Source organism: Pyrus communis, chromosome 15 (assembly GCF_963583255.1).
Source record: "Pyrus communis chromosome 15, drPyrComm1.1, whole genome shotgun sequence".
Taxonomy (NCBI): Eukaryota; Viridiplantae; Streptophyta; class Magnoliopsida; order Rosales; family Rosaceae; genus Pyrus; species Pyrus communis.
Window position 1 is genome coordinate 3,800,766 of NC_084817.1, and position 137,312 is coordinate 3,938,077.

Sequence of the window (137,312 nt, forward strand, 5' to 3'; positions counted from 1 at the left end):
TCACTGAATGTAAGATACAGAGAGAGAGAGAGAGAGAGAGAGAGAGAGAGAGAGAGAGAGAAAGAGTACCTCTCCAGAAAGAAGAGAGAGTATCAGAGGTGGAGTAAATCTGCAGCCTTGGGGCTGCTTGCTCTTGCTCCGAAACTACCTTGACAGTGGGCGCCATAACCTCCAAAGCTTCTTCCGGAACAAAAGATTCTATATTTAAGCCGAATCCGAAAACAAAAATACAAAATTCAGCAACAAAAACGATTTCTGAAAATAAAGCTGAAATTTGAAAACAGAGCGATCCTGCTACCGAATTATCAGCTTAAATTAATCGATTTTTGAACTTTTGAAAAGAAAAAAAAAAATTTTAATTTGATCGGATTTTTGGTTTGGAAACGAAGGAGAGTTGTACCTGTTGAAGTTCGAGGTGCAGGAGACGACTGGACGAGAAAGTGGGAGAGAGTTGACTGCTGCGGGTGCCGTGTAGTGTAAATAGTAATTAGGGTTTTGGTTCAGTGTGTCCTTTTATGCGCCGTTTATTTTTGGTATATTTCAACAAATTTTCTTTTTAGGGTTAACAACTTTTCTCTCTCAACTGTTTTCATCTTCAAATTTTGGGAACTGATTTTTAATGAGTCAGTTCGATTAACAGTTTTGGTTTTTTCCATTTTACTCCTGCAATTGACTGCTGTCATGCTGACTCACAATCAGTGTTTGAAATATTCACAAGAGTCTTGATATTTTCGCCAATGTATTTGAAAAATCAAGGATTGATATGAAATGATGAGGTGAGATTTAAATATTATCTTGTCTACGAGAGATATAAGAAAATTAATGAATACCGACGATATTTACCAATTTACTATATATATATATATATATTTTGCTGGTACTCATTGCAGATTTTGAAGTTTTGAATTTTTATTGAGAAATTTTATTTTCTAATTTCGACTAAATGTGAATAAGTCTGCAAATTTTCATAATTTTCATGACTTGTCGAAGACAATCGATATCAACTTCGATATGCATATATCCATTCATATTTTCACTTATATCGATATTTTAAATGCTGATCACAACTTCTCTAATTATTAGAACAAATTCGTGGCAAATTTGTGAGACTTATTTTCTTCGACGTTTGACACATTTCACTTATTTTGTAAAACACAATGATTAATTTGGCTAAACTTAAAACACAGTAATCAAAAATAGATTTGCAAAATAAATTGACAAAAAAGGCTTCTAACCCTTTCTTTTATTTTCATTCATTTTTCATTTGAAAGTTGTTTATGCACACAACGTTTTTCTCATGCTTAACTTTGTTCATTTTTAACATTTAAATTGAATAAATAAAAAACAATCGATAGACAAAAGATACACTAGTGCAAAATTAGAAAATGGGTGTGCATAAGTTATTCATATTCTTATTGAGTCTAATTTTTTTTTGTTTTTTGAATTAAACAAAATGTAACTTAGCAATATTTATTTATTAAATAAATAAATTATTTTCAAATTAAATACCGAACGATCCTTATATATATAATTTTTTGTTTTTTGTATAAAAAAACAAATCCACTGTCCTGACGAACTGGACTAACAATAATTTCTTTTGATTATATAAAAAGAAAATATGAGTGCGAAAATTTAGCGTTATATCGGATGGTACACACAAGTAGTATGAAACTGTTATTAATTTGCAGCTGGTTTTCTACAATCGAACTGTTTCTCCTCTATCATATAACATCTGAAATTCCGATATAACATCTTTGAGCCAAATAATTACAACCAAAATATTAGAGCCAATATTCAAAATTATAAAACCGAAAAATAAAAAATGATGACCTACACAATCGAAACATGGGAGCTACAAGGAGTGTTCTATTTGCTTCACAGATCAGTGAGTCTCTTCCTCTGTTTGCAAAGTGGGGCTTTTCAGTTCCCTTTCATCAGTGTTGGGATTATCGGTTTCTTCAACAACAGACGATACGCCATTTTCCACTGGAGGCACGTCGCCGTTCTCAGTTACGTTCTTTTCATTTTCATTTTCATTTCCGTCTCCATCACCAACAGGTTTCGGGAGTCCTCTCGATGGAGTGGCGACTGTCAATAGGCGGCCAATCCCGTCATATAAATTCTTTGCATCCATTATTAAAGTAGCTCCACCAGGGTAACAGCGGCCAAAGCATGTTGCACAATGTGGGTAAGTGACCTACAAATGCGTTTGAGAGATATAGAGGATGTCAATGTTGTCTATAGATAAAAAAATATTAGCCAATATGTAGCCCGAGTTTGTTTATATTATACCTCTATAAATGCTCGACAAAGTGAGAGGAAAAGTCCAGACTCGTGTTCTTTCAGCATCCGATTTGTATTGTACCTCAGTAAAGAATCAGAAACAGCCTGCAACCCCTTGATTAACTCTTGAGCAAGCACATGCTTCAAACTTATTGGTGCACAGGGGCGGAGGTCATTCATCGCTGCAGACACACCTAAAGCCACAAGAAAGAGATATATGCATAAATGCCTGAAAAAAAGAGAGCAGAAATCGGCCATTCCTCTGGAGTATTATGCAATAGCCGGACCTACTAACACTTTAGTTTTAAGAGCAACCATGAAATATATGTCCCACATTACAATTCAGTTATGCAGTTTATATAAGTAAACATGGGAACCTACTTTCTTTCTTCCAAATGTCATCAATGATATTAGACCATCTATCATTATTTTGTTTACTAAAGTAGGCAACTAAAAACGAACAAAGCACACAAGATGAGAATTTCGGTGGGGAAAAGGGCAATTCCTCAGTAAACATAGAAGATTTAGCTGAGAAGCTTACGTAACACTTACCATTAACAAAGACAGCAAGAGGTGGATGTTCCATGAGATAAGATGGTGGGGTTACATCATCCTGATTTTCATCACCATGACTATTCGATGAAAAGCCAACTACTGGTAGTGGGACCCAACGATGTGAATCCAAGACCACCTGGATTTAAGCACAATGTCAATTATTTGCATTTTTAATCATAGAAACACTGAATTCAAATCATCAATTATCCATTCACCTCAAAATTCTCAACTGCAGCACTCATGTTTTTTGAGAACAAGTTGAGAACTGCCCTGGAAAAATAACCAAGGTCAACATTCGCAATGAAGAAAACATAGGGTATATAGTAGTCAAGATAAAAGGGGAACAAGATCTGTACTCTTCGAACAGTGATGGTAGCAATCCCCGAAAATCTAGCCCAACCCAACCAAGTCCCATAGCACAATACTGTCGACAAACAAAAGTAACAAGATCAAAATAAACAAACAGAGCTTCTATTACTCTTAAATTTCAATGATATTTAAAGGAGTAGCATGACCAATTTACGAGTGAAGCTTTGGTTTTTTATCATATGTAAAAAGGTGACGAGTATCATTTTAAACGAAAAGTTAAATGAATGGTGATACATCTTGCAAATCATGGACTATTAAAGAAGCAACTGTATTCAGGCATGTATTTCCAGTTTATAGCTTGATGCGAGCATGTGCAGAATGATAAAAATATAACAGAGGATGCTCACCATGCATTGATCCAAGATATTTGATAGAGATCCGCCTTCAGTTATCTTTGGAAGCAGAATTTTAAGAGTCTTAAGGTGTGAAGTAATTATATGCATAGCCCAACTGAAAAGAAGACCACCGTCATAATTTTCTTCACTGCCTGATGTATCATCAGCAAATATTGCTCTATATTGGTTAACAACATCAAAAAGATGCATTCTATGACAATTTATCATCCCCTTAAGGTATTCATAGGCATTTCTCTGGTCCAAATCCTCCAGAATTCCAGAAAGCCATGCCTCCCGACATCTCAAAAACTAAAGCACAGAAAATTAAGGTCAGATACAAGAAAACCTAGATTACCAGAGAGGATTACTCAATGAAAGATGTCATTTGAAACGTTACTATTTTCTTACCTGTAAACGCATTTCATATTCACTAAATACTCCTATTCTACGTAAATATCCAATAATGCGGAGACATTCAGGTAGCTGCAATACACAAAGATACACCCACAATTAAAAAAATTATCAAATTCTGCAATCAATGTAATAAAAAATCATGCTGCACCACTAGACACATATGTTCATGGCATTACACAATACCTGAATATTTGAACGAAGTTTCTGAAGAAGCTGAGAAAGAAGAGATTGAGTAGTCTGCCTGACTTCGGCTGCCAAAGCCTGAATAACGGGTAATCTTACAGCAGAATGAAAAAAATAAGTCAACGAACCAAGAGATCCTCAGTGCATTGCCTTTCACAAAATTGAAATTGGAACATCGTTACTACCAATTGACAAGGAGAATAAGGGGGCAAGACTCACTTGGGGTGCATGGTCGAAAGCTTGCAAACAAATGCTTCTAAGTCAAGAGCTTCATCGTAATTTCCATTCCTCACACATCTGCGTAAGAACCGGAATGAATTAAGCATACAAGACTTATCCAATGGCATAATCAGCTGCAGTAAGAAATACAAAATTCCGAAAAATCATGCTCGGCTACCGTCAAACAATCCCATTCAGTTCAAATTCACTACTGATGAAACCAATTCACTAGAATGAGAACAATGACATTTTTCTATCCAATCGCTCGAGAAACAAAAGAATGCATTGTTTCGGAGTTTTTTGGGTTCGGAAACTACATCCAAATTAGATTGATGGGTAATGTAGCAAGGATTTATACTACATACAGTAGTGAAACAATTCAAACCAATGATGTTAAACAATATTTCAAACACATACGTATCCATAAGCTGAGGAATTTCAAGTAAGTCGAGCAATGTACTGTGATTAGCTAGCAACGTCTGGTTCAATTTCCTCTTTTCCAAAATCTGCTCCGCGGATTCAACAAACTCGGTGCACCCACTCATCAACTTTGGCGTCTCCTCCAGCTACCAAAACCCAAAATTCCAAGTCAGCATTTCAAAAATGCATCATAAATTCAAATTAATTAATTAATTAACCAGAAAATAGAGTTAATTTATTATTACCAGAGACTCCAGATGTTTGTCGATGGAGGAAACTTCGTTTCGAATTGCGACCAATGCATCGGAAGCGGCAATGAACGCTCGGTAATTGGCCACCGCCACCTCCTGCATTTGCCGCTGTATTCGCTCCGCATCCACGCGAAGAAGCTCCGGTTCCTGAAAACCCGACCCGATAAAAAGAAATCAATTTTAAGTTCGATTAACCAAACGAACGAACGATGAGAGAGGAGGAAGAGAGAGAGAGAGAGAGAGAGGGAGGACCTTGTGGAGGCGATCGAGGGTGAAGGAGAGGAGCTCGGAGACGTAAGGTTGCTGGGAGGCGGAGGCCAAGGGGAGGAGGCTAGCCACCGGGGAAGAGTCGTCGGCGGCATTTTCGGACTCCATCATCGGGTGGTGGAGCTCCGAATTGGGTGGAGGTTTTCGGATCTCGGACCCTCCGGTTAGTGGTTTGGGATGCGTCGGAGGGAAATGCAGATTTGCAGATCTGCTGCTGCTGCTTTGGAGTTCGTTGCTCCGTTTCGATGGGGTGGTTGTCTTGTCGTTTGATTTGCCGCGATTCGGATCTGGATCCAACTATTTGCTGGGTTTATTGGGCCTCTATGGGCCCAATCTAAGAGGTAATTCTATGGTTTTTTTTCCATTTTTCTTTTTATTTTCCAGTATTTAAAACAAATATAAAATAAAATAAATTACCATTTTTTCAGTTTCATTTTAAAGTGATACAACAAAGTGAGTCTCATTTATTTTATTTCTGCTTGAGAAATTTGTAATTGTAACGATTACACAGAACTATAGTGTTATCAATTCACGTGTTATAACATGAGTGGATTGATAATAACGTGACAATATAAATCACTAGAAAACTTTTCTAGTTTCTGAATAGATTTTCATATCGATTTATACATGATTATTGTCTATTTAAAGTTGGTGCGGTAAACCATTTTTTACCCTAATTTTTGTTAATTATATACTTGATCAGGCATTGGACATGTTATTTTTGAGTAATTTCAGGCACAATTTCGAATCCTCATATTTATTATTTAGATTATATTAACGTATCGTTCGAAGTAAAAACATGTTACAGATCATATTAATTCTCGTTGAAAGTAATACATAAAAAGATCAATTAATTACAAACAAAATCAAATACAAGTAGGAGTAGGAGTGTGTATATACATCACCCAAGATTTGGTCTATGCCTCTGTACTTCTCACCAAAAAGAAAACACAAGCTGAACTAACAAGATGAACAAAAAAAAGACATGAACAGAAGAAGGAGAAGAAGCCTCGGAGGCATAAAAGTAGTAGTAAGGATGTGAACTGTTATTCGCCACTCCTCCTCCTGTTGTTTCTGTTGTTGGCACTGGACCAGCAGGAGGCATGCCGTAGAAGTACCTAAACCGAGGAGGAGGAGGAGCGCCTTTCAAAGGATATGATGGGGGGCATTGTTTTGGCGGTGAGGGAGGTGGCAAAGGTGGTTGTTTTGGTGGCGAGGGAGGTGGAGAAATGTAGTAATATTGAGGTGGAGAGTGGTGTGCTGGCGGCGGTGATTGTAGAGGTGATGGCGGTGGACCTGAAGGCTCAAGTTGAGGAGGAGGAGGTGGTGAACATATGACTGGACATGTAGTGCAGTCACTGATGCATATTAAACCAGTCTCAGGGTCCACCGTTTGATCTCCATATGTGAACCTGGAAAACATAATCATCCCGAAAATCGCGGCCATCAAGGACTGGGGATTCCATTTCCCTACCATGAATCTCAAAGCTCTGGAGTTGGCCATCTGACAGAAGCATAACCTTGAAAACTGACCAAGTTGTGAGGTAGCCTTCAGAAAATTTTGTTCTTCTTATCTGCCTTTTTATACAAACGTATGTATGGCTCCTCCCAAAAGTTTTGATTTAGATGCTTCAGGAAATACGCACCAACAGAACGGGTGAAAATCTCACGTACGGTTCTGTAATAGCGATGGTTACAGTGATGGTATCACCGATTATAATTATTTAACAGTTCAAGTACAATTGATATTGTTGAGGCGCAATCAAAATATGGTTTTTGGGGATGGAATTTTCACAAAACAGACAATAAAGGGGCACTAAACTGTGACTTACATACGGTCTGCACATTGTCTGTTTAGTGTACCCAAGTTATCTTTTTTATTAGGAGTTTGTAACCAGTTTTATTTCCGCTTTTCTTTGTAAGATACTTTCAATTTCATGCGAGAAGGAATCCTAAGAAAAGCTTCAATGACAATCTAATCCTCCACCTCTAGCTTCTACTTTTTTTTTCTGATGCCTTTCTGCAAGCATAATCCACCTTTGTGAGGATCAATTCCCCCCTTACAGTAGTGGTGCACTTTATGCTCCTTCTTTAGTTATACCTTTCTTTGTAAGATGGATCCACAACCCTTTCACTAAGTTTTTGCACTTCTAATTCACCTAATGCAGCCAAGTTGGTTGAAACAGTATGTTTTCATGGCCCATTTGCGCCCAAGTTTGGATTCTACACCCCATAGTTTAGATTTGATTAGATTAGATTAGATTATTGTTCGAGTAAATAAAATTTACTAACTTCTTTTAGGCTGGAATTTTCACTGAAGTATAAAGTCTTGCAGGTTTCCTTTTGAGTCATCACACCTTAAATCTTCTCAAACTTCAGCTGCAGAGGGAAGTGATCATCTTATAGTCAAAAAAAGGAAAATATTATGAACAGGCACAGCATGAACACAAAGAACAAACGACAAAGATTTTCTAATCACAAACCCACCAAAGATTAGCTTAAACCAATCAGTGAAAGAAGCCTAAGAATATCAACCTCTTCTTTTTCCTTATATCAGTTTCCTATTATCTACAAACACTCCAGTTTCTTCAATTGTAACTAGCTTTCCGGCCTTTCGTTCCTCACATCATCGAGTGGTTTTGAATTGTCTTCATCTTCTTTGTACTTCTGCACTATGTTTCAACTCCACCCCCGGAGCTACTCTTATCCAGTGGCTCCTGGTTATTCAACAATGTAGCATAATTAAGGCGCTAGCAGATGAAAACTAAATTGAAAAGAGGACCGCAAATTGTTATTAGCACTCCAAAATAGTTATTCTGCACTCATGTTTCCCTCTCTTGTTTTCTTCAATTAGAAATGAGTGCGGGATTACTATTTTAGAGTGTCAATAGCAGCATCCCATCGAGTCTATCAGTTAATGTTACAAACCTGACTAGTTGTAGGTGACGTTCTTGATGTGGAAGGACGCGACGCAGAGCTTCGAGTTGGACTATAATTGAACCCAGGAGGAGTAATGTCACCAGTCCTTCCAAAGTCTCTTAACCGGTTAAGTTCTGGCACTACAACTGTGCCAAGATCGGGCCTGTCCTTCTTCCTTAGCTCTGTGCATTGTAATGCCAAGTTAGCGAACGCTAGAGCCTCTTCGATTGGCCAGTCGGTCACCGCTGGATCAAGCATCTCTGAAAATGTTCCCTTCTCGATGGACCTCCTGACATGATGAGCAAGTCCCATGGCAGGCTTGGCTGTGATGATTTGGAGTAGTACTATCCCAAATGAGTATATGTCCGATTTTGTTGTTAACATGCCAGTTTGTTGGTACTCAGGATCGATGTAACAAAATGTTCCCGCGGCTGCAGTCATGTGGTATTGTGTCACCTCGTCTGCTACAGATGGTGGAACTAAGCGTGCTAGCCCAACATCACTGATCTTGCTCACGAAGTTCCGGTCTAATAAGATGTTTGCTGGCTTTAGGTCACGGTGAACAAGGGGTTCCGGCTTTGCTTGGTGAAGGAAATGAAGCGTTATTGAAATCTCAGAAGCTATTTTGAACCGTCTCCTCCACGAAATTGGGGGGGTGTTACCTCTTCTAAATAACCGGTCTTCTAAGCTGCCGTATTCCATGTATTCGTATACTAGGCATCCATATTCGGGGCAGGCACCAAGGAGGAGAACCATGTTAGGATATCTCATGCAGCTCAGGACCTCAACCTGCATGTCAACGCAAAATATGTCCTTGATAACCATTTTGTTTTTCTGAGAGTATAACGTTTATGTAATGTTCCAAATCTCAAAACTGTATCAATAAGATACCTCCTGTTGGAATTGCTTCCTCCCTTGAGCAGCATCAGGTCTCAGAACCTTGATGGCAACCGGCGTGTGATCGAGTTTTCCTTTGTACACAGGTCCATATCCACCCTCACCAATTTTATTCGCTTCTGCAAATTTTTCCGTGGCTTCTTCAATTTCTTCTATGGTGTACTTCCTATACCGGACATCATTTTGTGCCAAAGCATTCAACGCCCGGATCTTCTCTTCTGCCTCTTTCTTTGCCTTCATCTCTGCCTGTCTTCTTCTCTGAACTTCCATCTCCGCCAACTTCTGCGCCGCCTCAGCTGCTTCAATAGCTGCTTTGCACTTAGCCTTCTCCATTTCCACAATAGCAAGGGCTGTCTCTTCAGCAACCCTCACTTCATCGAACTTTCGCGCCTCCTCCTGCTTCCACTGACTAAGCTCTTTAGCCTTATTTTTTGCCGAGATTGCTTCTTTGCACGCCGAGCTGTACATGTCCATTGTTTGCTTCAATTCGAGCTTTAATCTTCTCATTTCAGCCTCCAAATCCCGCTGTAATCGATCAAACAGTTAACAGCCAGATTATTCTTTTATCTAGGCCTTGATTATAAATTTTACACTACCAAATTACTGATCAACTTTTCCTACAAGCAACCATTTAATACAAACTTACTGCAGATTGTCTGGATGAATCCTTGGGAGAATTTAATGCACTAGAGAAATCGAAGCATTGGTTTGTAATATCCATTGACCCAAATAATGGCATTGACAAGTCACTTTCATCAGCATTCGAAGTGCGGCAGCTAAGCGAAGGCCGTGCTGAAGTATGGTTAGCCATGTCGAGATTAATATCCAACGAGAGATTGTTCGGAGCACTCCTTGTCCTCTCGCGCGCCGCAGGCATTTTCTCAGATCCTGGAGCTTTCCACCCTCCCCTTGATGCAGGCTGTCCTCTGCTTCCACCAAACAGCATTGCAAAAATCATGACTTTCTAGTAATAAGAGAAATTCTCTCTGCATGACGTTTTGTCTTACTTAAAGACATGACACGTTGAAGAAACCTCAACCATGTAATTAAAAGAGATCAGAGTCGAAGAAAACTGAGAAGAAGTGAGATTTTCTCAACATGTCATCCTGAAGAGAAAAGTACGTACCTAGCTCTTTTTTCAAATTCATTATGATCTGCTGGGATATAAGGTGGGAGTCCCTGAGAGGATGGCTGTTTTGGTGGAGCTGCAGTATTAAGCACAGGCCTCTTTGCAGTTCTTGCTGACAACATCTTCCCTTTCTGAATTACGTATACCGAACAGAATTCCGGTGCAAGTTTTACAAGGCTGCTGGACACATCATTCCCGCTTTTGAGCTTCCTGTGAAAAACCCAGCATCAGAATGTAGCTTAGAGAGAGAGAGAGAGAGAGAGAGAGATTTAAACCTTGTAAGAGCATTCCTTGTTGATGCACCAACTACAATACTATTGAGGTAGTTGCAGTTGATATATTCCAAAAGTGCTTTTGCAACATCACTTTCATCAAGGATAACCTCTTTCACTTGTGCCTAAAATTTAAAAACAAATCAAACCGTATTGAACCCTGTACGCGATATTATGCGTAACACGTTGTAGACTACATTTCTGACAGAAATGATGTAGGTACGTACCCCTTTACGAGCGCAATATGCACGGTAAGGAACGAAAACGCTATGTCCATTATTATCACCCTCAACATCACTCTCTGCATCATTCCGAAAAGAAACAAAGAAATCACGTCGACAAGGCCAAACAATGTGTTTTGAAAATGAAGCAGAGAAAATAGAGGGTACCTACGATTGTTTTTGTGTTTGACATGGATGAGGATGACGTACGGAGTGGTGCTGGCGATTACAAGATGATCGATAGCCCACCGGACGGCATAGTTGCTGTTCTTGTTGTCCTTGTCGACGGCCACGGCGGTTGCATTGATGGGTGGAACAGCGTCGTCTGAGGAGTAATGGGAGGCCATTTTGCGAGACGCCACTAGCGCAGCACTAGCACAAACACGCACCAATGCCGCTGTCAATGGCACCACCCTCCACGTCCAAAGCTCCGGGGAAGCTTGAGACGCAAGAAAAGGGAAAAAGGGAAAGAAGAAAGGATGAAGGTTGGGTGATTAGGGTTTTCTGTTGGTGTGGTTTTTGAACTGTAGAACGACATGTTTGGCTAAACATAGAAAACGTGACATAACTAACTTTTGATTGACTTTCATCCGTTGCTTGATTTAGGCAATTTTTAAGCTGGCCATGACCAAATCAAAGAAAACAAAAGGACTTTTGTTCACTTAATTAGGTTTGGATTTTTCTTGAAGCTTTTTGGGCTAGTCAACAAACAATGAGAGAAATGGGACTTTGAGCGGAACGAAAATCTTGTTTGTTCAACAAAATTTGTTTAAGGATTGATAGTTCTTTGATGAGGGTGAGTCTTGCACAATGGAAATGTTGTTCTTTGGTGGCTGAAAAGTCACAGGTTCAAGGTATGGAAACAACCTCTTTGCAAAGCAAGATAAGACTGTGTACGATAGACGTTCCTCTCGCCCCTCGTAAAACGGAAAGCCTTGTTGGCTTGGAGTCTCCCTTTATTGGTAGTTGTTTGATATCCATATTGTAGAGAGGTTACGAATTACAAGTATTTGACTTAAATGGTGGCTATGAAGATACAAACTATGTTTACAAATTGTGACACAAGTGGCTTAATAAAACAATGAATCGTAGTATTCAATTCAAGTTAACCTCTATTTTTTTTTTACTTTATAAGAGAATAACGATCAATTCTTAATTTAACGGACCATCTTTTTAATATTGAAAGAGACCTTAAATTCGAATTTCTTTTAATATTGATTAAACAAAAAAGATTATCTATTCAAATTTAGGATGCGCTAATATTCATTTATAAGACATTTTATAATGACCAGACCAACCCGACAAGTATTAGTCTTTGTTACTATGTGCACTTAAAATATTATGATTATCTGCTATTTTGCTTACTCATATTTCTCAAAACTCTCTTGAATTGGTACATTATAAGAAAAGTTTATGCGAGAATGTTTTTGCAATGTGACAGTGCTACAAATAGAACATAAAATGTGTTTTTGAAGAATAATTTGGACTTTGAAGAACCTTTAACATGTTATATTTTTCAAATTATTTTGATCATTTTACAACATGACATGATTATTCGCGTATAAAGTTTTCTCCCACACTAACAAGAGTCTAAAACAAATTTATTTGGGGTGCGAATTGAATTTGTCCAAAATTTTGAGAAGTTTTCAGTAATTTAATTCATGACATATTGATTCCCTAATTACACATTAACACGTGAATTAGTAATAAAGTAGCATTCATTATTTAAAAAACAAAAATACAAACCTTGCGAGAGATTTTAATGTGTACAAAATACAAAGCGGTACACTACATATTATACAATGAGAGAAACATTTAAAAAAATTCATATAATTTAGATAGGGAATTGTTATTAGTACTCCAAAAATTTCATTTAAGACTCCAAATTTTCTATAATTAGGAAAAATATACACTTATAAAAAATATAATGAGATTTTTGAAACAGCAATATCGATTAATCACTGAAAATTTCTCTTCCAAGACTACCACATCACCTTGCCCGCGGATTCGCGGGAGCCCTGAGAAAACATTAGGAAACGACGTCGTCTCCAACCGGAGAGTAGAAATTGAAAAACCCTTCTTCCCCAAGTAACCAACCGGAATTACCGAGATAGCAACGAAATTCCCAAATCCCCAGCGGACTCAAATCTCCTGCAACGCCTCAATCCGTGAGCAATGTCGTCGATATAAGTTTTAGAGCCGCCGACGAAGGGCAAGGTGGTGCTGCAAACAACTCACGGACCACTCGACGTGGGGCTCTGGCTCAAAGAGGCTCCGAAGGCCGTCAGGAACTTCGTGCAGCTCTGCCTCGAAGGCTACTACGACAACACCATCTTCCACCGCATTATCAAAGGCTTTCTGGTTCAGGGCGGCGACCCCACCGGCTCCGGCACAGGTAATTTGAAAGAAAGATTGAGAATTTCTGTTCGTGAATTTGTATAGTTATCTGGGTTACTTCAGGTTAGGATTTTGAACTTGAATTGGGTAATTTCGAAAAAGACTGAGAATTCCGGTTCTGGAATTTGTATAGTGATCTGGGTTACTTCAGTTTCGGGGAAAAGATTGAGAATTTCGGTTCCAGAATTTGTTTAGTGACCTGGGTTACTTCGGATTTAAGATTTTGATCTTGAATTTGGGTGCATTTTTTGCAAGGGGTGAGAGTATTTATGGAGGTATTTTTCCTGATGAGTTTCATTCGCGTTTGAGATTCAAGCATAGGGTTTTAGTCGCTTGTGCAAATGCCGGTACACCCAATTTGAATGGGAGCCAGTTTTTCAGATCGGAGTGATTGGCTTGACAAGAAGCATACCATCTTTGGAAAGGTGATGATTAACTTCAATGCCGGCACCAGCAGTTCAGCTTTATGAGTATCAGTAGAAAACCAAGGAACCCAACTCACTCAGTACTTTGTTTTTGGTTTTTCAGGTAACTGGGGATTCAATATATAATCTAGTGAGGTTGGGTGAACTCGAAACTGACAAGGAGGATCGGCCGTTGGACCCGCCCCCAAGGATACTATCAGTAGAGGTAGCTAAACATGGTCTTTGAGTAAACCTTAAGCTTTCCACTTTCTATATGCTTCTGTGGTTTTTTTTTTTTTTTTTTTTTTTTTGTTGCTTTTCATTATTATGTCCGTGTTTTAGGTATTATGGAATCCCCTTGATGACATTGTTCCAAGAGTACGTGCAAAGCCTTTGACGGAATCCAAAAATAATACTGACAACAAAGATACAAAGAAGAAAGCTGTAAATTAAGCTTCTTCCTTGCCTGAAGAAATGCGTACATGTGCACTTGTGTGACTGTTGATTTGTTTTTGCACACCTGTGACTGAAAAAAAAATGTATTATGCCATGATATATGTTGTCAAAATTGTCTCTACGCTTATTCAATATCTTATGTGCATGGTTTGTTTAAAAAATGCAGAAAGCTGAACTTGCTTTCATTTGGAGAAGAAGCTGAAGAAGAGGAGAACGAATTGGCAGCTGTAAAGACAAAAATCAAGAGCAGTCACGATGTATTGGATGATCCTCGCCTTCTGAAGGAAGAAGTTCCATTTAACAAATTGGTAATAATCCGGCATCTCTTCTTCTGATTCCTTGTTTACATAAATGAAATTTTGCCAACTTAGGTCCATATGTTGTTATAAGCATTTTGAGTGTGATTAGCAATCTACATATGCACATTCCGTCTTTCACCTAATCAGCAATTTATAATTCAAAGGACTTATCTTCAAATGTTTTGTATGCAGAACTCTGATGCCAAAACAAGGTATGTACAGTTATCTATCAGAGAAGCTCTAAGCTCAAAGAAAGAAGAGCCCAGGAAAGATTCTGAATCCAAATTTTATAATACCCTTGATCATAGTGATGATGATGATGATGACGAGGCCAACTTTGATGCAAGAATGCGCCAGCAAATACTCAAGAAATGAGCAGATTTGGGAGATCTCCCACCAAAGCCAAAGCTGAAGAATGGTACCTAATTGTCCTGTGTAGTATATTTTCTCCTCACTAGGAATAATTAATGCATGGCTGGTTGCCTTATAAATGACAATTATTTTTATTGCCTTAATAATTTTATACCCATTTTCTTAACTTATCACATCCATAAGCAGGGAGATCTAGCCCAAAGCAGCATGAAATACCTACATCGAGGTAAACGGTTCAAAAAATTTCTTGACATTGCATATTTTTACCCTGGCAAAGTTTTGGGTGTTGGTGAATTTTTTTTTTTTTTTTTTTTTTTTTTTGCAGATTTCAGAACACTGACACAGAGACTGGAACATTGGAAAATAGCTTTACAATAATCTCTTCATTTCCTTGTTGCCAGGTCCAATGTTGAAAGCATTGATGATGATCAACAAAAGGTGGATAAGCTGTCCTTGAAGAAAAAAAGGGATAGGATCAGAGGCAAGAGCTGAACGCATGGCGAATGGTGATGCAGACTTACAGTCATTGGGTGACGCTGAAAGAGGAAGACAATTGCAGAAACAGAAGAAGCGTAGAAATCAAGGACGAGAAGATGAAGTATGTTATGTATTCTTTTCTTGATTTACCTATTTACTTTCCTGTCTTCCCTCCAACTATGGGAGTAGGCTAAGATCAACATTTTCATTCTATTCAAACATGTAAAGTAGTAGATGCTTGTAAAATGAGTCAAAACCCGTAAATTTTGTGGGTTTTTTTTTCAGAAGATGCTTTTAGTTTCTCGCAAAACTTGAGAAGTTTAAGAAGGGAATATTCGAAAAGCACACAGCCCCAGGTAGTGAATCTGGAGGTGGCAAAGCAGAAGACTTATCTGATTGGAAATCAGTTCCGTTAAAATTTGCTCCTGAGAAAGGGAAGGTAAGCTTCGTAGGTTCATAATTGTTAATGCCATTTCCTTTGGGTGATATAACAGTATCTCCTCTTCTCATTTGAAATATTCTTTGAACGAATATCAGTTTGCTCTTTATCTAGATTTGTGCTTCTCCGTGGCTTAAATTTTCCTGTAAATCACTGTGCAGGATCACATGTCTCGCAATGAGGACCTAGATGACTACATCGTGCGTGACCCTTTTTTGGAGAAGGGGAAAGAGAAATTCAACCGATTGCAAGCCAAGCAAAAGCGAAGAGAGCTAGAATGGGCAGGCAAATCTCTTACTTGATCTCATCTCTGCCAAGTCCCAACTTTATGAGTTTGTTAATATTTGAGACCGAATCAAAGCTATAAGAATTCGATCCCATTGTCTTTTCCATGCTGCCTGGCTGCTGAAAGTGTGCACGTTTTGGCTACATTTTCAAGAAACAAATGGATCTTGAGCCACATTGTTCGACAACGATTCACCCCACACCTATATGGGTCATCTGACCTACCAGAGCAGCCGAAGGCATGATTCCGCATCTGTGCTCCTATGTATTGTTGCTGGTGCTTTCGCTGCCATCACCGACGTAATCTTTTCTGCTCGATATTAGGTTAGACAGTTTTGATGCATCTATATTTGTACATACCTCAAACAAGTCCAAAGTTCTAAACGAGGCAGTTCTAGGAAAATCAAATGCATGAGTTTCTTGTTAAGCTAGGTCAAGTTTGTTTCCCTCGCATCTGTTTACCTACGTCCGAGTTGTCATTGTGGTGGGTTTTTGTATCAATAACGTAATGTCGCGTGTTTAGCTTTGCTATGTGGCAGTTGGTTATTGGTTTGAAATACCGCTGCAGTGGTAGTTTTTTTAAATCAACAAGGCAATTTCACTTGTTTGACTTTGGCATGTGGCAGTTGGTTATTGGTTTGAAAAACCGCTACAGTGGTGGGTTTTTAAATTAGTACGCAATGTCGCTTTGCCATGCGGCAGTTAGTTATTAGTTTGAAAAACCGCCATAGTAGTGGTTTTTTTAAGTTAATAACGTAATGTCACGTGTTTATCTTAACTATGTGGGGGTTGGTTATTGATTTAAGTCATTTTCAACTTTTCAGGCCTTACCATTTCAAAGGTTCTAGCCGTAAGTGTACGATATTCAAACCTATGAGACTTGCCTTGGGCAGCAAGAATCCAAGAAATAGCGGTGATGTTTGACCAGGTCAATATTGTAAGACCCCGCAACTTACAAAAGCCAAGTCTTGTTCATTGCATGTACAACAAAATAATTGTTTTTATAATATTTTGTGAGCCGAGAAAATGATTTTGGTACTGTAATTTGGTAAAGTTCCATTTCGATGCCCCAAGTTTTAATTTCGCAATTGAAGTCTTTGTAGTTTACTCATTATTGTAATCGAATGACAATATTTTAAGGGGTGAAGTAAAAAGAATTAACCTAAAAATTAGGTGATTTCAAATTACTCTTGAACTTTTTAAAACATTTTAAATAATTATTTAATTTTCTAAAAACCCAACATCTAGTAGGTTACGGAACCTTACCAACATTAAATAATGAGATGGACAAATACTAAAGTTGGTTTCACTAATCAACGTCTTTTGAGTTCTAATCCTCCCAATTGACCCATTTTAGTCAAGTTAAACCATAAATTTGTTTTGATAAATCCATCAATTTAGATATTCAAATCTTTGTCAATGCTTGAGAGTTCAAACACGCTTTGTATTTATCCATGTCGTCACTAGTGAACCTAATAGATGTTCATTTTTGAAAACTTAAGGTTGTATTTCGAATGTTTTAAAAGGTGATGACCAATATGTTATAAAAGGTTATGTCCATTTTTGTCAATCTATATGTTCTAGAACGTTACCCACGTCTTTTCAATATGTAGTTTGTATAAGAGAAATGCTAAGAAGAATCTAAAAAATCAGACTCTGTAGACTCTTTATCATCTCATATTTTTGACACAATATTTTATAATATCGGTATGAAAACTGATTTCATATTAAAATATAACATAGAGTCGATAAAGAGTTTCATATGTCTTCCCTTCAACTATGGTAGTAGGCTAAGATCAACCTTTTCATTTTATTTGAACATGGTAAAGTAGTAGATGCTAGTAAAATGAGTCAAACCCCGTAAATTTTGTGGGGGTTTTTTTTTTTCAGAGGATACCTAATGTGAATTCGTAACCATGTTTTTATGGATTGGATGCTTTTAGGTTCTCGCAAAACTTGAGAAGTTTAAGAAGGGAATATTCGAAAAGCACACAGCCCCAGGTAGTGAATCTGGAGGTGGAAGGAGAAGTTCAACCGATTGCAAGCCAAGCAAAAGCGCCGAGAGCTAGAATGGGCGGGCAAATCCCTTACTTGATCTCATCTCTACCAAGTCCCAACTTTATGAGTTGGTGAATATTTGAGACTGAATCGAAGCTATAAGAATTCGATCCCATTGTCTTTTCCTGCTGCCTGGCTGCTGAAAGTGTGCACATTTTGGCTACTTTTTCAAGATTCAAATGGACCTTGAGCCACATTGTTCGACAACGATTCACCCCACACCTGTCTGGGTTATCTAACCTACCAGAGCAGCCGAAGGCATGATTCCGCATCTGTGCTCCTATGTATTGTTGCTGGTGCTTTCACTGCCATCACCGATGTTAAAACCCAGACCTGCAATGGTCTCAACCTACCGGTGTAACAATGGTGATGGAAGCAATGGAGAAGATGAAGTGAGAAGAGAGAATATTCTATTACTTTTCCAATCATACCGTTACAATGATTTTCGGACCAACGTATGAGTGAGGATCCCGGGATCCTCCAATCACATCTGTTCATCGTATATTGTACGATCAGTTTTTGTCAGATGTTAATATTCAATTTTAAATAAAAAATTTACAATAATTTTTTCCCATACGATATACGATGAACGGATGTAATTAAATAATTCCTAAGATGCTTACAAAAGATGAGGATGCCCAACATACATCCATAGCGCCAGCATTCGCCCAACGTGTGAATGCCAGCTGGACAACTTAACCAACTAATTAAATTGACTCTCCCGAAAACTTAGGCTATTACAAACAAACCCCAATTCTACAGACTCTTACAAATTAGCCCAAAATCGCTTACAATTTAGTCCAATACTACTAATACTAATTTATTCTTGTGACTGAAACAATCACCAACTCAGTTCATAACAACCGACGTAATCTTTTCTGCTCGATATTAGATTAGACGGTTCTGATGCATCTATATTTGTATATACCTCAAACAAGTCCAAAGTTCTAAACGAGGCAGTTCTAGGAAAATCAAATGCCTAAGTTTCTTGTAAACCTAGGTCAAGTTTGTTTCTCTCACATCTGTTTACCTACGTTCGGGATGTCATTGTGGTGGGTTTTTATATCAATAACATATGTCACGTGTTCAGCTTTGCCATGTGGCAGTTGGTTATTGGTTGGAAATATTGTCGCAATGGTAGTTTTTTTTTTTAAATCAACAAGGCAATGTCACGTGTTTAGCTTTGCCATAAGACAGTTAATTATTGGTTTGAAAAACCGCCATAGTGGTGGGTTTTTAAATCAGTAACGCACTATCACGTGTTTAGCTTTGTCATGCAGCAGTTGATTATTAGTTTAAAAAACAGTCATAGCTATGTGGCAGTTGGTTTCTTAAAATTAATAATGCAATATTACATGCTTATCTTAGCTATGTGGCAGTTGGTTATTGGTTTGAAAGACCGCTAAATTGGTCCTAGTAAGTCATTTTCAACTTTTCAGGCCTCACCTTTTCAAGGGTTCTAGACGTATATGTATGATATTCAAACCTATGAGACTTGCCTTGGGCAGCAATAATCCAATAAATAGCGGAGATGTTTGACCAGGTCAATATTGTAAGACCAAGCAACTTACAAAAGCCACGTCTCGTTCATTGTATTTCGACCAAAAAAAAAAAAAGTCTTGTTCATTGCATATACAACTAAATAATTGTTTTTATAATGTTTTGTGAGCCGAAATAATGATTTTGGTACTGTAATTTGGTAAGGTTCCATTTCGATGCTCCAAGTTTTAATTATCGCATTTGAAGTCTTTGTACTTTAGTCATTATTGTAATCGAATGACAATATTTTGAGGGGTGAAGTACAAAGAATTAACCTAAAAATTAGGTGATTTCAAATCAGTTCGAACTTTTTAAAACATTTTCAATAATTATTTGACTTTCTAAAAACTCAACATTCTGGTAGGTTACGAGAACTTTACCAATATTAAATGATGAGATGGACAAATACTAAAGTTGGTTTCACTAATCGACGTCTTTGGAGTTCTAATCCCCCCAATTGACCCATTTTAATCAAGTTAAACCATAAATTTGCTTTGATAAAACCGTCAATTTGGAGATTCAAATCTCCGTCGATGTTTGAGAGTTAAAACACGCTTTGTATTTATCCATGTCATCACATGCTAGTGAACCTAATAGATGCCCATTTTTTAAAACTTTAGGTTGTATTTCAAATGTTTTAAAATGTTATGACCAATATGTTTTGAAAGGTTATGTTCATTTTTGTCAATCTATATGTTCAAGAACGTTACCGAGGTCTTTTCAATATGTAGTTTGTATAAGAGAAATGCTAAGAAGTCTCTAAAGAATCGGATTATGTAGACTCTTTGTCACCTCATATTTTTGACATAATATTTTATAATATTGATATGAAAATTGATGAAGAGCCTCATTTTAAGTGAATCTCCTTAACATTTCTATTTGTATAAAAGTTGTCATGCCATTGTCCATGAACCGAGGCAATTATTAAACTATAAAGACTAACAAAGATAGTTGAAACTGCAGAGATCAAAACGAAACTTCGCTGAAACTGCAGAGACGAAGATGATTACTTTGAACATGGAAATAAAATATGTTTAGCCAATTTTAACCGACGTAATTACCAATTCAACGTTGGATGTTGACTGTGCACAAGAATCTTACCACCAATTTAATAAACCAAATTTTTAATTTTTAATTTTTAATTTTCTTCCTGGGTAGGATGCGTTGGTCATTGCGATGATTTGGTCAAAGATTAATGTGTATCGTTGAATTTTTGCTATCTTGTGGGGTCCACCGTAGCCAGCTGTATATATCTATGTCTACGATGTTTGCAAAAATAAGTTTTAAATAAATAAATAAATAACTAATAAAAAATACTTCAAAACTTTGAGTTTTAACAAAAAAATCATGTTATAACTTTATTTAATGATAAAGATAAGAGAAAGAAAAAACAAAACAAAAAACAAAAAAAACCTAACTAAAGGCGCGTGAAAAGAGCACCCAACCGACCCTTCAGTTGCATAACCCTTTGACATAATCCAAACATATTTTATTCCTCTGAAATTAAAATTTCAAATTGAAGTGAGTTCCGTTCAGTTCATAACTACATTTTGGGCGGTATGGTTGGGAGGGAGTCGGTCAGGTATGGGCGTTGACGTTGATCTCTATTATATATATATTATTTTTTAGCCATGCATGACTTTAATGGTATGGATGTTGAATCTGTCATGTACTTTTTATCTTTTGATTGCATTCTGGTGAAATAATTTGAAAATCTAGGACGAGCATCTAGCGTTAAGTTTCTTAAACAATATAGCATCATTAAGTTTCATAAACAGTGTCGTACCGTTAAGTTTTATAAACAATGTCGTACCATTTAGTTACATAAACAGTGGAATATCGTTAAGTTTCATAAACAGTGTAGTACCGTTAAGTTTCATAAACAGTGTAGTAAATTTCATAAACAGCATAGTAAGTTTCATAAACATTTTGTATGAGTGGCGTGCCGGTCCATGCGTCAGTTTTTTTTTTTAATATTAAAATTATGTCTTTTCATTAAAATTTAAGTCTTTTTATTAAAATTTAAGTCTTTTTCATTAAATAAAATTATAATATGATTTTTTTATTAAAATAAATTTAGTTCAAACCCTTTTCATGAAAATTCCCTAAATAAAAAAGGAACCTCAAGTCAACAAAATTTTGCAAAAATTGGGGGGAACGTCTAAAGAATTGTTCTCAAATCAAAAGGAGTATAGAAGAGTTTGAAAAGCTTACACCGTTTTTTCTAATCTTTGGACAAGCAACAACTCTAGTCCAAACCAATGTTCATATTATGTTGTATTAAAGCTTTGTTTTTCTTGGAAATCATACTCATAATATTAGTACGGAAATTGACGTTAAACTATTAAGTAGTAGAAAGCTTATAAAGAGTTATATTTTGAGAGAGTCCTTTTAGCATTTTTCTCGTGAAAAATGTAACAATGATAAGAAATTGGAATATGAGATAAGCATTCTTTTACATATTTATTAAATGTAACGTTTGACATCTAGAGTTTGATATTTTCTCAACTTTCAATCATTAATGCAAATGAATTATGCAATTATTCATGCAAACCTAAATAACATCACTCGTAATGTTTCTGGGCACGTAAGTAGTCATCCTTTGCGAGTTAGCATGAATCTTCTAAAGACATACGTAATTTGGAGGATTTTTTTTGTTTGGATGCCTGACCACGTAGCTAATCAGATCAATCTCACAAAAATATAAAATCTTTTTGAAATCTAATCACATTTAAATCACACGTCTTAATCATTTACTGCCCTAATCAATTAGTTATACCCTGTATCCTAAGCTTGAAATGGCGTTGGCCCACGAAATCTAAGGTCCCAATTCTCATGCCCAACATTTATCCAAAAATTGATGAAAATTGTCAAAAGGCATGAGGTGGTTTGGTGTTCTTTTGTTCCTACAAAGTAAAATTCCAATCACTCACACACCCTTAAACCCCAGAAATTAAATATAAAATATAAAAAAGGTGGGCAATCCCAAAGTCACCTTCGTAGCCGACCCACCACCGCCACCATCCCTAAACCCGCGTTCACACCTGCCAGTGCCACCTTTATACCCGCGTTTTTTATCCACGTTTCACACGAAGTAGGATTATCTCTTTCTCTTTCTGTTTTTTTCTTCTTTTTTTTTCAAATTTTTTTATTTTAATTATTTTAATTAAATCACGTTAACATCTTATATTAATTTATTTTATAAAAATAAATAAACAAAATAAAAAGTGTGAAAGAAAAAAAAAAACGGAAAGGAAATAAAAAAGAATAGAGAATCTTATCCTGTTCACACACAGCTCCGCACCGCCCCACTGAAGTCAACGTTTTCCGTACACGCCAATGTTATTTCGATCCCCTCCCGTTAATTAATTTTCTAACTCATTTTCTAAGCATTTTACAAGTGTTTCTAATCATCTTTAATTAAAACGTAATTAAAGATTTTTTTTTTTTAGTATATTGATATTTTTATACTAGAGAAATGACGAGTTCGGCTAAGCTATACAATAGGCAATTTAATTTGGTATCGAATCGCCATTTACGATATTAGAATATAAAACTTCTTACTTTCAAGTGAAGAATGATAGGTTTACTTGAAGACTACTGCTTAGTTAAGTTGGTTTTTATGCATGAATGATAGGTTAACTTTTGTAACATACGTTGATACATTTATTGCAACGATATCGACACATAGTCTACTTTTTAACACACAACAACCATCTTTTCCACCGAAACATTAATGAGACTAATGAAGGTATATAATTTAATTCTTTAAATCTTGTCTGTTCATTTTACGTCGTATTAAATACAACATGAGTTCGTAAATTTTCTGCACGTACAAAGAGTTAGGTGTTTGTGCTAACTAGATATTTACTTAAGTTCATAATCATTATCAGATGTCACGGTAATGAAAATTAATAATATTTATTCACACTGATGCAGATTTGATTCATACCGATTCTATGTATTAGTATTGGACTTATATGCTTATGCTGATGTGTAGTGTGAACGACAAGTGACATATAAGTCCATATTTATACAATGTCACAAAACTTTCCTTCCGCCCCACACTTTCTCAGTTTGTTAATCTCCGCGTTCACACTTGCATTTTTCATATTTTTCAAAAAGCCAAACACTTTTTCTCCTTCTTTTCCTATTTTGCTTCTTCTTCTTCTTCTTCCTCAATTTCCTTCTTCTTGTTGTTGTTGTTTCTGCAAATCTGTACCTTATATGAAACTCGAGCTCCAGAGAGACCCAGCAGCACACCCAACACACCCTGCAGCTGAAGGCCTATCCACCATCTACACCTTCCTCCAGAACTCTCTCCACGCGCAAATGAATGAGAACGGAAACGGAAACGCCAGGAAACGGCGTCGTAAAGACTCCAGCGGCGGCGAGAAGAAGAAGAAGGAGCTGAAGGGCGTAGTCGCCTCCTTGTCGCTGCTAGAAGAGGAGGAGAAGCAGGACGAGCGGAAGCACGACAGGGCATCGAATGACGACGCGTCCTTTATCCCAGAGAAGCACACGGAGAGAACCAAGGCCATGCTCGATTGCTACTCCGATTTCCAGGAGTGCTCCTCGGAGGTGGAAGAATCCGAAACGATGAAGCGGAGAAAATCGAGAAGCGCCGCCGTTTCGGTGGAAGCCGATGGAGCTGATAAAGGTAAGCCGGGAGTCGGGTCGGGTCAACATCGGCGGCTGTGGGTCAAGGACAGGTCGAAAGCGTGGTGGGATGAGTGCAACCAGCCGGATTTTCCGGAATCGGAATTCAAAAAGGTGTTTCGTATGGGGAAATCCACGTTCGATTTGATATGCGAGGAGCTTAACTCCGCCATCGCGAAGGAGGACACGACGCTGCGGTCGGCGATTCCGGTGCGGCAGAGAGTGGCGGTGTGCCTGTGGCGGCTGGCCACCGGCGACCCGCTCCGCCTCGTGTCTAAACGATTCGGCCTCGGCATCTCGACCTGCCACAAGCTCGTTCTCGAGGTCTGCTCCGCGATTCGGACGGTTCTGATGCCAAAGTACCTGCAGTGGCCGGATGAGGCCGCGGCGAGGAAAATTAAAGACGAGTTCGAGGGTATTTCGGGGATTCCAAACGTTACTGGGTCTATGTACACCACGCACATACCCATCATCGCTCCCAAAATCAGCGTCGCTGCGTACTTCAATAAACGGCACACCGATAGGAACCAGAAGACTTCGTACTCGATCACCGTGCAGGGGGTGGTGGACGCCAAAGGCGTTTTTACCGACGTGTGCATCGGATGGCCAGGATCAATGCCGGATGATCAGGTGCTGGAGAAATCGGCGTTGAATCAGAGGGCTAACAATGGTCTGCTGAAGAACGTGTGGATTGTTGGGGGTGCTGGGTACCCTCTGATGGACTGGGTGCTGGTGCCGTACACCCAGCAGAACCTAACGTGGACCCAGCACGCTTTCAACGAGAAGATTGGGGAGATTCAGAATGTCGCCAGAGATGCGTTTGCTAGGTTGAAAGGGAGGTGGTTTTGCTTGCAGAAGAGGACGGAAGTGAAGCTGCAGGACTTGCCGGTGGTTCTCGGGGCGTGCTGTGTTTTGCACAACATTTGTGAATTGAGGAAGGAGGAGATGGATCCCGAGCTCCGGTTCGAGATCGTCGACGACGAGATGGTCCCGGAGGTCGCTCTGAGGTCGACGAGCTCGATGAAGGCCAGGGATGCCATTGCTCATAATTTATTGCACCACGGCCTCGCGGGTACTAGTTTTCTTTAGGTAACTCTACTCAGCTCGTTATATATACAAGTCACGGTCTGACACGTACTCGTTATATGTACAAATCATTAACAAATCAGAATCTAACACGTACATGTAAGGAGTACATGTAAGGAGGCAGGTATTTTTCTTTCCTCCCTTATTTGTAATTTGTGTGGAGGGGCTCTTTGTAAAAGATATACTTCAAGATCACAGAACACGTTGTTGTAACATGATATTTCGCACCCCAATTGCCAATTAAGATATTAATGAAGTTGCATAGCAAATTATTTATTTATTATTTTGGATGTTTTTCTTCCCTATTTTTCTGGAACAAAATCCTATCATTTCCATGTGGATCCTTCGGACCAAATAACCTCAGTCGTGCACGTAAAATCAAATCGTGGCTAAGATCACTCTTGCTCTTTAACTCTCTCACTCTCTCTTTCTCCTCAACGTTCTTGCCTTCTTCTCGACCGACGAAGAAGAACCGCAAACAAGAAAGAAGAAGAAAATGAGAGGGTTTGAAGGTCGGGGAAACATGCAGTTTGAATTGGGGTGGGAGGTGGAGGGGGAGGTGAGTGATGGGAGAGAGATCCGCAGGATCCGGATGAAAGGGAATCCGAAGAGGATCTGTTCCTTTATTTTCTATCCAACAGGATCGTCTTTGGATTTTTTTTATGAGGATTTTAAAAATTTATAAATATTGTCGGTTCATTATATATTGTCTGTTTAGTTTTTATTAAATATTATTTATATTTAATTTTAAATAAAAATATTTAAAATAATTTCTGATCACACAGTATACAAAATGAATAAGATTGATAGATTTTCTAAATCCTCATTAAAAAAAATCCGACGACCATCCGAAAATGCATCATGACCTTATATTTCGTGGCTCGAAAAAGGCCATAATCCGTTCAGTGCTTGGATGATCTCTCTCGCGTAGATTGTCTGAGCACGTCATTCGGACAATACCTTTCACACCATAGGACGCTCTATAGTCTATACTTAAAGTACTACCCAACCTTCCGACCTCGCATCGATCTTGTCGTGTGAATATTGCCTTTAATTAGATATTCTTACTAAAGTTTATCTCGTGTCTCATATGTCACATCCTGATTCCTACTCTACCACATCTTATACTTCATTCCATCGTAACACGATATTATCTGCTTTAAACCTCGATCACACCCTCACGGCAATAATGCCCGGTTTGAGCCCCGATCACGCTCTCGCAGTTTTATTTCTAGGAACTCACGCGAAAATTTTCCAATGGATCACCCATCCTGAGATTGCTCTCGCGCGATCTCACTTAACTTCGGAGTTCCTATGAAATTCGAAGCTAATAAGCTCTCAAAATGTCTCGTGCTAATAGAGGTAGGCATGTACATATAAGGCATAAAGAATCTTCACCCCAAGGCAATGTGGGATCTAACATCATACATGGGAGAATCTTGGGTGCCCCCAGGATATTCCGTCACATCTTTGATTGTATGCAAGATTCTCCCCCACTTCGCACCAAATTTGTAATGGTTTATTTAGTTTAAGTATTCAGTTTGTAGTAGTCCATTTAGTTTAAGAATCTTTAATATCAAGTCATTATCACAAAGTCCAGCCAACAGTTCCCCAAAGTAAGAGGCATATTCCATGCTTAACACTTACCTTTGAAACAGTATTATATTCCAATGACTTCACTGAAAGCATCAAAATATACAAATAGTAAGTTGAGACCTACCGAAAACATCACGAAACAGGCTCCAGCAAGCCGCATCTTTCGGCATTCCTGTGTCGTCGTCATAAACTTGCGGTGGCTTCACGGTCCATACGCCTTTCCCTATCATCAACCAAATGATGCAACAATTCCATTGAATGGGTTTTCCATTTTAAAACTACAACCAAGAAGCGATTCTAAATCAGCGGATGCCAAGTCAAGATTTAATGCCCGAACCCTAGGTATAATCAGCGTAATGCATGGACTCTGGAGCTGCTTGTGCACACTACCCGTTTCTGTAACATCCACGGACCAAGACAACTCAGACAGATTTCTAATCAGCCATTTTTTGTCACCGTGGGATTCGAATTCTATGTCCATTGTCATCATCTGGTAGATTGAATGGAAAATGTGCAAAATGGATCTTCAATGCAGGGGATTCGGGTTTCTTGTTATCAAACTTGTAACCTGCATGCATCCACGTTGCAGAGGTTGATAAGCGATAAGTTTACTCAAATTACTAGATTCAATGAAGCTTTATCAATTCACTATTTATGTTAAATGGGATTCTAAACTGTAAAAAGTTAATTTTTTTCCCGAAGAAAAAAAATTGGTTAGAGTATTACTCCGATTGCCATATGGTATTATTTGATAACTGGAACATTGATTTCGCATATATGGCGGACATGGATAGATCAGAGTTAATTGCTCATGTAATACCTTGAAGAGCTTCCATAGCAGTCAGAGCACACTTCGGATCAGCAAACTCCACAAAGCACAGAACCATAGCCTTATCACCACTCTGCAGTTCATGTAAAGGTCTAGTAAACATAGAGACGAGCTCAAATAAAAGAAAAGTACGAGGACGCTAATAGAAATAGAAACCAATAACTATGTGCCCCTCAAGGAAAAAGAAAAGTACGAGGACGCTAATAGAAATAGAAACCAATAACTATGTGCCCCTTAGTTCACACGTAGCCTGTCTGCTTTGCTAAACTAAAGGGTAAAACACCAATTACAGTATAAGTTAACGCATAATCTTTGTGAAACAATAATGAAGTCTGTGAAGATTACTCAAGAAGTAGGAAGATAAGAAGACTTACACGTCTAGGCTCCTTGTGAACGACTCTGATTTCTTTAAAGCCAACAAATGGACGAAATATATCTTCGTTGCAAGTCAAGGTTTTTAAATGACAGAACAAAGCAATAGAATAAAGCATACTTCAGCCACAATCATTTCCATTTCCATAAATTCTGGAGTAAAAGGATACGGCTTACTTCTCTTCGGGTACAGTCAGTGGGAAGTCCATCGACAAACAAAACGTTTGATTCTCCTTTCACAGGAAGACCATCGGCATTTCTTGAAGAGCCAGTTGGCCTTTCTAAACTTATGTCAGCAGGAGCATTTGGACTAATGCTTACCGCAGCAACATCCTGTCTCTGGCTTATCAAACTCGGAACTTCTAAAAGTGACGAATAACCGTTTGGGCTGGCTCCTGCTGTTACACCAAGAACTGACTCATGACGAAACCGAAGACCTCCGGCATCATCTACAGCATATACCCCAGTACCAGTAGTCATTGATCTTATCTGCAAGCAGATCAAATACCACAATCCCTTCACAATAATTCACATACATTCACACATGAACATTATCATATACTTAGGCTTGTCTTGGACTGTTTCCGGAAGGGCTAAAATCGCTTTTTGACAACCAAAACCGCTTATGAATGCCTTTGGCAGACTAAACTTAAAATCATTTATGGGTCATTAGGCACTTCTACTGAAAGTTCATTTCCAATAAGCACTTGGATTTGGATAAAAATCTCGACCTGTTTCTAATAAAAGCACTTCTAGGCTTCTAGCAAAAGTGCTTATGAGCACAAGTGATACCTACCGAAGCAGTCACAAACAGGCCCCTATAGTAACTCAAAAAAGGTAGCATCGAACAAATTCTTAGTTCTTACATCTCTCTGCAGAAAATCGGAAGCATAACTCCGCTGCGTATCGGTAGAGGGAATCGTAGGATTGAACAGCAATGAGGGTGTTTCCGACGACAAGTAGCCGGGAAAGCTTGGCCTTGCAACACTGTCTGTCACAATACAATATAATCCACCCATCAATCATTCATCAATTTCTCTAAACTTGTATTAAACAGCAAAACAATACAATTAAGTAAGACATCAACTTTCCAATCAAACCATGCATTAGAAAACATTGAATTGATGAAGTGACAAATAGCTTGTTTGGATGCTGAGAAAATGCGAGAAAGTGTGCAGGAAAATCGAGAATTTGGGGGTTGTGGAATTAGGGTTAGGTCAAAACAGAAAACCTCTTTCGGGCGGGGTGAAGTATATACGGTAGGGATCGCCCATGTCTTCTTCCGCCGCCTGTTTCGGCCGATGAGATCGACTGCCTCTGGTTCTTTAGCAGTTAAAGCACCCTCTGCGTTTGGTTTGTATTACTTGCAGACTTGCAGGCGCATTCAAGGTCGAAACGCCGCAGTTTTGGCTCTAGACCAATCGGATTTGGATCGAATTACTTAGGGATTTGGCTATCATATTGGGAAAGGGATCGGACAGAATCCTTCCACCAAATCTTACCGATCAACAAATTCGAATCTTTAAAATTTAATCCAACGGTTAAAAACATTGGATCTTTTAAAAGTTATAATAATTTTAGTAGTTTGATGAAATTTCAAATATCCGAATTTGTTGATCGGTAAGATTTGGTGGAAGGGAACCGGATTCCATGATATTGTGGCAATATGTTGGTATGTCAGAAAAAGTATGTGAACGTATAAAATAAGTAATACTAGAGAGATTAAATTTGTAGAGAAAATTTTGGAAACCAAGAGATATGAAAGTTGATAATTGGTTTATTACTTAAATGTTAATAAACGTACTTACTTCTATTGGTGACATATCATTTAGTTTGTAAATTTAGTCTCTAAATTTAATATCCCTAGTATTATCATAAAAATTATGCTTTTACAGTTAGTTGAAAAATTCAAATATGATAGCAATATATTGAACTCGTAATATTAAACTCATGCGTTCGATATATTAAACTCATGAGTGATATTTATAATTAAATTTGCAAAAAAAGTATGACTCTAATTTTCACCAATGTAAGATAGTGTCATAGATATTAAACTTGCATGTGTCACTTACTGTATCATGAAAGATCTTACATATATTTAATACAATTATCATTTCGACGGTCAGTTTTAGCATTAGATCCTGTATTCATGGAAATTAGGATTTACATGTTTCTAAATTATTACCATGAAATGAGTTTTGAGTTTCACTTCCATACCCCATAGCATTAGGTTAAGACCTAGTTTGGTACTGAGGTGATTCTGAAAAAAGCTGGTATAAAAAAAAACTGGGAGCTGTTTTTGTGTTTGGTAAACATTCAGCTTCAGCTTTTTTTCACAATTTTGGGTGAAAAAAAGCCGAAAACAAGAAGCTGCAAAACTTATCTTTGAAAAATCGGTTTTTTTTCACATTTATTTTACATAAAAGTTTACCAAACACTCTGCTGCTTTATTTCACAGCATAACAGAATCAGTTTTTTTTTCAAAGCACAGCAATACTAAACAAGTCCTAAAATTGCCGGTTTACAGAAAATGATAGGAGGTAGCCTGTAAAAATTTGGTCCCACAACCTCTCCACTTGTCAGAAAAAATAGGAAAAGGTCTTGGTCTGTCGAAAAAAGTAGGAAAATGGATTTAAATCCTTGAAGACCACAACCGCATTAAACCTCTCTCCTACTACAGACCAACACGGCAACACCCCCACCACCAAATCTCTCCGCGTCACGGCGGCTCCCGAGATGGAGGTAGTGCAAGGAGGAGGAATCCGGTCGGGCTCCATGGAAGTCGATTGGTTCCGATTCTATTGCTTCTGGAGGGTTCTGGCTCTAGTTCGAACGCCGAGAGAGAACGGCGGCGAATTGGAAACCCCACTACAGCTAACTCGCCGGCAAATTCGATTTCTCCGTCTCTCCGCCCCGTAGGAATTTGGATAGAGAGGGAGAGAGAGGGACTGGAACGGTTTCATTATTTTCAATCCTCAAACTTATTCACAACCGTCAGATTTACATATTTTCCATCTTGACCGTCCGTACCTCGTACCTTGAAAAGCTACGGAACATGGAAAAAATTTCCATGACGTTTGACCAAATTTTACCAAAAAAGACAAAAAAAGGTTAAAAAGCAGTTGATTCTCTGACTGTAGACCTGTCCGCAGGAGATCGTATCCCACAGTAATTACAATACGAGGTCCAGGGTGTTTAAGCAGGAGCCACTACGTCACTGATCTGGGCAGTCACTGCCAATCACAGCCACTATAAGCGAGTGCACACCACGCCCCAATCACAGCCAACTAGTTGGACCGTCACTGCACTTTGTGAGAGTTTTATTATTTTTTTTTTCCGAAATGATGACAAAGATAATATGTCATATTTCTAAATTATAATAAAATCATAAATGCCATCAGAATGGACTTTTGTTTTCCTTTTTCTACATAATTTGTTCATGTTGATATCAGAGTATGGCCTCAATCGTGAATGTATGCTTGTTTATGAGCCTAACCAAGAGTGCAAGCTCATTCGCGCACTAAGACGGAAGTATAAGCTATCTCGAGGGCCCAGGCGGGAGTGTACACTGCTAGAACGTTCGGTTCGTGAGTGGTCAAAGAGTTGTTTACATGGATGTTGTTGGAGAGGTTCGTTGTCTGCCCTTGTCCTACTTCGGGACACCTCATATGGGACACGTTGCATCTCGATACGATGCAATAGCTGATTCACCAAGGTCTTTTGTTGAGCGAGGGCGCTCGTCAATTCTACGACTTGTCGGGATAAGTGTTGTTCACCATGTGGGATGGAAGAGCTTGGACGATATACATTTCCTTGAATGGTGGAAGTGTAATGGACTATGGGCATGAGATTTGACTTGAGATATGTCAAATCTGCAGAAAAATGAATGAAAATACCCCTGGTTCAGAAATATGAAGCTGGGACGATTGAACTAGTTTTGGACCGATTTGGGTAGCTAGGTGGGCCACAAGAGTGGGTAGACCACGGGCACGGGCTGGATTGCAGGCGCGAGCAAGGCCGCTAGGGAGTGTGGGTGCTGGGCCTTTCTTTATCTCGGCACGTGGGCTTGCACGGTGTCCTAGGCCTGCGGGTCTTAGGTTGGTTGTGCTGCAGCAGCTGCTCACTAAGCTGCTGCTCTGTGGGCGAGCTACAGCTGTTGTTACTTTGTGGCCTAGCTACCATGGAGTTGTCCCATTCTCCACTGCCACATTAGTTGTCATGGCTGCCATGGTGGTGGTACTCCTAGTGGCAATGTTACTTCTTTTGCCATGGTGAGTCTCGTGGATCATCATGGTGGGGCTACATTGCAATTTCCATCATTTGATCGGATCTTTGAACATAGGAATTTTCGTTTGTCGTGGTTTTCGAATTTCCCTCCATTGTATTTTTCTCATTCGTCTATTCAAAGAATTAAACAATTTCAGGAATAAGAACGTATGAACGAGAAACGAGAAACTTTGAATGCAAGAGTCTTTTTCGAATGTGTGAATCAAACTCTCAATGAAAACACTAATTTGTGGATGCAAATTTTCACCGTCTTCTCATTTGACGAAAATTTACCTACAATACAATAACACCTAATATTATGGCTAAAAGTCTCACGTGCCCACAATAATATGAGGGTTTTGGTCGAAAAATCTCCAATGCCAAAGTTAGAATTCTAAAAAGAATGTGTTTAGAAGTTTGTCGGTAGCAAATGACTTAGCATTTTAGTGGAATAAGATGAGTATTTATAGGAGAGTGGCCGGCCCTTAGAGTATCCCAATGAGAGGCCCTATATGAGGTTAGAAAAGTGGTGGATATAGCCCAATTTAGAGCTCTGAAGAATCTTTGGGGCTCTAAAAAAGAATCTCTCTCAATAAGGGGCTATATATCTTTCGGGCTCTATATGTGACTATATATTTTATTATATAGTAATTTGATTACGCGGTTAATTTATTATTGTCTTAACTTCTCTAAACTTGATTTTTGGACTTATTATCTTAAATTTTAATTTATGAACTTTTTAACCTAGAAATATTCAAATTCTGACAAAGTTAGATTTCATCACTTATGCACCATTGTAGGTTCTCTTATCTTAATCTCATCTGTTTGTTTGTTTCTAGGAAATCAGACAAGATAAGATTTCATTTCATAACAATCATTGGTATTGATTTTCTTATCTCAATCTCATCTATTGGTTTATTTCTATGAAATTAGAAAAGATAAGATTTCATTCATAACAACTATTGGTTTATTTCGTTGATTGACACTTTCTCCGAAATCAAACAAGATTTTTTTTTCATAACGATCATTGCATTGGATTATCTTATCACAATTTAGTTATGTTATTTGTTTATATTTTCGGTTTAGGTCTCTATACTACCAATGTTAAATTTCATCAATCTTTTTTTTTTTTTTTTTTTTTAAAATTTTCATTCTAGAAAATTAAACATGAAGCACAACATTTTTTTTCTAATCAACAACACAAAAAATAGTCGTTGTTTGTATATGTTTTCTTAATCAAACAAATAGTTGAAAATAAACTCTTAGAATCCTAAACGATTGAAAAATAAACCCTTAAAATCATGTTTTGGAATTAAAAATGAGGATCACCCATTTCTAAACAAAAACAAAAAAACAAAAACAAAAGCCAAGAATGGGCCCTTAATTTGGTGTGGTCCCCTTACTTTATAGGGCTATACGTAGCCGAACTTCTTGCTACCCAAGGATTGAAGTTGCTAGCCCTTGTGGTAGATGTAGCACCATTTTTCGGCCTATTGGGGATGAAAATTTTCATTAGAGCTACAATTGTGGTAACCTTAAGGAAGATAAAGCTCCATTGGGATGCTCTTAGGGTGAGGAGTGGTTGGCCATTTATGGTGTATTTGGATGAATAATTGCAAGATATTATGTGAAATAATATCTTGCAATTATTCCTAATTTAAATAGGAAGTTTTGAGAGTTATATTTTGAATAAAATCAATAAGGGATTAATGAGGAGTGATGAGAGGAATTTGAATAAATTCAATATTGATCACATTTGACTCTTCCTTGATTGAGCATTTATTGTCTATTGTATGCGCGTGGGAATTTTGGTGTGCCTCGAGGGTAATCTTGTCATTCTTGTCCAAAAATCCACATGTCACCTTCATAATTTTTGGGATTATTTTTGGCTCTACATAGATAGTTCAGACCATTGAAATACATTACAAAGTGGCCTCCACAAAAATGTATATCAGAATTTGTGTAAACAGATGGTGGTTTTGATCGGCCCATGTACTTATTTCATATTTATTTGAATAAAAATATAAATAACAATAAATTTAGATCTTATCAGGAGCATCTTACATCTTATTTGTTCTTCGTATATCGTACGGTCAGAAATTATTATGAATTTTTTATTTAAAATTAAACACAAATAATACCTAATGAAAACTGACTTCGCACTATACAATAAACGGATAGAACGCTAGGATCCTCACAAAGAAAATTAGTAAAGAATCCTTTTCCTATAACGATAATCCGTAATAACGAAAATAACTTGCTTGCCTTTTGGGTATTAAAATCGTTAAAGCGTCATTAAAATGACAACTACACTGCTCCTCACCACAACGTGGAGCGTGTCACACTACCACTCTCAAGCGCGTGACTCAGCCACTCATCCTGCAGCAGCAATCTGAAAGTTATTTATAAAGAAATGGTCGAGCTCCGTTCCACTGACTCGAAACTCCGTGGGCTCAAAACCACCAGTCAATCGCGATCCGACACGTCATCCCGAGTCGGAGCCAAAGTCAGACCAGTACACGTGGCGTGCGAATAGCGGCTGAGGAGTAAAAATGAGAGAGTAAATATTTTGGGAGGGTCCTCTTTCATCATCTACTCGTCGTCGCAATAAAAACGAAGCTCCCTCGGAGGAGTGAGAGAGTCTGTAGACAGAGAAAATACTGTTACTCTGTGTATCTAGAGAGAGAGAGAGAGAGAGAGAGAGAGAGAGACGATACCGTGAGAGTGAAGAGAGAGAAAGAATGGAGGATCTGGATGAGCAGGAGGAGGAGGTGCTGGGTTCGAGCTTGACGATGGAGAAGGTGGCGGCGGCGAAGCAGTTCATAGAGAACCACTACAGAGCTCAGATGAAGAACATTCAGGAGCGGAAAGAGAGGTAATCTGCAATCTGCAGCTTCAATTGCTTCTGGATTTTCTTAGTTAGGCTCTGTTTGGATTGCTGAATAATGTAGTTTGGGGTAGTAATTTCGAGCTCTAAATCGTGAAACTGTTCGGTGTTTGAATTGGGTGTTGGCATTTCATGAATCGGTTTCGATTTCTGCTGTTTGGTTGCTGAGAAAATGTGGGAATAGCGAAATATGTGTTGGTATCGTGGTTTTGTCAGTTGAAAATATGATTCTGTAATGTTTTGGGTTGAGGAAGTGTGGGGGTGAGTAAAGAAATTAGATTTTTTTTTTAAAGATGGAAGCAAGTAGTCATGGGGCAAATGAGGGTCTAATAGGGTAGTTATTCCGTTGGGATAAGAATTGGGGTTTGCGGAATCTGATCCGTGTGGGTTCGGATCTTGTTATCGGTGTTTAATTGGTAATCTTAGATTGTCTTTGTTTGATTTAGGCTGTATAGCAATTAGACTACTACCCTTAGTCTGGATCAGTAATACTCAGATGTTTGATAGAATCCAATCTAGCAAGGGCAGTTCGTCTCTCCCGAAGTCTCCCAAATGCCAAGGGGCCGCCTAAAATTTGAGGTTAATGATAGGGTTATTACATTTGCTTTTCATAGAGTTTCACACCAAAGTTCTAGAAGTAAGGTAATTGAAAATAAGAAACTTCTCCTCTCTCACATACTCCGACTTAACATGAACAAGGGTATTATGGTGAAAATCGTTAAGGCCACTGCCAAATGCTTTAGTTCAAAGATGCAGTGAGTTACCGACATGATATGTATTTCTGTTGCAGACGATGGGTGTTGGAAAGGAAATTAGCTTCGTCAGATGTGCCAAAGGAGGTACAAGTCAACCTGATTAAAGACTTGGAGCGAAAAGAGACAGAATTTATGCGACTTAAAAGGCACAAGATATGTGTTGATGATTTTGAGCCTTTGACCATCATTGGTAGGGGGGCCTTTGGTGAGGTCTGAATTAAACATAGTATTCTAACGAATGTATTAAACTTTTCATTGACCATTGGACTCGCGTTAGCTTGAAGTTATTTTATGCTTTAGATGTGGTTGCTAATTGCAGTATACCTTTCCTAATTCACTCTCAAACTACAGGTCCGATTGTGTCGGGAGAAAAAATCTGGCAATATCTACGCCATGAAAAAGTTGAAGAAATCTGAAATGCTGAAGAGAGGACAGGTAATATCACATATGTGACTTTGTTCCAAACCCACCACTGGAACTCATTCCTAGATTTTCATCATTGAAACATTGCTGTTGATATATTTTTCGTTTTGCCTTATAGGTGGAACATGTTAGAGCTGAAAGAAACTTGCTGGCAGAAGTTGCCAGCCATTGCATAGTTAAACTTTACTACTCCTTCCAGGACGATGAGTACTTATATTTAATAATGGAATATCTGCCTGGGGGTGACATGATGACTCTGCTGATTAGGGAAGACACCTTGACTGAAAGTGTGGCTAAATTTTACATTGCACAGAGCGTACTGGCCATAGAATCTATTCAGAAACACAACTACATACACAGGTTGAAGAATTCTACTAATATCATGTTGTTAAATTTTTATTTTGTTACCAGAATACTTGTTAGGTGATGAAGTAAGTATGCAATCTTGTCTCACCACTTCATTTTCGCTGCCTCTGCAGAGACATTAAGCCAGACAACCTGCTTCTGGATAAAAATGGTCACATGAAACTCTCGGATTTTGGCCTCTGTAAGCCTCTTGATTGTACAACTTTACCTTCACTGCATGAAAATAGAACTATGGATGATGAAAATATGACAGAACCAATGGATATCGACACATGCGTTCCTGATGCGGATAATCGGAGTAGTTGGAAAAGCCCCGCCGAACAGCTGCAACATTGGCAGATGAACAGGAGGAAGTTGGTATGTTAGCATCTTTACAGACTGGTTTTTGCAGTATATCTTTAGCCTTAACCCTTAGACATTTTCCCCTCACTCTATTGTTTTTTGTTTCTTTGTTTTCTGAAAGGCATTTTCAACTGTGGGGACACCCGACTATATTGCACCTGAAGTGTTATTGAAGAAAGGATATGGAATGGAATGCGACTGGTAAGTTTATACTGCTAATTTATTTTTATTCTCTTTCGCGTTCTCTCATCTTTGTGTTTATGATATGTATTGTTTGGTTTAGGTGGTCATTGGGAGCAATAATGTATGAAATGCTTGTTGGTTACCCTCCATTTTATTCCGATGATCCAATAACTACATGCAGAAAGGTAAAATGCTTAACGCTCATGTAAATCTGAGTGCAAAGTTTTTGTGGTGAGTCATAGGTTTGAACTAAGGTCACTTCAGTTTCACATACAAAATTACTCACTGTATTTGTCAATTTACGTCAGATTGTTCATTGGAAAAACCACTTAAAATTTCCAGAAGATGCAAGGTTGACAGCTGAGGCTAAGGATCTTATTTGCAGGTTGCTGTGTGATGTTGAACATAGGCTAGGTACTGGAGGGGCACATCAAATCAAAGTAAAGCTCTCCTATTTGAATAAATTGTTGTCTTTATCCTCTAATCGGATTTTTTTCTTTCTTTCTTAAATTTCTGAAAACTATGTTGTATTGTATCAGTCTCATCCTTGGTTCAAGGATGTTGTGTGGGACAAACTCTATGAAACGGACGCAGCATTCAAACCAGAAGTGAATGGGGAGCTTGATACCCAAAACTTTATGAAGTTTGATGAGGTATTTTACAAGATCATCCTTCTATTTCTTGTATCATTGTTTATCATCTTTTGCACCAACATCTACTAACAGTTCCATTTATCAATTTTAAACAGTTCCAAAACTTTATCAATTTTAAACAGTTCCAAAACTTTATCAATTTTAAACACTTTCACTTTCAGTGCTATAATTAACAGTTCCAAAACTTTATGAAGTTTGATGAGGTATTTTACAAACCTTTTAGCTTCTGTACTCTTTCATTCATGTGATATCTAGAAGCTTCATTACATCACTGCCAAACCTGTTGAAATACTGACTTCCGTACATCTTTGCATTTGTGCTTAGTTGGACCCGCCAGTGTCAGCAAGAACTGGATCTTCACGAAAGGTTTGTAACTGTAGATGCTGTCTATATACTGATGATATGCAATACATATTTTATAAGACATGATATGTAATACTTTACATAATCAATTGGCATTATGCTCATCTTTTCCTTGAAGAGAAAACCCAAGCTCAATACTGGGTTCCCTTTGTTAAAAAGGCGCCAGAGCCAAGAGAACTGCCATAGGAAAAAGAAAAGATCATAGCGTAGACCTTTTCATCTATGTTTGTCTTCAAGATGACGTAATGCCAAATTACAATTGTTGACTTTAGCCGGCCACCATGAAATCTGCATTAGTGCTGTTTGATGCCAATAATTCTGTTTTTAATTTTCTGAAAAGGGAATTTTCTTGTAAAAAATCAATCTCAATTGGCTTTTGCTTATATCTCAACTTGTGTAACATTATTTTCAGAACTCAGAAGGAATCTGCATTATTAGGCAACACCTCGTTGCCCTTTTGTTATCAATAGAGTTCTCGTGTCTATTCTCTAGAGGATCCACAAAAATCTGCAATAGCCTGTTCATACGAACTCATACCACATGTTTAAGTAATTTATAATTTAGTATGAATGTACAATTTGTATTCCTTATCACCTTATACTTTCATGCAGTTGCAAATGACTCCCAAAGATTTAAGCTTTGTTGGCTATACATACAAAAACTTTGATGCTGTGAAAGGGCTTCGCCAAGCTCTTGGTACGCAATGTTACTCTAATGTTGACTCTTGTTTCCAGAATCGTATAACTTTACTGGAATTACCTGATGTTATTCTGTTTTGAACCTAAGCGGATTAAAGCTTATATATTCGCTAATATATGCAGGTGATGCTAGGGTAGATTTTACTGCTGAACGGGCAGCCAAGGAAGCTGAGTTACAGATGCTTGCATCAGCCGGTGATCCCATGTTACCATAACACCAAATCCCGGGGGACAAAAGGTGACAAGATATATACTCATGTCCTTAATTCGGGTTCATATTCAAAGAAACTTGGCATATCTTTGAAATTGGCTGCCGCGTAGCTTGCAATATAAACATTTTAAGTGTACAGTAACTATTGAAGAACTTCATAAAAGCCCGGAAAAAGAGGCGAGTGAGAGACTTCAGTAATTAGGCCTTGTGAATTAGAATTTTAGAATTAATGTAGCCTGAGAATTCTGGGAACCGGTTGTCCTGACTGCCCAGGTTGGCAGTATTGTGCAATGCCTTCTCTAGTGGCAGTTTCTGGTGATAGTACAAGTATTCATGGCCAAATTACCAAGAAACTCAGTAGCCATTTTACAAGTAACTTTTCTCTCTGTTGTGTTTGTGTAAGGCTTTTAAGGGATGGACTTGAAATTTGCTGTGAAATGAAATATTTGTGTAAATATATTGCTTCAATTTTCATACCTCCATATTATATATCATACGCCTCTTACTCTGGCCAAAATGGAATTTTACAAATGTATGTATAAGGGTTTTTTTTTTTTTGGTTAAATATGTCAATTCCTTGAACTTTGAAGTCCTTACAAGTGGGAGAGACTGTACTGCGGAGACGCGACAGATTTTCTCCGCTGGCGTGTCTTGGGGTATGTTTGGGCGAGGGACTTCTAAATTCTCAGAGATTTAGACGAAGTGAGGTAGAAAATTGGTCACAAAAAGTTGCACATGAGGGATTAGAAATGCACCGCATGAGCAGTACAATGGAGTGTGAGAGGGATTTGTAGGACTCATTTAGTCGTTTCTAATTCCTCCTATCTAACTGTTTACGATTCATTTCTTCATCACTGTGCCTAAATCCCTCACTCAAATATACCCTTGAAGAATTTTGAGCCGTCTTTTCTCTCCTAGTTTTCATGTTCTGTTTTTATTTATTTGACCAATATTCTAAATGAACTTCAATTAGAGAAGAGGATTCGAACCAGGATGTTTTGTAAAAAGATGTTGTGTAATTGTAAACCAACTTGGTTACGCTTAAGTTTGCTATTTTCATTTTTCTATTTAAAATTGGAGATTTTCACACATAAAAATGAAAAGCCTTTTGTTGGCTTTTTAAAATTTTCTTCAAAATCCAACATGTTCTTCCAATTGTAGAAAAAAGATAAATCAGAACAAATTTTAAGTACCAAAAAATAAAGGGTAAAGTGAATAGTACCAAGATTGAGTTTTTAGTGTAAAAATATGATTTTTCATTAAAATAAACAGTACCCAAAGCGGAGCTTGTCATTAAAGTTCTCAAAAAAGAAATAAATAAAAACAATTTGGGCTCAGCAGGCTATAACTCTCTCTTGCCCACTAAAATCTGAGACCCAATAGGAATTCACTAGACCAAGTCCACCAAGTGGGCCTTAATTTTAATCTCTGTAATTCGCGTCAGTCAGTGACGTCGTTTTATTACACAGGTCAGCAGGTATCCGGATTGGGACATCATCCCTCTAGGTTTCAGGATGTTTTTCTCAAGAAAAAATTAAAAATTGACACTAGACATTATTTTAATTTTCCATCTGTTTTCAGATCAATATTTATGGAGAAATCTTTTCCAAATCGATATTTTTTTTAGGAATTGTTATTGCCACTCTAAAAATCTCATTTTACATTTTAAACTTTCTATATTTGGAAAGAAAAATACACTTCTAAGAAGTGTAGAATGAGATTTTTGGAGTGTTAATAATACTTTCCATTTTTTTAATCAACTTACATAAATTGGGATTTCCCGTTATTTTAACGTCTTAGTTGAATATTAAGTCTCCCTATATGAGATTGAATGACCGTTAATTATTTAGCTAATTATTTGCTTGAGTCAACTAGATACAGCAAACTTTGAATAATTAAGCTCAAAATTGTCAGCCTACTCCCAACCTAATAATACAGTTAGCAAGTTGAAAGGAAATATAATGAAAATAAAAATTAAATCTAAGTTTGGATGAACGGTTTCACTTTTCATAAAATGTCAAAGTTTTTCACAATTTTGGATTAACCAAACACACGAAAGGAAGTGAGTTCTCACCTCGAACTCATTTCCTTAAGAACCAAGTGCAAATCTCAAAAGAGGTTCTAAGTTCGAATTTTCATTATCAGTAATTCACGCAATGTATTTTAAATTTGTATATAACCACTATGCATTTAGGCCTAAAATTTGGAGCACATTCTCTCAAGGTTGGTATTGAGATCATATCGCGATTTACTATGGCTACCGTAGGATAATTTGGTTTTCCTCTTCCTTTTTTGGTTTGTTTGTTAATCAACGATGTTGGAATTTAGAAAATGAGAAGCCTTTTCTTAAATGCATTGCGTAAATACTCTCAATTACTCAAACTACAAACCCCCTGCAATTCTCATATGCTTCTTTTTAGTGTTTTACAAAATAACTAACCCACCTTCCCTTTCACCTTTAGGTTTAGCAAATTAGCATTGTTTAATAAGCAAGATTGGTCAAACCATTTTGATCTGTCAAAAAAGAATGAACGCCCCATTGATGGAGTTTGTTGGTAAAACAAAAATTTAAACCAAGTGAGTGATTCATTTTATCAACCAATACAAATACCTACAATTTTAAGTCTTTTTTTTTTTAAAATTTATTATTATTAGAGGAGGGAGAAAAGTTCGAAACTATTATAGTAATTTAAAGAATGAAGAGTTTCAAACCGACGAATGAGTAGAAGTCCAACATCTTATTACAATTTTTGTCTACACTTTATAAGATCTCTACGAGTATTAAACACTATCGATCTATCAAGATAAAAGATTAAAGGGTCATTTTAGTTCCGATCCTTAATCAGCCTAATTGTTAGATTGAAACCTTATTTGTTTAAATATTTTGATTGGGGTCCTTAGGATCATTTAAGAGATTTAACTCATGCATTTATGCATTTAATGCCCCACAAATTATGAAATTTAAACAAATTCAAATAATATTTTTAAAATATAATAAATACTTAAAATAATGTATCCACATAATTATTATCATATTTTTGAAAAATAACTAGTGATATATTTTAAAATATAAAATGAATACATATAATTAACAAGGGTACATTTAGAAAAATTAAAAATGGGTACAAATAAAATTAAAAAAATGGGTACAAATATAAATAAAAGGTTAAAAAATATGGGCACAAAAAAAAAAAAATATATATATATATATATATGGGTACAAATTAAAACTAAAAATAAGATTGGTATAAATTAAAAAAGGATTGCAAATTAAAAATGGGTACAAACTAAATGAATATATTTAGAAATAAAAAAATATTTTGTCATTGAAATAATTAATAACGTTTATTAAAACCTAAGACCTTAATAAAAAGTTGAAAATGAATAAAGTTTTAATCAATGTAGTAGAAAACAGAGAGATGATAACCTAATTTTTCCAAGAATGTATTATGGTAAGTTAGTTGGAATTCATAACCATTGATGCTCATGATATCCGCCAACATTAATGAAGAGATTTCTGCCCCTTGTAAAAACATATAAAACCATTGGAGGAAACAAAAAGAAATTTATAACAAAAATTTTTAATTAGGACAACACACGCACACATGATAAGACATACCAGAGAAAGATCCTCCCTCTTATTAACAAAAATTTACAGATTTATAAAAATAAAAAAAGTAAAAAAAATCCTTTGAAGCATTTTCCTTTTGATAATAATTTAGGATTAGAATTACTTAGTACCAATATCTGGTGATATTTTTTTTCACTTGTAAGTGAGAGATTTTAAGTTTAAATCTCGTAGATAGAGAATTTAATTCCAAATTAGATTGCCTATTGTGTGACTTAACCGAACTTTTCTTCTTCTTAGTATAAAATTTATCATTGTATTAAAAAAATAATAATGTAGGATTAGAGAATGAAAAGGGGAGGATCATGGGATGGGTGGAGATGCTTTAATATGCTCTTCAAGATTTGACATGTGTCACCTTTTTCTCACTCTTCAAATACACTTCCCTGTCTCTCTCTTCTCCTTTTTATTTCCATTATTTCTTATTATTTTTGCTTTTTCTGGTATATTTCTTTCTCCACTCCCTTTCTTGCGCTTGCAGGTCTCAACTCTCTCCAGCTACATTTATTAATATTAAAGCAGTCATCTTTGAGCTGGGTTTTTTAATTGGTAAGCTTCCCATATCTTGTTTTCTTGATTTCTTTGATCCTTTTCATGTATTTCAGCTGTTTAAATAAAGTATAGAGAGAGGGAGGGAAAGGAGGGAGGGAAGGAAAGACTACACAGTTGACATATTTGGTAGTGATTCTTCTTCTTTTACCTTCTTGCTTTTCCTGCTTAATAATTGTCATAATTATTTGTAGAGAGAGAGGGAGGGGAGAAGAGAGAGAGAGTTGAATTACAAGAGGCAGAGATAGGTTGCCTCAGATCCAGGGAAGTCTAAGTTAATATTGATGGGAAAAAGTTGCTTTCTTTGATAGGGTTGGGTTTTCCTGTGACTCTTGGGGCTTTGCCTTTGTTGGGTTTCTTTCTCATGACCTCCTTTTCTTTCCTTTTTCTTTCTTGTGCTTTGATAAGTGGTTGGTTCTAAATTTAATCTGATTTTTGTACTTTTTTTCTTTCTAATTTTACAGTTTTTTTCTTTTCATTTGTGCATTTAAAGCTTGTATCTTTCTGGGTTGTAGTTGATGAGAAGAGTGAAGAGAAGAAGTTGAAAAGGGCTCAAAACCTGTCAATTTAGTAATATTAAAGTTCAATTTCCAAAAATGGAAGTGTGGATCCATTGTTGTTGACCAGATCTGATTACCCATTTCATTTTCCACCACCCTTTTTAGCTCATCCATACATTCACATCTCCTGAATTTTGCACCGTCTTTTCGCCTTTATTCGGGTGCCCTCAGGCATGGAAAATGGCCCGTTAGAACCCACCATTCACATTCCGAAATCATTCTCAATAGAGGGAGAAAGTCTTAGATTAATTGAGAAATGACAGGTTGTGTGATGTTGGAGGGATTGAAGGGTAACTTTTTGTATTGCCCAGATAAGGATTTTGATGGAGGATATGTCTTCGGCGTTTGCGTTGCCATTTAGAGTAGGTAACTCAGTCTGTGATAACCCAACCATAGCTGCCCATATCGATATCACAAGACTTAAGCTAATGAAAAACACGGCGGGGTTTGTATCTGGTTCTGTCACCATGGGTTCCAGTGAGACAGTTGCAGCTGTTGAAGAGGATTGTAATTGTAGTTGCTCAGGTAATAATAATTTCGGAGCAGTTTCTGCACCGAAAGAGGACAAGGGAGGAGGAGCTCCTTTGTTGGATATGATATCTCAAGACAAAAGCAATTGGGTTTCTTCTGCTGATTTGGTAGGCCGTGAGAGTGAGGACGATGATTCTTTATCATTGGAAGGGGATCAGGTTTTTGATAGCTTTTGTTCAGTCTCGGTGGCGAGTGAGTCAAGTAGCTTGTGTTTAGAGGACTTCCTCGTCTACGAGATTGGTCCGGATGCAGGCACTCTGAGTTCTGTAGACACGGAGCAGAGCATTTGCTGTGTTGATGTTGTCGATAAGGCTACAGATTTAGGTGATTCAAATTTTGAGACAGAGATCACAAGTGACCCCCTTGCTGTGACGGGGAACCCTGAGGAAGAAATTGGCGATGGGTCTGATCCAAAGCCATCTGCAGTTGTTGATCAATTACCTGTGGAAACAGGGGCCAAAGAAACAGTCAGCCGCAGTGTTTTTGAGGTAGACTATGTGCCACTTTGGGGGTTTACATCCGTGATTGGAAGAAGACCAGAGATGGAAGATGCACTTGCCGCTATACCACAATTTTTGAAGATTCCAATTCAAATGCTGATTGGTGACCGCATACTTGATGGCTTGAGCAAGTGTTTACACCAAACTGTGCATTTCTTTGGAGTGTATGATGGTCATGGAGGCTCTCAGGTATCATTTCCTAATCCTTACGTGTTCCGTGGGCAACTTTTTCCTTCTGCATAACATGCGCATAATGTCTTTCTACCGGTATTTTATTTTCATGGAATCGGCTTTAATTTTGTTTAGGTTGCAAACTATTGTCGTGATCGCGTTCATTTGGCTTTGGTTGAAGAGATAGAATCTGTTAAGGAAGGCCTAGTTCATGTAAGTATCAAAGACAATTGCCAAGCACAATGGACAAATGCATTTACGAATTGTTTTCTTAAGGTTGATACTGAGATTGGAGGGAAGGCTGGTCTTGAGCCCATCGCCCCAGAAACTGTTGGTTCCACTGCTGTTGTTGCCCTTATTTGCTCGTCTCATATCATAGTAGCAAACTGTGGAGATTCGAGAGCAGTTCTGTGTCGTGGTAAAGAACCCATGGCGTTGTCAGTGGATCATAAAGTAAGACATTCGCTAACTGAAGTCTTGTATCGTATAGTTTATTACTGATTGTGGAAACTGATGTGCATGTGTTGTATTTTGTCGTAAATTACCGTGTATGGAAAAATCGGTTGTAGCCAAATCGGGAAGACGAATATGCAAGGATTGAAGCAGCTGGAGGCAAGGTCATACAATGGAATGGCCATCGTGTGTTTGGAGTTCTTGCTATGTCAAGGTCTATAGGTATGTGCTTCACCATGGTTTTTTATTTCTCAACTGGGTGCTGTTCTCGTAGAAACCTTTGTAGTACTTCACCGAATGCCTATATATACAATATATTTGATGCTAGGTCCAAATATGATGGTACATTTAGACGCACAAACACGTTTCGGTGACCAAAGTACATAGAAAAGCTATGTCCTACTCTAAAGCTTGAGCAATTCAACAGTAAAGTTGAATTTCAACTTTTGTTTTGGGTTTGCAGGCGATAGATATTTAAAACCGTGGATCATTCCAGAACCAGAAGTGATGTTTATTCCCCGAACAAAAGACGACGAATGCCTAATTTTAGCCAGTGATGGTTTATGGGACGTTATGTCAAACGAAGAAGTGTGTGACCTTGCTCGGAGAAGAATACTCCTCTGGCACAAGAAGAATGGCGCAGATGGACTTCCGCAGGAAAGAGGCATAGGAATTGATCCCGCTGCTCAGGCAGCCGCGGAGTTTCTTTCAAACCGTGCCCTTCAAAAAGGAAGTAAGGACAACATTACTGTAATTGTGGTAGATTTGAAAGCTCAAAGGAAGTTTAAAAGCAAAACATGATCGGTTCCTTCATCTCCCATTTGATCTGTAGCTGTATGATATAAAAACTTTCGTATGATCTGATTTATCGTGTTGCCCGTTTGTTTTTCGCTCGGGCTTCATTGTTTAATCCGAACCGCACGCAGCCTGTATGTACCGTAGAACATTTGCTGTACACTGTGCCGAGCTGTGGCTGTGTAAATCGCAGCTGCTTTGTAGAAGGAAGAAAATGGGAATGTGGTGGCGGTGTGATGCTTTTAAATTGTATTCATTATGCCTCCGAGTTAAAAGAAAATGCTCAGTGAGGTATTTACTTTATCTGTTATTTCAATCTTAGTGCTTATAAAATTACTAAATTTGGAATTTGCTTGCCACTTGTAATGATCTTGCATGAACAAAAAAGGGGCTTTCACGCTGCCGTTTTCTCCTTCTGCACTCATCTCATTGTTTTTATCGTCTTATTGTTGATTTTTCTTAAATTTACTCGTGAAGAAATGAGGGCGGAGGAAAAGGATAGTGCGACAATCACCTCTTAAACGAAGATGTAAGTAGAAAGAACCATAACATTGGTCTTGTTTGGTAGCTCCGATTGTACTAACTATTTCTGTTGGATAAGATAAATAGTCACCGGATAGTACTAAATTAGTTGGACGTTTGATGCAGTATCAAATTAATGACCGTATTATTTATATTGTGTTTGGTACTGAACCGAATAAGAAAAAGGAAAAAAAAAGGGGAATTGTTATTGGCACTCCAAAATTCTTATTCTACACTCTAAACTTTCTATATTTAGAAAGAAAAATACACTTTTCAAAACAAATTTGATGAATCTTGGTTTGTTTGTTGAACTTTTCTCATATTTATACCTATTGAAAATTTGAAAACCACACAGATTTTCAAATAACAAAGAAAAATAGTAAATTCCATACATAAAATTCAAAATATTTTCCAATAAAGTGCATTTCCTGTTCTATTCACTGCAACCAATGATGCCACAGCAATAGCAAGACCAGTTACAGCTGCGCCATCCTCCGTCAAGACTGAAACAGATGTGGGATCATGTCCGCGCCATATAAAGTCTGTCAACTTCATGCCCTCAGCAGCTGCACCTTCCTTGACAGCTTGTATGGCAACAAGAAGAGAACCACCTTCAATGGTAAATGAGGTACCAATCACAAGAGCTGCATACCGAATTTTTGGAGGAGGCTGTGAAGTCCACAAGTTTTGAACTCCATGAACAAATTCCATTGGTGCTTTTGCAAAAGAAGTTGTGATTCCTATAGCTTTCATCCTCCACAGCACCCACCAAAGAATAGTGTACCCTCCATGACCAATTCCCACAGACACTTTCACTTCTACTTTAATTGACTTCTTATCACCAATGGGGTGCCAATCATGGTCATGAATTTGCAACACCAAATGATGCATAAGTTTGTGCATTCCACATAGCATGGGAGCATTCCAAACAGCATATGAGCAGCTACGAGAATTCCAGTTGTAATTATGTCTCTTAGACATTCCATCAAACAAGAGAATTAAGATTGAAGCAGTTGGTAGTGCTAATGTGCTATCCATCTGACCCCCAAATTCTCAATTCCCTTGATATGATCGAACTCCACAATTTTCAATTGGAAAAGCTCATCCCCAACTTGTGGTCCACTTGTAGCATATTGGTGAAAAGTAGCAGAGATACCTTGAAATTGACTTGCTAAAAGCTCAACAACAATTGTGCAGCTACAGGAACTCCAGATACAATTAGTGTTCTCGAAATTATAGAGGTCTCTCTGGTCGGATATTTCCATTTGGTCTTCACTCCCTCTCTCGGACATTTTCTCAAACAGTTCCAATGCATAACAATCTTTTTTTCACAAATTTTCCCACAAGATACCAATGAACCCATCCACATTTATCAGTCAAGAAGTCTTCATATATGATCAGAACAACACCAGTATACTATGGCAAAATAAACTTCAAAATCCAACACCATTTGTCTTCCAATTTGTAAAATTGAAAACCAAGGATGTCAATACCTCATGTCTATGTTTCGGGACTAGGATTCTCTCCCATCCTCTTTCTATTCCCTTCCATTCCTTCCTCTCACATTTTCTTATTTTGTCTTTCTCTTGCTATAAAAAAAAATTAATATAAAATGTTAACGTGACTTAACCGTGATTGTTCAATTAGGAAAGGAGGAAGGGAAGGGAAAAAAAAGAGAAGAGAGAATATTACACCCTATGCTTCGTGGTGTTCGTATGCGTTGAGGGAAGCATACAGAGGCGTATAATCTGTGAGTTGAAGCTCCTCTAATCTCCGTACTCCTTAAGGTTGATAGAATCACTCATGTGTTGGTCTGCAAGTGGAAAGGGAACTGCAATTTTGGTGGTTCCTGCGTTTCTGATGTGCCCTGTCTAATCAAGCGGGGTAACTTGATGTGACCGTAACAGCATTACATGGTGTTATCAACCCCCCATCTTATAATAGGTAAAATGAGATTCAAGTAATGGAGAAGTTTTTAAGTGAAGACGACATGGTACACTAAATGTCACAATAAAAGTGGTTATAAATTTTTTTTTTTTTTTTTAAAGTATCCAACAACTTATAACACTTAGTATACCAGAACATGTACCGGTGCATTGAAAAATCTCTCCCAAGTACTGGTTGCATTTTTCATGAGAGCAAGTCATATTGAAGGCAAACTAGGTACTTATAGTATTTACATTATGTCTCTTTATTCTTTGTTTTGGCAAATTTAAGTTACATAAGCTTGGAAATACATTCCCAGAGATGATCTTCTCGTTAGAAAACAGCAGCAGCCAACTCCGTCACGACGTCGGCAAGGTCTTTCTCGCTCTGAACACTCTGAACCCACTTGGCGTTGATTTGCACCTGCTCAATGCTCTGCTTCAAGGTTCTAGTTATCGCCACGTTGGGACGGGCTTTGAAGAACTCATCTACTTCCTTAACCTTGTCAAACGAAGCAAACTGCAGGGGAAGGTAGAAGGAAATGATAAGGCATTAGAAATCTAAGTTGCACAACAAAAAGACCTCGAGGATAAGAAGGAAAGTTTATAGAGAAAGAAAGAACGAACCGGTGAAACAACTGAACTGACAAAGCGAGTGATTAGAAATCCAGACCCCCAGGTCTCTGAGATGTGCTCCCAGTTATCCTGTGTTTTGGGCAATCCAAATGAAAAAATGAATCATAGTAACGGATGTGGGAAAAAGAAAGATAAAATCCATGAAAGTGGGAACATTTCGTAGTATGTCGTAAATTGGTAAGAGAGGTACCTTCATCCACTTCCAAGCTGTTTCCCGACCTTCAGTACTAACAGCAAGCCCAAAGACAGCATCCTGACTGCGAACCTGCGTAGACGGGCATTGAAGTCATATATCATCAAGCTTTGAATTCTCAAAATTATTACTAATAAGTAAAACTTCAACCTCCAATTAAGAGAAAGAAAATCTGAAATACCTCATGAGTCAATATAAAGTTGAGAACCTCCAGTGTAATATTGGGATCGGGACAAGACACTAAAGAACCTACAGGCACAGACACATCGATTAGTGCTACAATCTAACAGCCTCTACGTTCAGCATTATTTTCCTATTTACTTATATTTACCTAGAATGCGGGTTTTCTCCTGGCTTAGATCACTCTCTCTGTAGACTCTAAGAAGAGATTCGTAGCCTGATCGGTTAGATACGCTTGTTCTTTGCATTACAGCCACATATGCTGCCTGCAACAGTAGTCCATAATTAGCATCAACGATGAACTTAAAAGGTTAATTACGTATGTGTAATTTAATTAAGGATTTGCATCAAAGCAACCTTTCTAATGTCAGGGGGAAGGAGGGGCGTGTTTCTGTCTTCTAAAAAGGCATGAAAACGCCTACTTGCTTCATCTAACGTCAGGTCATGACCAAAAACAGCAAGCGCATTCAAAACGTCTCCTCTCAACATTGCATCTAAATGGCTTTCGCCGGGTTTAGGCTGCCAACCAAGCCTCCTGTAAAGAAATTCCACCCTAAATGATAAACTTTAAAAAAAATTAAAGATGTAGACATCGAAATTTCAGGAAATTCATGTTTACAAGAGAACAAGATAGAAGCAAATCTTGTGGATCATGACAGATTATCTACGTAGGTATTTGAGTTTGTTAAGAAAAGAACAAGCTTACTCTGCGGAATACTGGAAAAGGCCAACAAAGAATTGTTTAATGTGATCCAGTAGTCCGGGTACAGCATCGGCTGCAATTCTTGCCAGATAATAACTTATCTGTGAAAAGTGAGGACCGGAATCAGGCCAAGGCTATAGATGCAGTGACATAAATACAATGCAGGGAAGATCATTACAGTAATCAAATTTGACAGAACGATATAGTCAAGCTCCTCTCTGTAAGCACTCAACAAGGTAAGCAATGAAGCAAAAGACTGCTTGCGAGACATTGACAGGGCAAATGAATCATCCAATATGCCTGTGAAAGGAAAAATAAAAATTTGATGAAAGCTTTCACTATCAAAGAGTTAAACAAGCAAATGCACGAAATGATGATTACCAAATCTGTCAGTTTCAGACAATTGTTTCTTTTCGATAGCGTTTCTAAGTGCAGCTGCAAGTTCATCCTCATATTTCACTCTGTAAAAACCAGTCTGATTCACATTGACTTTTATCCAACTGAATAATGCATAGTCTTTGTTGCTTGTGCATCCAGCCTTTCCTACTGAGCAACCCAGAAATTCCTTTATGTCAAGAGTTTCAGACTTCGCTTGTAGTAGGAAATTCTTGCGCACATCGTACGAGCCACAGGATAATGTGATCGGCACAATCCATTGCCCATCGCCTTGGGAACCGCTTGAGTAGAATTGTGTCTGCCATACATTAATTTACTTAATAGATTTTTTTCGTGTCCTTGTACCATGGATTAAAACCTAAACTAATGACTTAACAGCTTATACATGCATTAGAGCTCGAGAGGTTCTTTCAGAAGTTCCTTTGATAATCAAACAACTTTGAAAGAAGCAAACATAAGGATACCTGATCAAACTTCAATTTCTGATCTTTGACTTTGACAGAAATAACCGGGTAACCTTTTTGCTGTGTCCATGAATTCATTAGCTTGTTTACAGGTTCACCAGATCCCTCCTCAAGGGCAGCCCACAAATCTTCTGTCTTTGCATTTGAGTAAGCATGCTTTTTGATATATGAAGCAAGTGACCTCTGGATGCATTAAAAAGTAGCATGCAATTAACTCTGTAACTTTTTTATATCCTAGAAAATAAGATAGTTCCTTCAACCTTCAAGCACACTAGCTTACAAATCAAAGAACATACCTGGAAGACTTCAGCACCTAGATAGCTTTGTAGCATCCGAATAACAGAAGCACCTTTTTTATAGCTTATTGCATCGAATATTTCATCAACCTCAGCAGCATGATTGATCTCCACCTGGCCAAAAAGAAAAAAGATTAAACCATAATATACCAGAGAGACATATATACATTAATACTCTCCAATTAATAACACCTTGAAAACTATAGTGGTGAATATTACTATTTAACGCCTTCTATGCAGATGATCAAGATTCGATGCTAGGAAACAGGAAACTTCAGGAAATAAAAATTAAAATGAAACCCATGAAAAACCAGGTTCACAAATAAGTACCTCAATGGGGTGAGATTCTTCAAGCCCATCCAGCTTAAGACCAGCAGTGAGTTCATCAAGAAACTGAGTCCATATTTTCCACTCTGGGAACAAGCTATCAGTAGCTAAATAGCTCACCTAATGACATTAAAATACTTACTTTTTAAGTACAAAAGCATGGAAACTACTAACTAACAATTATAGCGATGATATGAAGTGATACCCATGTTGCAAATCCCTCATTCAGCCATAAATGCGTCCACCATTCCATAGTTACAAGATTGCCAAACCACTGGTGTGCCAATTCATGTGCCACGACAGTCGCAACCTTATACCAAAACCAAATAGAGAGTGATTAAACGTATCGTTGGGTGCAAAGACTATACTCCCCTACCATATTAACCAAGATAAATTCTGAAAGCAGTAACATTCAGGATTCGCATTTTACCCTTTGCTTGTTGGCAGCTGCAGAATGTTTTTCATCAAAAAGCAAAGCTGTTTCTCGGTATGTAACTAAACCATAATTCTCCATGGCACCAGAAGAAAAATCAGGTATTGCAATCATATCCAATTTGGGCAACAGGTATGGCACGGCAAAGTAACTGCAGAACTTATCATCATTAAGTTCATATTGAATGGAATGTAATGCAGCATAAGTACGAAAAGGAAAAAAAAAAAAATCTAGAGAAACTGCTACTTTTAGTTGATAACATGCATCAAGAGCAATTGCCAACTTGGATATGAATGATTGGTAACTTTGACACATACTCTTTGTACAATTCAAGTGTCTTGACAGCAACGTGCAAAGCAAACTTCCCTTGGTCTGCCTTACCGACTTGACAATATACCCGCACTTTGACCCCTGTAATGACATCAAATGTGACATCATCAAGAAAAAGGTTGCACTGACATACAGATGAAACGAGAGATATTGTGTAGGACTTTACCGTCAGAAGTATGATCTTCAACGTAATCAAACAATCCGACAACAACGGCCACCAAATATGTAGACATAATTGGTGTTTCTGCATATGAAACTGTCTTCAGATGTCCATTCACTTTTTCTTCTTGAATCGGCATGTTGGAAAGGGCTACTAGCTCAGACGGAACACCATCAAGGGTAATCTTGAACGTAGCCTGCCAACCAAATAGCCAGTAAGTCATAAATTCTAGATTTGAACAATTTCACCAGAATGGGAAGATTGATTTCTCATCTATACTACCATCATAAACAACAGATAACTTTTTTCCTAGTCTCAAAAATGCAAAAATGCATTTATAACAATGTATATACAGAATGGTGTAAACAATATCACTTGACACTGATGAAAATCAACATCTTAACTCAACTGTGTGAGAGAGAGAGGGAGAGAGGATAACCTTGCAAGCAGGTTCATCCCAGCACGGAAAGCACCGCCTGGCATCAACGGGCTCAAATTGTGTAACTGCCATATTTTTCTTCTCACCGTTGTGGTCATATGTACTGCACGAAACAAATCAAATCTTAGACATATCTATACCATTAGGACATGATAATACTGAACGAACAATCGAAGATAGACTGCGCAAAAGTTCCTGCATTCAAAAACTACCTTCTGTAGAAACCCTTCATCTTGTCATTCAAAATTCCTTCAAATTCAATAACCAAAACTCCAGTCCCAATCGGAAGCGTCTCGCCAAATTCCAAAACCAAAATTCCATCCTCTTCGAACGTCTCGGTCTTCGAAGGCTTGAAAACCTGCTCAAACATTCATTTACTCATTCAGTCAAGACACAAGTAGGCAAACAACGCACGAAATGAATTCCAAATAATCTTTCCATTTCCTACCTTATCCGTGCAGCAACAGAAGGCAGCAAGGTCGACACAAACATCCTATCAATTCCAATCCATTCACTTGCTCACAAATCATTAACAGAGCAGTGATTAAACCAAAATTAAAACTAATCAACGATTTATTAATTGAACTTAGTTTTACTAATCAAGTATTAATTAAAAAATCAACCTAAAATCAATGAATTTTCATCAGCCAAACACCTCAATCTCATTTCTATTTTCATTTTTTTCTCAGTTCCACAAATTTGAAAAGCAAAGCGCATCGATTACCTTGGACGAGCCTCCGTGAGTGAAAGAGACGGAGCCCGCATTGACGGAGAGCTCGGCGGCGTTGAGGACGATGAATTTGGTATCGGCGACGACATCTAGGTCGATGTCGACGGAGCCGCCGAATTTGCAGGCGGCGAGGTCCGGCTTCAGCTTTACATCGTACCGTTTCGGGACGGCGAATTTCGGAAGCCGGGGCTGGCCTTTGAACTGCTCCATAGCAGCCACTACGACGGTGATACTTGCGAGCTGCGAGAGAGTTTTTCGAGTTCAGATTTCGAAAGTGTGTGAGCGGGACTCATCAGTTGTTACGATTTTATAACTTGCAACGTACGAATCTTTTCTGAGAAAATTTTACGACTTTTTATTTTATTTTTAACAAAGTTTTAAAAGCCGTTAAGTGCTGGTCGTGCGGTGGAGTAGGCCTAGCGGGCACCTAGACGGCTAGGCGGGGCTTAGTGGGCGTCTAGACGGATTAGACGGATTTAAATAAATTTGTTATATTTCGTGTAAGTATGTATTTCTTTATACTTAAAATATATATAATCATCATGAATTACAAAATAGAATTACATATATATATTATGAAGTATTGAAACATAATGAAAACATGAGGAACATATATATAACTTGTGTTCATTTTAGTATTTAACAAGTTTCGTACAATTTATTAAAAAAAAAAATAATGCAAAATGATAGTTATCTATTTTATGTCTAAGTGAGTCGCAATCTATGCGGGTGTCTTGGTGTCTTTGGACAGTCTAGACGGGTGCCTCAAAAGGTCTAGGCGCGCTTTCTAAATTTTCAAATGCTTGATCATTAATTGTAGCGGTGGCCAACCGTCTAACGTCTAAACAGAGCCTAGGTGGGGATTTTTAGAACAATGGTTTTTACACGTTTCGGTCCACACACTTTTTTCTTTTTCTATTACGATATGATCCGCAGTTAATTTAGGGTGGATTATATTTTGCGAGAAATGCGAAAGGCTATCTCAAAAGCATGATTCTTTATATATTTTTTGTCAATTTATTTTTTACACAATGTTTTATAATGTTGATAAAAAATTGACGTTAATTACGAGGTGACATAGTTTATGGAAAGTATTACTTTTAAGAGAATCTTCTTATCATTTCTCGTTTACTAATTAATTATAATATTTAAATGTATTTAATACAATCAACATCTCTAGAGTATACATCGGTGGAGAGGTATTTGAAGGAACGAAAAATGAAAGCTCAAAATCAAAGAGAATCGGGCTTTTCCAAAGTGTTACTCCATGCTCCAGCTTTTCCACTCCCCTTGATTTTTATACGCAAGATAATCTCTTTTTTACCCTTTTAACAAATCTCCCTTTATTCTGGCACTTAAGGGAAGAGATCGAAGAGACTATGACATATCATGTTCACCATGGTTGCATCTATTTAAGACTTCTCTTTGCAGTTTTTCATCAAACTTCTTTTTACTCTTGCTTAGCTTTGGAGTACAAACTTGATCAGAGCCGTCCATTTCTTAAATTTGTTGTTGGATTTACATATAAGCAAAGAATTTATGCGTGACTTAACTTTAAATGCTCACCCAGGTGAGGCTTAAGTCCCAAGTCTAACATATTACATTTTTTTTTTTTTTGGCAAAAATTATTATTATTTTGTCATGAAACTGATTATGTTGGTGGTGAGGATGCATGTGATGCTATATTTATTTACAGTATGTGTAATGCATTCAGCAAACTAGTTTGATTGCCACATGCATGTGGTTTAACATCCTAGTTGATATAGTTTTGGGTTTCTACTCATATGCTCGAGGTTCGAAACACTCTTATCTTTTATCTCTTATATTAATGTAATAGTTTTGGGTTTTTACTCATATGCTCGAGGTTCGAAACACTCTTATCTCTTATCTCTTATATTAATGTAATAGTTTTGAACTCTCTCCCCTCCTCTTAATAATAATAATTTTTGTTTAAATAAAAAACCTAGTATAAATATGTTAGGGTAAAGTACAAAAAATTACCTTAACTATTGGTGTCACGACACTTTCATACCTCATTTTTAAAATTGACAATGTCATACCTCATCTTACGAATTTGTGCTCATGTTATACCTTCCGTTAGCTTGGCGTTATTTTATTAATTAAATGCTGACGTGGTTTGAATCAGGACCCACTTTCTATTAAAAAAAATTATTAAAAACTAAAAAAAATTATTTAATATATTTTAAATATTAAAACAAAAGTTAAAAAAAAAAAAAAAAAACCTCACTTCGTTCCTTCCCCCCCCTCTCTCTCTCTCTCCTCCATCTTCATCTTCATCTTCCTACTTAATCTTAAACCAAAAAAATAATAATTTGAAAACCCATCAACCCAAACGTAATCTAGAAAGAACCCTCTCTCTCTCTCTCTTCTCCCCCATCTTCATCTTCCTGCTTAATCTTCAACCAAAAAAGAAAAAAAGAAAAAAAAATTGAAAACCCATCAACCCAAACGCAACCTAGAAAGAAGAACCCTCTCTCTCTCTCTTTCTCCCCCATCTTCATCTTCCTGCTTAATCTTCAACCAAAAAAAAAAATAATAATAATAATAATTTGAAAACCCATCAACCCCCTCCCCCCCCCCCCCCCAACCCACCCGAAGAAGAAGAAGAAGAAAAAAGAAAAGAAAAGAAAAAGAAAACTCAACCTAGAAAGAAGAACATGAAGAAGAAGAAGGAAAAAAGAAAAAAAAACCAAACCAAACGTAGTTCGATTTTTAGAACAATGCTTGATCATTAATCGGGACGGTGACCAACCGCCTAACGCCTAAACGGGACCTAGGTGGGGATTTTTAGAACAATGATTTTTACACGTTTCAGTCCACACACTTTTTTCTTTTTCTATTACGATATGATACGCAGTTAATTTAGGGTGGATTATATTTTGCGAGAAATGCAAAAGGCTATCTCAAAAGTATGATTCTTTATATATTTTTTGTCAATTTATTTTTTACACAATGTTCTATAATGTTGATAAAAATTGACGTTAATTATGAGGTGATATAGTCTATGAAGAGTATCACTTTTGAGAGAATCCCTTTATCATTTCTCGTTTGCTAAGTTACTATAATATTTAAATGTATTTAAAATAATCAACATCTCACGATTAGATTATATATTGGTGGAGGTACTTGAAGGAACGAAAAATGAAAGCTCGAACACAAAGAGAATCGGGCTTTTCCAAAGTGTTACTCCATGCTCCAGCTTTTCCACTCCCTTTGATTTTTATACGCAAAATAATCTCTTTCACCCTTTTACCAAATCTCCCTTTATTCTGGCACTGAAATGAAGGGATCGAAGAGATTATGACATATCATGTTCACCATAGTTGCATTTATTTAAGACTTCTTTTTGCAGTTTTTCATCAAACTTCTTTTTCCTCCTGCTTAGCTTTGGAGTACAAACTTGATCAGAGCCGTCCATTTCTTAAATTTGTTGTTGGATTAACATATAAGCAAAGAATTTATGCGTGACTTGACTTTAAATGCTCACCCAGGTGAGGCTTAAGTCCCAAGTCTAACATATTACATTTTTTTTTTTTTTTGGCAAAAATTATTATTATTTTGTCATGAAACTGATTATGTTGGTGGTGAGGATGCATGTGATGCTATATTTATTTACACTATGTGTGATGCATTCAGCAAACTAGTTTGATTGCCACATGCATGTGGTTTAACATCCTAGTCGATATAGTTTTGGGTTTCTATTCATATGCTCAAGGTTCAAAACACTCTTATCTCTTATTTCTTATATTAATGTAATAGTTTTGAACTCTCTCCCATCTCCTTAATAATAATAATTTTTGTTTAAATAAAAAACCTAGTATAAATATGTTAGGGTAAAGTACAAAAAACTACCTCAACTATTGGTGTCACGACATTTTCATACTTCATCTTTTAAAATTGACAATGTTAACCTCATCTTACGAATTTGTGCTAATGTTATACCTTCCGTTAGTTTGGCGTTAATTTCTCAGTTAAATGCTGACGTAGCTTGAATAAGGGCCAACTTTCTATTAAAAAAATTATTAAAATATTATTAAAAACTAAAAAAAAAGTATTTAATATATTTTAAATATTAAAACAAAAGTTCAAAAAAAAAAAAAAAAAAACCTCACTTCATCCCTTCCCCCCCCCCTCTCTCTCTCTCTTCTCCCCCATCTTCATCTTCCTGCTTAAATAAAAAAATCATTTAATATATTTTAAATATGTTAATGTATTTCTCAAAGCGTCAACTCTATGCAATCAAAATCATCCATATAAGATCTTGTCAAAATGAATATGGTGTTCTATCAATCCCAAAGCTTGAAAATTAGATACACATGAGGAGGCGTGTTATCAATCTCGCATCAAGGAAAGGAGGGACCTTGCATCACTATTCTAAAAATTCTTGCCTAGCGTAGCTTAGGCGTTAGGCGGTTGACCACCGACTAGATTAATCCCTAGGCATTTGAAAATTAACAAAAGGCGCCTAAACCTACTTAGGCGCTAGTCTAGGCACCCGCCTAACTCATCCAGACCCGTCTAGGTACGAGCCTAGATTGCAACTCACTTAGACAAAAAATATATAACTTTCATTTTGCATTTTATTTTTTTAATAAATTTTAAGTATGAGCTAACACTTATTTATACGATATATAATGGATTTACTTAAATCAGCTTAGGACTCCGCCTAGATCCTATCTAGCCACCTAGGCACTAAGTCTCAGTCTGTCGCCCGACTAGCGCCTAGCGTCTTTTAGAACCATGCTTGCATGTACTTATAAGCAAGTGAGGTACTCCTCATATTGCAATTTGGTTTTATGGTAAAACTCTAATTTTCTTCATAGTATCAGAGCAGTTTGTCCCGCGTGCTAACAACCACACCTACTCCACGTCACACCACGATTTACGTTGTCCATATGTTAGGTTTATAAATTTGCACACGTGGGGGGACGTGTTAAGAATATCGATCCTATATCGATTCACCACAGGTAAGGAGCATGTTGAGAGTGTCATTCCCACATCGAGCTTCAACTCTTCATATTGCTAATTGATTTTATAATATAACCCTAACTTTCTTAACAAGATACTGACAAGTATAATTCAGGAAAATATGTGGCGATGAAACATGAAATTTTTCGGAAGCTATTGCATAATAAGGAAGATATAGCATGTGTGTAGCATTTGGGTTTTCCAAGTTCCTCATCCAAATCCCATGTTCAAGTGACTCGCAACGCACACACAAAGGGAATCGGGAAAACCTACGACAAAAAGTAAACATTGTAGGTAAGTTAGGTCTGTCACATTCGAATTAGATACACTAATAGAGTAAAAATTGTGCCTAATCGCTTGGAATAATTTCATAAGCGTAGGACAATTGGTTCCCATGGAATATAAAGGAGGAATTCCTAAGTAAGCTTCTTAAAACTATACTTTAATCTTTTCGCAAGCAAAGTTCTTAAGCAAAGGAGAATTGTCTTCCCTTCTTTTTTTGTTGTATTACGGGAGGTTACGTTTATACCCTTTGATTAGGTGTACTTTTTTTTTTCAATGTCAACAAAATTCTCATCGTACCGTAGAGATTTTCCTAAAAAAAAAAAAAAAAAAGAACAGAAAAAAACCTCTTTATACGAAGGCAAGTTCTTAATAACATTATACTATAATCTTTTCATAGATCTATTTAATCATTTCTTTGGTTGCATAATACGGATCCTCCCCTTCTTCAAATTTATTTTGATATTGGTTTTTGCCTTATTTTTGTTTTCTTTCCCTTGCAACATCAAATTATCGTCTCTATATTCTACAAAGTATATTTTTTGGTGCAAAATCTCTTATAATTCAGGTTTTAAACAATCGATAAACGACAAAGTAAAACCTAAAGAACTTTTTTATCTAAACCAATTGGGACGATGCCTGCCTTCGCGCAATTGGTGACTGGCTGTAGTTGGACACGTACTAAAATCACCTCATGCATACTTCTCAATCCTCATGAGTTGGAATTTCATATGGACTGTAATTTTATTTTGAATTTTTGCATTGGAAATTGGTTAACACCGAAAATCAAGGCTATGTTGAGGCACATTCAATCGTAAAACTAGATTCTCTTCGAAAATTAAATATTATTTACGTAAATTTTGTTGCCTTTCACTAACTTGTGTCTCCATCAATTTAAGGTTCTCTTCATAGTGAACCTACCGAAATGCTCATTTTCAACTAATCACTTTTGAAATATAGATTTAAGAACATTGTTTGGGATTTTTTTTGTTTTTAACTCCATCGGAACCAATAGCCCTTTGCTTATGAAGTTATTCCAAGCCATTAGGCCGTTAGTGTCACAAATCAACGAATACATGCATGAGTACCACTGCCACCCCATTGGTGAACAATCTCTACTTTACTAGTGCATTGGATTCGAATGTGACAGACATAACTTACTTTTTGTCATAGGTTTTCCCGATTCCTTGTAGTGTAAGTTGTACGAGTCACTTCAACATGGGATTTGGATGAGAAACTTGGACAACCCAAATGTTACACACATGCTATCAGTATCGTATGACAAAAGTTGAGATCTTATTGTAAAATTAATTGGTAATATGTAGAGTAGTTTAGTTATTTTTAAGCACATGTAATGTCTCTCATTTTCTCGACGTGAGATTGATACTTTCGACGCGCCACCTCATGTATGACGAATTTTTAAGCCTAACAAGTGAACAACACAAATCATGTGACATGGAACATGTGTGGCCATTAGGCTTCACAAGCGGGACAACCTGCTCTGATATCATAAAGAAAGTTGAGTTTCCACTATAAAATCAATTGACAATATGAAGAGCAACTCAACTATTTATAAGTATATATAAAGTCCCTCATCTTCTCGATATAAGATTGATACTCTTAACATCTCATTAACACATACTGTAAATAAATATAGCATGTGCCTAATCGCTTGGAATAATTCCAAGCGATTAGGCACAATTTAGAGTATCAATCTCACATCAAAGAAATGAGAGACCATGCATGTGCTTATAAGTAGTTGAGCTACTCCTCATATTACCAATTGATTTTATGGTGAAACCCAACTTTCTTCATGATGCCTTACTCCAAGTCATCCTACGATTTATAGTGTTCACACTTTGAGAAATACATTAACATATTTAATAAGCAAAGGACAATTGGTTCCAATGGAATATAAAAGAGGAATTCCTAAGTAAGCTTCTTAAAACTAGAATCTTTTCCCAAGCAAAGTTAAGCAAAGGACAATTGTCCCGCCTTCTTTTTTATGCTCATTTTTAGTTGTATCACGAAGGATTATGTTTATGTTCCCCTGCCTAGGTGTACTTTTTCTTTTTTTCGATATCAATAAAAAGTTTCTCGTACTATCGAAATTTTCCCAAAAAAAAAAGGTTCTTAATAACATGGTACTTTAATCTTTTCATAGACCTATTTAATCATTTCTTTGGTAGCATAATACCGATCCTCCCCTTCTTCAAATTTCTTTCGATGTTGGTTTTTGCCTTATTTTTTGTTTTCCTTTGCAACATCAAATTATCGTCTTTATATTCTACAAAATATATTTTTTTGTGCAAATTCTCTTAGAATTCAGGTTTAAACAATCGAAAAACGACAATGTAAAACCTAAAGAACTTTTTTATCTAAACCAATTGGGACGATGCCTGCCTTCGCGCAATTGGTGGCTGGCTTTAGTTGGACACGCACTAAAATCACCTCATGCATACTTCTCAGTCCTCATTAGTTGGAATTTCATATGGATTGTAATTTTATTTTGAATTTTTGCATTGGAAACTAATTAACGCCGAAAACCAACGCTATGTTGAGGCACATTCAATCATAAAACTATATTCTCTTCGAAAATTAAATATTGTTCACGTAAAATTTGTTGCCTTTCACCAACTTGCGTCTCCATCAATTGAAGGCTCTCTTCAAAGTGAACTTACCGAAATGCTCATTTTCAACTAATTACTTTTGAAATATAGATTTAAGAACCTTGTTTGGGATTTTATTTTTAATTCCATCGGAACCAGTAGCCCTTTGCTTATGAAGTTATTCCAAGCCACTAGGCCCGTTAGTGTCACAAATCAACGAATATATGCATATATAAGTACCACTGCCCCATTGGTGAACAATTTTTACTTTACTAATGCATCGGATTCGAATGTGACAGACATAACTTACTTACAATGTTAACTTTTTCGTCGTAGGTTTTCCCGATTCCTTATAGTGTAAGTTGTACGAGTCACTTCAACATGGGATTTGAATGAGAAACTTGGACAACCCAAATGCTACACACATGCTATCAGTATCGTCTGACAAAAGTTGAAATCTTGTTATAAAATTAGTTGACAATATGTAAAGTAGTTTAACTACTTATAGGAACATGTAAGGTTCCTTCTTTCCTTGACGTGAAATTGATACTCTTAATACGCCACCTCATGTACGACAAATTTTTAAACCTAACACATGGACAACACAAATCAGGTGGCATGGAGCATGTGTGGCCATTAAGCTTCACAAGCGGGACAACTTGCTCTGATACCATGAAGAAAGTTGAGTTTCCACCATAAAACTAATTGACAATATGGAAAGTAACTCAACATATAAGGTCCCTCATTTCTTCGATGTGAGATTGATACTCTGAATATCTCATTGACACATATGAAGAGTGAGCTAAAAGTCAATTATGGCGTTAAAGCTCGCTACATACAGTTATGGAGAGCAAGACAGAAGGCTAAAGAGGCCGTGGAAGGGAAGCATGCTGCATGTTATGGTAAGTTAAGAAGATATGGGAATGAGGTTCTGAAATCAAATCCAGGGAGCATTGTGAAGATTCAAGTTGATAGAAACTTGGGGTATCCTATCTTCAAGCGTTTCTTCATTTGCTTTGCATCAATGAGAGATGGTTTTGTAAATGGATTCATGCCTTTTATTGGAGTTGATGGGTGCTTCTTGAAAGGGCCTTTTGGAGGCCAACTATTAACAGCAATTAGTCTAGACAGTAATTCTGGGGTGTTTCCAATAGCTATGACAATAGTTGAATTAGAGTGCACAAAAAGCTGGACATTCTTCATGACTCACTTGGAAACAATGATTGGTAGTCACAACTCAGACAACATTCCATGGACCTTCAAGTCAGATAGACAAAAGGTAGCATTATTCTTATTTCGTGATTTTAACGTACTTTGACTAAATGAATTTTGCTAACAATGTTGTGTATTTCAAGGGTGTTATTGACGTGGTAGCAAACATATTTCCACACTCTCCACATAGACATTGTTGTAGACACATCTACAGCAATATGAGAAAAGGGAACCCTGGGTTACTTTTTCGAAGTAACTTTTGGAAAACGGCTAGAGCATGTGGTGTTGCGAGTTTTACAGAGGCAATGGAAGAAATAAAGAAACTTAATGAAGACATATGAAATAGGCTAAATAAAATTCACCCTTCGTAATGGAGCAAGCATGCCTTTGATCATCGTGTAAAGAATGATCATATTACTAACAATATGTCAGAATCATTTAATTCAACGGTGAACAAGTGGAGAGAAACCAATATTAATGCTCATTGATACAATTACAGAAAAAATGATGAGACGATATCCAAAGAGATGTGCAAGAGGGATGGAATGGCCTACTAGGCTAACTGAAGGCGCAAGAAGAAGTTAAATACGAATGTGCAAGAATGTAGGAACATTATAGTAGCTCATGCATGTAATAATTATCAAATTTTATTTATTTATTCCATAGTATATCTTTCTTTTCTTTTCTTTTTTTTTCTTTCTGAAACACTTAGTATGACTTTTTTTTCATTGGACCAGGTGAAGACGAGTTTGAAGTGCATGACATTTCCCAAAAGCACATTGTGCGATTGCCTACAAGCCACTGCAGTTGTATGGAATGGCAAATTAGTGGGATTCCATGTAAGCATGTGTGTGCATGCATTATATGGAAGCGAGCCAACCCATAAGACTACTATCATGAATTCTTCACTAAAGAGAAGTATGTGGCATCATACTATGTCATATTCATCACGTTCTAGAGGAGAGATACTGGGCAAACGATCCTTATGATGTCATTCATCCCCCACCCTTAAGGAAACCCGTGGGAGGCCCACAAAAAAATAGCAGAAAAGAGGCGGATGAACGTAAGAACCGGAGAAAGAGAAAGAGATCTTATGCATTATCATGCAAAATTTGTGGTACATTGGGTCATAATAGAAGAAGGTGCCCAAATGGAAATCTTGAAACGATTCAAAGAAGAGGTGTGAATGTTGCAAGGGGAACGGGAAGAGCGAGCAGAGGAGTCGATGCACCAAGTAGAACTGGTAACACTAGGAGAGGAGGTCAGAATCTATTTTTTCATATTTACTGGCTACTACAATGTGATATTTTGTTTTTGTTTTCAGTTTTTACATATGAATTCGTTCTTCACAATTTCATTTAATTTTGGTATTTATGTTGATAGTGCCAAACGAGGGAATTCAAATTGGTGGCACTCATGCAGCAAGCCAAGAAATTGGAAGTCAAGCTCCTGAACAAAGTCAAAAGATTAATTAGAAGCCAAGCCAATGCAACAAACCAAGTTGTCGGCAATCAACCGTTTTGAAGAAGTTGTTTTTTGTATCGTGAAACACAAAGCCACTAGGCTAGTCTAAATGGAATAATATGATAAATATTATGTTTAAGGTGTTTGGTTGCAAGCGTATCATATTCTGGAAAATCATATTTCTACTTAGAATATAAACAAGGTTAATTTTGTCATTTATTTATTTTATTTTATTTTTTTGTTGATGTCAGCATAAAACTAATAGAACTCTAACTGAAGGGGTTTTGTGAAATGATTTTAAAACGTCAGGAGGTGTTTGTGATATGTTGAGAACCTGAAGGGGTTTTGTGAAAACACAAAACACTTCAAAGGGTGTTTGTGTAATTAACCCTAAATATAATAATAGAAATAAAAAAATATTATTTTTCTAGTGATAATGTGAAATCAGTTAAAACAAATATTTTTAATAAGGCAACAAATTTAAATTTTTTTAATTGTAAGAAATTAGTTGTTAGCTTAGCTTAAGTGAATATATATATCAAATAAATAGAAGATTGCTGAGTTGACAATTCATCAAAGTATTTTAATTGAATTTTAAAAAAATCACATGTTTAGGCTAAATAAGTTGGAAAAAATGTAGAAGATTATCCCCGTACTTCTTTTTACTTCTCACACGCTTTTTTAATTTTCGACCATTTGATGATTTAAAAAAAAATAAAAAAATAAAAAAAAATACGAAATATGTGAAAAATAAAAAAGTGTGTGGTAGCACACCCATGCATAATACGTCGGCGTGTAAAATTTTCTCAGAAAAGACCCGTACGTTGAAAGTTATAAAACGGCGACAACTGATGAGTCCCACTCGCACACTTTCCCAATCTGAACTCGAAAAACTCTCGCGCAGCTCGCAAGTATAACAGTCGTCGTCGCTGCTATGGAGCAGTTCAAAGGCCAGCCCCGGCTTCCGAAATTTGCCGTCCCGAAACGGTACGACGTAAGGCTGAAGCCGGACCTCGCCGCCTGCAAATTCGGCGGCTCCGTCGACATCGACCTGGATATCGTCGCCGATACCAAATTCGTCGTCCTCAACGCCACCGAACTCTTCGTCAATGCCGGCTCTGTCTCTTTCGCTCACAGAGGCTCGTCCAAGGTAATCGATGCGCATTTGCTTTTCAAATTTGTAGAACTGACTGAAAAAAGAAGTAGAAAGGAGAGTGAGGTGTTTGGCTGATGAAAATTTTCATTCTTTTTATGTTGATTTGTTAATTAATACTCGATCAGTAAGTCTAAGTTCAATTAATCAATTGTTGATTAGTTTTAATTTTGGTTTAATCACTGCTCTGTTCATGATTTGTGGGCAAGTGAATGGATTGGAATTGATAAGATGATTGTAACGTTGTCAACTTTACTGCCTTGTTTGGCTGCACGGATAACGTAGGAAATGGAAAGATTATTTGGAATTCATTTAGTGCGTTGTTTGGCTACTGTATCTTTACTGAATGAGTAACTGAATGTTTGAGCAGGTGTTCAAGCCTACGAAGGCCGAGACGTTCGAAGATGATGGAATTTTGGTTTTGGAGTTTGGAGAGACGCTTCTGATTGGGTCTGGAGTTTTGGCTATTGAGTTTGAAGGAATTTTGAATGACAAGATGAAGGGTTTCTACAAAAGGTAGTTTTTGAATGCAGGAACTTTTGCGCAGTCCATCTTCGATTGTTCGTTCAGTATTATCATGTCCCAATGGTATAGATATGTCTAAGATTTGATTTGTTTCTTGCAGTGTATATGAGCACAACGGTGAGAAGAAAAATATGGCAGTTACGCAGTTTGAACCTGTTGATGCCAGGCGGTGCTTTCCGTGTTGGGATGAACCTGCTTGCAAGGTTATTCTCTCTCTCTCTCTCTCTCACACACACACACACACAGTTGACTTAAGATATTGATTTTCATCAGTATCAAGTGATAATGTTTACACCATTCTGGATATACATTGTTATAAATGCATTTTTGAGACTTGGAAAAAAGAGATCTGTTGTTTATGGTGGTGGTATAGATGAGAAATCAATCTTCCCGTTCTGGTTAAATTGTTCAAATATAGAGATTATGACTTGCTGGCTATTTGGTTGGCAGGCTACATTCAAGATTACACTTGATGGTGTTCCGTCTGAACTAGTAGCCCTCTCTAACATGCCGATTCAAGAAGAAAAATTGAATGGACATCTGAAGACAGTTTCATATGTGGAAACACCAATTATGTCTACATATTTGGTGGCCATTGTTGTCGGATTGTTTGATTACGTTGAAGATCATACTTCTGATGGTAAACTCCTACACAATATCCTTAGTTTCATGTGTATGTCAGTGCAACCTTTTCCTTGATGATGTCACATTTGATGTCGTTACAGGGGTCAAAGTGCGGGTATATTGTCAAGTTGGTAAGGCAGACCAGGGGAAGATTGCTTTGCACGTTGCTGTCAAGACACTTGAATTGTATACAGAGTATGTGTAAAAGTTACTAATCATTCATATTCAAGTTGGCAATTGCACTTGATGCATGTTATGGACTATTGTAGCAGTTTTTCTAGATTTTTTTGCCTTTTCATTATAGAGATAAAAAAGGATTTGCCATGGTCTTTATAGATTTGGAAAAAGCGTGAGATAGGGTCCCAAGAAAAATTCTTTGGAGGATTCTAGAGTAGAAAAAAGTACGAGTAGCATATATCTAAGCAATAAAGGATATGGATGATGGAGCAAGGACTTCAGTAAGAACTCATGAAAGACAAAACGAAAGCTTTCCCATAACCATAGGGTTACACCAAGGCTCACCTTTAAGTCCTTACCTTTTTGCATTGGTAATGGACAAGCTTTCGGGACATATTCAAGATGATATCACTTGGTGTATGCTTTGCTTAACCTTTGGCGGGAAGTGTTGGAATCTAAAGGTCTACGTCTAAGGTCAAAGACAGAGTATAGAGATTGCAAGTTAAGTGAAAATGGGGGTTCAGATGAGATAGGGTGAGGATTGGAAATTAGGAAGTACCAAAGAGTGAACGCTTTTGTTGTCTTGGATCTATCTTGCAAAATAATGGAGAATTAAACTGAGATCTCAACCATAGAATGCAAGTTGGACATATGAAGTGGAAGAGTGCATTGGGTGTGTTGTGCAATCGTTGTATGCCACTAAAGCTCAAGGGAAAATGTTATAGGACGGTAATATGGTCAACAATGCTTTATGGCACGGACTGTTGGGTTGTCAAAAAGCAACACGTGCAAAAAATGAGTAGTGAAGATGAGAATGCTTCATGGGATGTGTTGGCACACAAGGAATTATATGAGTAAGAACGAGGATATCTGAGGTAAAGTAGCAGTGGCCGCAATTGAAGATAAGATGAGAGAAAATCGTTTAAAGTGGTTTGGACACATGAACCGAAGATAAAAGAAACTTTAAGAAATGATACGTTGTACTTGGAGCTAACGGAAGACGACTAAGAGATGGAGCTTCAAGGCAAAAGGGGTGGAGGAAGGCCTAGGATGACTTGGAAAGAAACTTTAAGAAAAGATATGTTGTACTTGGAGCTAACGGAAGACTTGTCGCAAAACCGAGCATAGTGGCATTCTAGGATTCATACAGCCAACCCCACTTAGTGGGTTAGGGTTAAGGCTTGGTTGTTGTTGTACTTATGCTGCATTACATTCCATTTAATGTGAACTCATTGATAAGTTCTGCAGATACTTTGCTGTGCCATACCCATTGCCCAAATTGGATATGGTTGCAATACCTGATTTTGCTTTCGGCGCGATGGAGAATTATGGTTTAGTTACATACCGAGAAACAGCTTTGCTTTTTGATGAACAACATTCTGCAGCTGCCAACAAGCAAAGGGTAAAATGCGCATCCTGAATGTCACTGCTTTCAGAATTATCTTGGTTAATATGGTAGGGAGGTATAGTTTTAGCACTCAATGACATGTTTAATCACTTTATTTGGTTTTGGTTAAAGGTTGCGACTGTCGTGGCTCATGAATTGGCACACCAGTGGTTTGGCAATCTTGTAACAATGGAATGGTGGACGCATTTATGGCTGAATGAGGGATTTGCAACATGGGTATAACTTCATATCATTGTTCTACTTGTTAGTTTCCATGCTTTTGTACTTATAAAGAAGTATTTTAATGTCATTAGGTGAGCTATTTAGCTACTGATAGCTTATACCCAGAGTGGAAAATATGGACTCAGTTTCTTGATGAAGTCACTACTGGTCTTAAGCTGGATGGGCTTGAAGAATCTCACCCCATTGAGGTACTTATTCGTGCACTTGGTCTTTCTTGGGTTTCATTTTAATTTTAATTTCCTAAAGTTTGCTATTTCCTGGCATCGAATCTGGATCATCTGCACAGAAGGCTTTAAATAGTAATATTCACCACTATAGTTTTCAAGGCGTCATTAATTGGAGAGTATTAGTGTATATAAGTCTCTCAGGTATATACCGTATATTATGTTTTAATCTGTTCTTTTTGGCCAGGTTGAGATCAATCATGCTGCTGAGGTTGATGAAATATTTGATGCGATAAGTTATAAAAAAGGTGCTACTGTTATTCGGATGCTACAAAGCTATCTAGGTGCTGAAGTCTTCCAGGTATGTCCTTTGATTTGTCAACTAGTGTGCTTGAAGGTTGAAGGAACTATCTTATTTTCTATGATATAAAAAAGTTGAGTTAATTACATGCTACTTTTTAATGCATCCAGAGGTCACTTGCTTCATATATCAAAAAGCATGCTTACTCAAATGCAAAGACAGAAGATTTGTGGGCTGCCCTTGAGGAGGGATCTGGTGAACCTGTAAACAAACTAATGAATTCATGGACACAGCAGAAGGGTTACCCGGTTATTTCTGTCAAAGTCAAAGATCAGAAATTGGAGTTTGATCAGGTTTCCTTATGTTTGCTTCTTTCAAAGTTGTTTGGTTATCAAATGAAATTCTGAAAGATCCTCTCGAGCTCTAATGCACATATAAGCTGTTAAGTCATTTGTTTAGGTTTTATTCCACGGTACAAGGACATGAACAAAGATCTAATAAGTAAATTAATGTATGGCAGACACAATTCTACTCAAGCGGTTCCCAAGGTGATGGGCAATGGATTGTGCCGATCACATTATCCTGTGGCTCGTATGATGTACGCAAGAATTTCCTACTACAAGCGAAGTCTGAAACTCTTGACATAAAGGAATATCTGGGTTGCTCAGTAGGAAAGGCTGGATGTGGAGGCACAAGCAACAAAGACAATGCTTTATGCAGTTGGATAAAAGTCAATGTGGATCAGACTGGTTTTTACAGAGTGAAATATGAGGATGAGCTTGCAGCTGCGCTTAGAAATGCTATCGAAAAGAAGCAATTGTCTGAAACTGACAGATTTGGTAATCATCATTTCGTACATGTGCTTGTTTATCTCTTTGATAGTGAAAGTTTTAACCAATTTTTTTTTTCCTTTCATAGGCATTTTGGATGATTCCTTTGCCCTGTCAATGGCTCGCAAGCAGTCTTTTGCTTCATTGCTTACCTTGTTGAGTGCATACAGAGAGGAACTTGACTATATCGTGCTGTCAAATTTGATTACTGTAATGATCGCCCCTGCATTGTGTTTATGTTACTGCATTGATGACCTTGGCCTGATTCTGGTCCTCATGTTTCACAGATAAGTTATAATCTGGCAAGAATTGCAGCCGATGCTGTACCCGGACTACTGGATCACATTAAACAATTCTTTATTGGACTTTTCCAGTATTCTGCAGAGTAAGCTTGTTCTTTTCTCAACAACTCAAATGCCTACGTAGATACACTATCAGGACACAAGATTTGCTTGTCTTTTTCTTTAATTTTGTTCAAAGTTTATCATTTATGATGGAATTTCTTTACAGGAGGCTTGGTTGGCAGCCTAAACCGGGCGAAAGCCATTTAGATGCAATGTTGAGAGGAGAAATTTTGACTGCACTTGCTGTTTTTGGTCATGACCTGACGTTAGATGAAGCAAGTAGGCGTTTTCATGCCTTCATAGAAGACAGAAACACGCCCCTCCTTCCCCCAGACATTAGAAAGGTTGTTTTGGCGTAAATCATTAATTACACATACGTAATTAAACTTTTAAGTTCATCGTTGATGTTAATTATGGACTACTGTTGCAGGCGGCATATGTGGCTGTAATGCAAAGAACAAGCGTATCTGACCGATCAGGCTATGAATCTCTTGTTAGACTCTACAGAGAGAGTGATCTAAGCCAGGAAAAAACCCGCATTCTAGGTAAACATAAGTAATTAGTAAAATAATGCTGAATATATGAGGCTGTTAGATTGTAGCAGTAATTGATGTGTCTGTGCCTGTAGGTTCTTTAGCGTCTTGTCCCGATCCCAATATTACACTGGAAGTTCTCCACTTTATATTGACTCCTGAGGTATTTCAGATTTTCTCTCTCTTAATTGGAGGTTGAAGTTTTATACTAGTAATAACTTTGAGAATCTTAAAGCTTGATGATATACTGACTTTAATGCCCGTCCACGTAGGTTCGCAGTCAGGATGCTGTATTCGGACTTGCTGTTAGTAATGAAGGTCGGGAAACAGCTTGGACGTGGATGAAGGTAACTCTCACTGATTTACGACATACTACAAAATGTTTCCCACTTTTGTGGATTTTATCTTTCTTTTCCCACTTTCGTTACTATGATTCATTTTTCCATTTGGATTATCCGAAACACAGGACAACTGGGAGCACATCTCAAAGACCTGGGGGTCTGGATTTCTAATTACTCGCTTTGTCAGTGCAATTGTTTCACCGGTTCGTTCTTTCTTTCTCTAGAAACTTTCGCTCTTATGCTCGAGGTCTTTTGTTGTGCAACTTAGATTTCTAATACCTTGTTATTTCCTTCTACCTTCCTCTGCAGTTTGCTTCGTTTGACAAGGTTAAGGAAGTAGATGAGTTCTTCAAAGCACATCCCAACCCGAAGATAACTAGAACAGTGAAGCAGAGCATTGAGCGGGTGCAAATCAACGCCAAGTGGGTTCAGAGTGTTCAGAGCGAGAGAAACCTTGCCGATGTCGCGACGGAGTTGGCGTACCCGAAATACTAGGGCTCCATGTTTGGCTGCTTCTGTTTTTAAACGAAGATTATGTCTGGGACTGGATTTCCAAACTTATGTAACTTGAACTTGCCAAAACAAAGAATAAAGAGACATAAATAATTGCACTAGTATTCTCTCATGAAAAATGCAACCATTGCTTGAATCTCGTGTGATCTTTTATAAGATGGAGACTGATAACAACACGTAACGCTGTTACGGTTGCAAAAACAAGTTACTCCGCTTGATTGTCGTATGTTTTCTGAACCGAATATAATGTATACATAATTTATGTAGAATCTAGAATTCGAAAAACGTAAAGTTAGGTCATGCATTATGGTGAATGTTCCTGCTATCAGGGCTGCAAAAATATCGAGATAAAAATTGTTGTTTTGGAAGAACCTGATTGCGTGATAATATGGATGAATTGGTTTGATGCAAAAAAAACTTCAACGTTAGATTCCTAAGCGCAGTGGTATGAGCATGCTAATAACGTGTTGGTAAGCGTAATGGTAGGAGCGTGTTAATAACATGTTGTAGCCTATTTTATCTGACAAGAAGGTAAGGGCTGGCAGCAAGGGTAGAGAGATGTGTTTGTAGAATCGTAGGGGAATTGTGTATTGAGGATGTTGTTATTCCTCCTACGTAGTGCCTTTATTTATGGTAGTAAAAGAAGAGAAGAAATTCTTCATCCACATGGTAGTGCCTTTATTTATAGTAGTAAAAGGAGAGAAAAAATCCTTCATCCCCAAGGAATACAAGTCCATATAGGAAATAATAACTAGAATCAAATCAAATCTAAGATTTACACACTTAAATTAGGAAAATTCATAACAATACTTTAATTTTTCAGACCTATTTAATCATTTCTTTGTAACATAATACCGATCCTCCCCTTCTTCAAATTTCTTTTGTTGTTGGTTTTTGCCTTATTTTTGCTTTCTTTCCCCTGCAACATCAAATTATCATCTTTATATTCTACAAAATATATTTTTTTTGGCGCAAAATCTCTTATAAACAATAAAAAAACGACAACATAAAACTTAAATAACTTTTTATCTAAACCGTGGTTCAAATTGGGAGGATGCCTGCCTTCGCGCAATTGGTGGCTGGCTGGGGTTGGACATGCTCTAAAATCACCTCATGCATACTCCTCAGTCCTCATGAGTTGGAATTTCATATGGATTGTAATTTTATTTTGAATTTTTGCATTGGAAACTGGTTAACGTAAAAAACCAAGGCTATGTTGAAGCACATTCAATCATAAAACTAGATTTTCTTCGAAAATTAAATATTTTTCAAGTAAATTTTGTTGCCTTTCACTAACTTGTGTCTTTATCAGTTTAAGACTCTCTTCAAAGTGAGCTTACTGAAATGCTCATTTTCAACTACTCACTTTTGAAACATAGATTTGAGAACCTTGCCTGGGAATTTTTTTTTTTAATTTTTTTTAATTCCATGGGAACCAATAATCCTTTGCTTATGAAATTATTCCAAGCCATTAGGCCTATTAGTGTAACAAATCAACGAATATATGCATGAGTACCACTGCCCCATTGGTGAACAATTTTTACTTTACTAGTGCATTTGATTCGAATGTGACAGACATAACTTACTTACAATATTGCTAACTTTTTGTCGTAGGTTTTCCCGATTACTTATAGTGTAAGTTGTACGAGTCACTTCAACATGGGATTTGGATGAGAAACTTGGACAACGAAATGATACACACATGTTATCAGTGTCGTCTGACAAAACTTGAGATCTTATAAAACTAATTGGTAATATGTGAAGTGGTTCAACTATTCATAAACACATGCAAGATCCCTCATTTTCTCGACGTGAGATTGATACTCTTAACACGTCACCTCATGTATAACGAATTTTCATGTTTAATACGTGGACTACACAAATCAGGTGGCACGGAGCATGTATGGCCATTAAGCTTCACAAGTGGGACAACTTGCTCTGATACCATGAAAAAAGTTGAGTTTCCACCATAAAACCAATTGGCCCTCACTTTTTCAAAGTGAGATTGGTACTCTTAGCATCTCATTAACGCATACTCTAAATAAATATAGCATCACAAGCATCCTCACTACCAACATAAATAGATTCATACCAAATAATAATAAATTTTGACAAAAAAACTAAAATAATAAACAATACTATGTAACATGTTACACTGGGACTTAAGTCTCACCTGGGTGAGCATTTGAAGTCAAGTCACGCATAAATTCTTAGGTTATATGTTAATCAACAACATGTTTAAAAAATGGACGGCTCTGATGAAATTTGCACTACTAAGCAAAAGCAAGATGAAAAAGAAGTGATGAAAAACTGCAAGAGAATCTTTTGATTTTCCAAATTATTCACTCATTATTCAAAAGCATGTAGTATAAGAAACTATTAGCTTTTTGAGAAATTTCCAAATGGACAATTTCTACGAAATTTTTCTTCACTCATTATTCAAAAGCATGAAGTATAAGACACTATGATTTGTTGTAAATATGGTGCATATCCACGCTGGCCACTAATCCACTAAGGTACAAGTGGGAATAAGGGATGTCTTCTATTGTCTACTGAAGTTTGCTGCATACTAGTCCTATTTTCTATATAAATACAAACCCCACACAACATCGATGTAATAAGTTCACGGAAGACACTGCGAAAGAAAGCAAGAGAAATAATATCAGTATCTCTCACCTCCTCTGTAATATTTTTGTGTTATAGTGATAGTGTGATACTTTACACCTGCTTCACTCATGTCCTTAGCAAAAGTTATCTCTCTAACTTTTGCCTATTTACAACACGTTATCATCAGGCCGTTCTGAAAGGATTCTGTTATCCTTTGGAGTAAGAAGATTCCTAGCTGCTACTGTAGCGGTTATGTTATTCTTCATCATAGAGTCTCCAACTGTAAGAGGGCCATTAGAAGATAAAAAGGATGGGCGCCATATATTATCCTGACACAGCTCGTCTGTATCCCTCCTGAGACTCAAATTTAAACAAAGGTTAAATAGGCAAACTATTTTCAGAAATGATGAAAGAAAAATGAGGTCAGATAAAATCTCAAAAGCGCAAGAAAGAGAAAATTCTACATGCAGCAATTTTTTCCGAGCGTACGTTTTTTAACATAATTGATGCCTCTATAAAAGAAGAAGCAATAAGGCCACTTGTTCAAAAATCGAAGAGACACCGCTCTTCGAATTTCAAAAGCCGGATTTCCTAAATGAAAGTTTGTCGGTACCTTTCACACGCAATCTCAGTTTTTTTGGATATCACGTGCAACTTTATAAAAATCTCTGACAAAGCTGAAATTGCATGAATCTTACTGTTCTAATTACACCATAGTTGCTGACAAGAGTAAATGCAGAGCACCACTACTTACTATTGAGAAAACTCTATATATGTCGACCTTCGTCTTTCATGGCAAGACAGACTTGCAAGAATACCTAAACTCTTCCTCCTCTTCGAGAATGCATCTTCAACAAAGCATATTGAAATACTCAGCTTTCTTCCTCTCCGAGAATACCTCTTCAAACAAGTCACACCATAGCAAAAGTATCTCATATCATCAGGGTGAACATATCCCCAATCAAGGGTTCCAAATGTTGAATGATATATGGTGAATCAAATTCAACATAAATTCTCAGTTTACGTTGATGCCTTATTTTAGTACGTTGTGGCAGTGCAATAGACACATAGATAACTCAACCAAAAACTCGTAAATGTTAATGTTTAGCCGGTGCCCAAACATGAGTTGTACTGAGAAATATTGATGGTTGGCAACTGGTTTCAACTTAACTAATAATGCATTATGTAAAATGGTATGTACCCATCTTGCAATTTTGTTTTCATGAGCAGAGCGCGGATAATCAATTTTATCTGCTTAATAAATGTTTTTACTAAATCATTTTTGGGTATGGACATGAGGAACATGACGTTCAATATCAATGCCTAGTGATATGCAATAATCATCAAGATTTTGAGATGTAAACTCTCCAACAAATATACATTATATCATCATTTACATAAATCAAGGAACTCCAGGTCCTTATTTAATAGTCTGTGGACTGAGACTCTTATGTCCTTTATTACAATTAAGTTGTGGCAATTCGGCTTTTCAAACTTAAGGTACTCATCAAGGAACTTCATGTCCAATCTTAAGGATCAAAGGATTTCATGCCCGATCTTTTTGTATGATGGAACTTCGGGTCCAATTATTTTATATAATAAGAATCAAGAAACTACAGGTTCTGATCTGATCAAGGAACTTCGGGTCCTATATATACTCATCGTAACAAAAGAGAAATACAATAAATAAATTAAAACAATAGACGGTAATTTTAGCTGTGAATAAATTGCATTTAATTAAAATGAAGCTTTTGACAAGGGCTTTAATTCAGTATCATTCACATAAATATCGAAGATTTAAAGCAAATAAAATGCAACGATTAAGTCCTCATCTTATGCTTTTTCTTTTTCTTAGTCTACCACTTCTTTTGTTTCATTCTTTTTATTTTTTATTTTCATTTCACAACTCTAAATCCTTTTAATTACTAAGGAAGTAATAGTAACAATAAGTTTCAATCGGTGTTCCTCCTCCGGTGAATTTCGAAAAAGTCAAAACGGTTTCCATAAATTTTGGAGTCAAGAGTATCTGCAACTTATAAGAAGATCAAACCGTTAGATTTAGCTTAAATTTTAGTTTGATATGGATAAGTGGATACCAAACAATTTTATAAGAAATAATTTCGATCTGAGCTACTAAAATGGAGTTTTGGTACTCATAAGGTGTCTGTCCAATTTTCTGCAGAAATTGGAAATTGGTTTGGTATTTCAGGTATCTGGGATGATCACACTGTTGGAATTTTTTGAAAATTTGATATGTTGTAGGTACTGGGCGGAAGAACAACTTTGAAGAAGAAAGTATTTCAATCTGAGGTCCGCAAGTTGGAATTCCGAGGCTGTTTATATGGCTGTCAGATTATCTACAAATTTTAAGTCTGTACTCTTTTGCTTCTGCAAAAGATGATATACAATCATATAACAATATATAAATATATATATATATATATATATATATATATATTTGCTTCAGGAAAATCAGTAGTACAAATTTCATTGCGATCAAAGATGGTGTAGTGCAATAGCCCATCTTGAGCTGCATATTTTTTACCGCAATTTTAAGTGGTGCGGTATAATCCCCTGTCCTACTCAGCATATTTAAACTACTCTGCATATTTAAATTTTCTTGCTGTTTAAGTGGTGCGGAATAATCGTCCATACTATGTTTATTTCAATGAGAATGGTGCAGTACAATCGCCCTTCTCATTAATTATGTAAATCTCGAGCCTGAAGTTTCGAATGCTTATCATTTTGGCCTGAAGATCAAAATGAAAAATTTGTAAGAATCAGAAGATCTAACACTATATTCCTCTAGAAATACATATTATTACAAGTTCTTATATATTTCATCTTTTTTTCATAAAATAAAATAAAATAGGGAACTTGGCACAACTTGATTTTGTTGCCCTGGATATTACTGGGAAGAACTACCTTATCTGGATAGTGGATACCAAGATCCATCTGGAGGCAGGGATTCTTGAAGACACCATTAGGGAGAAGGACACCATCTGGAGGCAGTCCATCCTCTTAAGATCGGGCGAAGGCCACGATCGTTATTTGTCGCCACCTTGATGAATGACTAAATAGTGAGTACCTAACGGTTGAAGATCCATTAACTCTTTAGAAGGCATTGAGAAACAGATACAATCACCAGAAAACAGTGATTCTTCCAAGGGCTCGTTATGAGTGGACACACCTAAGGATCCATGATTTCAAGTTAGTGGCTGAGTACAATTTTGCGATGTTCAGAATTAGCTCCCAAATGAAACTTCGTGGGGAAACCATAATTGAGAAGGATATGTTGAAAAAGACGTTTAACAACTTTCATGCCTCCAATGTGCTCATGCAGCAGCAGTATAGAGAGTGAGGCTTCACTAAATACAACCCGCTGATATCTGTGCTCCTGGTAGCTAAACAAAATAATGAGCTCCTGATGAAAAATCATCAGTCCCGACCTATTGAATCTACACCATTCCCATAAGTAAATGATGCTTCCCTTGAAGTGAACGCCACATCTTCTGGTGGTAATAATCTTAAACAAGGACGTGGCCACAAGTAAGGCCGGTGGAACAGGAAAGGCAAGAATCATGGTGTCTAGTTTCACAACCAGATTCCAACACAAAATTCAAGCCTGAGTTTTAAAAATGTAAATCGCCACAAAGGAAAAACTCATGTGAACAATGTTCCTAGAAACTTTGAAGGAGTCTGCTATGAGTGTTGTGGCAATGAGCATTGAGCGTGTACATGTCGTACCCCAAAATATTTGGTGGATCTATATCAAGCCACCTTCAAGGAGAAATGTGTCGAGACCAATTTCTTCGACCAGGCTAGACTAATGGATATACCTAATCCAGTGCTCAACTTATCAGGGCAGTTGAACACAACCCACTTAGATGCCTCAGACTTCATTGTGGAAAGAGGGAGTGAAGTGTACCGGTCTGATTGAATCATTTATGTTTGATGTATTTTTATTCTGAACTTGTAGTTTAAAAGTCGCATTTCAATTCAATAAAAGTGATATTTCAATTTCCTTTTATTATGAATAAATTGTTTTTTAACTATGATTCCATTTACTCAGAAAGCATGGATAAAAACTGTGGTTATTCTCAAAATATGAGAAATGGCGGAGCTATTTGTCTTGTAGACAGCGCAACCACGCATACAATACTTCGTGATCAAAAGTATTTCTCAAACTTAATGCTTACAAAAGTAAGGGTAACAACAATATCAGGCTAATCATATGTAATTGAAGGCTCAGAGTAAGCTCAGATTATGTTACCAAATGGAACAATATTGTTCATACAAAATGTGTTGTATGCTATTCGATCTACCCAAAATTTGTTGAGTTTCAATGACATACGTTTAAATAGATACCACATTGAAACAAAAAATGCAGAAAATGTGGAGTATTTATGCGTTACCTCCAATGATACCCAAAAGTGTATATTGAAGAAGTTGCGAGATTTGTTGAGTGGATTATATTATACATACATAAAGACAGTTGAACCACATATTGTCATGATCTAAAAGTTCATTATTCAAAGGTTTCCATGCTTTGGCATGACCTTCTGGGCCATCCAGGATCCACCATGATGCGTAGTATCATTACCATCTCTAATAGACACCCATTATTAAGCACACACATTGCTATCTTAAATGATAACCCTTGCAAAGCTTGTTCTCAAGGGAAGTTGGTAATAGCTCGCACTGTTCCTCATGTCCATACTCAAAATGGTTTAGCAGAATCATTGATCAATCAGATTTAGTTAATAGCTCGCACTCTGCTCATGAAAACAAAATTGCCAGTTTCTGAATGGGAACATGCCATCTTACATGTTGCATCATTGGTTCGATTGAAACTTATAGCCAACCACCAATACTCCTCAGTACAACTCGTGTTTGGATATCAGCCAAACATTTCACATTTACGAATTTTTTTTTATTGTGTTGTTTATGTGCCTATTGCACCGCCGTTTTAACGAGTCAATCGAAGACTTATGACCATCCAAAGGGGAGTGTTGTAAAATAGTGTATGTCCACTAAAATAATTAAATAATGAGCAAGTTGCCCTTCCACTAACTGTCGAAGCTTTATTCCTACGACTACTATTTTCTATATAAATACAAACCTCACACAACACCAAAGTATAGAGACTTACGGCAGAGAGAGAGGAAGGAAGAAGAAGAAAGAAAGAAAGAGAGGAAAAAGAGAGGAGAAAATAGTGAGACTTATCTTTGTAATCTTAATCATTCACATACTACTGTGCCAACCCATAACCTTCCATATTTATTTATTTATTCATTTTTTATTTTCTTTTCTATATGGTGTGGATGCAACATCAGAAACCTTTGTCCTTTTCTCCTTTTGTGTCAGCATCATACACCAAAATTCCACATTTCCAATCCTTTTTCATACAATGCCTAAAACACCATTCCATAATCCCCCCTTCCTTTATGTCTCTACCAGTCTCAAACCCAGGGCCAGCTGGGTTGCTGTGGAGGTCACACATAACCAATTCAATCCAAAAAGTTATAACAGAATTTACGAAAATGATCATAGCGGCACATTTTGATGAGTTGAGGGACTTGATAATAAACTTTTAGTTGATAGATCATTGTTTCAACTGAGTTAAAATTAAAAGACCATTACTACAATTAGTCGATCATTTCATTATTTGTCAAGAGATATTTGCTAAATTAACTGCGGATCATATTGTCAAAAAATGAAGTCCAGACCGTACGTTGCAAGTTGTAAAATGGCGACAATTGATGAGTCCCAGTAGCACACTTTCGAAATCTGAACTCGATTAACTCTCGCGCAGCTCGCAAGTATCACACTCGTCGTCGCTGCTATGGAGCAGTTTAAAGGCCAGCCCCGGCTTCCGAAATTCGCCGTCCCGAAACGGTACGACGTAAGGCTGATGCCGGACCTCGTCGCCTGCAAATTCGGCGGCTCCGTCGACATCGACCTCGATATCGTCGCCGATACCAAATTCATCGTTCTCAACGCCGCCGAGCTCTCCGTCAATGCGGGCTCCGTTTCTTTCGCTCACGGCGGCTCGTCCAAGGTAATCGATGCGCATTTGATTTTCAAATTTGTAGAACTGACTGAAAGAAGAAGTAGAATGGAGAGTGAGGTGTTTGGCTGATGAAAATTTTCATTCTTTTTATGTTGATTTGTTAATTAATACTCGATTAGTATGTCTAAGTTCAATTAATCAATCGTTGATTAGTTTTAATTTTGGTTTAATTACTGCTCTGTTCATGATTTGTGGGCAAGTGAATGGATTGGAATTGATAAGATGATTGTAACGTTGCCAACTTTACTGCCTTGTTTGGCTGCACGGATAACGTAGGAAATGGAAAGATTATTTGGAATTCATTTAGTGCGTTGTTTGGCTACTTGTGTCTTTACTGAATGAGTAAATGAATGTTTGAGCAGGTTTTCAAGCCTTCGAAGGCCGAGACGTTCGAAGACGATGGAATTTTGGTTTTGGAGTTTGGAGAGATGCTTCCGATTGGGTCTGGAGTTTTGGTTATTGAATTTGAAGGAATTTTGAATGACAAGATGAAGGGTTTCTACAGAAGGTAGCTTTTGAATGCAGGAACTTTTGCGCAGTCCATCTTCGATTGTTCGTTCAGTATTATCATGTCCCAATGGTATATATATGTCTAAGATTTGATTTGTTTTGTGCAGTACATATGAGCACAATGGTGAGAAGAAAAATATGGCAGTTACGCAGTTTGAACCCGTTGATGCCAGGCGGTGCTTTCCGTGTTGGGATGAACCTGCTTGCAAGGTTACTCTCTCTCTCTCTCTCACACACAAACACACACAATTGACTTAAGATATTGATTTTCATCTAAGGAGGAGGGGGAAGGCGTTAGGTAGTCGACAACCGGCACTCTTATCTTACATCGAATCCTTGGGATGCGATCATACCAACTCACATGTACCGGATCCCATATGAACTCCAAAGTTAAGCGAGTTTGGGCGAGAATATTACTAGGATGGGTGACCTGCTAGGAAGTCCTCGTGTTGCATCCCCACAGCCGACCCCACCTAGTGAGAAAAGGCTTAGAAGAAGAAGATCAAGTGATTTTGTTTACACCATTCTAATATACATTGTTATAAATGCATTTTTGAGACTAGGTAAAAAGAGATCTATTGTTTAAGGTGCTAGTAAAGATGAGAAATCAATCTTCCCATTTTGGTTAAATTGTTCAAATATAGAGTTTAAATCAATCTTCCCATTCTGGTTAAATTGTTCAAATATAGAGTTTATGACTTGCTGGCTATTTGGTTGGCAGGCTACATTCAAGATTACACTTGATGGTGTTCCGTCTGAACTAGTAGCCCTTTCTAACATGCCGATTCAAGAAGAAAAATTGAATGGACATCTGAAGACAGTTTCATATGTGGAAACACCAATTATGTCTACATATTTGGTGGCCATTGTTGTCGGATTGTTTGATTACGTTGAAGATCATACTTCTGATGGTAAACTCCTACACAATATCCTTAGTTTCATGTGTATGTCAGTGCAACCCTTTTTTTGATGATGTCACATTTGATGTCGTTACAGGGGTCAAAGTGCGGGTATATTGTCAAGTTGGTAAGGCAGACCAGGGAAAGTTTGCTTTGCACGTTGCTGTCAAGACACTTGAATTGTGCACAGAGTATGTGTAAAAGTTACTAATCATTCATATTCAAGTTGGCAATTGCACTTGATGCATGTTATGGACTAATGTAGCAGTTTCTCTAATAGGGTCCCAAGAAAAATTGTTTGGAGGATTCTAGAGAAGAAAAAAGTAGTGTAGCATATATCTAAGCAATAAAGGATATGCATGATGGAGCAAGGACTGCAGTAAGAACTCATGAAGGAGAAAATGAAGGCTTTCCCATAACCATAGGGTTACACCAAGGTTCAGCTTTAAGTCCTTACCTTTTTGTGTTGATAATGGATGAGCTTACAGGACATTTTCAAGATGATATCACTTGGTGTATGCTTTTCGAAGATAATATAGTACTGATAGCACGCATGAGGGAGTGAATGCAAAGCTTAACCTTTGGCGTGAAGAGTTGGAATCTAAAAGTCTTCGTCTAACGTCAAAGACAGAGTATAGGGATTGCAAGTTAAGATAAAGTGGGGGTCCAGATGAGATAGGGTGAGGGTTGGAAATCAGTAAGTACCAAAGAGTGAATACTTTTGTTATCTTGGATCAATCTTGTAAAATAATGAAGAATTAAATGGAGATCTCAACCATAGAATACAAGTTGGACAGATAAAGTGGAAGAGTGTAGTGTGTGTGTTGTGCGATCGTCATATGCCACTAAAGCTTAAGAGAAAATGTTATAGGATGACAATATGGTCAACAATGCTTTATGGCACGGAGTGTTGGGCTGTCAAAAAGCAACACGTGCAAAAAATGAGTAGTGAAGATGTGAATGCTTCATTAGATATGTGGGCACACAAAGAATGATATGAGTAAGAACAAGGATATCCAAGGTAAAGTAGTAGTGGCCGCAATTGAAGATAAGATGAGAGAAAATCAATGTATTAAAAGACGGAGTCGTTCCATGGATAGCCCCGCCTAGGCATGAGGTGTGAGACTTCGCCTCACGCGACCTGTATAACTTAATATATATTGCATATATAATTATACATATAGTATAATACTTTGGATATAAACGCTAAGTGGAGCTATTATAGGGAATTTAAAATGAAATAAAGATTAAGTGGAGCAATTAATATAGGGAATTTAAAGGAAATAATGGCTGAGCGAGTAGTTGTAGGAAATTTCAAGAGAAATAAATCTTGGCTAATCAAAATGCTAGGTGGCAGAATCTGAATGGGCTATTAATAAAAAACAAAAACATAAAAAAAAGTTAAGAGTTAGACTTTGCCACTAGGATTTGGAGAGAGAAAATTTCTTTCTTCTTTCTTGAAACTAGAACGGCACAAAGAGGAATGGCAGAAACAGAGGAACGGCGGAAATAGACCTGGAATTGGAATGAAAAAAAGGCCCAACTAAACACCTGGGCGCGCCTCTGTCACCTAGGCCCGTCGACACTTCCTTACGCCTACCCTCACAAAACAGAGGCGAAAACCTAGCAGCCCCGCCTCCAAGGGCGCCTAGGCAGGCCCCGAGGCTAGTTTTTTAGAACAATGGAAAATCATTTAAAGTGGTTTGGACACGTGAACCGAAGATAAAAGAAACTTTAAGAAAAGATATGTTGTACCTGGAGCTAGCGGAAGACGACTATGAAACGGAGCTTCAAGGCAAAAGGGGTGGAGGAAGATATAGGAAGACTTGGAAAGAAACTTTAAGAAAAGATATGTTGTACTTGGAGCTAATGGAAGATTTGTCGCAAAACCGAGCGCAGTGGCATTCTAGGATTCAATTCATACAGCCGATCCCACTTAGTGGGATAAGGATAAGACTTGGTTGTTGTTGTACTTATGCTGCATTACATTCCATTTAATATGAAATCTTTGATGATAAGTTCTGCAGATATTTTGCTGTGCCATACCCGTTGCCCAAATTGGATATGGTTGCAATACCTGATTTTTCTTTCGGCGCCATGGAGAATTATGGTTTAGTTACATACCGAGAAATAGTTTTGCTTTTTGATGAACAACATTCTGCAGCTGCCAACAAGCAAAGGGTAAAATGCGCATCCTGAATGTTACTGCTTTCAGAATTATCTTGGTTAATATGGTAGGGAGGTATAGTTTTAGCACTCAATGATACGTTTAATCACTTTATTTGGTTTTGGTAAAAGGTTACGATTGCCGTGGCACATGAATTGGCACACCAATGGTTTGGCAATCTTGTAACAAAGGAATGGTGGACACATTTATGGCTGAATGAGGGATTTGCAACATGGGTATCACTTCATATCATTGTTATACTTGTTAGTTTCCATGCTTTTGTACTTATAACTAAGTAGTTTAATGTCATTAGGTGAGCTATTTAGCTACTGATAGCTTATTCCCAGAGTGGAAAATATGGACTCAGTTTCTTGATGAAGTCACTGCTGGTCTTAAGCTGGATGGGCTTGAAGAATCTCACCCCATTGAGGTACTTATTCGTGCAGTTGGTCTTTCTTGGGTTTCATTTTAATTTTAATTTCCTTAAGTTTGCTGTTTCCTGGCATCGAATCTGGATCATCTGCACAGAAGGCTTTAAATAGTAATATTCACCACTATAGTTTTCAAGGCGTTATTATTGGAGAGTATTAGTGTGGACAAGTCTCTCTGGTATTTATGGTTTAATCTGTTCTTTTTGGCCAGGTGGAGATCAATCATGCTGCTGAGATTGATGAAATACTTGATGCGATAAGTTATAAAAAAGGTGCTGCTGTTATTCGGATGCTACAAAGCTATCTAGGTGCTGAAGTCTTCCAGGTATGTCCTTTGATTTGTCAACTAGTGTGCTTGAAGGTTGAAGGAACTATGTTATTTTCTATGATATAAAAAAGGTAGAGAGTTAATTGCATGCCACTTTTTAATGCATCCAGAGGTCACTTGCTTCATATATCAAAAAGCATGCTTACTCAAATGCAAAGACAGAAGATTTGTGGGCTGCCCTTGAGGAGGGATCTGGTGAACCTGTAAACAAACTAATGAGTTCATGGACACAGCAGAAGGGTTACCCGGTTATTTCTGTCAAAGTCAAAGATCAAAAACTGGAGTTTAATCAGGTTTCCTTATGTTTGCCTCTTTCAAAGTTGTTTGGTTATCAAATAAAATTCTGAAAGATCCTCTCAAGCTCTAATGCACATATAAGCTGTTAAGTCATTTGTTTAGGTTTTATTCCACGGTACAAGGACACGAACAAAGAGATCTAATAAGTAAATTAATGTATGGCAGACACAATTCTACTCAAGCGGTTCCCAAGGCGATGGGCAATGGATTGTGCCGATCACATTATCCTGTGGCTCGTATGATGTACGCAAGAATTTCCTACTACAAGCGAAGTCTGAAACTCTTGACATAAAGGAATTTCTGGGTTGCTCAGTAGGAAAGGCTGGATGTGGAGGCACAAGCAACAAAGACAATGCTTTATGCAGTTGGATAAAAGTCAATGTGGATCAGACTGGGTTTTACAGAGTGAAATATGAGGATGAACTTGCAGCTGCGCTTAGAAACGCTATCGAAAAGAAGCAATTGTCTGAAACTGACAGATTTGGTAATCATCATTTCGTACGTGCTTGTTTATCTCTTTGATAGTGAAAGTTTTCACCAATTTTTTTTCCTTTCACAGGCATTTTGGATGATTCCTTTGCCCTATCAATGGCCCGCAAGCAGTCTTTTGCTTCATTGCTTACCTTGATGAGTGCATACAGAGAGGAACTTGACTATATCGTGCTGTCAAATTTGATTACTGTAATGATCGCCCCTGCATTGTGTTTATGTTACTGCATTGATGACCTTGGCCTGATTCTGGTCCTCATGTTTCACAGATAAGTTATAATCTGGCAAGAATTGCAGCCGATGCTGTACCCGGACTACTGGATCACATTAAACAATTCTTTATTGGACTTTTCCAGTATTCTGCAGAGTAAGCTTGTTCTTTTCTCAACAACTCAAATGCCTACGTAGATACACTATCAGGACACAAGATTTGCTTGTCTTTTTCTTTAATTTTGTTCAAAGTTTATCATTTATGATGGAATTTCTTTACAGGAGGCTTGGTTGGCAGCCTAAACCGGGCGAAAGCCATTTAGATGCAATGTTGAGAGGAGAAATTTTGACTGCACTTGCTGTTTTTGGTCATGACCTGACGTTAGATGAAGCAAGTAGGCGTTTTCATGCCTTTATAGAAGACAGAAACACGCCCCTCCTTCCCCCAGACATTAGAAAGGTTGCTTTGACGTAAATCATTAATTACACATACCTAATTAAACTTTTAAGTTCATCGTTGATATTAATTATGGACTACTGTTGCAGGCAGCATATGTGGCTTTAATGCAAAGAACAAGCGTATCTGACCGATCAGGCTATGAATCTCTTGTTAGAATCTACAGAGAGAGTGATCTAAGCCAGGAGAAAACCCGCATTCTAGGTAAATATAAGTAATTAGTAAAATGATGCTTAACATATGAGGTTGTTAGATTGTAGCAGTAATCGATGTGTCTGTGCCTGTAGGTTCTTTAGCGTCTTGTCCCGATCCCAATATTACACTGGAAGTTCTCCACTTTATATTGACTCCCGAGGTATTTCAGATTTTCTTTCTCTTAATTGGAGGTTGAAGTTTTACTTACAAGTAATAATTTTGAGAATCTCAAAGCTTGATATACTGATTTTAATGCCCGTCTACGTAGGTTCGCAGTCAGGATGCTGTATTTGGACTTGCTGTTAGTAATGAAGGTCGGGAAACAGCATGGACGTGGATGAAGGTAACTCTCACTAGTTTACGACATACTACAAAATGTTTCCCACTTTCATGGATTTTTTCTTTCTTTTTCTACTTTTGCTGCTATGATTCATTTTTCCATTTGGATTATCCGAAACCAGGATAACTGGGAGCACATCTCAAAGACCTGGGGGTCTGGAGTACTAATGCCTCGCTTTGTCAGTGAAATTGTTTCACCGGTTCGTTCTTTCTTTCTCTAGGAACTTTCGTTCTTATGCTCGAGGTCTTTTGTTTTGCAACTTAGATTTCTAATACCTTGTTATTTTGCTTCTACCTTCCTCTGCAGTTTGCTTCATTTGACAAGGCTAAGGAAGTAGATGAGTTCTTCAAAGCACATCCAAACCCGAAGATAACTAGAACAGTGAAGCAGAGCATTGAGCGGGTGCAAATCAACGCCAAATGGGTTCAGAGTGTTCAGAGCGAGAGAAACCTTGCCGATGTCGCGACGGAGTTGGCATGCCGGAAATACTAGGATTCCATGTTTGGCTGCATCTGTTTTATAACGAAGATTATGGGCTGGTTTGGTATTAGTGTGTTTTACAAAAAAACTGCTTCTGCTGTGCTATGAGAATAAGCAGTTGTAAAATAAAGCAGCAGAGTGTTTGGTAAATTTTGTTGTAAAAGTGCTTTTGGAAAAAGAAAAAAAAACAATATTATAGTATTTGGTAAACTTTTATGTAAAGTAACTATGACGGTGAGAAATGATTAAAAATGGTAAAATACGAGATGTGTCATAAATTTAATTTTCTTAACAAATAAAAGTGAACTACTAAAATTATTGAGCAGGGATTGGATTTGCTCGGTTTCTCATGTTTATCGTGAGAAGAATAGAGTGGCTGATGGTATGGCAGATTTAGGCCATAAGTTTGACATTGGCTTCATGTTTTTTATGAGCCTCCTTCTCTTGTGGATAGGTTGATCTTTGAGGATGCTGTTGGGTTTCCTCGTACCCGCTTTGTTAATAGTTAGTTGTTTTTCTTGGGTCTTTTGACCCCCAATTTTACCCAAAATAAAAAAAAAAAAATAAAAAAATAAAAATTAAAAAAAATAATAATAAACAAAAAAAAAAAAAAAAAGATGAACCACTAAATATTCTTTACCAATTTATGTAAAGCAAGATTCTTTCACTATTGCATACCTCTAGACTGACAACACATTCGTAATCGCCTCCAACATTTTCCCAAATTGCAGTGGTGGCATCGAAGCTTGCAGTGGCCAATAAATTCCCAGATGTGGACCAAGCGCACGACGGTTCTGGTGTGCGTTTCATCGAGAACTGCTGCAACCCATAAAAACCCCATTAAGAACCGACCCATTTAACAAAAAATGGAAATATTAAATTAAATTAAATGAAAAGATGGGTCACCTTACAGTCCCAAGAAGAAGTGGAGGGGTTTTGTTCCCAAATACAAACGGTCTTATCGCCGCTGCAGGAAGAGAAGGGAAGGAAAGGGGGATTCCGGCGACACCAGTGGCTGGATTCCAGGCGAGGCTCCATACCCTATCGGTGTGGCCCCGTAGCGTCCGAATCTCACGCAGCTCTTTTGCTAACTCCATGGCCAAGTGAGGGTGTGAGCTTTGAGGAGTCGACGACCGCGAGGCAGAGGATTTGACTGTGTGAATGCTCTCCTGCATTTGTTCCACTACTATAAAAAAAACTGGAGTAATTTCAAAGATTAAGCTGTGAATAAAGTTTGAGGTTGGGGATTGGGTTTGGGGCGACGAGTTGGGAGTGAACGAGTGAGACGGGAGGGAGAGAACCAGTGAGATGGCAGAGCAAGGAAGAGGGACGCGAGAGGTAAGGTAGGATCGGATTTTGAAAACTTTCATTAAATATTACTGTTCACCGTGTTTCTAAGATAAAAAGCCGTTTTTTAAAAGCAGCAAATAGGTGCTTCTGCTTTTCAACTATTTCTCGCAGCCATTTTAAAAATAAGTGCTTTGTCGTTGAGTTATCAAATACAATATTGAGCTTAATTTTTTTTCATCACTGCTTTTAAAAAAATTTAAGCAGTACCAAAGTGGTAGTGTGTCTGGGATTGGATTTCCAAACTTATGTAACTTGAACTTGCCAAAACAAAGAATAAAAAGACATAAATAATTGTACTAGTATTCTCTAAAGACAAATGCAACCATTACTTGAATCTCATGTGATTTACAAGATGGGGACTGATAACACCACGGACCACTGTTACAGTCACATGAACAAGTTACTCCGCTTGTTTGCTGTATGTTTTTTGAACCGAATACCTTCCTTTGTCATCTTAGGTTTGTCTTTTTTGAAAGAAGATTGTCTGTTGTCTATTGTCTATCCCGCCAAATAATATTTCTACTCTAAACTACACTAAGAGAGGAATGAGAGTTTGAACTTGGAATACTGATTATAGATAATTATCTCAAAAGAATCGATTACAGATGATTGGATGGTGTATTGGTAATTTTCACTTACAAGGCCCGTTAATAGGAGGTCTAGCCCAGTCAACATTTCCCCTTCCTTCTTAAACGGCCCAATATCTACCCGAGAAATATATAAACCGGCCCAAAACACTTCATCAGAGGGTGAAAAACTCGGACTTCGCCCCCCGCCTCTGAACCGGTTTGCGACACATGGGGATCATCGCCGATTCACAGAACAAGAAGAAACCTTCTTCTTCTTCCACTTCTCCCTGTGCAAAACTCAGAGACGCCTACCACAATTGCTTCACCAGGTCCTCTCTGCACAAAATTAGTTTCCATTATTGCCCTTAAACCCTAATCTCTCTCCTCTCTCTCCTCTCTCTCTCCTCGCTCTTCAAAATCCATTTTTCGTTTTCTGAAAAGGGTATAATGGGTATTGTATTTGTGTGCAGATGGTACTCGGAGAAGTTTGTGAAGGGCCAATGGGACAAGGAGGATTGCGTTTCAGAATGGCAGAAATACAAGGCCTGCCTCGCCGTGCGTTTCCAAATCTTACCCTTGTTCTAAATGTTCATCCAAATCACAATTAATAATTTTATATAAATATTTTGCTTATTTTAATTTTGGTTTTGCGCAGGAACATTTGGAAGATAAGCAGCTGAGTCGCTTCTTAGAGGCTGAAGGCAATGTGAACTCCACCACCACTGACGGTGGCTAACGAAAACCGGCAGCGGCGGAGATGATAATGCCGGTCTTGGTTAGGAGTTTTTTTTTTGTTAGGTATAACACCTCACTTTGGTCGCCTTCGATAGAAGTGGTCGTCTGTACAATGTCAATCATTTTGGTTATTTTATGAAAAATATCCGGTATTTTTATCTAATCAGCCCCTCCACTTCTTCTCAAGACCATTTGGTTTAAAAAACCTTGAGAAATCGAAAACTGAGAATATCGAGTTGGGTTCGAAATGTGTAACATTGGGCATCAACATTCTGTGAAATTGTACGTTTTTGGTTAGTTTTCTGTTGGAGTTTTGTGTGATCAACCAGCAAAACTGGTTGATAATTTGAAGGGTTTATACTTTTTACAATTTCTCAACGATCACATTATTTGAACAGCAAAGATGCACTTTGATTTTTGGCATTGCTGATTGCTTTTACACTTCATTTTCCATTGGCATTGCTTCGTACGCGAACGGAGCTTTGATTGCTTCGTTTCTTCGAATAGGAAATGAACAACCATCGACTCTTCTCCTTTGTTGTACGCGAACAGAGCTTTGGCTGCTTCATTCCTCCGTACGCAAACAGAGCTTTGGCATTGCCACCGAAATGAAGAATGTAGGCCGATATACTGTCCATTTCACGGCTGAATCCATGATTGATTTTATGGAGCAGGAAGCCTCTGTTTCAAACGTGCTGATATCTCCGATGACATCTCTACATTCTGCAGCTCTAGATCCGTACACACCGTAACAAAAATAACTTGAATCGATATCGCGGCACATAGTCCAGCGACTCAATCTGGTAAAGAATTAATCGCTTACGCACAGGCATTGCTCTTCTATGGAAGCTTTTTGTGTCGTCAAGCTGCAGATCCCGGTAACTTTGCAGTTGCTATATCTCTGCGCAATGCACAATGACAAAGATTCCCAGCCACGCCCAAAATCAAGAAGAGTGTGACCATATTTTATCCGTGACATTTCACAGTGGAGCTCCAACGCTGCTTTCTCAGCATCCTCTACTTGAGTTCTCACGCTAGCGTGAATCTTGGAAAAACATTTAAAGTGTTTTTTGCAAGAAGCGTATAAGTGGTGCTTCTTGTAATAACCAATTCAAGTTCTTTTAGAACCCAAAAATATTGGAAAGTGTTATTGACACTTCAAAAATCTCATTTTACACTTCTCACAATTGTATTTTTCTTTCTTAATATAAAAAGTTTGGAGTGTAGAATGAGATTTTTGAAGTACTAATAATAATTCTCAAAATATTTTCTCTAATGTTCTCGGCTCCCTATTTTTACACGGTTTTGACGGAAATATAACTAGAAAGTCCAACTTTTGAGCCCATCTAAGCCCACCAAGGTGGACCGGACCCAAGTAGAAACAAAGGCCGAAGTATGATTTTGATCTTGGTCTATTTGGTATTTTAACATCTTTAAAGATTGATTCATGCAAGTGATCCTTTATTACAGTGGTGTAGAGGAGTGTTACTCTTGCATCATGGCAAGGGTTCGAACCTCCCAACTTCCTCTCTAATCTAACAAATCTATATTTTAACAAAAATAAAAAATAAAAAAGATTGATTTATATTTACACGTTTGCTAAGAACAAAATTAACTATACTACAAAACTTTAAAAAGATTGATTCATGCAAGTGGCTTTCTACTACAGTGGTATAGAGGAGTGTTGTTCTTGCACCACGGCGAGGATTCGAACCTCCAACTTCCTCCTAATCTAACAAATCTATCTTTTAACCCAAAAAAAAAAAAAAGATTGACTTATATTTACACATGTTTTGCTAAGAACAAAATTAACCATACTACGAAACTTTAAATTGCTACGTTTGAAACTACAAGGATAAGTAAAATCTTAGTTAAAATATAAGGTTAAAATTATTATGGTAGTGATCTTGACGCTCTTGTTTTTTACCCAAATAATATTAGGGAAGTTATATTTTTAAGTCATATTGATATACTCACACGTGGCAGATGATGGATACAACTAACGTTCAATCAGATAGATTCATTAACTGATGAGAGATATATACGTCACTTAACACATCATTTGATAAGCCAATGTGATATAAAAATACAGTCTCTCTAACATTAATCTTTCTACGTATGCAATAATTTTTTTGTTTTTCTCTCCTAAGTTTCATTAGTTAAAAGAGATAGTAGGCACAGAAAAGAAAACGAAAGTCGGAAAATAATTATTTTTTAGACGAAAGCATATTTATCGTTCACGAAATACAATGACCATTATAACCTCGCCAAACTGGTACTAGAACGACTCTCCAATCACTCCACCGTCCAACACACAGAAGACAAAACTTCTACTTTCAATCGCCTTTAAAATTCGTCACGGTGAAGTTTTTCCCGGAAAATCTTCACACGATTCCCGAGAAAATACCCAAAACCAACCACACGGCTCGCTCGACCAAGCCATCCATCTACACGGTGTTCATCGGCTGGGGCCCCGAGTGACGTTCCTCCGGCTAAGAGGCGCTCGGTCCTTGCTGGTACTGTACATTTGCAGTTTTTTTCATATTGTCAGAATTTCTCATTCGATTAATCAGTTCCAGTGTTTGGATTGTTATTCAAAAGCATCTGTAGGGGGTTTTAGAGAAAAGTTGAATTATTTACAAGTTTCCATGGTGGGTTTGGTTGGATATGGTCTAATTAGATTAATTTGTATGCAAAGATAAGATATCATGTTGCAGAAAGCTGAGAGTAGGGAAGATTACAGTGGTGGGAATTCCAACAATGGTGAGTTGTTGCGTGACATTGAAGAACTAAGCAAAGCCCTTTACTTTCATAAATCCCCACCGAAGGTTTTGCTTTCCTCTTCTGATGGAAGATCCAAATCTGCTGGGAAAACCCGTTTTTTGGATTCGAACCCGAGATTTGTTGGGGAAGATTTGTTGCACAAGGACAAGAAATCGTCTTCGGTGTGGAATTGGAAGAAGCCCTTGAAGGCTCTCAGTCATATCGGGAATCGGAAATTTAGTTGTTGTTTTTACCTTCATGTGCATTCTGTTGAAGGGTTGCCTCTGAGTTTTAATAATCTTAGTGTATGTGTGCATTGGAAGAGGAAGGGTGAGGTGCTGCAGACTCAGTCTTCGAAGGTTGTGGAAGGCGTAGCTGAATTTGATGAAAGTTTGATGCATAGGTGTTCTGTGTATGGAAGTAGAAATGGCCCAAACCATTCGGTTAAGTATGAGGAGAAGCTGTCGTTGATCTACGTTTCTTTGAGTGGGGCGCCAGGGCTTGACATCGGGAAACACTGGGTTGATCTTACGAGGCTGTTACCACTTACTTTTGACGAGTTGGAGGGGGAAAAGAGTGGTAAATGGACAACAAGCTTTAACCTTTCAGGCAAGGCTAGAGGTGCTAATCTAAATGTTAGTTTGGGATTTCTGGTGATGCAGGATAAGTTAATTAATGTGAGGGCTAATCCAAATGTTCCTGAGCTTCTGAACACAGGGCCAAGGAGGTCAAGTTCGTTGGACGGTGGAGCTACAATGCTTCGCCCAGTTGGGAGTTTGCCACGTAGTGTAACTCCCAAGCCTGCCTTCTCATCTCAGTCTCTTGATTTGAAGATTTGTCGCGAAGGACTGCTGAATGAAGGGTTGGAGCTCTCCAAGTCAATTGATTTCTTGTGTCAGACACTTGATGAGACGAGATTGAGCAGTGTAACAGAGTCAGATTGTGAACATGTGCCGCCACTTGAACCTAAAACTGATATAAACTTTTCGTTTGCTAAAGGAATTGAAGAATATGAGGATGATGACGATACTGAATTTACCATTGTAGAAGTGGGGACAGAAATGTCTGAGATGGAAGAGTTAAAATCTGATCAAGTTCCCGGTCATGCTAATGATGAGTCAGAAGCAGTTGAAATTATCAATGTGGATGAGATTATTAATGGTTATGACATAGACCTCGAGGAGAAGACTATGATTATTCCAAAGGAAGCCCATGGTAGTTATGTGGACGAGGTTGTGGTGGATGACCGCAAACATGAACATGATAATGTATGCACCCAGGGATCAGCCATGGATGAGGTGGAGTCTGCAACTCACATGCTCTTGATTTCAGAATCAGCAGATTTGGATCGGCCATTTTCTTCGGGAGAGTTTCTTGAGGAAAGGAACCACACGGAACTTAAGTCGACTTACAAATCAAGTAAAACAGGTAAAAAATCACTTAGTTTGGACGATGTAACTGAATCCGTGTCAAGTGATTTCTTAAACATCCTTGGTATGGACTGTAGCATGAGTTCTGATAGTGATGCCGAGTCTCCTAGAGAACGTCTTTTACGAGAGTTTGAAAAAGAGGCTCTGGGTTCGGGAAACTTATTTTTTGATTTTGATTGGAAGGAAGAGCAGCCCGAAATTGGATCCTCTGTTTCACCAGGTTCTGATTCTGGAGATTGCTTTGAGAATTCTGATTTGTCATTGATTATTGAAGCCGCTGAAGAAGAGCACAAGAAAAGTGAGCTATTAAGAAGAAGGAAGGCCAAAATTCTTGAAGGCTTGGAGACTGAAGCTTTGATGCGAGAATGGGGATTAAATGAAAAGGACTTTCGGAATTCTCCTCGTACCTTCTCTGGTGGATTCGGCAGTCCAATTGAGCTCCGCCTTGAAGAGCCACTCCTACCTCCACTCGGAGAAGGCTTTGGTCCTTACGTTCGGTTGAAGGGTGGAGGCATTTTGCAGTCTATGAATCCTTCACTTTTCAGAAATGCTAAAAACGGTGGGAACTTGGTGATTCATATTTCTAATCCCGTTGTTATACCAGCAGTAATGGGTTTTGATGTTATCCAGATACTGCAGCATCTGGCAATGGTTGGAGATACGCTGCATGAGTGTGTGAGTAAACTAATGCCTTTGGAAGATATTACAGGGAAGACAATACAACAAGTAGCCTGGGAGGCAGCGGCTGCAGCGCGTAACATAGTGGTGTCTGAGAGGTTTGTGAGCACAACAATTACATTGATATCTGAAGTATTGTGATTTCAAATATTTCTCTATTTGTTGGCTTAATTCTCCCCCTTGTTTCAGGTTTGAGCAGATTTTATATCGTGGGAGGCAGGATGAAGGATTTCCTTCTAGTTGGAGTTGTCATAACCTGAGTTCTGCCGAATTGGGATGTAGTGAGATGGGGTCGGACTACGTATCTCTAGAGTATCTTGCCCCTTTGGCAATGGGAAAAATTGAAGCTCTTGCAGTGGAAGGGTTAAGAATCCAGTCCTGCATTTCAAGCGGGGAGGCACCTCCAAGTATATATCCTCAGTCTGGAGGTTTGCAACTATGCGGTTTTGGAGACCGTGTTGTTGATGTTGAGGGATTAATTGCTCTGTCTTTACCATTGGACGAGTGGCTGAGGCTAGATGCTAAAATCATTAGTGATGAAGATCACAGCAGAGAGCGATTGTTGAAAATCCTTGCTGCCCATCATGCCAAGTACACAGATTTGGTTGATGGAAATTTGACACAAGAAACAAACTGCGGTGGTTTATCCGGTAGGAACTGTGGACTTTTGGGGGACAACCTCACAATTGCTCTCATGGTGCAGCTTAGAGATCCCTTTCGAAACCATGAACCAGTGGGTGTTCCAATGATTGCTCTAATTCAAGTGGAGAGAGTTTTGGCCAATTTAATGCCAGAGGTGTCAAGTGTGCTGTTAAACGATAGCAAAGAGAACGAACACGATGAGTCAGTCTTTGACGAGATTGGGGACATGAGAAAAGGGGAGACAAATGAAGGAGATGAAGGATGCAATCCTCAGTTTAAAATCATCGACGTCCATCTTGCAGGAGTGGATGCTGCGCCTGGAAACAGGCGGCTTTGGGGTACCACAACCCAACTGCATTCTGGCTCCCGATGGTTGCTTGGCGCTGGCATGGGTAAGACCGCTAGTTTTCCAGTCTCGAACTCCAAAGCCATTGTAAGATCATCCACACCAGTTTCAGCAAAACATCAAAGGGATTTTCTATGGAGCATTTCCTCTGATTTTCAAGGAACAGGAGCTACCTGGAAGGATTTGATAGCTCCACATGTTCGAAACCCGAATGTTATATTTCCGAATGAAAGCATCAAACCACACACATAAACCTGTAACATGTAGATGTGCTTTCCTTGTACAGATTCTTTTGTTTGAAGAGCGAGAATAGAGATGTTAAGCTACAGGTTATTATGTGAATTATAGATTCTGTTGCATTATACTTCACACATAACCGATTCATGTGCATTGATTTATTTTTCACAAACGATATTTTACTTTTTAACAAATCTCAACTGGGTGCGGAATTCGAACTTGGGTGCCTAAGGAATTATATCCACTCTAGCCCAAGTAATTATGCCCATTTATGCCGCAGACTGTTAGTTTGGTTTTGGTTAGGAGAAAGTTTCATGTCATTTCCCTCTTCAGCTAAATACCATGGAATTGAGGCTGTTTTAAGTACTTACTCGAACAAAAATTCTTGAGTGCGCCGGATTACTTTGTATACACCAGGTGTTTTAACCGTTAAATCTATATATATATATATATATATATATATATATGTATGTATGTATGTATATTTAAACAAAGATTTAATGGTTTAAACACCCATAGTATCCCAGAAAGTCTCCTTACTGGAAACATCTAATGCTTTTCTGATGTCCATGACATAACTTAGGACATGATGTCCGTTCTTCATATAAGGAAAGACTATTGATGTGATGTATATAACATTAACATCTAACACATCGATATCAAAATGTATCGACATGCTAAAGGAACAGAATCCGTCATCTGACAAAGAACATACGTTTTGCATAGAAAATTTATAGTCGATTACATTAGTTTATATATATATCTTCCATAACAGATATAGCAGTCTTTGTTCAAATCAATAGATGAAAAAAAATTTGGAGAAAAAAAACCTCCTAGTGCTTAAAGTGTTGTTGAAATGCAGGTCGCATGATTAAAGCGTTAACCAAATAAGACTGAACGTAACACACGAGATAAACTCTCGTTCCAAACCCTAAACTCAAACAACCAACCAAGTCTTGTCCCATTATGTGGGGTTAACAAAAGGGTGATCCAAGCCAACGAAGCTAAAGCGGACCCCAAACTCCAAAAAATGCTCAAAAATTAGAGGCTTGGATGATTATGGACTCCATCATAAGTTGTAATTACAAACCTTGGATCCTCCCTATCTCTCTCAACTCTTTTTTTCACGTGGCACCCTCCAATTGAACACTTGTAGTAATTTCTGCAATCAAACATAACATCATCAGATTAAAAACATCTAAACATGGCTAAACGTTATCGTATATGTGGGTCAGACAAGTTGGGCAGAGCAGTGTGCCCGCCGCCTTACATGTGAGTTTGAATCCTCTCCAATAGATTAGGATAGTTTAGAGGATTGTTTGTAACTTTGTATATGAAAAGGAACAGATCTGTATTCGATTCGGTTAATCGTGCTTTTACTTTGTATATGTTTTCTTTTACCTTGGATTAGGGCTGCTTTTCACCATCTTTTTACCATACTTCCTCCACCTGAACCCATCATCCAATATTTCAACCTCTGATTTTGTTTTGAATGCAACTCTGTCTCCAGCTTCCTGCCTCTCCCGGCTGCTTCCATTCTCTCCTCCTAACACATAAACACACAAAAGATAAATAAAAAACGTGACCCCAAGCCAACAAAACTCTCAGCTTTGCGAGGGTCGGGAAGGGAACGTCTAAAAATATGCATTAGAAAAAAAAAAAATATATATATATATATATATATATATATATAATGTATATGTGTGTGCGCATAAGTATTTATACGCTTACTGCTAGTAGACCCTCCAGGTTGGCTGCTTCTTGCACCAGACTCACCAACTTCATTCGCTCGAAAACCCGAATTCTGGACAGAAAACTCCGAACCTACGAAACTCGGATCCTCATCCAGCCACTTGCGGATCATCAAGTACTCCGAAAACTCAAAATTCAAGTTGCCGGAAAAGTCATTAGTCTCAGGTGACTCTACTGACCTGAAGTTGCCACCAGACATTAAGGTACTGTAAAGTATGGCCAGACTGAACGTTGATCACGACCTAAATATATGATATCTCCATCTCAAAAGGAGGAGGGTTTCTTCGTGACCTTCCTTGTCAATGAAGCGAAGCTTCAAAGCTGGTGCTTAGGACTGCCACAGACAGTGACAGACATACTGTTATTATGAAATAAAAGATAGTTCTGTGGTGCCTTGAAGTTATGTTTCAAAGTTTTTAATCATTATATCTTCGTCATTATATTTTGAACCGAACCGAACATCCAACAGCTTAAAAATAATAGAGCATAAAATATCCCGAAATATATTAGAAAATATTTGAAATCCAGATGTAAGATGCAGATGGTTGTAGAACATGCCAAATGAGGACTTGTGGGAAGACTTTGTACCCTGAAAGGTCTCCGGCTCGTGGTTAGACCAAGCCCAATCCCTTCACATTTGACAAATAAATATTAAAGTAATTAATAATACAAGTCAATTGTGTGGTGATTTTGATACGTTGATTCAATGCACCACTCAAAATCTTGGAGCTGAGATGAGATGGGTATGTGTTGAAGTCATGGAGCTAACGTCGTTAAGTACTATTTTCACGTTGACAATTGAGAGATTCTTATGTTTGGACGCTCGTATAACGGTATAAGGCACCTTATATAAAAAAGCAATAGACGAGGAAGTGAGAATGCGTGAGAAGCAATTTTGCTCATAATCACTTAAAACAAAAGTATTTTTATTAAGATTATTGACCCATCCTCACAGTGATTATCACGTGATCCGAACATCTAAACTGAAAAATTTCTCCTCACTTCGCTCATGATTTTTGAAAATGCTTATGTAAGAAGTAGTCTTACTCAAACGTTGCCATAAAAACGTTTTCAATTGTTTGAAAGCCCAAAAGCGCAAGAGTTGGTTGACATTTTATGTCGCATGTTCCACAACCATATAACCAAATAACACCACAACACATGATGCACAAGCAAAGAGCTGAGAAACTTGGCATTTTATGTTCCACTTGTTTCATCTGTTTGTTTAATTTCAGTTATACTAAAAAGTGAAAAGCATAACCCTGTCCTTACGTTGATGTTGCTTCTGTGATTTGGAGTGCACATGGTCTCTGTACAAACCGTAATTTAAGGAGTGAAGCAAGAACTTGAGATGAAAGGGCTTGACCAAATAATACTGGTGTAATTGGTACTGCCTTACCAATCAAGTCCCATTAAAAGGACAAATTCTCAGGTCCGAACGACAAGTTCACGTGACCGCCCGCCCAAGGACACTAAGTTGAGCTAGTCATGAGTGAATGCGGTTGAAATAAGAGGTTGGGGATGATTCGGGTGCTTTTGTGTCTAGGTCAGGATGATCGCTTAAATTGATCATCTAGATCCAAGAAATTGACATATGACATATTCGCACTTTTTACCATATCTTAAGAGAGAAAGGTGAACCCGTCAAATCCGCCGATAATGTCGACGAGATATGGTTAGACCATTTCGTCTCGGTGCATCAAATTTATGTTCAAAGTCGATGGCAGAAGGCATCAAAATTAGGATTAGGACAAGCCGGCAGCCCACTTAGGAAAAGATTGACTTAGGAAGTGTGTGGGTAACTTCCTTCCAGAGGCCATTGTCAAGGGGTTTATAACAAAGGTCTACGAAAGCCTTGCTGCCATATTATCATGCTGTCAATGTCAAGTTCGGTAGCTGAGCAATAACTTTGAAAGATTAATTCTTATTGGAGTTTTTATACAAGTTAAGCAAAACTTTTGATACCAATTTGTTTCTTAAAAAAGTTAATATATGGCAAGATATGATGGAACTAATCACAAATTGACAAATCGAAAACCGGTTTAAAAAGAGAGCTATTAGACCCATCCCAATGTCTTATTTCCTTATCAGTTACTAGCTTCTTACCTTTTATTGGAAAGAGCATTTACACTTTTTCTTTCTAGAATTCTTTCTATCCTCATCCTTTATGGCTTCTTTTGCTAATTCAGCATACATGTTTTAAACGTCTTCTTATATTTAAAAAATTATAATCACATTGAGATGCAAAACTACATAATTGAATGACATATAAATTATCAAGTACATATTCAAAACACAGGGAACAAGTATATAATGATTGTTCATCCAAGTATTTAACAAGTTTCTTACAAAATAGAATTTATCTATTTTTTTGTCTAATGGAGAGTCACAACCTAGGCGGGCTTGGCCAACGCCTAGACAAGTTTATGCGCCTTTTCTTACTTCGTAAACTCTTAAAGATTAATCGTGACAGTGGTTAGCCGCCTAGTACCTAGCAGAGCTTAAGCTACACTAGGCGGTTACTGGGCTAAGTTAGACTGGGACTTTGAGAGAACACTTCTATAACTAACAGAGTAGTTCAAACTTCTAAGGTACATAATTTCCACACAATTCACAAATGCAATCAAATTCATACCTGAGACACCAGAGACAACCTGGGTGGCATTAATATTCTGAAACCGAATGCCGGCTTCATTGGCAATTGCATGAGCCAACGTCGTCTCCCCGCACCCTGGCGGACCCGACAGCAGAATCCCCTAAACGGGCTTGCCTCCGAACCACCGATGCAGTTTCCTATGTTGCAGCATCCCTTTTTTTTCATAAATTGTGTTGATAATGTATCAACATTATGCCAGTAGTCTATTAATACTGTGTTGACAATGTATTAATATTGAATTGATAATATGTTAATCGCATAAATATTTTCGTTGTAGATGATTAACAGAGACTGCATTTTTTTTTAATGCGAAAAGAAAGTAACCAGAGAATTCATGCTAATCCAGCTGGAGAGGCTATCGGGAGCTGAGGCATATGTTAAATTAGGGTGAGGTTTATTATTCTAGTCTACAGGATAAATGAAATCTTGAGTATCGACTGTCGTGTGGGGTTAGACTAATGTGTAGCTGAGGTTATAAGTAATTCATTACGTATACGTGCTTGTTATAGGTAGATGTAGATGTGAAAGTGCCCAAGAAGCCGCCCTAAAATACATTGTTAGAGGCCTTGCCGATAAGGGGACCAGCTGATGGTTTCGTCACAACAAACAATTGTAAAAGAACCAGTGAGCCCAATTTTCCTAGATTTTATTACAAGTTTACCCTTTCTAATCAGCGATGTCGTTTGTGGAAGGGTTGCATATATGCAGTGCTTTCTTGCCGCCCCTCTCTGTGCGTGCTCTTACCGTGAGCGATGGCGCGCCTAAAGCACAAAGGGGCCCCGCCGCCTGCAGCCGCCGACAAGTCGGAAAATCGGCGTCGTTTAAACATGGAGAGGTCGGCTTACTTCTCCAGGAGGGAGGCGGCGAACTGTGAATTTGAATACGTACAGGTGAGTTCATCGGCAGCTGGTGATGCGGAGAAGTATCTCATGCGTCGCCAAGAAGCTCTGCAGTCCGCTCTGGCTGGCCTTTTGGTGAAGAAATAAGTGAAGAAAGTTGAAGACTTGATAACTCATCATGAAATTCCTGGTGTGTGATTTTACAGTGTTATTAGTTTCATCTTGTTGTTCCAGCTCTTCAGTTTTATACTAATAGCGTGGAAGTTGTGGAAACAAAGTACTTTGCTTTGCAATTTTCAGTTCATAAAATCCAAGGGAAATTTTAACTGTTAGGATGTGGATTGGTGTTGCCCTTTTGGACACTAATTTCTGGTTGCAGATGGTTCAATACCTCGTTATGTTCGAGTAAATACTCTGAAAATAGATGTTGACACCGCCTTACTTGAATTAGAGAAGCAATTTAAGGTATTTTCTCGGACTTTATCATTAAAGTTTTTGTTAGAATTATGTTCAAATGCGCGTAGTGTGTCATACTAGAAATTGGGAATTTTAACGAAAAGCTTTCAATACTGTTCATCTTAATGAAAAAATACATTTTTACATTAAAAAGTCAATCATGGTACTATTCACTTTACCCTTTATTTTGTCTTTATCGTTAAAACTCGAAATTTTCAATTTTTTTTCATTAGTTTTCCTTTAGAAATTTGGAGGTAATGTTGGGGTGGAGCAGGTGAAACATCAGACTGGGCTATCTCTACCGAAGTAAACATGTGGAACCGCAACTAGGATGTTTCCTGTCAGTTATTGGTAACCTAATAACAAGTGATTGCGTTGTAGAGACCAAAATTCGAACATTGAATTGTATGTTTTGTGATGTATCCGCCTTCTGTAGTTCCTTCATCTTGTTACTAAGACGCATTTTTCTTTTTCTTTTTTTCCTTTTGGATTTCTTCAATAGGTTCAAAAGGATGACTTGGTACCTGATTTGTTGGTTCTTCCGCCGGGTAGTGATCTTCGTGATCATCCTCTAATAATGGATGGAAGTATTTTTATGCAAGTAAGAATTATCATGATATTTGCTGTTAGTACTTTCCTTGTAAAATTTCAACTCATGATATTTGCTATTAGTACTTTCCTTGTAAAATTTCAACCAACCTTGATGTGGCCTTATGAAAACGATGGCTTTGATGTAGAAAAATTGTCTAAACCGTGAAGGATCCATTTATCTTTCATCTGTGATTTATGGTTTTATCATTTGTTTAACAGGGAAAGGCAAGCTCTATGGTGGCCGAAGCCCTCACTCCAAAACCAGGATGGGAGGTCGGTAAAGTTTGTACATCGTTAGTAATTTTGCACTTCGGTTGCTGTTATTATTCTGCATAATGTATTGAAGTTTCGATTTTGAGATTGTACAACAGTTTACGCCACATTTAAAATCTGATTTCCTTTGAAGGTTCTTGATGCGAGCTTGGCTCCTGGAAACAAAACTGTACACCCTGCAGCTCTAATGAGAGGAAAAAGGGAAATGTCATAGTATGTGAGCTGAATGAAGAAAGGGTCCGACGTTCAAAAGAGACGATCGGACTTTCTGGTACTTCTAGTATCCTTCTTCCTTAGTCTTTTTGTTTACTTTCTGTTTATTCTCTTTTTCCTTGTTGAAAATAGTGGAACTACCGCAATCTAACGAGGAATGCCGGTCTCCGATCATATCTTTGCTGTTGTAGCGTTAACATATTGATAAGCCATTTGACTTCACCTGGACTTAGATATTAAGGTTGTGCATGGAGTTTTCTTAGACTTAAACCCTGAAGATCCTCAATATTCCAAGGTTAGACGACTTGACTTCCGGACCGTTGTTACCTTTCTCCTCTTGGTTGCAGACTTGCGTTTTACAATGCTTCAAATATGTTCCTTTCATGCTTACAACAAAAATCTGTTGTGTGTGGCTCATATACTTATGAGTTGGCAACAATTTTGATAGTGTAACTTTCTGAATGCTACAAGGAAATGGCAGCAGCCATTTGTGACTTTGTGTTTGGCTTTCGGTTTTGGCTTGGAAATCTTGTTTCAAGAGAAAACATGGTGACTGTCACAAGCAAAGTTGGAAGCAAGCAAGTCTTGACTTTGTGCTTGCATGCAATTGTGCATGCTTTATTTTCTATGCATTAAATGGAAAATGGAGAAAAAGTTGTACTCTATAGGCTAGGCATAGAAAAGGTTGTTGAATATGCCATGTGAACTTCAGATTTTCTTGGTCTTGGTTGTTGGCATAATTGTTGGTGCATGACTATAAGTGAAGGAAATAGTTATGCATTGTGTGAGCATCCGGAGGAGAACACAAAGGAGAGAAAATAGAGAGTGAGAGTGAGAAGCTCTTGGGGTAGAGTGAGAGTGAGGTTCTTGGGAAAATTCTGTGAGTATACAAGGGATTGGGGTCTGGGTTATGTTGATTTAACTCAAGTGTGTCTTGTACTAGTTATTCTCATAGTGAAGAGCAATATCTCTTTGGGGACATACGCAGGATTTTGTCGAACCTCGTAATTCCCTCGGTGTCTTTATTTCTTGTATTTTAAACTGTTCAACTGTGGGTTTGTATTTTGATGAGGTTGTAACCTGAATCTCGTTTCTGTACTGATGAACGGGCCAAGGCACAACAAAATCAACGTTGCAGGTCCGTGCCATTCTTTTAGAGCATTCCTGCTCTGGATCTGGGACTGCTTCTGCAAGATTAGATCATTTGCTCCCATCTTCTGCTCCAGGTACCTTTTGGGTAGCTTCTTGTAATTGCTGATAATGCAAGGAAGTTTATTTAGAACGCTACTTGTATTGGGGTGATGAGCGCATATTTTATCATTTATTGTACTCCGAAAACTACAATTTCTTAGATGCAATTTTGGATTTAAATGAAAGAAATGACATGTTTTGGTGTTTTTAAGGTTAGATTAATGATATGGAAAATTATGCTATTTTTCTGTGATTTTCATGTTAGTCTGGTGGTGTCTAATCATGTCTGGTAAAATGGTGTTTAGATGACTATTTGTATTTGTATTTACCATTTGTTAGTCTACTTTGACTTATCCCAGTTGGGTCCCGTGTAGACTTATTTCCTGTTATTCAATTTTTAAGCAGGTTCCTTATTGCACACTAAAAGGATGACCATCACGTGACCGCTTCAACAAAACAAATGCCCTTATCCTCATATTTGCACCGACAGAAGAAAGGGTTGTTTTTCTCTCCCAAATTCCAGGAGCAAGCCGGCGCACTACAGCTTATCAAAATTGAAGAGGGATGAAAATCCATATTTCTATTTCACTCTCCAGTTTGTTGGTTTGCGGTGGAAGCATGAATTGGGCATTTTTGATCTTTAATTCTCATCAATTGCAATGGAGATTTGGGTACTTTCAAATTTGGTTGATATATCACTTTGGAGATGAAATTTCCATCTAATCTAGCAGGGTAGAAAAGGACAATATGGAGGCCTCGCTGCAGCAAGTAGACCAACTTGAGTGTGATTTAGGCGTTCTATTCTTTCAAGCTTTTATCAAGGTGTCTAAACGCACGAAGTGTCTGGCAAGGAGTTAAACGGTTTCTTCCGTTTCCTTTCTTCTAATGTTTTCAATAAATGGGCTTTTAAGCCGTCGTCGGTTACAAAAAAGGGAAATGAAAACAGAAGAGCAAAAAGAAGAAAAGGAGAACTGATCAATTTTCCAGAAGCAGCAAGGGGAAGAAGGCAAGCACAGCACAAGGATTTTTCAGTCTTTTTTTTTTTTTTTTTTTTTCTAAACTCAATTTTCTTCTCATTTTTATTATGAATTCAATAATATTTTTGATGATGTTTCGGAACTAATTTTCCTTAGCTAGGGCTACGATGTAGCCATGACAATGAATGCTTATATTCTGAATTGAATTATTTTCAAGTTTTCAATTTTTGTTGAGTATCGTTTGCTGTGTTTATATGCTTGGTTTTAGTCTTGGTGATTAGCTACCATCTTGACTTTTACTTAGTAAATTTGATGCAAGTTGTGCAGATGTCATGTTTTCAACTTGAGTGATAGCTTTTTGCAACTAGATACCATGAATTACCTAGTAGTAGATGCCATACTCTAGGATTTGTGCAGTCTTTATATAAATTTCCCCTGATCGTAATGAGTTTCATTATGTTAAACTATTCCAGATGCCATGGATGGTTGCATATTGGGATATACATAACAGTCTAGATGCCATAGATATTACATGTGTTAGGGAGATTTGACGATTAATGAGGTTGAGTACTTGTTAATAATTCACTGCAAAAAATAAGTTGGATTGGTTATGGTGAGTCGGATGCTCTAGCGTTTTACTCGACTGAATTACAACGTGTGTTCTTGGCTACCACTTTTTGCATTGTGATCAAACTTTCTTGTTTTCATTTGTTTTGTTTTACTTCTAGTATCAACTCGTAAAACCATCATAGTTATCAATCTTTGTTAAATTTCACTACGTTACAATTGTGCATGTTATATTTTCTATGTATTAAATGGCAAATGGAGAAAAAGTTGTACTCTATAAGCTAGGTATAGAAAAGGGTGTTGAATATGCCATGTGAACTTAAGATTTTCTTGGTCTTGGTTGTTGGCATAATTGTTGGTGCATGACTATAAGTGAAGGAAATAGTTATGCATTGTGTGAGCATCCGGAGAACACCAAGGAGAGAAAATAGAGAGTGAGTGAGAAAATCTTGAGGTTAGAGTGAGGTTCTTGGAAAAATTCTGTGAGTATACAAGGGATTGGGGTTTGAGTTATGTCGATTTAATTCAAGTGTATCTTGTACTAGTTATTCTCATAGTGAAGGGTAATATCTCTCCAAAGACGTAGGCAGGATTTTGCCGAACCTCGTAATTCTCTCGGTGTCTTTATTTCTTGTATTTTAAACTGTTCAACTGTGGATTTGTATTTCGGTGTCTCTATTTCTTGTATTTTAAACTATTCAACTGTAGGTTTGTATTTTGATGAGGTTGTAACCTGAATCTCATTTCCGCACTGACCAACGGGCCCAAGCACAACAAAATCAACGTTGCAGGTCCGTGCCATGCTTTTAGAGCATTCCTGCTCTGGATCTGGGACTGCTTCTGCAAGATTAGATCATTTGCTCCCATCTTCTGCTCCAGGTACCTTTTGGGTAGCTTCTTGTAATTGCTGATAATGCAAGGAAGTTCATTTAGAGCGCTACTTGTATTGGGGAAGTCAGTCAACTGCGTTCCAAGAACATTAAAGTCTTTTGTTTGTGCAGAATTGCGGATTTGATTGGAAATCTTTGTTTTGTTGAAATACGGTGCCAATTTTGCCAGCATGGAGAGACTTAACAAGCTCGCCGCTAAAATCGTAGCCAGACTTTGATCCTTTCTATCCCGTAGTTGCTCAGTTTCAGATATCCATTGCTTGCTTCGTTTAGCTTGGCTAATAATCTGATTTGTTTCAATGATATAAATTGATGCGTACCGCTTTTGCCGGTTCCGGAAGTGGAGAGTTTTGTTCACAGCACATGCTCTGTCAACCAAGTCGAAAACGAAGATGTCATTAAACCTGTGCTACCACTTGCTGCATCCAATGGTTTCCAACTAGAAACTCCGTTCCCGAAGTGGCACCGCCGTGGTCTCCCCATTGTCAAGGGCGGTAGGTGGCATCCTCAAATCTTGACAAAACGTGACCAAAATGTTGAGACATTGGTATCCCAATCACTACTGTTTTCTTCCCTTGCAACCGAAGGGAGAACTGCTGTGTTTTCTTCCCTTGCAACCGAAAGGAGGACAAAGAAGGCTTCTTCATTGCTCTTGTTTTCTAGGTGGCGACCAGAGGTGCCTAACGGAACCGGCATAGACGCAGTACCTCCTCTCATTCTCTTTAAAATGCTAGACACACGGAACATCGCGTAATTCCAAACACACTTATATTACAAACTCTGTTTGATTACGTTCATAAAATGCTCAGTTATTTGAGTTATTTGTTACGTCGATTCGCATTTTCAAGCCAATTTTATGAAAACTTCAACAAAAATGAAAAGTAAAAAATTGAAATAGGAAGTAACACATAATATGCTTCATTGATCTGAAAAACCAACAAGCTTATAATACCACAACACAAACATAACAAACACATCCAGAAAACACCAACCAAGCCCCAAAATCTACACACAAACCCTTATGTTATTAACCCCTGCACGATAATTCTCAGAACCCGATAATTCTCAGAACCCAAATCACAGAAAGAGCACTCGAAAGTTTCAACCAATCTTGACCTCGATTGTCTTCGGCTTCTTCGGCTCCGGCGGCGGCAGCTTCTGCACCGTGACAGTCAAAACCCCATCCTGGCAAACAGCAGAAATCGCATCCACGTTCGCATTCTCCGGCAACACAAACTTCCTCATGAACTTGCCCACCCTCCGCTCCATCCTCACGTACTTAGCACCTTCCTTCTCCTCCTCCCGCTTCCTCTCGCCGGTGATCAGAAGCACATTGCCGTCCTCCACCTGGACCTTGATGTCCCCGGACTTCAGTCCCGGCATGTCCACCACGAACACGTAGGAGTTCGGGTACTCCTTGACATCTGCCGGCGTGGAGGCCATGGCCTTGGCGTCGCGGACGTAGGTCCGGGTGGGGGCGTTGAAGGACTTCTCGGCGTCGTCAGCGGCGTCCATGATGTGCTGAAGTGTGGAGAAGAGTGGGGCATCCAAACCCTGGATTCTGATATCCATTCTTCCCTTCTTGGTGGTTGGAATTTTCGCCTTTCGGTTTCGATTTGAAGGCTTTCGGAAATTTTCGAGTGGGAATCTGGGTATTTATAGGAGGGGGTGGAAGGAAATTTTCGGTTACGGAGGGGAGTGGTGGTTATGGGTATTTATAGGAGGAGGAGTTGAGGGAGGACGGGGGTTAGCGCGGGGGCCGGGGGGGGGGGGTGGAAGGAATGTTCTGGAGAAACGTGGAAGGAAGGGAGGAGGTTCCAGTAGGTTCCATTTCTTCTGTGAGCGTCTAGAACATTCTGTAAGCGTTTACTAGGGGCAGGGCCTCTTTATCCATTTATGAGATATTTTGTTGAGAAAGAGCCAAAAAGTTAAAATAGATAACCGTACTAAATTAAAAGATAATTTGAAAAGATAATTGTTATTAATACTTTAAAAATCTCATTCTACATTTTAAATTTTTTATATTATAAAAGAAAAATGCACTTATAAGAAGTGTAGAATGATATTTTTGAAAACATTTCTCTTCCAAAAAAACAAAAAAGGAAAATGTGAAGAAGATAATCGTGCACCTAATTTTGTTATGTGAAGAAACAAACGAAAATTAATTTGATAAATCAACGGCTAGAGGTATTTTTCCTTTTTGGTTCAATAATTTATAGTACCTTTAAAATTCAAATTACATGGACAACAAGTTAAATGACGAGTTTGGTAAACATTCCATAAATAATAATATAATATAACAGTGATCAATCTAATAGGATGAACACTCCATAAATAACATAACAATGGTCAATCTAATGGTATTCTTGGTGACGAATCAAAAATATATTAAATATGAGCCAGCAAAAGATATAATTTTGAATCTTCTCTCTTTTAAATAATAATAATGTTAAAAAAAAAAAGTAAACTCTAAAATAAGGTTATCGATTGGCACACAAATAAGTTATTAAAAAGGCCGGTTTTATAGGGAAGTGTTATTGGCACTCCAAAAATCTCATTCTACACTCCTCACAAGTGTATTTTTCTTTCTAAATATAGAAAGTTTGAAGTGTAGAATGAGAAATTTGGAGTGCCAATAACAATTCCTGTTTTATATCCAAATTGGAAGATTACAATATATATCTGAAGTCAAGGTGGCACCCACCTTCCTTTCCTTCTTATTCTTTTTATATGAAAGACCAAAAAGAATAACAGAAACAAAGCATACGAATTTACAGCAGACACAAAAAACCAAATAACACGATGCATATATACTTCATCTACATATATATACTGCCATCGCTACTTAATCGTAGTATCCTCACATACACTGTATAAGAACTTTAGCACGCTCAGGATTCACTTCAATTGCATACCTAGTTAATGACGGGATGCATGTATTTATATTAACTTGAGGATTACAGAGAGGGTTTGAAAACCCGAGATACATGGAGCTTTCAAATATACAATCATATAGCAAAAGATTGCATGCGCAGCTTAACTTACAACAAACATTTGAAAACAAAATCCTATAAACTAGGAAAAGCTAAATGATAAGAGTTTGAATTGATGAAGACTCCTCAAGTCGCTGGAATCACGATGTGGGCTTGACTTCGTCTAACACCCCCCGGCAAGCTAACAGGTTGAGGAACAACTAGAAGCTTGGACACCAATAATTTGAATCGAGACGAAGACAGACCTTTGGTAAATAAATTGGCAAGTTGATCTTGCGAACAAATGTAACCCTGACATAGTGATAATCAACTTCCAAATGCTTAGTTCGTGAATGAAACACAGGATTCGAAGCAAGAGCAATTGAAGACACATTGTCACACCATATATGTGGTCACACAAGATGTAAATGCAGGTCTCGAAATAAAGACCTTCACCACGAAAGCTCAGCAGCGATGTAAGCTAATTGTCTATACTCGGCTTCAGCACTCGACCGAGAAACAGTTTTCTGTTTTTTTAACTCCAAGACACCAGATTTGAACTAAGATAAACACAAAATCCACTAATGGAATGCCGAGTATCTGGATTCCCACCATAGTCCGCATCAGAGAAAGCAAAAATGTGCGCAGTACCTGGCTTGTATAGAAGACCATGGCTATGTGTGGCCTTTAAGTAACGTAGAATCTGTTTGACTGCCATCCAGCGAGTAGTTGTTGGAGCATGCATGAACTGGCATACTTGGTTAACTGCATAAGATAAATTAGGACGAGTGATCGTTAAGTATTGTAGGGCACCGACAACACTACGATACATTTCTGGTTTATCAAATGGATCTCCAACATGTGCACTTAGTTTTTGGCCAAAAGACATTGGTATATAAATTGGTTTGGCATCCTGGAATTTAATGCGTGATAATAAGTCCAGAGCATACTTGGATTGACACAAATGCATAGTACTGCCGTCATACTTGACCTCCACACCCAAGAAATAATTAAGTGGTCCTAAATTCTTCATGGAGAACAAAGTGCTCAACTTCGTAATTAACCTGGACACCTGATGAGGACTATTGCCAGTGATCAAAATATCATCTACGTAAATAAGAAAGATAAGATACACCCCTTTGTGATTGAACACAAACAGACTATAATCACTGGTTGTTTCCTGAAAACCAAGTTGAAGCAAGAAATCCGAGAACCTCTGAAACCATGCCCTCAGGGCCTGCTTAAGACCATAAATGTTACGTTGAAGTTTACAAACATAATTGGGTAACTGTTGATCAACAAATCCCAAAGGTTGGCGCATGTACACTTCTTCGTTCAAAAAACCATGCAAAAATGCGTTTTGGATGTCAAGCTACCTAACATGCCAACCTTTTGAAACTACAAGACTTAAAACAAACCTAATTGTACTGTGCTTAACCACTGGACTGAAAGTCTCATTATAATCCACACCAGCTTTCTGATGAAAACCATTGGCGACAAGCCGAGCCTTATAGCGCTCAATTGTACCATATGCACGTGTCTTCAATTTGAACACCCATTTATTAGGAAGCAAATTCATTTGCAGATGAAACAGAACCAAACTCCAAGTCCCACACCTTTGCAGTGCATTAAATTCCTGTACCATGGCATTCCTCCATTCCTGAGATTTGATAGCTTGACTGAAACAGGTTGGTTCAATAGGAAATTTGTCAACAGTCACATGCATGGCATATTTAGGGTTTGGTTTTTGGATGCCAGACTTCGATCGTGTGGTCACACGATGGCCTGGATTATCTGACAACACTTGGACCGGTTCCGTGGATACTACAACTTGTTCATTTGAAGGAATGGCCGATGACTCAGGAAAGGACGACACTAGTGTAGTAGGAATAGGACAGGATGTGACAACAGATGTGTTTGGGTGAGGTTGAAACTGTTATGTGGTGGGTAAGGCAATTATGTCACTAAAAGGGATTTTTGGAGTGGCAGGGATCACGGGTTGGTTAGGTATGGCCAATATGTCATTGGAAGAAGTTTGTGGTGTGGCATTAATCACGGGTAAGTTAGGTTGTTGAGATATGCTAGGAGGTCTAGGTAAATCAAAGTTAAATAATAATACGGGAGAGTGAGAGTTACCTACTTCATTGACTTTTTCTGAGGTAGATGTGAGTCCCTTAAAAGGGAAAGAATCTTCATCGAATAGGACATGGTGAGACAAGTAAACTCATCTTGTGGACAAATCCAAACATTTATAGCCTTGGTGATTGAGTGAATAACCTAAGAAAACACAAGCTTTTGATTTGGGTTGCAGTTTATGTTGTGTATAGGGAACTAACCATGGAAAACATCGACAATCAAACACTTTTAACATGTCATACTTTGTTTAAACAACTTCGCATAGGGTGACATATTGGACAAAAGTTTTGTTGGCATGCAATTTATCAAGTATGTAGTTGTGGAACATGCATCAAACCAAAATTTATTAGGGATGTGAGATTGAGAAAGCATGACAATACTTGTTTGTCGATGTTTTCTTTCTGCAATACCATTTTGTTCAGGATGTTTAGGGCATGAAAAACGTTTTGAAATCCCATTATCAGTAAGAAACTTCTAAAAAGAACGACTTTTATATTCCCCGCTTTCATCACATTGAAGAGTTTTAATTGAAAAATTACACATGTTCTCGACAAAAGCCTTAAATTTTACAAATATCTCAAAAACTTCACTTTTGTTTTTCATGGGAAAAATCCAAGAGTATCGAGAGTAGTCATCCACAAACAACACATAGTAACGAAAACCTTCATTAGAAATAACTGGGGAAGACCACACATCAGAATGCAAAGGTTGCAAAGGAAACGTAGAAACAGACTCAGACACGTTGAGAGGTAACTTGGTACTTTTTCCTAAGGGACATGACTCACAAAAGGTTACATCAAAAGTACCATGAATTGGTACCAATTTATTTGAAATTAAAAACTTAATTATTGAATTGGCAGGATGACCAATCCTAGCATGCCATTTTGGACTGAACACCGTACTTCTACCAAGGCTGAAATTGAATACTTGAACTGTCCATTGCCACTAGGAAATGGGTATAACCCATTCTCACATCTTCCTCGGAAAAGCATCTTCTGTGTCTTGAGGTCCTTAACAAGGAAAAAATATGGAAATATTAGTAGATAGCAATTGTTGTCTAAGGTAAACCTATGGGCAGATATGATGTTCTGAGAGGCATTGGGACAGTGAAGGACATTATTCAATTCAAATGAACAAGTTTTGGTATGTAGTTGATTGGAACCAAAATGAGAAATAGTGATGCCAAAATCATTACCTACACCCCCAATAGTTTCATTACCATTGTATTCTTTGGGATTAACCAAATTTTGAAGTTCAGGAGTGACATGCGCATTAGCACTAGTGTCTAACAACCAGGTACCATTGGATTGCTTGTTCAGAGTGATCGGCGAGGAGGACATGGTTGTGAGTCTTTTGGCAAGAATCTTACCTTCATAAGCAGCATTCATCCTTTGGTAGCAATCAAGGGCATGATGACCTGGTTTGTCACAAATTTGGCAAATAATACGCTCACCAGGACAAGGAGGTCTCTCACTATTAGTGGGCTGATTGCGCTGGTTGTTATTGTTGCGAGGATTGTATCCTCGTTGATTGGACAGAGAACCACAATTAAATGGAGGTGTACCTCTTCCAGTCCCACGAGAGCATCCACCACCACATCCTCGAGTAGCAACAAAGGCATTGACTGGTGCAGGTTCAGCCAAGGAAACATTCTGATCCGCCATCCTTCGTTCGGTAATCAACAAAAGTGCCTTAAGGGTGGGATAGGTGATAGAGGTATCCTGAGCTTGAGCAACACTTACTGTCATTTCAAACCCAGGTCCTAGATTGTTCAACCCAATCTGAACGAGTTCATTATCATTCAGAGGTTGCCCTGCTAGGGCGAGGTTATCAGCAATCACACTCATGCGATCTAGGTAATCTGCAACAGAAAAATTACCCTTCTTGGTCTGCAGCAGCTCATTGTGTAGGAATAAAATTTTGTTCTGAGAAATGGAGGTAAACCTTTGCTCCAAAGCTTCCCAAGTGGCATGCGCAGTCCTCTTGCTTGCCACAGTAGACAAAACAAAAGCAATCAAGGATCCATTTATCCAACTGAGAATCATTTGATCTTATTGGATCCACACAGTGTACGCAGGATCCACAGTGGTAACACCAGGCAGGTTTTTAGGAGGGCATACCAAAATGCCATCCACGTACCCCATCAGATCTCTACTCTTGAGAATTGGGAGAATTTAAGCCAACCACATTGGGTAGTTGGTTCTGTCAAGTTTGATATTAGCAACAATGGAAAACGGATGGAAATGAGTGGTCGTAGGTGGGTTGGAGGAGGTGGAGTTGGAAGAGTTGACATTGTTTTCAGCCATTGAAGCGTGGAAAAAAGAAACAAGGATCTAGTCGTTAGACAGTAAGGCTCAATACCATATAAGAACTTTAGCACGCTCATTATTCACTTCAATTGCATACCCAATTAATGATGGGATGCATGTATTTATATTAACTTGAGGATTACAGAAAGGGTTTGAAAACCCGAGATACATGGAGCTTTCAAATATATAAGCAGATAGCAAAAAACTGCATGCGCAACTTAACTTACAACAAACATTTGAAAACAAAATCCTATAAACTAGGAATAGCTAAAGGATAAGAGTTTGAACTGATGAAGACTCCTCAAGCCGCTGGAATCACGTTGTGGGCTTGACTTCATCTAACACACTGATCATGCACTGCCATCAGAGCAAGCCGATATCTGCCTGCTTGTCAAGCCCTTCAACTTCAACCTTCATTCCCACCGACATTACGTTCCCCACCTCCCTATCCACCTTGCCTGCCAGGTTCCCCACTTTGCCCACCACCTTGCCAACCACGTTCCTCTTGGCCACCTTCTTCCCACCCTTGACCACATTTGCCTCCCTAGCCACCGCCTTCCCTACCACGTTCCTCTTGGCCACCTTCTTCAGATTATTTCAAAGATATAAATTGATGCATACCGCTTTTGCCAGTTCCGAAAGTGGAGAGAGCTGTTTACAACACATGTTCTGTACGGATCCAGGAAATAATATTAGGGGAAATCAGTAAGAATAGTGTGCAGCGCACAATTTTTTTTTTACCAAAAATAGTTGCATATCGTCATTTCATCAAATCTTAGTAGGTTTGAAGTCATTTGAAAATGCATATTACATACCTGTTAATGCCTCATTTGCGAGGGTAACTAATATGTTCCAAAGCTGCTCCCATATAAATGCTTAACAAAGAAATACATTTATCTTAAACACACTAACAATGTTTGATATCATTGCATCTTATTAATATGTTTGTCCAAGAATGATGATGTTTTATTATTCACCAAGATCACCATTTCATTCACTTTTCTTTCATACATTTTATCAAACAGTTGAAAGATATGGATGAAGTCAACTTTAATCTTCCAAAAGGCCCACGGGCACTTCATAAGATCAACACTTAAGATATCTATAAACGTTCACAGAAGTTCTAAGAGTCAGCTGAGCCCATTGCCCCTCAATGCAACCGCCACTGCTGTCAACCAAGTTGGAAACGAAGATGTCATTAAATTTATGCCACCACTTGCTGCATCCAATGGTTTCCAACTAGAAACTCCCTTCCCGGAATGGCACCGCCGTGGTGTCCCCGGTGTCGAGGGCGGTAAGTGGCATCCTTAAATCTTGACAAAATGTGACAAAAATGTTGAGATATTGGTATCTCAACATTGCTCTGTTTTCTAGATCCGGCGACCAATCAGAGGCGCCTGACGGAACCAGCATAGACTCAAACAGAACCTTGAAGAGGCTGAGAAATTATGCAGTACCTCACTCTGTGTGATTACGTTCGTAAAATGCTCAGTTATTTGAGCTATTTGTTACGTTGATTCGCGTTTTTGAAGCCGATTTTAAGAAAACATCAACAAAAATGGAAAGTAAAAACAGAGATTGAAATAGGAAGTAACACATAATATGCTTCATTGATCTGAAAAACCAACAAGCTTACAGTACCACAACACAAACATACCAAATCCAAAAAACACCAACGAAGCCCCAAAATCTACACACAAACCCTTACGTTATTAATCCCTGCACGATAATTCTCAGAACCCAAATCACAGAAACAACACTCGAAAGTTTCAACCAATCTTGACCTCGATTGTCTTCGGCTTCTTCGGCTCCGGCGGCGGCAGCTTTTGCACTGTGACAGTCAAAACCCCATCCAGGCAAACAGCAGAAATCGCATCCACGTTCGCGTTCTCCGGCAACACAAACTTCCTCATGAACTTGCCGACCCTCCGCTCCATCATCACGTACTTAGCCCCTTCCTTCTCCTCCTCCCGCTTCCTCTCGCCGCTGATCAGAAGCACATTATCGTCCTCCACCTGGACCTTGATGTCCCCGGACTTCAGTCCCGGCATGTCCACCACGAACACGTAGGAGTTCGGGTACTCCTTGACGTCTGCCGGCGTGGAGGCCATGGCCTTGGCGTCGCGGACGTAGGTCCGGGTGGGGGCGTTAAAGGACCTCTCGGCGTCGTCGGCGGCGTCCATGATGTGCTGAAGTGTGGAGAAGAGCTGGGCTTCCAAACCGGGGTTTCTGATGTCCATTCTTCGCTTCTTGGTGGGTGGAATTTTCGCTTTTCGGTTTCGATTTGAAGGCTCTTGTGGATTTTCGAGTCGGAATCTGGTCGCTATGGAGGGGAGTGGTGGTTATGGGTATTTATAGGAGGAGGAGTTGAGGGAGGACGTGGGTTAGCGGGGAGGGACAAAGGAATGTTCTGGAGAAACGTGGAAGGAAGGGAGGAGGTTCCAGTAGGTTCCATCAATTTCTTCGGTAAGCGTCTAGAACATTATGGAAGCGTTTACTAGAGGCGGCCTCTTTAGCCATTTACGAGATATTTTGTTGAGATAGAGCCAAAAAGCTAAAATAGATAATAGGACTAAATTAAAAGATAATCCCAAAAAAAAAAATTAGTGAAATATATGAAGACGATAAAAAATAAAAAGAATTTTAATGAAAAGTTTCTAGTACTATTTATTTCAACGAAAAATCATATTTTTACACTAAAAAATCAATCATGATACTATTTATTTTACCTTTTATTTTATCATTATCATTAAAACTTAAAGTTTTCAAACACTTTTCAATAATTTTTCTAAAAACAAACGAAAATTATACTCGGCACCCAGAGGTATTTTTCCTTCTTCTGGGTCAATAGGTTATGGTATTTCAAATTCAAATTACATAGAAATGAAGAGTTAGGTGAATGCTTCATAAACAATGTCAAATGATCACTCTATGGGTGAACGCTTCATAAACAATGTCAAAATAGTCATTCTAATGGTACTCTCTGTGACAAATCATCGAAAATATAATAAAAACGAGCCAACAAAAGACAAGTAAACTCTAAAATGTAGGTGGTCCAGTATTATAGTATTCAATTTGAAAACACCTTTAAATAATCGTAATAATTTCGAACCTATACCTCCTTTTAAAAATACTTAAAGAAAAATGTAAACTCTAAAATAGGTTCTCCATTAACAAGATATTTATTTATTTATTAAATAATATTATTTACGTTAAAAGAAAATTGTGTGTTTACCTTCATAGTGAGCTATAGTTCAAATTCGTTTTAATAAAAATCAAAACCTAAGACTTCTTGTTACAAACGGAACCCGCATAGGCTCAAACAGAACCCCGAAGAGGCTGAGAAATTAAGCAGTAGCTCATCTCAGTCTGTTTAAAATGCTGACACACGGAACAACGTATATGGCGTAATTCCAAACACACTCATATTACTAACTCTGTTTGATTATCGTAAAATGCTCGGTTATTTGAGTTATTTGTTCCGTTGATACACGTTTTTGAAGCCGATTTAAAGAAAACGTCAACAAAAAATGGAAAGTTAAAAACAGAGATTGAAATAGGAAGTAACACATAATATGCTTCATTGATCTGAAAAACCAACAAGCTTATAATACCACAACACAAACATAACAAACACATCCAGAAAACACCCAACCAAGCCCTAAAATCCACACACAAACCCTTATGTTATAATCCCTGCACGATTATTCTCAGAACCCAAATCACAGAAACAGCACTCAAAAGTTTCAACCAATCTTGACCTCGATTGTCTTTGGCTTCTTCGGCTCCGGCGGCGGCAGCTTCTGCACCGTGACAGTCAAAACCCCATCCTGGCAAACAGCAGAAATCGCATCCACGTTCGTATTCTCCGGCAACACAAACTTCCTCATGAACTTGCCCACCCTCCGCTCCATCCTCACGTACTTAGCCCCTTCCTTCTCCTCCTCCCGCTTCCTCTCGCCGCTGATCAGAAGCACATTGTCGTCCTCCACCTGGACCTTGATGTCCCCGGACTTCAGTCCCGGCATGTCCACCACGAACACGTACGAGGTCGGGTACTCCTTGACGTCTGCCGGCGTGGAGGCCATGGCCTTGGCGTCGCGGACGTAGGTCCGGGTGGGGGCGTTGAAGGACTTCTCGGAGTCGTCGGCCGCGTCCATGATGTGCTGAAGCGTGGACAAGAGCGGGGCTTCCAAACCGGGGATTCTAATGTCCATTCTTCGCTTCTTGGTGGGTAGAATTTTCGCTCTTTGGTTTCGATTTGAAGGCTTTTGTGAATTTTCGAGTGGAAATCTGGTCACTGTTACGGAGGATGGTGGTGGTTCTGCGTATTTATAGGACGAGTTGATGACGTGGGTTAGCAGGAAGGGAATAAGGAAGGTTCTGGAGACACGTGGAGGGAAGGGAGGTGGTTCCAGCAGGTTCCATTTTGTTCTTCGGTGAGCGTCTAGAACATTTTGGAAGGTTTTACCAGAGGCGGGGCCGCTTTAATTGTTTACCAAATTTTTTGTTGGGTAAGACGAGGACGGAAAAGTTAAAATAAAAAACAGTACTAAATTAAAAGATATGAGCAGATAAAAATAAGTGATTTTAATATCCTAATAAATAAGATGTTAAATTTTAACTATGCGTATCAGTTGAAAACCCCCGTCCATTGATTGTTGTAATGGTTTTGAACCATTTCAATTGAAAACCCTACCCTTTAATTGTTATATTAGTTTCAAATATGTCTCATCCCTTGATAATAATAAATTTAAAATGAAAAAAATTAAACTCTAAATTGGCACACAAAAAACAAGTTATTGAGGAGACTAGTTCAATATTGTAATGTCGCATAATGGTTCTTTGCATATCCAAAAAGGAAGAGCACAATATATTAACCTTAATATATCAAAGACAACACCAACCTTCCTTTCCTTCTTATTCTTTTTTTTCTATTTTTTAAGAAAGACCATATTAAAAGAAAAACATAACCAAAGCATACGAAATTACAGCAGACAAGAAAACCAAATAGCACGACGCTTATATGCTGTATGCACATATATACCGCCACCGCTATTCAATAGTAGCCTCACGTAAACTGATCATGCACTGCCATTAGAGCAAGCGGACCTCTGCTTACTTCTCACGCCCTTCAACTTGCCCTTCATACCCACCGGCACCACGCTTCCCACCGCTCTGCCCACCTTGCCTGCCATGTTCCCCACCTTGCTCACCACCTTGCCTACCACGTTCTTCTTGGCCACCTTCTTCCCAACCTTGACCACCTTTGCCTCCCTGGCCACCGCCTTGGCCACCTTGCCCACGGCCTTGCCTACCACGTTCCTCTTGGCCACCTTCTTCCCAACCTTGACCACCTTCGCCTCCCTGGCCACCACCTTGCCTGCCATGTTCCCAACCTTGGCCACCGCTCTGCTTGCCACGTTCCTCTTCTCCACCTTCTTCCCAGCCTTGACCACCTTTGCCTCCCTGGCCGCCACCTTGGTTGCTGCTTATCTGGATCTGAATGGTGTTGGGCTTCTTCTGCTTTGGCGGCGGCTTCTTCGCAACTGTCACGGTCAGCACCCCATCCTGACACTCGGCCGAAATCCTCTCAATATCGGCGTTGTCCGGCAGCACAAACTTCTTGAGATACTTCCCGAGCCTCCGCTCCATCCTCAAGTACTTGATCCCCTGATCCCTCTCCTTCTCTCTCTTCCTCTCCCCGCTCACCATCAGCACGTTGTCCTCCTCAATCTTCACATTAATCATATCCGGCCTCAGCCCTGGAACATCCACCACGAAAACGTAGGCATCTTTAGTCTCCTTCACATCTGCGGGTGTGGCGGCCATGGCCTTCGCCTCGCGGACGTACCGGCGAGAGGGCGCCTGGTAGCTTTGTTGGTTCTGCTCGTCCGAGATGTCGAGCAGGTCGTGCAGGGTCTCCAGCAGGTTGGGGTCGAAACCCAAGTTCCTCAAGCTCATAACCTCCATACTAATGACAACGTAAACGACGCGAGACGATAATCTGTAAATAAATTTGGTGAGCCTTCTGTTAGGGTTTTGGAGAGGTTATATAGAGTTAGGAAAATGTAAAGGCTGTTGTTTGTGATTACATCAGTAGGTTTTGTCTTGATGCCCCTGCTACGTGGGGTTGAGATGGAGGTTTGGGTAGCCTACGTGGCATGCCTAGATGGCTAGTACAAAATTACAAATGCATGGGGAGAAGATGTGGCAAGCCTACTCCGCTCACGTGGAGATCTATTTTTCTTCATGGAAATCCAAAGTTGAGAGATATATATGAGTTCCAAAGCTATATAGTTTCAGCTGCTGGCATGTTCTGCGTCATGGAATGTTCTACAGACTACAGAACTCTACCACATGACCCTCAATAAAAAAAAAAAAATTAAAAGTGTGCAGCTCAAAAATTTTCACTTTTTTCATTACGAAAATTAGTCGAGCACTTTACTTGTTAATGAAAAAAATTCTATCACAGTTTTTTTTAATTGAGGAATTCAAGCAAAGCTTTGGAAATTTGGCCACGCTATCTCATATGTTCCATAAATTAAAGAACTGGTCGTTATTTCCAAAAGAACAATGAGCATAATTAAGGATGCTATCTAATTATTTAAAGCTCGTTTAGAAATACTTTTAAAATAATAGAACAAAGTCTTATAATATTATATAAATTTCATGATTTTCTCATATTTTATGAGGAATGAATTCCTGTTTTCTCGTTCTTTAATACAAAAATAAAGTAGCATTATTTTCTTTCTTGTCACCCAGCGTCAAGTGCGTATACAACTTATGTTAAGTCAATAACTGATGTCTTTCTGTTAAATGTGCACAAATGTAAATGTACAGTCAGGCCCCGTCCTGAGAGTTTAGGGGCTATGGGCGAGCTTTTGAAGTGAAGCTCTAAAGTTCTTTGACTCTCGGTTCTGTATACATAGATATGTATTTGAAAAAAATAAAAAATAAAAACTCGCTAAATACACAAAAAATTATATTTCTACATCAAATATAATTAAAAATTAATATAAAAATAAATAAATATACAAACATCACTTAAATATTATACGTCTCACATTTTTAGATGCATATATACCAAATATTTGCAGTCAAGAGTCAATAATTGAAAGTGAAGAACAATAAAACTTAATAGACGAGTATAATAAATTCAACGCTAAATTATTTCTCTTGTGTTTTTTTCCAACATCAACATCACACTAACGAATCGAATATTAAAATAACCCAATTATTGATAAGCAAAGTATAAATTTAAAGTTTTTATTACCTTAAAGTACCATCTTCAAGACCATGTGATAGTTGATTTAAACATTCGATAGAAATGGAGTGTGTGTGAAGTTGAAAAAAAAAAAAGATTACAAAGAGACTTAAATTTTATAATGTTTTATAATTTTATATGCATTTGAAAGATGGAATGGGAGTAATTTGAAAAGAAAACAAAATTAGTGACTAAAAAGGTAGCTCCATATTTCGAACTCAACTTAAAAAAAAAAAAAAAAAAAAGACATTTTCATAGATCAATAAATAAATTATGATATTTCTTACTTTTTCTTTATTTATATGTTATTACATACATGATACAAAAAATTTTTAAGGGCCCTATGAATTATGATATTTCTTACTCTTTCTTTATTTATATGTTACTACATATATGATACAAAAAAAATTTTAGGGGCCCTTTGATCTGAGAGCAGGCGCTTACATGGATTACCTTCAGGGTCAATCCGAATACAATACTATTCTTAGTATCTAATTGTACCATCTCTTTATTGAAAATGAAAGCCACATGATGCATTGGAAGACCCTATCTTAGATAGTACGTACAACTAGATGGCAAGTGTGAGTAGTAAAGTTTAATCCAAGCCTCGTCTGATGTTTGGTCCAAACTACCCAAGATATCAACTTCCCAAGCACCAACTGAACGATCAAATTTCATCTAGTTTGCAAACCCCGCATGAAACAAAATCCGGCTAACTGATTCAAGTTGATGTTCTATAGTGCTTAATATGGTTGTGTTATTTGGGTCTTCTCTGGCGATGCCAATATATGTATATGTTCGAAAGGGAAGATATCTATATATATAAACATGCGATCAGGATCACAGCCAAGCTTCCTTCCCTTCTCTTCTTATTTTTGTGAAAACACAAAAGACAAGAACATAAAAGTTAGACACGACCAAAGAGTACAAAATTACAGACACAGAACGCCAAGGAGAATGATGCACGCATGCATGCACCTTTATTTACTCATACATACATATACGAACGATCTCCACTAGTGAGTAGCGACCTCACATAAACTGATCATGGGAGGACGCGACGCGCTGCCCCGGCAATCCCTTGATCTCCTTGCCCACCTTGGCCTCCACCTTGGCGGCCGGCTTGCCATTCTTGACCACCACCTTGGCGTCCGCCTTGTGATTCTTGACCACCACCTTGCCCCCCACCTTGTTCGCTGCCTTGCCCACCATATTTCCCTTGGGCACCACCTTGCCATCCTTGACCACCGCCTTCGACATCTACGCCTCCTTGGCGGCCGCCTTGACCGCTGCTTATTTGGACTTGAATAGCCTTGGGTTTCTTAGGCTCTGGCGGCGGCCTCTTCGCCACAGCGATAGTCAGCACCCCGTCCTGACACTCGGCCGAAATTTTCTCAATATCTGCATTGTCCGGCAGCACAAACTTCTTCAAATACTTCCCGAGCCTCCTCTCCATCCTCAAATACTTGACCCCCTGATCCTTTTCCTTCTCTCTCCTCCTCTCCCCACCCACCACCAGCACGTTGTCGTCTTCAATCTTCACATCAATCATATCCGGCCTCAACCCAGGCACGTCCACCACGAATACGTAGGCATTTTGAGTCTCCTTCACGTCCGCGGGAGTGGCAGCCATGGCCTTGGCCTCGCGGAGGTACTGCCGCGAAGGGGCGTGGTGGCTCTGCTGATTCTGCTCGTCGGAGGTGTCAAGCAAGTCGTGCAGGGTCTCCAGAAGGTTGTTGGGGTCGAACCCAATATTCTTCAGGCTCATCACCTCCATACTCGTGACAATGATGATAGGATCTCAAACTCTTGAAAAATGATGAACAAACTTAAGTGGAAACTATGAGATGGGATTTTAGTTTGGTTGGTTTGTCTAGGGTTTTGGAGAGCTTTATATAGTATGAGAGAAATAATGAAGCGGTGATATTTCTGAAGAAAATTTGGTGTACGTTTGACAAGTGTGTGTGTTTTGCACTTGTTTCGCGAAGGAGGATCGGTTGTTTTTGTCTTTATGGCTGCTACGTGGGAATTCATAGGGGTTTTGGGATCCGCGTGGCAGTTCAGAGGGAGTTGGGAATCCTCGTGGCAGTTCTGTCGGAGCTGACTCAAATGCATGACCAGAAGATGTGGCAATTGGCAAGCATACTTCCCTCACGTGAATGCTACTTTTTTTTGCATGTAGCGTATTTTTTATTTATTAAAAGATATCATCTATACTAAAGAAGATGAGGTGAGTTTAGCTTTATAATAAATCAATAATAATATGATTCAAATTCAATTTTAGTGAGAATCGAACTTAAAACTTTCCATTTACAAATAAAAAAATATACCAAGAGACTATAGAACTAAATAGAGCAAATATGCACATTTGAGTTCCAAGGAAATGCAACTTTTTTCTATCCATGTAGGCTTTAAAATCATAAGCGTGACACCAAATATCAATTTATACAGTAAAATTTCGACAAATCTTGAGCTAAATAATATTATTTAACAAGATTATTACTTCGAATTGTCGATAAATGAATAAAGTATTAATTATATTAATTAAATAATTAAAAGTAATTGTTTGTTCTTTCGTTTATTACAGTTAATATCCTTTGAAGCGTCCCGAAACCACCCGAGTCCTGTATGGATCCGCCCTATTCTTATTTCAAGGATTTGTCCCATCTTATGATACACAAGGAAGGGTGGGTTACGGGAGTGACAACGAAATGATGACGTGGATTGAAGCCATTGGTTCAGTGTAAAAGCAACCCAATCTCACATTGTGTAATTATACTCAAGGATTAGCTTGCTTGTATTTGCTATCACAGGATATGGCCCAAATGGTCCATCCAAGTCGAAGACGTATCGTAATTAATGAGATGAATTTTCTTCTTTTTCAAAAGAAAATCATCCTCATGACCAAAAGCAAATACCAATTTACATTTTAGCGGATGAGTGGGTTGTTTTTGCATTCAAATATGAATTTTCGTTATTGTATTTAAATAAATACAAGTAAAATATAACATAACATATGTTAAAATTTGAATTAAGAACTGGCTATAACTTAATATTAAAATTTGTTATAACATATGTTAAATAAATAAAATATGTTAAAATTTGAATTAAGAACTGGCTATAACTTAATATTAAAATTTGTTATAACATATGTTAAATAAATAAAATATGTTAAAATTTGAATTAAGAACTGGTTATAACTTAATATTTATCATTTTTGGCTCTTTTTGAAGATAAACTCGAGCGTGGTGCTCATCATTGGAGAGAGACATGAGAATGCTCGAGAACGCTGCTTGATGAAATTCAATATTAAATTATTCGATCGTGAATGACATGCGCAATCTAGAGAAACGGCCGTATCTCTTTGATCCCCTTCTTACTAAGGGACATCACAATTGTTAAAATCAACGACAATCATTTTAATTGTTACAGTCAGCGCTCGTCCTACTTTGATTCAAAAGAAAGGCGAAGGGTTTAATTTCGTCCAAGTTTCGTGCATGTATTTCATTTGATGCACTTAAATTTTCAACATCAACTATTAAAGCTAAAGCAAACTTCAATTTTATTCAAACTTCATACGTACACATATAACACCTCATGCGTGGACATGATACATGCCTCATATTGTAAAAGAACAAACACCAAATTCAGAGTACAATAACCTCCTATCTTCAACCTCAAGCAACACTGACCTGAATGGTCTTGGCCCTCTTGGGCTCCGGCGGAGGCAACTTCTCCACCCTCACCGTCAGCACGCCATCTTGCGACACCGCCGTGATCGCCTCCAAGTTCGCATTCTCCGGCAGCACAAACTTCCTCATAAACTTCCCAACCCTCCTTTCCATCTTCAAATACTTCACCGCATCCTTGCTTTCCTTCTCTTTCTCCCGCCTCCGCTCCCCGCTCACCACCAAGACGTTGTCGTTCTCCACATGCACTTTAATTTCATTGGCTTTGATTCCAGGCATGTCAACCACGAACGCGTACGCGTTCGGGTACTCCACCACGTCCGCTGGGGTGGCCGCCATCGCCTTCGCGTCTCGGACGTACGCCCGAGAGGGGTTGTTGGCGTTTCGGGACTTTTCGGGTTCTTGATCGGCGAAGTCCAGCATGTCTTCCAATACTCTGAAGAAATTGTTTCCCCCGTTTATCAAATCCATGTTGACGCAAATTGTGTTAGATTGCCGAACGATTTGATTGATTAGTGTGGAAAATGGAGGATTAGAGTGATGTATTTATAGAGTGATTCAACGAAGTAAAAAGAAAAAGTGAGAGAATTCTAGAGGATACAAAGAAAAGGAGCAGTGTTTGATCTGCTTCCTGTTCTGTCCAGATTGGCCAAGAATGTTCTACACAAGTATGATAAAAGGCTTTTTTTTTTTTTTTTTTTTTCAAAAAAATTAATGAAAATTACCTCAAAACTTTATATTTTAATAAAAAATTATCTAATAATTTTACTTAATTATAAGGACAAAAGGAAAAAAAAACATAATATATAAACATGTGCACCCAGCGCATTAAGTTTCATCAACACTGTAGTACCGTTAAATTTCATAAACAGTGTAGTACTGTTAAGTTTCATAAACAATGTAGTAAGTTTTATAAACAGTATATAACATTAACTTTCCTAAATAGAGTAATACCGTTAAATTTCATAAACAGTGTAGTAAATTTTATAAACAATGTAGTACCGTTAAATTTCATAAATAGTACAGTACCGTTAAGTTTCATAAACAGTATGGGTAAGGATGGAGGGTCCCGCGTGTCTGTTTTTTTTAATATTAAAATTATGTATTTTTTTCATTAAAATTATTTTGTCCTTTTTTATAAAAATTTAAGGGGTTTTTATTAAAATTTAAGTCTTTTTATTAAATAAAGTTATAGCATAAGTTTTTGTTAAATAAATTTAGCCCAAACACTTTTCAAGAAAGTCGATATTTGTTACATAAAGAAGCACTTTTTGCCGTAAGTGTTTTTATTAAATTTTACAAAATAATATAATAGCTCGTTTGGTGTTTAATTCAAATTCAGCTTTATAAACTAAATAATAGTTTGGAAAATTTTATTTGAACCCATCTTTCTACACCCAATTTAAATGTTAAATGTGAAGTGTCTTTTTTATCCTATTGCATAATTACCATAAAGTACAAGATAAAATTAAAAATAAAACTAAAATGTATCAATAAACGCACTCCTAATAATCAAACCCTTACTATCACGCAATCTTTATCTTACGTTATATTCTTGCTAAAATCCTAAGATGCTCTCATAGAGAATAAGCTCTTTTTGACAAATGGATATTGATTTTGAAGTTTTTGATCCTTCAACTAAGGTATGAATTGATTCATGAGTTTTTATTTTATGAACTCAAAGAAAAAATTCGATGTGCCATCATTGGCGCATCTCAAGATATTATTTTTTCTGCAGCTATGTAAGTCTTAAGCAGATGGACTCTCATTCCTCAAACAATTCTTTCAATCTGTTGACCCTAAAAACTACTAAGCCTACGTGGCGCGCATGCCAAGTAATTAATGAGCTAACTACTTTCTTCGATTGATGCGGGCATGCCAACTCGTCGGCCGAGCTCGGTTGAGGAGTAAAATGTGTTGATATTGCGTTGAGCACTACTGACTTCTTGATCTTGCAACTGTGGCAGAGGAAGGAACATGTCTTGGCCTTCGGGTTCTGGTGCCTAAAGACAAGGCTGCTAGTTCTGCGAAGTTCACGGATCGTCGACGCTGGGTTTGGTCACGGTGATTATATTCGTAAGAGTATAAGCACGCCGAACCGGTACCAAGCTATACGAACATAAGTACTCAAAATAGATGTATGTTTTGATAGTGAATGTGGTTCGGCTGTCAAAATGCCAAACTCTAAAACTTACTTGTGAGTATCCAATCATAAAACAACTCGGCGTTCAACGTGCCAAGCCGAGTAATATGTAACACATCACTTCGCCAAGAAGGCTAATGAGATGACCTCTGCCAATAAGGATTTGAAAACCCTTCTCGACCGAGACTTGGATAGGTAATTAGTCGGCCTTGACGCAGTGCTGTTTATCTAAACTGAAGATGCTCTACGATCGGCTGATTCTACGACAACAGTGTTGTTTATCCAAACTGAAGGTGTCACCAGTTGCATTCACAGTGCTGTTTATCTAAACTGAAGATGTGTTGGCGAAAAAGAAAATAAAAATCTCAAGGTGTTTGAGAGGTTTCGTGTGGAGCAAGGATTTGCGCATGGCAGTTTGTGTGTTAAATTGGAGGGGCTTAGAATGATGCACCCCCTTCTTATTTATAGCAGCCAATCTCGTCATGGTCGAACCAGAACTATACTCGGATTAGGATTCTTTATCCTAATCTAACCAAGTCTCGGCCAATTCTTCCTCCATTAGGGCTTTGAACCAAACTCTTTATCCGGCCACATTCACTTCTCAAATCTCAGCATCCTCATCCCATTGAGACTCCATGTTATGCTAGGATTCGACTTTCCCATCAACCCGTCTCATACTAGGACTCGGCCGATCTTAAACAAACGGCCCATAATAACTCGAATTCGCGATGATTCTAGAATCATACTGCCAGGCCGAGAACAACTCCTAACTCGGCCCACACCAATATTTTAGGCCCAAACACAATCCCTCAAATATGGTTTAGCTTACAAAGGGCCTGAAGCATTACAAGATAGCTTATATTGTTTGTTGCAGAGAAAGTTTACCTGAACATTTTCCACACCCCTTTGACCTCACCTAGATTAGAAGTGCAGGCATGGAGGCTAATAAAAAAATGGTACGGCTTGCGTTGCTTCAGGGTTTCATCATTTCTTCCGACATTTTGAGGGCTTGCTCTGCCTTGTTACCATATGTTGACCAACTGCATTTTTCTATGTCTTGTGTTTCCATTTCCTCCAGGACTCTTTTTTCTCCTTCAAAATCATCTAAGGCCAAGTAGCTCAGCGTCCATATATTATAAGTAAACACGCTAAATATGAAAGAGAATGAGAGAACTTAAACTAATGAGTACACGCCCCTCCAAATGGTATTGCACTCTCAGTGCCTAACAGAGAAGATGATGTTTGGTCTCTTACACAAATTGACAGCACCTAGTACAAATGAACAAGAATTTTCTCAAATTCTCACCAATTCCTTTGATTTCGATTTATATTTCTATTAAATCATGAAGAATTTGAAAGGAAATACAACAAACTTGATGGAAGGAGAGAACGTCAAAGAAGAAAATGTATGCTTTGATTTTGATTTTTATCTTTTGAATATGTGTGTAAAGATACATTTTTTAATTGGGTTTGTGAGGGTAATTTATGTAGTAAATTTAGGTTTAAAAAATATTGATAGTTTAGTTAAAAATAATATAGGTGTAGAAAATAAGCTTGTTGTACGAGTTTAAATAAAATTTCCCTAATAGTTAAGCGTTATATGAAGAAATTTTTTTTTGATATATTTTTCTCAATAACACAACTTGAAACTAAATAGTCTGTCTGACCAAAAAAAAAAAAAAAAACTAAATATTCTGTTTCCTTTTTAACAAAAATAAAAATTAAAAAACCTTCCGTCCTGAAAACAGAAAAAGTGAGAATTTACTGTTTAAAAAAAAAAAAAAAAAATCTCCCCGGTGAGCACTGTTCAATTTCCTTCCGCTGGATTTCACCCAGATTCATTCGATTACTGCGCTGCTTTTATAGTCATGAACGAATTTTTTGAGTATTTGATATAGATCTGGGTTTTTTCCTTGCCTTTGAATATTTGATATAGATTAAGTTTGAAGTTCGTGTACCAAACAAATTTTTTGAGTATTGTAGTCAGAAACTATGTTCGTGGAAAAAAACAAAAAAAACCCTTTTCGAAGTCCAATTTTCTAAATAACCAAGCAGGCCCTAAATATTTATTAAAACTCCATGTGAGGCACATAAAACAACTCTGTTTCTGTATAGTACAAGTTCAAGCGCATTTCTTCACGGCTCTGGATCTCTTTCTTTAAAGTAACCAAATCAAGTTATCAGGGCTCTTGAAATTTAATTCAACGGCTAAAACCAGAAAAGTTAGTAAAAACTTTTAAAAGTTAGAATAATTTTTAGCCGTTGGATCAAATTTCAAGAACCCGGATCACTTGATTTGATGGCTTTAGAGAAAGAGAAGTTAACAACATTGCAATGTTTGAGAATTGAAGGAAAATCAAGAAGAAAGGATTAACAGAAGGATGAACACAGAGATATTAGAGAGAGAGTTTAGAGAGAGAAATAGGATTTGTATTAATTAACCAAATGAAGATTACACACACTGTTTTTATAAGAGAATCTTAACTACTTTAATCAAATACTAACAACCTTACTAACTATATTTCTAAGTTCTAACTGTCTTGCACTTGTACCCTTAATAAGAGATCCGATTCTTCACAATCTTTGTATTCACTCCTCCGACTCAAAAACAGTTTAAAGTTTAACTATAAAATTAAAGCGCTTTTAGTTGTCAGAGAACTATTTTAACATTCCTAAAGCAGTCCCAAAGTTTTACAAATCTCCCAACATGTGCACGTATTTTCCAATAATAAAGTTAAGACTCATAATATAACAACTTTGTTGTTTCTTTATATTATAACATCTGAATTAACAACACGATTTATAACAATAACCAGTTTTCTTCTAACTTGTTTCCTCATGTAAAATGAAACAAAGAACATGCTTACTTTGGAAACAATATACACCCCCACTGCTACAAGAAGATCAGCAACTCAAAAGTTCAGCAGTATAATCTTCGTATTCAAATTTCGTCGTTGTCATCGTAGTCTACGTAGAGCGAATCATCTGTTTCTTTCTCCTCCATGTATCCGTACTTTCTAAGTAGCCAGATGACCAGCCGGATCACGTTACCAATGAACACAAGCCCCATCAACGCCAGCCATATCAGCACAGAAATTTGAGTCACATAATACAGATAGCTGCCCTGGTTCCTGTCCGGTGTCATGAAGATTAATCCAATAAAATAAGTACCCGATAGTGCCGTTATTGCAATCCACATGATCACCATCTGAAACCACATCCATCTCTTCCGCCTCATAGGCAATCCGCTCACGAGCAGTAGAATTATGCTCAATGATGCAAGGAAAGCAATCGTGTTGAAGATCATGAACTGTCCGTATTGAACTGGCTCTGTAATTGCCATCACTGACTGCCCGGCGTCGTGTGGACGCTCCACAGCGGTGCCATTGGAGTATACCAAGTAGTCATCCTGCCATACACCGCCTGGAGGGGATAATGCAGCTTGAAATGCCACTGTCGCAATGAGGGAAGACACAACCATTAACGAGCTTCGTTTCCTTCCCAACCAATCAATGTCCTTCTTCTTAACTATTTCCTTTACACTCATTTTCTTCGACATTTGCGGGTGCATTGAGATCGAGTTGGATACTCGAACTGAATCCATTTCCGGCTCGAAAGCAACAGATTGTGCCCTGTTCGTTCTTGGAGCTGCAGCTTTCTGAAGGGACTGTTTGATTTCCAAGTCTCTTAAATCTCTTGTGCTATGAGATAAGACGTCCAATGCGGTGAAACCAATCGCATTTTGGGCATTTACATCTATCTTTGTATTAGCCAGCAAATACTTTATAACCTGCACAAAATTCCCACACTTTCCTTTAGATAAAAAATTCCAAAACAGACAACAAGCCTCCCCACTTTGCGAGGATATGCAACTTTACCCTTACTTGCAAAGAGGCTGCTTTCACAACTCAAACCCGTGGACCGTGGCCTTCGGTCACAAAAGAGCAACCTTAATCAATAATGTACTACTATATCGTTCTATCAGTCCAACGACCGAAGAAATTTTATGGAGTTCAATCTACAAAATGTGGACAACAATTTATTTGCACGGTTGTGGTATCTCAATCAAATCACGCACTGCAAAGACAACTTTGCATGGATGGATTCGGATGCAACGGTAGCATCCCAATTCAGTCACGCATTGCCAAACACATAACACTACGTGATTAGCTTGAAATACCACCATCGTAGCATTCCAGGTACATGGAAGTTCTTCTCTACAATGTGACCTGGTTAAATGGAATTGAAGCTTTTTCTTCACTATGCAACATTCATAGAATTCTTGAATATTAAAAGTTGTCTTGTTTCAGATAGAAGCCTAATTATTCCCACTAATTAACTAATTTTGATGTCAAAAGACTAAACTTTTCCTAAAAATTAAGTAAACATTACCTCTAATTGTTTCTTGGCCACAGCAACATGTAAGACTGTGTTACCATCGCCATCCCTCCAATTCACAAACTCATCATCTCTCCCTATACAGTCCATCAAAAACTTCAACACCTCCAGCCTGTGATGCTTCACACACAAGTGCAACCCACCCTCGCCTCCGTGAGTCAAAACCCGAGTCGCCGCCGGTCTGACTCGGGCCAACTCGGCCACAACCGCAGCTCGCCCCTTGATCACACCCAGATGCAGGGGAGTGAACCCATCGCGATCCAGCACCAAACCCAGATCTGGGTTGACCCGCACCAGATTTTTCACTATCTCCACTGACCCTTTTGCAGCCGCCAGGTGAAGAGGCGAAGAGCCGCGGGAGTCCAGCTCGGCGGCGAGTTCGGGGTTCCGACTCAGTAACTCTTTGGCGAAAGCAGAGTGGCCCAGAAGCGAGGCTACGTGTAAGGGCGTGTCGGAGAGAGATGGGGCTGTCCTATTGAGGATTTGAGGGTCTTCACTGAGTAGTTCGAGAAGCGCGTCGACGGATCCGCGCACGGCGGCTCGATGGAGCTCTTTCTCCATGACTTTCTCTCTGTTGCTGCTTCTTCTCTCGAGTCCAGTAAATTGAGCAGCCTCATTTTTTCTCTGTATTGCTTTGCGTGCGATAGAGAAAACGGATACGGAGACGGAGACGACCCGAAGTTGACGGATGCCGTTAGTTTGGCGATGCCCAAAGAGGGGAGGTCAATTTGCTCAATAGCCAGAAAAAGGTTACCGTCAAGTTTTTTTCTTATTAATATATCCACACACAAAGTGGGAAATGTGGAAATATAACCAAAATTTAGATCTCAGGTAGAATTATAATCAACATTTTAATTTTATGATAATTATAACTAAAAGTTGATTTAAAAGTACCAATATATCCTTAATGTTATTGTTTCTCACAACAACCAAAACCCAACTTATAATATTGCAGATTTGAATATAGATGGAGATTTAAGGGGTGTATTCAATTGAGAATTTGAAAAACTTTAATGGATTTTTATGGAGTTTAATTAATTTGTAGAGTTCATATAAAATTTTGATTTAATTCCCTCGAAATCTCATTGGGAGAGGTGAGATTTGTGAATACTTAAAATACACTATGAAATCTCTCCAATTCCCTCTAACTCCTCAACTTTCTCAAATTCTTTAAAATTAATTTATAATTGAATACATATGGAATGTTATAAGCTTCTTTAAAATCCTAATTGAATATACCCGGATTTATAAGGATGTTAATAAACTATCTTAAAATTCTAATTGAATATACCTTGAATTTCAAAAAATCACTTAAAATCCTGATTGAATACCCCTAAATGCATTAAAAGAATTAAAATCCCTCAAAATTCCAATTGAATACACCCCCCCCCCCTTAAACTACCTTGAGATGTCTATGATCTTTAACTATACCTTTAAATATCTGCAACCTTTAAACCATAATGAAAGAATGAATTAAAACAGCTTCCATGGAAAACGTAAAACATCAGAGAACTTGGAATATGAAAATATAGAGAAAAGGGGGAGTAAAGTACCATTGATTTTGTGAAAATGAGAGCTTTGAAAGCGTAGCCTTTCTGGACAATGAGTAAAACATAAATTAAGACCAAATAAATATACCACGGAAAATCCTCCAGGGGCCAAGTGTGAAGTAAAACATTTTTTTTCGAGCATAACTCTCAAAGTGATGAGGAGGGAAATCGTCCTCCACCCGTAGTCTTTGCCTCCCTGCTACTTATGGAGTCGAATTTTGTTTGGCCACCAAAATCTCTAATTCTTGCAAAGGCATAGAAAGGATAAGACAAAAATGTTGCTGATTTTGCTTTTTGATTCATGCTTTCATTGTGCAGAAATTCGGAAGGTTGCATGAAGTAGTTCAAAAGTTGCAGAGAATAATGAAAACTAAAAAGCAATAGAGATTGTTTAAAGGTTGTCTTTTGGTTGTTGTGAGAAACTCTAGTATTTAGGGTATATTAGTACTTTTACGTCAAATTTTGGTTATAATTATCATAAAATAAAAAATAATGGTTATAACTCTATATAAGGTCTAAATGCTGGTTATTTTTCCAAATTTCTCAAGTGTGTGAAATTGAAGGAGAGAAGAAAAGAACGAGAGAGAACGTAAGGGTGGGAGAGAGGGAGAGAGGGAGGGAGGGAGAGAGTTTATTTTTAATTTTAAAAAGTAAAGATGTTAAAATCACTTGTGACATCCCACATCGTTCAGGGGAGTGATCCTTATATATATATTCTCATCCCTACCTAGCACGAGGCCTTTTAAAAGCTCATTGGCTTCGGATTCCATAGGAACTCCGAAGTTAAGCGAGTAGCGCGCAAGAGCATTCTCAAGATGGGTGACCCATAAGGAAGTTCTCGTGTGAGTTCCCAGAAACAAAACTGTGTGGGCGTGGTCGAGGCTCAAAACGAACAATATCGTGCTACGGTGGTGGAGCGGGCCCATGAAGTTGCCCCCCCCCCCCCGGGGCGGGATGTGACAATATGGTATCAAAGCCTAGCCCTGGCCATGGTGTGCTGACCCAGGGGAGTGATCCTTATATGTATATTCTCATCCCTACTTAGCACGAGGCCTTTTGGGAGCTCACTGGCTTCGGGTTCCATGGGAACTCCGAAGTTAAGCGAATAGCACGCGAGAGCATTCCTAGGATGTGTGACCCATCGGGAAGTTCTCGTGTGAGTTCCCAGAAACAAAACCGTGAAGGCGTGGTCGGGGCCTAAAGCGGACAATATCGTGTTACGGTGGTGAAGCGGACCCGGGAAGTGGTCCCCCCCAGACCGAGATGTGACATCACTTGTAGTGAGATTTAAATAAAAAAAAAAGTAAAATTTTGTTTTGTGAAGTTATGTTACTGCCTTAACTTTTTAGTTATAATAGAAGACCAAATAGTCTTTTCATGCTCTTTTAGTTGACAAATAGAGTTTTATTAATATGTAGTTTAAATTTGATAATATATTCTAAATAATATTGGGTAAAGTACAAAAAAACTACCTCAACTATTGGTGTCACGACACTTTCATACCTCATCTTTTAAAATTGACAATGTCATACCTCATCTTACAAATTTGCGTCAATATTATACCTTATGTTAGCTTGGCCGTTTATTTCTCAGTTAAATGCTGACATGGCTTGATCCGGGACCCATTTTTTATTTAAAAATTATTAAAAACAAAAAAAATCATGTAATATTATTTAAATATTAAAATAATAAAGAAAAGTTATTAAAAATATAAATAAATAAACCAACATCACAACATCAGTTCGTTCCCTTCCCCCATTCTCTCTCTTCTCCCCATCTTCATCTTCTTCCCCTTTCTGCAACTGCAACCCAGAAAAAAAGAAGAGGAAAAAAAAAAAAAAAACCAATTTGTTTTCCCTACTCCCCACCGCCTCTTCTCCCCGCACCCACTCTCCACACCCACCCTCTGCACCCAACCTCGCACCCATTACCTGCAATCCAAAAAAAAAAAAAAAAAAAAACCCAGATTCGTTGAGGTGGAATCGAAGAACCTTCGTCAGGCCAATTTCGAAGGTTGAGAACCTGGGTGTGGAGGGAAGAGGGTGGGTACCGGGGGGGGGGGGGGGGGACAGACGAATTGGGTTTTTTTTTTTCTTTTTTTTTTTTTTTCTTCTCTCTTCTTCTTCTTGTTTTTCTTTTGTAGGGTGGGTAGGGGGGGACGAACTGAGTTTTCCCTTTTCTTTTTTTTTTTTTCCTTCTTCTTCCTGAGGGGGGGGACGGACGAACTGGGTTTTTTTTTTTCCTTCTCTCTTCTTCTTCTTCATGTTTTTCTTTTGCAGGGTGGGTGGGTATGTTGTTTGGGGGGAGGGGGGAAGGGAGGACGAGTTTCCCATTTTTTTCCTTCTTCTTCTTCTTCCTCCTTCGGGTTGGGTTGGGGTTGTTTTTTTTTTTTTTTTTTTTTTCTTCTTCTTCTTCCTCCTCTTTCTTTCTGGGTTGCAGGAGGTTGGGTTTGTGGTGGGGGGACGAACTGGGTTTGGTTTGGGTTTTTTTTTTTTCCTCTTCTTCTTCTTCCTCTTCTTCTTCCTCCTTCTTCTTTCTGGGGTTGCAGGAAGATGGGGGAAGAGAGAGAGGAGGGAGGGACGAAAGGGAGGTTTATTTTTTATTTTTTTTATGTACTTTATTTTTTAAATTTTAATATTTAAATAATATTAAATGATTTTTTTTGTTTTTAATAATATTTTATTAATTTTTTTAATAAAAAATGGGTCTCGGATCAAGCCACGTCAGCATTTAACTGAGAAATAAACGGCCAAGCTAACGGAAGGTATAACATTGACACAAATTCTAAAGATGAGGTATGATATTGTCAATTTTAAAAGATAAGGTATGAAAGTGTCGTGACACTAATAGTTGAGGTAGTTTTTTGTACTTTACCCAATAATATTTATTATGTGTCTATTAATTTTTAGATTAATATGTAGGAAAAATTACACATAGAGTATACTTTTAATACTTAATTATATATTGAGACAACATTTTTTAAACATCTCAATGAGAAACAAAAGTTAATGCATATGGAAAATGACATCATTGACTTTTTATTTTTAGAGTGTAAGTTACGAAAATATCCTTTATATTAAAATTCAGAATGTGAGTTTTTCGCTCAGCTTCCACCATTCCTCGAACTAGATCCAAAATGGCAGACCAAGCCCCCGAGAGGCAATCAAATCCCCAAAGAAAAAGATATTGATATTCTTAAATATAGTCCAAATTTGTCTCACTTGGTGGCTGGCTTTATGAAGCAAATATAAACACAAGGTGAATAGGAAGCCACATTGAAATTGTTGTTAACTACAACTTCTTTCCAGAAGTATTATTATTTCTTCATGCTCGTTCCAAGTTCGAAGTACCATTTGTACAAATAAGAATCCCCTTTGTTACATGATTTCAATGTGACTTCCTATTCAATTGCCAAAATTGGTTAAATCCGAATCGGCCACCAAACTCTACTCTTTCTCTCTCTTTCTACGATTCAAACATTTCAACTTCACTACAACTCAATCCATGTCGTCAATCTTCAATCACAAATTCACAACCCAAATCTCGAAGGTACCTTCTCAAATTTCAGTTCATTTATAGGGTTTTAATTCCAATTGATTTAAGGATTAAGATTCACCATCCAATTTTTAAATTTTCTTTCAGATTTTGTGATTGGAGTTAAAATTTGAGGCTCATAGCACAGATAAAGCCCCATACACTGCTAATTCAGAGTAAGAAGAAGGGGCCAACTCGAATCAGTACCATATATGCAATTTAATTATCGCTCTAGTCGCCTTGTCATTATTCGCTACTTATATTGGTTCAGAAGGCAACATTTCAACTGGTATTTTCAAAATGTAACATTCGAACTAGTAATGTCAAAAGTTTCACTTTATTTCTAGATACAAGCAAAGGCACTCGAACATTTCAGCTCACGTTCACCTTGCTTCCGTGTGAAAGAGGAAAATTATGTTAGTATTAGCCAAAGACGGATTGAATTGATTATACAAAAATAGTCGAGGACAGGTTGAACTAATTCTGCAAAAATGGTCAATGACGGGTGCTAATTCTGCAAAAATGGTCGATGACGAGTTGAATTGATTATGTAAAAGTGGTCGAGGACGAATTGAACTGATTCTGCAAAAATGGTCATTCTCGGGTTGAATTGATTTTGCAAAAATGCTCCTAGTCGGGTTGAACTGATTTTGCAAAAATGGTTGAGGACTAGTTAAACTTTGAATCGATTCTACAAAAATGGTCGACGATAGGTTGAACTGATTCTGCAAAAATAGTCAAAAATGAGTTGAACTTACTCTGCAAAAATAGCTGACGACGAATTGAACTGATTTTGGAAAAATGGTCGGACGGGTTGAATTGATTCTGCGAAAATGGTCGAAGACTAGTTGAACTGATTCTGCAAATGGTCGAGGACGGGTTGAACTGATTATGCAAAAATGGTTAACAACGGGT

General features: G+C 38.0%; 18 protein-coding genes, 1 non-coding gene and 4 pseudogenes across 21 annotated transcripts in view; 10 read left to right on the forward strand and 13 right to left on the reverse strand.

The window, feature by feature from the left end:
* The window catches only part of LOC137717611 (uncharacterized), a 4,549-nt gene extending 3,979 nt beyond the window's left edge, over positions 1-570 (reverse strand). Inside the window, exons 1-2 of one of the 2 annotated variants that reach the window (XM_068457027.1) lie at positions 401-570; positions 70-180 (exon numbers count right to left, since the gene is read on the reverse strand). In XM_068457027.1, the coding sequence (XP_068313128.1) occupies positions 70-166 (97 nt within the window). In that variant the 5' untranslated portion in view covers positions 167-180; positions 401-570. Of the gene's footprint in view, positions 1-69; positions 199-400 lie in introns of both variants that reach the window. The other variant, XM_068457026.1, reaches the window with a different exon arrangement.
* Positions 571-1,661: 1,091 nt separating this feature from the next.
* On the reverse strand, positions 1,662-5,551 carry LOC137717753 (conserved oligomeric Golgi complex subunit 8-like). The gene is made up of 12 exons (XM_068457217.1): positions 5,282-5,551; positions 5,024-5,176; positions 4,776-4,924; positions 4,359-4,436; positions 4,140-4,233; positions 3,951-4,025; positions 3,555-3,851; positions 3,195-3,262; positions 3,054-3,108; positions 2,836-2,974; positions 2,293-2,477; positions 1,662-2,197 (listed from the first exon to the last, which is right to left on the reverse strand). The coding sequence occupies exons 1-12, from the start codon at positions 5,405-5,407 to the stop codon at positions 1,883-1,885; spliced, it is 1,734 nt and encodes a 577-aa protein (XP_068313318.1). The 5' UTR covers positions 5,408-5,551; the 3' UTR covers positions 1,662-1,882.
* A 2,164-nt stretch (positions 5,552-7,715) lies between these two features.
* On the reverse strand, positions 7,716-11,167 carry LOC137718561 (U-box domain-containing protein 51-like). The gene is made up of 8 exons (XM_068458114.1): positions 10,907-11,167; positions 10,741-10,814; positions 10,517-10,638; positions 10,239-10,451; positions 9,759-10,038; positions 9,107-9,637; positions 8,225-9,004; positions 7,716-8,013 (listed from the first exon to the last, which is right to left on the reverse strand). Exons 1-8 carry the CDS (start codon positions 11,079-11,081, stop codon positions 7,969-7,971), a joined length of 2,220 nt encoding a protein of 739 aa, XP_068314215.1. The 5' UTR covers positions 11,082-11,167; the 3' UTR covers positions 7,716-7,968.
* A 1,544-nt stretch (positions 11,168-12,711) lies between these two features.
* LOC137718288 (peptidyl-prolyl cis-trans isomerase CYP57-like) lies at positions 12,712-16,290 on the forward strand (annotated as a pseudogene).
* Positions 16,291-23,463: 7,173 nt separating this feature from the next.
* On the forward strand, positions 23,464-25,488 carry LOC137717986 (uncharacterized). Its single transcript, XM_068457516.1, has one exon. The coding sequence runs from the start codon at positions 23,499-23,501 to the stop codon at positions 25,206-25,208; it is 1,710 nt and encodes a 569-aa protein (XP_068313617.1). The 5' UTR covers positions 23,464-23,498; the 3' UTR covers positions 25,209-25,488.
* Positions 25,489-26,772: 1,284 nt separating this feature from the next.
* LOC137718497 (RNA-binding protein 1-like) lies at positions 26,773-29,433 on the reverse strand. Its single transcript, XM_068458060.1, has 6 exons — positions 29,234-29,433; positions 28,869-28,993; positions 28,173-28,491; positions 28,005-28,066; positions 27,622-27,703; positions 26,773-27,369 (listed from the first exon to the last, which is right to left on the reverse strand). Exons 1-6 carry the CDS (start codon positions 29,274-29,276, stop codon positions 27,254-27,256), a joined length of 747 nt encoding a protein of 248 aa, XP_068314161.1. The 5' UTR covers positions 29,277-29,433; the 3' UTR covers positions 26,773-27,253.
* A 5,475-nt stretch (positions 29,434-34,908) lies between these two features.
* On the forward strand, positions 34,909-39,643 carry LOC137717500 (uncharacterized). Its single transcript, XM_068456886.1, has 12 exons — positions 34,909-35,143; positions 35,946-36,120; positions 36,262-36,345; positions 36,452-36,693; positions 36,813-37,056; positions 37,163-37,242; positions 37,325-37,409; positions 37,533-37,664; positions 37,764-37,877; positions 38,202-38,243; positions 38,852-38,936; positions 39,062-39,643. Exons 1-12 carry the CDS (start codon positions 35,010-35,012, stop codon positions 39,151-39,153), a joined length of 1,509 nt encoding a protein of 502 aa, XP_068312987.1. The 5' UTR covers positions 34,909-35,009; the 3' UTR covers positions 39,154-39,643.
* Positions 39,644-43,201: 3,558 nt separating this feature from the next.
* LOC137717898 (protein phosphatase 2C 50-like) lies at positions 43,202-46,751 on the forward strand. Of its 2 annotated transcripts, none has more exons than XM_068457400.1 (5): positions 43,202-43,326; positions 43,820-45,106; positions 45,224-45,541; positions 45,658-45,763; positions 46,005-46,751. In XM_068457400.1, exons 2-5 carry the CDS (start codon positions 44,210-44,212, stop codon positions 46,340-46,342), a joined length of 1,659 nt encoding a protein of 552 aa, XP_068313501.1. In that variant the 5' UTR covers positions 43,202-43,326; positions 43,820-44,209; the 3' UTR covers positions 46,343-46,751. The 2 variants fall into 2 exon arrangements, with proteins under 2 accessions (XP_068313501.1, XP_068313502.1); XM_068457401.1 differs by having other exon boundaries at positions 43,204-43,326; positions 43,842-45,106.
* A 2,255-nt stretch (positions 46,752-49,006) lies between these two features.
* Positions 49,007-54,363, reverse strand: LOC137717397 (aminopeptidase M1-like; annotated as a pseudogene).
* Positions 54,364-65,514: 11,151 nt separating this feature from the next.
* On the forward strand, positions 65,515-71,865 carry LOC137717917 (aminopeptidase M1-like). Its single transcript, XM_068457422.1, has 19 exons — positions 65,515-65,776; positions 66,150-66,295; positions 66,405-66,507; positions 66,755-66,944; positions 67,030-67,123; positions 68,354-68,507; positions 68,625-68,729; positions 68,807-68,923; positions 69,147-69,260; positions 69,371-69,553; positions 69,721-70,039; positions 70,119-70,240; positions 70,318-70,415; positions 70,541-70,718; positions 70,805-70,919; positions 71,003-71,070; positions 71,180-71,254; positions 71,374-71,451; positions 71,558-71,865. The coding sequence occupies exons 1-19, from the start codon at positions 65,561-65,563 to the stop codon at positions 71,741-71,743; spliced, it is 2,661 nt and encodes an 886-aa protein (XP_068313523.1). The 5' UTR covers positions 65,515-65,560; the 3' UTR covers positions 71,744-71,865.
* An 8,250-nt stretch (positions 71,866-80,115) lies between these two features.
* LOC137717473 (aminopeptidase M1-like) lies at positions 80,116-87,504 on the forward strand (annotated as a pseudogene).
* Positions 81,291-81,409, forward strand: LOC137719318 (5S ribosomal RNA). Its single transcript, XR_011066375.1, has one exon. It is a non-coding gene; the product is annotated as a 5S ribosomal RNA (ribosomal RNA).
* Positions 87,505-89,332: 1,828 nt separating the features above from the next.
* LOC137717899 (uncharacterized protein At4g33100) lies at positions 89,333-90,200 on the forward strand. Its single transcript, XM_068457403.1, has 3 exons — positions 89,333-89,492; positions 89,634-89,718; positions 89,819-90,200. The coding sequence occupies exons 1-3, from the start codon at positions 89,392-89,394 to the stop codon at positions 89,897-89,899; spliced, it is 267 nt and encodes an 88-aa protein (XP_068313504.1). The 5' UTR covers positions 89,333-89,391; the 3' UTR covers positions 89,900-90,200.
* A 2,016-nt stretch (positions 90,201-92,216) lies between these two features.
* On the forward strand, positions 92,217-96,188 carry LOC137717687 (protein PLASTID MOVEMENT IMPAIRED 1-RELATED 2-like). The gene is made up of 2 exons (XM_068457127.1): positions 92,217-94,867; positions 94,959-96,188. Exons 1-2 carry the CDS (start codon positions 92,607-92,609, stop codon positions 96,007-96,009), a joined length of 3,312 nt encoding a protein of 1,103 aa, XP_068313228.1. The 5' UTR covers positions 92,217-92,606; the 3' UTR covers positions 96,010-96,188.
* A 379-nt stretch (positions 96,189-96,567) lies between these two features.
* LOC137716780 (probable WRKY transcription factor 50) lies at positions 96,568-98,139 on the reverse strand. The gene is made up of 3 exons (XM_068456160.1): positions 97,726-98,139; positions 97,396-97,540; positions 96,568-97,156 (listed from the first exon to the last, which is right to left on the reverse strand). The coding sequence occupies exons 1-3, from the start codon at positions 97,943-97,945 to the stop codon at positions 97,036-97,038; spliced, it is 486 nt and encodes a 161-aa protein (XP_068312261.1). The 5' UTR covers positions 97,946-98,139; the 3' UTR covers positions 96,568-97,035.
* A 2,962-nt stretch (positions 98,140-101,101) lies between these two features.
* Positions 101,102-105,122, forward strand: LOC137717554 (25S rRNA (cytosine-C(5))-methyltransferase NSUN5-like; annotated as a pseudogene).
* A 2,166-nt stretch (positions 105,123-107,288) lies between these two features.
* Positions 107,289-108,159, reverse strand: LOC137717556 (17.1 kDa class II heat shock protein-like). The gene has a single exon (XM_068456954.1). It carries the CDS (start codon positions 107,969-107,971, stop codon positions 107,501-107,503), a length of 471 nt encoding a protein of 156 aa, XP_068313055.1. The 5' UTR covers positions 107,972-108,159; the 3' UTR covers positions 107,289-107,500.
* A 7,241-nt stretch (positions 108,160-115,400) lies between these two features.
* LOC137717555 (17.1 kDa class II heat shock protein-like) lies at positions 115,401-116,283 on the reverse strand. The gene has a single exon (XM_068456953.1). The coding sequence runs from the start codon at positions 116,054-116,056 to the stop codon at positions 115,586-115,588; it is 471 nt and encodes a 156-aa protein (XP_068313054.1). The 5' UTR covers positions 116,057-116,283; the 3' UTR covers positions 115,401-115,585.
* Positions 116,284-117,380: 1,097 nt separating this feature from the next.
* On the reverse strand, positions 117,381-118,115 carry LOC137718772 (17.9 kDa class II heat shock protein-like). Its single transcript, XM_068458308.1, has one exon. It carries the CDS (start codon positions 118,031-118,033, stop codon positions 117,563-117,565), a length of 471 nt encoding a protein of 156 aa, XP_068314409.1. The 5' UTR covers positions 118,034-118,115; the 3' UTR covers positions 117,381-117,562.
* Positions 118,116-118,934: 819 nt separating this feature from the next.
* LOC137718140 (17.1 kDa class II heat shock protein-like) lies at positions 118,935-119,789 on the reverse strand. Its single transcript, XM_068457644.1, has 2 exons — positions 119,150-119,789; positions 118,935-119,113 (listed from the first exon to the last, which is right to left on the reverse strand). The coding sequence occupies exons 1-2, from the start codon at positions 119,787-119,789 to the stop codon at positions 118,935-118,937; spliced, it is 819 nt and encodes a 272-aa protein (XP_068313745.1).
* A 2,339-nt stretch (positions 119,790-122,128) lies between these two features.
* On the reverse strand, positions 122,129-122,860 carry LOC137716827 (17.1 kDa class II heat shock protein-like). Its single transcript, XM_068456197.1, has one exon. It carries the CDS (start codon positions 122,858-122,860, stop codon positions 122,129-122,131), a length of 732 nt encoding a protein of 243 aa, XP_068312298.1.
* A 1,761-nt stretch (positions 122,861-124,621) lies between these two features.
* On the reverse strand, positions 124,622-125,396 carry LOC137716709 (17.1 kDa class II heat shock protein-like). The gene has a single exon (XM_068456081.1). It carries the CDS (start codon positions 125,241-125,243, stop codon positions 124,761-124,763), a length of 483 nt encoding a protein of 160 aa, XP_068312182.1. The 5' UTR covers positions 125,244-125,396; the 3' UTR covers positions 124,622-124,760.
* Positions 125,397-129,664: 4,268 nt separating this feature from the next.
* Positions 129,665-131,945, reverse strand: LOC137717963 (ankyrin repeat-containing protein BDA1-like). Its single transcript, XM_068457485.1, has 2 exons — positions 131,308-131,945; positions 129,665-130,705 (listed from the first exon to the last, which is right to left on the reverse strand). Exons 1-2 carry the CDS (start codon positions 131,872-131,874, stop codon positions 129,857-129,859), a joined length of 1,416 nt encoding a protein of 471 aa, XP_068313586.1. The 5' UTR covers positions 131,875-131,945; the 3' UTR covers positions 129,665-129,856.
* Between the last annotated feature and the right edge of the window lie 5,367 nt (positions 131,946-137,312).

What these genes read in the sequence shown, in the direction of transcription:
- LOC137717753 (XM_068457217.1), bottom strand. Translation starts at nt 5,407, where the DNA reads ATGATGGAGTCCGAAAATGCCGCCGACGACTCTTCCCCGGTGGCTAGC. An exon ending in ATTCCTCAGCTTATGGATAC is followed by an intron (nt 4,437 to 4,775) that starts GTATGTGTTTGA and finishes GTTCTTACGCAG; the next exon opens with ATGTGTGAGGAATGGAAATT. An exon ending in CTACCATCACTGTTCGAAGA is followed by an intron (nt 3,109 to 3,194) that starts GTACAGATCTTG and finishes TTATTTTTCCAG; the next exon opens with GGCAGTTCTCAACTTGTTCT.
- LOC137718561 (XM_068458114.1), bottom strand. Translation starts at nt 11,081, where the DNA reads ATGGCCTCCCATTACTCCTCAGACGACGCTGTTCCACCCATCAATGCA. An exon ending in CATATTGCGCTCGTAAAGGG is followed by an intron (nt 10,639 to 10,740) that starts GTACGTACCTAC and finishes TTTAAATTTTAG; the next exon opens with GCACAAGTGAAAGAGGTTAT. An exon ending in GGAAGCAATTCCAACAGGAG is followed by an intron (nt 9,005 to 9,106) that starts GTATCTTATTGA and finishes GTTGACATGCAG; the next exon opens with GTTGAGGTCCTGAGCTGCAT.
- LOC137717986 (XM_068457516.1), top strand. Translation starts at nt 23,499, where the DNA reads ATGTCACAAAACTTTCCTTCCGCCCCACACTTTCTCAGTTTGTTAATC.
- LOC137718497 (XM_068458060.1), bottom strand. Translation starts at nt 29,276, where the DNA reads ATGGGCGATCCCTACCGTATATACTTCACCCCGCCCGAAAGAG. An exon ending in CCGATTTTCTGCAGAGAGAT is followed by an intron (nt 28,492 to 28,868) that starts GTAAGAACTAAG and finishes ATCTGCTTGCAG; the next exon opens with ATAAGATCAATGACTACTGG. An exon ending in TACCCGAAGAGAAGTAAGCC is followed by an intron (nt 28,067 to 28,172) that starts GTATCCTTTTAC and finishes CTTGCAACGAAG; the next exon opens with ATATATTTCGTCCATTTGTT.
- LOC137717500 (XM_068456886.1), top strand. Translation starts at nt 35,010, where the DNA reads ATGGAGGATCTGGATGAGCAGGAGGAGGAGGTGCTGGGTTCGAGCTTG. An exon ending in ATTCAGGAGCGGAAAGAGAG is followed by an intron (nt 35,144 to 35,945) that starts GTAATCTGCAAT and finishes TTTCTGTTGCAG; the next exon opens with ACGATGGGTGTTGGAAAGGA. An exon ending in GAGGGGCACATCAAATCAAA is followed by an intron (nt 37,665 to 37,763) that starts GTAAAGCTCTCC and finishes GTATTGTATCAG; the next exon opens with TCTCATCCTTGGTTCAAGGA.
- LOC137717898 (XM_068457400.1), top strand. Translation starts at nt 44,210, where the DNA reads ATGGAGGATATGTCTTCGGCGTTTGCGTTGCCATTTAGAGTAGGTAAC. An exon ending in CGTTGTCAGTGGATCATAAA is followed by an intron (nt 45,542 to 45,657) that starts GTAAGACATTCG and finishes AATCGGTTGTAG; the next exon opens with CCAAATCGGGAAGACGAATA. An exon ending in TGCTATGTCAAGGTCTATAG is followed by an intron (nt 45,764 to 46,004) that starts GTATGTGCTTCA and finishes TTGGGTTTGCAG; the next exon opens with GCGATAGATATTTAAAACCG.
- LOC137717917 (XM_068457422.1), top strand. Translation starts at nt 65,561, where the DNA reads ATGGAGCAGTTCAAAGGCCAGCCCCGGCTTCCGAAATTTGCCGTCCCG. An exon ending in AGAAATTGGAGTTTGATCAG is followed by an intron (nt 69,554 to 69,720) that starts GTTTCCTTATGT and finishes AATGTATGGCAG; the next exon opens with ACACAATTCTACTCAAGCGG. An exon ending in CAGCTTGGACGTGGATGAAG is followed by an intron (nt 71,255 to 71,373) that starts GTAACTCTCACT and finishes TCCGAAACACAG; the next exon opens with GACAACTGGGAGCACATCTC.
- LOC137717899 (XM_068457403.1), top strand. Translation starts at nt 89,392, where the DNA reads ATGGGGATCATCGCCGATTCACAGAACAAGAAGAAACCTTCTTCTTCT. An exon ending in TACCACAATTGCTTCACCAG is followed by an intron (nt 89,493 to 89,633) that starts GTCCTCTCTGCA and finishes ATTTGTGTGCAG; the next exon opens with ATGGTACTCGGAGAAGTTTG. An exon ending in AATACAAGGCCTGCCTCGCC is followed by an intron (nt 89,719 to 89,818) that starts GTGCGTTTCCAA and finishes GGTTTTGCGCAG; the next exon opens with GAACATTTGGAAGATAAGCA.
- LOC137717687 (XM_068457127.1), top strand. Translation starts at nt 92,607, where the DNA reads ATGTTGCAGAAAGCTGAGAGTAGGGAAGATTACAGTGGTGGGAATTCC. An exon ending in AACATAGTGGTGTCTGAGAG is followed by an intron (nt 94,868 to 94,958) that starts GTTTGTGAGCAC and finishes CCCTTGTTTCAG; the next exon opens with GTTTGAGCAGATTTTATATC.
- LOC137716780 (XM_068456160.1), bottom strand. Translation starts at nt 97,945, where the DNA reads ATGTCTGGTGGCAACTTCAGGTCAGTAGAGTCACCTGAGACTAATGAC. An exon ending in ACCTGGAGGGTCTACTAGCA is followed by an intron (nt 97,541 to 97,725) that starts GTAAGCGTATAA and finishes TTTATGTGTTAG; the next exon opens with GAGGAGAGAATGGAAGCAGC. An exon ending in AAAAGCAGCCCTAATCCAAG is followed by an intron (nt 97,157 to 97,395) that starts GTAAAAGAAAAC and finishes GTTTGATTGCAG; the next exon opens with AAATTACTACAAGTGTTCAA.
- LOC137717556 (XM_068456954.1), bottom strand. Translation starts at nt 107,971, where the DNA reads ATGGATATCAGAATCCAGGGTTTGGATGCCCCACTCTTCTCCACACTT.
- LOC137717555 (XM_068456953.1), bottom strand. Translation starts at nt 116,056, where the DNA reads ATGGACATCAGAAACCCCGGTTTGGAAGCCCAGCTCTTCTCCACACTT.
- LOC137718772 (XM_068458308.1), bottom strand. Translation starts at nt 118,033, where the DNA reads ATGGACATTAGAATCCCCGGTTTGGAAGCCCCGCTCTTGTCCACGCTT.
- LOC137718140 (XM_068457644.1), bottom strand. Translation starts at nt 119,789, where the DNA reads ATGGAGGTTATGAGCTTGAGGAACTTGGGTTTCGACCCCAACCTGCTG. An exon ending in TCAAGGTTGGGAAGAAGGTG is followed by an intron (nt 119,114 to 119,149) that starts GCCAAGAGGAAC and finishes GCCGTGGGCAAG; the next exon opens with GTGGCCAAGGCGGTGGCCAG.
- LOC137716827 (XM_068456197.1), bottom strand. Translation starts at nt 122,860, where the DNA reads ATGGAGGTGATGAGCCTGAAGAATATTGGGTTCGACCCCAACAACCTT.
- LOC137716709 (XM_068456081.1), bottom strand. Translation starts at nt 125,243, where the DNA reads ATGGATTTGATAAACGGGGGAAACAATTTCTTCAGAGTATTGGAAGAC.
- LOC137717963 (XM_068457485.1), bottom strand. Translation starts at nt 131,874, where the DNA reads ATGGAGAAAGAGCTCCATCGAGCCGCCGTGCGCGGATCCGTCGACGCG. An exon ending in TGGCCAAGAAACAATTAGAG is followed by an intron (nt 130,706 to 131,307) that starts GTAATGTTTACT and finishes AATTTTGTGCAG; the next exon opens with GTTATAAAGTATTTGCTGGC.